This window comes from Pipistrellus kuhlii, unplaced genomic scaffold (genome assembly GCF_014108245.1).
Source record: "Pipistrellus kuhlii isolate mPipKuh1 unplaced genomic scaffold, mPipKuh1.p scaffold_m20_p_2, whole genome shotgun sequence".
Taxonomy (NCBI): Eukaryota; Metazoa; Chordata; class Mammalia; order Chiroptera; family Vespertilionidae; genus Pipistrellus; species Pipistrellus kuhlii.
The window spans coordinates 47,046,450-47,172,665 of record NW_023425515.1 but is presented as its reverse complement, the minus strand read 5'-3'; the positions used below and the strand labels follow the sequence as shown (position 1 = coordinate 47,172,665).

Sequence of the window (126,216 nt, the reverse complement as noted above, 5' to 3'; positions counted from 1 at the left end):
AATTTTTGTTATTTGGGTGTGGTCCTGTTTGGGTTTTTACTCTTTGGGGTTCTCTGTGCTTCCTGAACTTGTGTAACTTTTTCCTTACCAGGTTAAAGAAGTTTTCTGCCTCTATTTCTTTAAAAATGTTCTCTATTCCTTTCTCCCTTACTGCCTTTTCTGGCACACCTGCTATTCTAATATTGTTATGTTTCACATTGTCCCACAGCTCTCTTAAGCTGCCCTCCTGGTTTTTAATTGTTTCTTCTTTTTGATTCTCTGATTGAGTGATTTCTTCAACCCTGTCTTCTAATTCATTGATTCAATTTTCAACTTCCCCTAATCTGTTGGGTATTCCTTCTAATGTGTTCTTTATTTGTGCTATGTTGTTATTTATTTCTGTTTTTATAGTTACTATATCTTTTTTCATGCTGTTGAGCATCTTTACCATCATTACTCTGAACTCTGTTTCAGATAAATTCCTTATCTCTGCTTTATTTATCTCTTCTTCTGGAGAATTCTCTAGTTCTTTCACTTGGGGGGTTGTTTTTTGTCTCCTCATTTTGGTTTTCTGATTATATTAGATAGATCCTCTACACCTCTCAATCACTAGTGTGGGACAGTGTCAAATGCTAATTCTAATTAATTAGATCAAACAAAGACTCAGTGCCTCCAGAGACTGCCCCTGCCTACAGACTGATAGGATTCCTCTTGAATTTCCCCCAGGAAATTGTCCTCAAGTGTAGTGAGAGTTTTTTCAACAGGGTGGGGTAGTTGCTACTGCCTGGAGGCTAATTGTTATTTTTATAGTCTTAAATGGTTTTAGAGCCAAGTGTTTGCCAATAGGGTAGGTCAACTGTTTTCCCCAGAGGCAAGGAAAATGTCTGGGGGGGGGGGGGGGGAGATGTACTCCGATGCCTGAGGGCATGACTCAGCACAGGAAACCAGGGGTGTCTGCCTTCTGAGTTCTAAGATCTGAGTCTCCAATCCTGACTTTTGCTCACACAGCTCCAGTCCACTCTGCACTCCCTCTGCCAGAGCACAAAGTGGGTGGCTCCACAGGGAATTTTGTACAATGGCTCTTTAAGAGAGTGCCTGAATTTCCATTCATCTCTCCCTGGCAGGCAACAACCCCACTGCTTTTCACAGCCAGAAATTATGTGGGTATCCTTCTTAGTTCTGGTACTCTCTGCTAGGAGGTCCAGCTTGGGGATGAGAGCTCAGAGTTCTCAGTGGTGACCTCCCACAGTTGAGATATCTCTGGAACTTCAGTTGCTATTTGTGGGAGCCCATCCTACCAGTGTCGTGCCTCCACCTGTCCTACCAGTGTCTAATCAGACTCCACTTTCGGTGCTCAGGAATCAGGGTTCTCTCCAGTGAGTCTTTCGTTGGTTATTCAGGAAGTTTTTCTGTATTTTAGTTCTACAGTGGTGTGATTTTTAGATTAATCTCGTAAAAAAGTAAGAATTGTGGCATCAAACAGTGACCCCCTTGCCGAAACCGGTTTGGCTCAGTGGATAGAGCGTCGGTCTGCAGACTAGAAAGGTCCCAGGTTCGATTCCGGTCAAGGGCATGTACATTGGCTGCGGGCACATCCCCAGTAGGGGTGTGCAGGAGGCAGCTGGTCGATGTTTCTAGCTCTCTACCCCTCTCCCTTCCTCTCTGTAAAAAATCAATAAAATATATATTTTTAAAAAAATTTTTAATTATCCCTTAAAAAAAAAAAAAAAAGTGACCTCCTGGTGCATGGTTCGATGCTCAACACCTGAGCCTCACCAGCCAGGTAATGAGGTGATTTTTAAATACAGGAACAAAGAAAGGATGAACAATAGTCAAGACGCTTTTGAAGTAGAATGAGATGGAATTTTTCCCTACTAGATATCAAGAATTATTATAAAGATAGAGTAAGACTGTGTGGCATTTGTGGAGCATGGACAGAGTATAAAATAGAGAGTCCAGAAATAGACACAAACATATATGGACACTATGTCACCAGTGACTTTACAAATAATTGGAGGAAAAGATGGACCAATGGATTTATGACACCTGAATAAAATAAAATTGGACCCAGACCCCCATATGATATACAAAAATAATAAATTATAGATTTATTTATTTGTTTGTTTATTGTAATCCTCACCTGAGAACATTTTTCCCATTGCTTTCTAAAGAGAGTGAAAGGGAAGAGGAGGGGGAGAGAGAGAGAAACATTGATGTGAGAGACACACATCAATTGGTTGCCTCCCGCACACCCCCTAACTAGGTGCCATTATCACTGTACCTCCAGGTATATGCCCTTGACCAGGGAATCTGCAACCCAGGTACATGCCCTTGACCAGGAATTGAACCCACTGACCCTTTAGTCTAGGGGTGTCGAACTCAATCAGAGACGGGGCCAAAATCTAAAATCCAGCCTAAATCGCGGGCCGAATGGTTTACTGAACAGTCATAAACTGTCATTGTGATGGAAACGCAGCGGAGTGCAGTGATGACAGCGCGGTGCGGGCCACATTGCAAGGCCTGGCGGGACGGATTTGGCCCGAGGGCCTTGTGTTTGACACATGTGCTTTAGTCTGTGGGTCTAATCACTTAGCTAAACCAGCCAGGGCATAATTATAGATTTATTAAAGTTTTAAATAAGAATAGCAAAATGTTACAACTTTTAGATGAGGCTATAAAATGGGGTGATGGAAAACAAAATTAAATATTTTGTTCAAAACAAACAAAAAGAATAAAAGAGGGAGGGAAGTGGAGAGAGGGGAAGGAGAGAAAAGAAGTGAGGCAAGTGGAGAAAGGGGTAGGAGGAAAATGGCAGAGGGAAAAAGAATTGAGAAGGAGAGACAAAAAGAAAAGAAAATTAAGTCAAGAAATAACAGATCAGACATAAGAGATGAAGAAGAAAAATGAAGGGCAACCTCAGTTTTCAAGTGTAGGAAGAGAAAGAATTGTGGTTTCTCTCAAAGAAGTCTAAAATAAAAGTGAATTTTCAGAGAGTGACCTTGAGTATGGTTTAGAGCAGCAATTTTCAACCTTTTTTCATCTCATAGCACACATACTAATTACTCAAATTCTGTGGCACATCCCCCCAAAAAAAATTTTTTTTGCTGATCTGGCAAAAAAAAATAGGTATAATTTTGATTGATTTAATAATAATAATAATAATAATAATAATAATTACCTATTCTTTTTATTTCAAAGTAACTTTTTATAAAATATATTTTATTGATTTTGTACAGAGAGGAAGGGAGAGAGAGAGAGAGTTAGAAACATTGATGAGAGAGTCATCAATCAGCTGCCTCTTGCACTCCCCCTACTGGGGATATGCCCGCAAACAAGGTACATGCCCTTGACCGAAATCGAACCCGGGACCTTTCAGTCCCCAAGCCGATGCTCTATCCATTGAGCCAAACCGGACCCGGCTCAAAGTAACTTTTTAAAGGATCAGGTGTGGAGAGATTAAAAATGGTGGCAGAGTAAGTGGATGTTGCAAGGACATCCAATGCACAAAATTCCCTGTGGAGTCACCCACTTTGTGCTCTGGCAGAGGGAGGGTAAAGTGTACTAGAGCTGTGAGGGCAGAAGCCAGGGCTGGGTACTTGGAGGGTAGAGTTCAGAAGGCAGACACCCTAAGTTTCCTGGGCTGAGTCATGCTGTCACTGAGCAAAGGACATCTTTCCCACATAGACATCTGCCTTGCCTGGGGGGAAGATAGTTAACCAACCCTATTGGAAAACACATTGCCCTAAGGCCACTTAAGACAATAAAAATAACAATTAGCCTCCAGGCAGTAGTAACTGCCCCATCCGGTTGAAAAAAAAACTCTCACCATGTGATGATTGCCTGGGGGCAGTTCAAGTCAGAATCCTATTAGTCTGTAGACAGAGGTGGTCTCTGGAGGCTATGAGTCTTTGCCTGATCTAATTATTCAGAAACAGCTTTTAACATTGTCCTGCCTAGAGATTGAGAGGTATAGAGGATCTACCTAATATTTAGTCACAAACCCAAACAGAAAGCCAAAATGAAGATACAAAGAAACAATTCCAAATTAAAAGAAGTAGAGAATTCTCCAGAAGAAGAAATAAATGAAGCAGAGTTAAGAAATTTATCTGAAACAGAGTTCAGAGTAATGATGGTAAAGATGTTCAACAGTATGAAAAAAGATGTAACTATGAGATAAATAATGACATCGCACAAATAAAGAACACATTAGAAGGAATACCCAGCAGATTAGGGGAAGCTAAGGATCAAATAAGTGAATTAAAAGAGAGAGTTGAAAGTATCACTCAATCAGAAAACCAGAAATAAAAAACAGGAGGACAGCTTAAATGAACTGTGAAACAATGTGAAAGGCAATAATATTAAAATAGCAGGTGTGCCAGAAGAGGCAGAAAGGGGAAAAAGACAAAGAGAAGCTGTTTGAAGAAATAATGACAGAAAACTTCTCTAACTTGGTAAAAGAAAAAGTTACCCAGGAGGCACAGAGAACCCCAAAGAAGAAGAATCCAAATAGGTCCAGACACATCATAATTAAATATCAAAAATTAAAGACAGAGAGAATCTTAAAGGCAGCAAGAGAAAAGAAAAATCCTACAGAGGAGTTCTCATAAGGCTGACTCCTGATTTCTTCTCAGAAACTCTACAGACCATAAGGAAATAGCATGAAGTACTCAAAGTAATGGAAAGCAAGAATCTGAAACAAAGATTACTATATCCAGCAATACTATCATTCAAAACAGATGGTCAAATAAAGAGTTTCCCAGGCAAAAAAAAAAAAAAAAGGAAAAAAAAGAAAAAAGGCTAAAAGAGTATATCACCACCAAGCCAGCATTACAAGAAATGCCAGAGGCATTGCTGTAATGAGAAGAAACAGAGAAATCAATCAAATTTTGTTTAATGGATAAATAAATTTGCTGCAGAGAGGGAAAAAAAAGAATCAGGAGCCTATACTTGTATATAATGATTGTTGATACCAAGAATTAACCAATCAGACACAACCTTATTTTGTGACACCACCAATAAGATTCAACTCTTATTATATAACCTATATATTTATGGTTGAAGACAAGGCATTTATACCAGATGGCTATTGATGTGTTGGCTGTTGTCATTTTTTAAGTTTGACAATCTAAGGCAGTGGTGGGCAAACTCAAATATCAACAGCACAACAATTGAAATTTCTTTTGAGAGCCAAATTTTTTAAACTTAAACTTCTTCTAATGCCATTTCTTAAAAATAGACTCACCCATGGAGATAAGAGATCAACTGAAGGACTTGTATACATGCATATAAGTACAACCAATGGACACAAAACTCTGGGGAGGAAGGGTATGTATAGGAGGGGGGGCAATGTTAAAATATGTACACAGATAATAATTTAATTAAAAAAATATTTTAAAAAAATAGACTCGCCCAGGCCATGGTATTTTGTGGAAGAGCCACACTCAAGGGGCCAAAGAGCCGCATGTGAGTCTTGAGCCATGGTTTGCCAACCACTGATCTAAGGGAAAAGAGATAAGTGTCCCTGACTAAATAATCAGGTATTGCTTATTTTCAATATTCTTAGGGCACACTAGTTGAAAGTTGCTGATTTAGAGTGATAGTAAGATATTTAGGGTAAGAAAGGAATAACATTTTCAGTCAAATAAGAGCTACCATATAGCAAATAAAAGTCTTAGTACATAAACACATATAATAAGAAATGTAATTTTATTTATTTACAACTCAATTTAACTATTATCATTTCCAGACCAGGAAATTTTTATGTAGTCTGGGGTAGCCTGAATACTAGTCACCAAGTAGCCTCCTCAATCTATTGTCCATACCTTGAGGTTATTTTTTTTTTTAAACCACCCTGAGGCCTAGAAGTTTTTTCTTTCTTTTTCTCCCTAAATATGTTTTTTATTGATTTCAGAGAGAGGAAGGAAGAAGGAGAGAGATAGATACATCAATGGTGAGAGAGAATCATTGATCGGCTGCCTCCTCACACCCCACATTGAGGATCATACCAACAACCCAGACATGTGCCCTCACCAGGATTTGAACCATGACTTCCTGGTTCATGGGTTGATGCTCAACCACTGAGCTACAGTGGCCCAGTTCAGCAGCTAGGTTTTAAATTCAAAAGCTAAGAATTGGTTCCTTTTGTTTTTCCTCTTTCCTAATATATCATTGACATTTGTTAAGAATGCTTTGGGCTGTCAGTAGCAGGAAACTTGAATACCAGTGGTTTAAGCAATAGTTGTTTTTCATACATAACAAGGTGTCTAAGGGTAGGCAAGCTGGTACTGGTTGAGTGAAGCCAGGACTTGGCCTTTTACTCATACTTTCAAGATAGCTTTTGCAGCTCCAGCCATCACAACTACGTTTGAGATAAGAAGAAAAGAGAAGGGGGGAGGGATTTTCCAGAAACCCCCAGCAAATTTCTACATTTTTGCTCATTGGTCATGATTATGTTTTAGGGCCTTATTGCAAAGAAAATTACTTCTCACCCAAAAGTCCCTGACCTTCATGATTATGGGACCTGGGTATTTATCTTAAATTAGATTTTATAGGACGCGTAACTCTCTTACAAAGCAGTCAGGATTGTGTTCATGATATTATGTGATGATTTTTAAAAATCTACAAATTCTTTTGCCATGTTTCCCTTTCAAAAATGACACCTAATTCTTCTCCTCTTTGGTATGAACCAGACTTTATGGCTTGTTTCTAATGAAAAGACAGTAACAGAAGTGACAGCATGAGACTTCCAAAATGAGGTCATAAAAGGTATCCCAGCAACCCTGCTCCTTGGATCACTTGCTCTGAGAATACCAGCTGCTATGTCATGAGGACAGTGAAGCAGCTCTGTAGTGTAGAGAGACCCACATGACAAGAAACAGAGGCCTCCTGCCATCAGCCAGCACTGACTTGCCAGTACCGGTCAAGCCTTCAGATGACATCTTGTCTTTAATCTGATAAGAGCTCTACCCAGAACCACCCATCTAAGCCACTCCAGAATTCCTGACCCACAAAAAGTATGTGAGATGATAAATGTTTGTCATTAATTTTTGGAGTAATTCCTTATGTAGTAATAGTTAACTAGTGCCACGTTCCCTCTGGGCTCCTTGGGTTCTTGGTAAGCCTAGCTCCAGGGCAATATGCTCACTGGCATCAGTGAGGATGATATCTCTTTGGTATCCCTTGAAGAGTCTTCCTACTGGAATATTGGTTCCATTTCCTCTACTTCCCAGAGATGTGGCCTTCCTCAGACTAGTCTCATAAAGCTAGGAGGAAGGGTGGAGGCACTGATTTGGTTTAAAGGCATCAGGATTCAGCCATGTCGTCTGCCATCTTTTCTTCTCAGACAATATAGGCGTCTGGGGCCTTAGGTAGCTACCTAAGAGGGAAAATGTAAACCAACACAATTAGGTATTGTGGGGACTCTGGTCGTTTTCTGGCCCTGAGACAGTGTTTTCCCTAAGGGCTGACTTAGCTTCTGTATTACAGAAGGTTCTCTTTGTGAATGTAGTTGTCCATTTTTACCATGTAGTAGTAGTAGTAGTAGTAGTAGTAGTAGAAAAATGCTTTCACTTCCCTAAAGTCTTGGCAACAATATTAAGGTCCTAAATAATTAACTAATTTCTCCCCTGGACCCTGGGAGCTGGACAGTGCTGTGGAGAGTAAATCATCCTTCAAAACTTGGTTTCTCCCCACATACCCAGGCCCCCATTTTTACAACAGATTAAGAGGTGTTCCATTTTTGGAAGTGCTTTGAGGGCTTCTCTACTATGGCAACTGAGGCTAAGTGCCATTGAAATTATTCTGCCTTTCCTAAAAAGAGGTTCAGTTTTTTAAAAATCCACCCTAGGACAAGGGCATTATAATGACTTAGTTTCCTCCAGCTACAAGAAATTACCACAAACTGGGTGGCTTAAAACAACAGAACTGTATTCTCTCACAGTTCTGGGGACTAGAAGTCCAAAATCAAGTAGTTATCAGGATGATGGGAAGAATCTAGGGAAGAATCTATTCCATGCCTTACTCATAGCTTTTGGTGTTATCAGCAATCTTTGTAGGCATTCCTTGGCCTACAGCTATGTAACTCATCTCTTTGCCCCTGTCATCATATTGCATTCTTCTTGTGTGTCTGTATTCTCACATGGACATTTTCTTATAAGGACATCAGTCATATTGGATTAGGGGCCCATCATAATCCAATATGGCCTCATGTTAACTAATTATATCTGCAGTGATCGTATTTCCAAGTGAGGTCACATTCTGAGGTAATGAGGCTTAGTATTTCAACATATCTTTGGGGGGGGGGGGCATACAATTTATCTATAACAATGACTTTTTTCATCTCTAATTTAGAAAAACAATCGTGAATATAAAGAGTGCTCCACACACACACACCCTTTTTTAGAGAGAGAGAGGAAAGGAGAGGGAGAGAGAGATAGAAACATTGATGTTGGAAAGAAACATCAATTGGTTGCCTCCTGCATGTATCCCGACCAACCCAGGATCAAACCTACAACCAGGCATGTGTCCTGACTGAGAACTGAATCTGCGACCTTTCGGTGCACAGGACGGCGCTCAAACAACTGGGCACTCTGGCCAGGGCATTCCACCTTCTTTTATCAGTTGTCCTGTATCTGTCTAGGGCCATGGTCAGCAAACTGCAGCTCGCGAGCCACATGCGGCTCTTTGGCCCCGTGCGTGTGGCTCTTCTACAAAGTACCACAGCCTGGGCGAGTCTATTTTGAAGAAGTGGCATTAGAAGAAGTTTAAGTTTAAAAAATTTGGCTCTCAAAAGAAATTTCAATCTTCGTACTTTTTGCTTTTCTGGCTGAGTGTCCTTTGCTTCTGTTGACTAAAGAGTTTGCTGACCACTGGTCCAGGGGATTTAATCTCTCTGTAGGACTCTTTCATACTCGGTCTCATCACTATCTGCTGGCATTTCGGAAGTCAGCAGACTTTTGAGGGGTCACATCAGCAAAAAAACGGCACATTTCCAGCCAGATCATGGCCTTTGTGTCAGGACACTTGGCTCTCATCCTAGTCTAGACTGTACCCTGGAGCAGTATGGGCTCCCTCTGAATTCTAAGACATTCTGGATGAGCTCTACAAACAGGTGATACTAATCTTGAACCAGAAGAACTTGTCCAGTAGCTTTACTCTTTCTTAATTCAATTTAATTTCTACTGTGAGCCCCTGATATCTGGGGTGGAAAAATGTAGTTTCAGTTGAATTGGCTTCCTCAGGCTTTACCGGAGTTGTGCCTAAGAGTTCTAGGGGGTCTTGCATTAGGCTCCCTAGGAATGCATGTGATCCTTGGTTGTTATCTGTTCACACCAGCATGACTATCTGGTGCTTAGTGACCACCCAGCATCACCTGCAGGATTTCTTTGGGTCCAGAAGCCCTCTGGCTACATGTCTGTGTCACCATTGAACATACAGAAAATGTTCTGCCGCCCCCAGCCCACATTGGGGCATGATGGTCGTCTGCTCTGTTTCCATGCTGTCTTAGATCTTTCAGAGCCAGGCAGGGGCCTGAGGCACAGGGTCTCCCTCTCTAGGCACCTATGTGTATTACACGTGAATTTGTAATGCTTCCCCTCCTTCTCTACCAGCCTATAGATTCTTCATTTGGTTTGAGATCAGGGAAGCCTGTCCTTCTCATGTAGGGGAGAAAAAGTTTTTGGTTTTTTTTCTCTTCCCTCCTAGTTCAGTTGTTGTGGCCATGAAAATAAACTGATGAAATACAGATTAGTAGGAGAAAAAACAGTTTATGTGTGCCATGCATACATATGCAGGAGAATTCAATAAGAAGTAACTCAATAGAGGGGTTAGAATTTGAGGCTTACATACCATCTTACTAGGTGAAGGGGAGGGGAGAGAAAGGCATTTACAGGAAGATAAATGACATTTGAAAAGATAAAAGTTTTGGATGTATTCTGGAGAACAAATAGACAAGAAGGTTGTAATAATGTTTGCATAGATATGAGTGGTCTCTCTGTCTCCTTCTGACCCATAAGATTCCCTGGCGAAGGAAAATGAGGTAGGCTTTATTTGTGTTCTCCTTCCTGGAGGAGATAGACCCTGAAGAGAAATTTATTTCTTAGTTGTTGTTGTTTTTTAGTAATATAAGGGAAGCTTTAAGAAAGCTATTTTTCTGCTTTGGATAAGTACTAATGTGACCTCATTTGCACCCCCAGGTTGATAAGGCCTGGAGCATTCAGGTTGCATTTCCATGGCGATACATGCTTAAAGATAGTGTATGGTGAGATGGCAGGATTAGATTCTAAAATCAGGTAGATGTGGATTCAAATTTTGCTCCTAGCCATGAGTCCTAACCTCTCTGACTGTTTCATCAACTAAAACAGACAATAAAATCTTCCTCACAGAGTTGTTGAAACAATGAACTGATACAGCATGTGTGGCAGGACAAGTTTTTGAAATAGTGACCATGAGTTTACCATGCCCTTGCATTATTCGGTCCATCCCATATTTAGTCAGCTGGGCTATTTGACATTTATTATTTCAGAGGAGGCTCACCTCGGGAAAAGCAGAGGAGAAGAGGAAAAAGGGGAAGAAGCAGTAGCTAGTTCTAGGTTTTTGAGTTGGGAAATAAAGCTCCAGATAGAACTTACAACACAAGAATAATACAGTTGTAAGACTATCTGATGTTGAGTGAAGGGAACTAGAATATGTAACCTCCAATAGACCACTCTCTGTGTCCTCAGGCTGGCCCAGGCCCATCTCTTTTCTGCTGGATGATAGGAAATAGTACTATCCCTCAACTTAATCACCAGAAATAAATATGATTTACAAATTTCAGGTGATATACAAGTATATTTAACCCTGATATTTTAAAAATCTAACATATTTAAGAAGGCAGCACATTTTGCTTGAAAGAACATGGACCTTGGACTCCAATCTGGACACACATCCTGGTCTTTTCCATTTTCTATCAGAATCCCCTTAGGAAGTGTCAACTGGCCTTGTCTCAAGTTCTTCCTCTGTAAAATAGGGCATACCATCCCTTTATTAAGTGTTTAGAACTGTGCCATATCTCCCTTTTCCCCTTATAAATCACCCTGGATTGCTTCCCTTTTGAATAGAATAGAGTACAGTTCAATCTCTAGAGTCAATCCTGAATCAGCCTCCTGCTATCTGACCTTGGGCAAATTACTTAATCTCTTTGAGTTTCCATTTTTGTCATCTGTAAAATAAATGTAATAATAGTGTCTACTTCACAGAATTGTTGAAAGGATTAAAGGTGATGTTAAGCACATAGCACAGTCCATAGTTAGTTTTCAATATATGTTAACTCTTGGAAATGTTATCATCTCATATCTAGACAGTCATATTTTAGTTGTCATTAGCTGGAACTCTATAGTTGTCTCCAAACAAGACATAATTTAGAGGTGATCAATCAAATTGAATGCTTGAGGCTCTTGACATGCATTTTACTGAAGTGATTAGAGTAAGTTATAACCATAAATGTGATTCATAACAGTACCTTAATTCAAAACCCAGACATTTGATGTTTATAATTGGGATTTTTTTTACATATAATAACTTTTCTTTTCTTTAGAGTGAGGGTGGAGGAATTTAATAGCTTTTAAATTTAACAGCTTTATACTTCATACCAAAAAGTATGTGATATTTTATGGGCTGGTGTTGCTCAGTGTTTGACCGTCAACCTATGAACCAGGAGGTCACAGTTTGATTCCAGGTCAGGGCACATGCCCTGAGTTGCAGGCTCGATCCCCAATGCAGGGTGTGCAGGAGGCAGCCTATTCATGATTCTCTCATTATTGATGTTTCTTTGTCTCTTTTCCTTGCCCTTCCTCTCTGAAATCAATAATATATGTATATATATTAAAGTGTGTGATATTAATAGTGCAGTTTTTGACTAATGTCCAAGTTATAAAAGACCAGACTATGCACAACATCACCCAATCTCTTTTTTCCTGGACACTGCATTCCTCCTGCATCCCTCCTCACCTGAGCCCTGTTACCACAGGAAGCTCCTCTAGACAACCAGGAGAACCCAGGAATGCAAAAACAGCAGAGGTGTTTTGAAAACCTGAGACAATTCTGGAGAAAGTGATGTGAGAGGGAGAGTGAATGCTGGGATCATTTTTCAACAGCATTTTCAGAAACGTTCTGAAAATATGTTATTAAAATTTAACAAAATCCAATAATGAAAATATAATAAAAATTTTGAATACAATAGGTATTCACATAATAGAATGTGTGAATGGATGTCCTTTCCTCCTTATTTACTGGTTGAAAATTGCTAAATGAGGGATAATAGAGAGTAGAAGAAAGAGAAAATAGTCCCCAAATTTGAAGACTGCCATTTGCTAAAAACCAGAGACAAGAAGAAGAAACAGCTGAGGTTGAACTCTCCTGGTGCCTTCAGATTACAAACTTTTAAAACTATACCTTTATTCAAGACAAATATGTGGGACCAGCATAATAACGTGAGTAAGCTGTGAAGGTTTTAGGTTTTTCCCTCTGTGGTTTTTTTCTTGTGGTTCAGGGATCTCTAGAGACATTAGGAAACATGTAGGCAGGGATCTCTTGTGACATGGGAACTAAGCAAAGGATCACTGAGTGACCTACGGGAACCAATGGGCATGGGTCACAGATTTCAAGGAATGATTTTATTTTATTTATTTTTTATTTTTAAAAAATATATTTTATTGGTTTTTTACAGAGAGGAAGGGAGAGGGATAGAGAGCTAGAAATACCGATGAGAGAGAAATATCGACCAGCTGCCTCCTGCACACCCCTTTACCGGGGATGTGCCCGCAACCAAGGTGCATGCCCTTGATCGGAATTGAACCTGGGACCCTTCTGTACACAGACCAACGCTCTATTCACTGAGCCAAACTGGTTTTGGCCAAGGACTAATTTTAAAAGAATCAACTTTATTGCTCAGCCAGTATAGTTCAGTCATTGAGCATCAACCTATAAACCAGGATGTCACGGTTCAATTCCTGGTTGGGGCGCATGCCTAAGTTGTGGATCCCCAGTATGGAGCAGGCAGGAGGCAGGTGATCAATGATTCTTTCTCATCATTGATGTTTCTATCTCTTCTTCTCCCTTCCTCTCTGAAGTCAATAATATATATATTATTACATACACACACACACACACACACACACACACACACACACATATATATATATATATATATATTTTAGAAATCAACTTCATTGAGACCTGGCCAGGTGGCTCGGTAGGTGTGAGCATTATCCTTTACACTCAAAGGTTGTGGTTTTAATCCCTGGTAGGACATGTATAGGAGGCAACCAATTGATGTTTCTCTCTCCCTCCCTCTCCCTAACAAAATAAATTTAAAAAATAGCCTTGGGTGAGGATTTTAAAAATTTTAATTTTATTAAGGTATAATTAACACAATAAAAATGTACCCATTTTAAAGGTGGGGATGGCTGGAGAGGTTAATTGAGGTGGGGGGAAAGGGGACATATGTAATACTTACAATAATAAAGTTTTTTTTTTTAATGTGCCCATTTTAAGGGTATTGTTTAGTTAACTTTCAAAAAATGGGGCATTTCCATGACTTTTAATTTTGGGTATGCTTTGTCATCTAGTCAACAGTATCAGTCAGGGACCTGGTAAGAAATGGAGGGCTCAGATAAACTGGATAATTTGATATTTACAAAGGCGTGGGCAGAGTGTAGGGAAAGCACAACATGGTTCTGTGTTGCGATGCCAGAGAGCTGTTACCATGTCTAGAATAGGAGTAGAGACGAGGAAGCCGATAGCAAAATCTGGAAAGAGAGGCTGTGTGGGGAGCACTACCTACAGGAGTTAGGACTTTCAGTTGCCGGGCACAGCCAGACACAGACTGGGGTCATCCGGCAGAGGAGTCAGGGAGATAAACACGGCAATCTCGTATGCTCTGATCTCCTGCTAGGGCTCCCCTTGTCATCATTTAACCGGAAGTCAGAGGGTAAGGGAGCCCCTTCATTCAGTCCTTACAGGCTATTCTCTTAGTCCAGCTCCCATCTTTGTGGCTGCTTTTATTTATTTATTTATTTATTTATTTATTTATTTATTTATTTACTTACTTACTTATTTATTATTTTTTCTTTTAAATCAATCTTTATTGTTCATATTATTACAAAGGTTCCTCATTTCTTCCCCCCTCCACCAGGTTCCCACCCCACCCTCCGCCCCTTTCCCCTCCCCCATTGTCCTCATCCATAGGTGCACAGTTTATGTTCAGTCTCTTCCTCCCTCCGTTTCCCCGATAGTAAATCCCTTTTCAGCTAGTAAATCCGTTACTTAGCATTTTCTCATATCAATAATACCTCCACATGCCCAAAGATACACTTCACACAAAAGACATTTTCAAATAGAACAACCAGCCTCATCCAGGCCCTGCACAAGGCACTCACAGGTCAACACCCCAGTGCTATACCAACTCAACACATCCAGATCTAAGCCTTCATCACTTGATTCAGCAGACCCTCAAGTTCCCGCAAAAGTTTCTAGCCATGTCTGAGAGGCAGCCTTGGTGGGGGTAGGCGAGGAGCGAGCTGTTCTGGACCTGGCTGCTCCGGGCCTGGCCTCTGTTGCTCTGGTCTGTTCCACAACCAGCTGCTCCGGGTCTGGCCACTGCTGCTCCCGACCTGGTTGCTCTGGGCTTGGCTGCTGCTGCTCCGGGCCTGGCCACACCCAACCCGGCTGCTCTGGGCCCGGCTGCTCCGGGCCCGGCAGCTCCGGGCCTGGCCGCTCCCATCCTGGCAACTGCTGCTTCGGGCCTGGCCGTACCAGACCCGGCTGTTCCGGGCCTGGCCTCTCCCAGCCTGGCAGCCGCTGCTCCAGGCCTGGCCACACCCGACCCGGCTGCTCTGGGCCTGGGCACTCCCAGCCTGGCAGCTGCTGCTCCAGGCCTGGCCGCACCCGACCCGGCTGCTCTGGGCCTGGCCACTCCCAGCCTGGCAGTGTGGCTGCTTTTATTATGCAATATTAAAGTTGCCACTTCTTCCTCCCTAAAGACATAAATCTTAGATAATTATGCCTTTTATCTATTTTTGTTGTGTGACTTGTTCTTATTGGCTCAAAGGAAAATTTCTTCTTCTAAAAATAAACCAGTTAAATTCATGTGATTTTAGCCCTAACCAGTTTGGCTCAGTGGATAGAGCGTGGGCCTAGAGCACATGTGTCAAACACAAGGCCCTCGGGCCAAATCCGTCCCGCCAGGCCTTGCAATGTGGCCCGCACCGCGCTGTCATCACTGCACTCCGCTGCGTTTCCATCACAATGACAGTTTATGACTGTTCAGTAAACCATTTGGCCCGCAATTTAGGCTGGATTTTAGATTTTGGCCCCTTCTCTGATTGAGTTCGACACCCCTAGCCTAGAGGGTTGAAGAGTCCTGGGTTTGATTCCGGTCAAGGACACATGCACAGGTTGTGGGTTCAATCCCCAGTAGGAGGTGTGCCAGAAGCAGGTGATCAGTGATTCTCTCTCATCATTGATGTTTCTATCTCTCCTTCTCCCTTCCTCTCTGAAATCAATAAAAAAAATATTTTTAAAAATTCATCTAATTTTAGCTTTATACAAATAAAAGCTTTAAGTGTAAGTTTCCTAAGCATTTGCCAATAGAAGGAATCAAAATATATGGTTTTTGTTGTTTTCAAGGTGTTTTACCAGATAATCATTCTTGAGATCTTGAGATTTTTAAACATAGTTTTCAATTCAGTAAACTTAGAATACAGTTGTATAAATTACAACTTGGTAGTGACTGGTTTTAGAGGTTGCTTTGTGTTTCACCATTGATCAGATTTTACTATTAAGGTAGCCATTTACTTTCAGAATCTTGTGTTGGTTAACTTTATATGTTTGTGCTTTGTTTCATGTGTCTGTGGGGAAGTGTCCTTTAAAAGAAGTTTGTAGGCCTGGTTGGTGTTTCTCAACGGTTAGAGCATCAGAACAAACACTGAAGGATTGTGGGCTCGATTTCCAGCCAAGGGCACATACCTAGTTGGTTCGACCCCCCCACATCCTCCTGCCCCAGTCCAGGCATATGGGGGAGGTAACCAATAGATGTGTCTTTCTCATATGAATGTTTTTCTCTCCCCATCCCTCCTTTTCATTCTCTTTAAAAAATATATATATCTTTGGGTGAGAATTAGCAAACAAACATACACGGTGGGGGGTGTCCCTCAGCCCAGCCTGCACCCTCTCTAATCTGGGACCCCTTCAAGAGATGTCTGATTGCCCTCTCACAATCCAGGACTGCTGGCTCCCAACTGCTCCCCTGCCTGCCTTCCTGATTGTCCCTAACTGCTTTTGCCTGCCAGCCTGATCTTTCCCTAACCACTCCCCTGCCAGCCTGATTGATGCCTGATCCCTGCCAGTCCAATTGCCCCTAACTGCCCTCCCCTGCAGGACTGTTCACCCCTAACTGCCCTCCCCTGCAGGCCTGATCACCCCCAACTGCCATCCCTTGCAGGCCTGGTCCCTCCCAACTGCCCTTTCCTGCTGGCCTGATTGCCCACAACTGTCCTCCCTTGCAGGCCTGGTCCCTCTCAACTGCCCTCCCCTGTTGGCCATCTTGTGGTGGCCATCTAGTGTCCACATGGGGACAGAATCTTTGACCACATGGGGGCAGCCAGCTTGTGTGTTGGAGTGATGGTCAATCTGCTTATAACTCTTTTATTAGATAGGATAGAGGCCTGATGCATGAGTGGGGGCCAGCTGGTTTGCTCTGAAGGATGTCCCGGATCAGTGGGGGTTCCCTTGAGGCATGGGGCGGCCTGGGTGAGGGGCCTGTGGTGGTTGGCAAGCTGGCCACGCCCCCCAGCAACCCAAGCAGAGGCCCTGCTATCTGGGGTTTATGTATCTTCTATAATTGAAACTTTGTAGCCTGGAGTGGAGCCAAGCCTTCTGCTCACTTCCTGGCAGCAGCCATTTCTGTTGGGATTTATTTATTGTATCTTCTATAATTGAAACTTTATAGCCTTAAGCAGAGGCCAAGGCAGGCCAGGGCTGCAGAAGCTTGGCTTCCTCCATCAGCAGGGACGACCCTCGCCTCCTGCTCTCTCTTGCTCTGTGGCTGCCATCATTTTTATTGGGATTTATTTATCTTCTACAATTGAAACTTTGTAACCTGGAGTGGAGGCAGGAGCCGGCCAGGGTGTGCAGAAAGCTTGGCTTCCTCCATTGCCAGGGAAACCCAAGCCTCCCTCCTGCACTGTGGCCTCAGCCATCTTGGTTAATTTGCATACTCACTCCTGATTGGCTGATGAGTGTGGCTTGTGTGTATAATGGAGTGATGGTTAATTTTCATATTACTCTTTTATTAGATAGGGTATTTTATTCATGCCTGTGTGTTTCCCTAAAGTACTAATTGTAGAAAGAGCTGCTCATGGATGCATCACTAGTCATGAAACACTTTTGCTAGTTTCAATCAAATCAATGCCCTTTAATACATATTGAAAAAAAAGGTTAAAAAAACAACTCTCTGGAAGTGGATTCTTACATGTTAAAAGCAAATTGACTTATCATCTCAGTGTCTCTTGCTAATGTTACTTCCCAATTCCTCTGTCATCTATTTTTTTATTTTTTGCAATCTAGGTTCACTCTAGAGTTACTTCATTATAATCTATTTCAATTACTCAGTTGCCCTCCGTTAAATCTTGTGTTCTCTGATTATTTCTGGGACACCCTCCTAGAAGCTTTGGGAATGTAGTGATGATGCCTGATGACTTAATTTTCCATTGAAGTTTTCTAAGAAATTTCAGAGAGGGGTTCTTTTCATTCCCATAGGTGAGGAATTGGAAAGTGTGTAGGGACCAGGGCAATGATGGCTTTAGATTAGGGGTGTCGAACTCAATCAGAGAAGGGGCCAAAATCTAAAATCCAGCCTAAATCGCGGGCCAAATGGTTTACTGAACAGTCATAAACTGTCATTGTGATGGAAACGCAGCGGAGTGCAGTGATGACAGCGCGGTGCGGGCCACATTGCAAGGCCTGGCGGGACGGATTTGGCCCGCGGGCCTTGTGTTTGACACATGTGCTTTAGATGATTATTAATCTGTGTGCGGGGTGGCGCACACAAACCTTCTTCTGAAGCATCAGCTCCAGACAAGATAGGGATGCTAGGGCATAATCAGGGCAATAGAAACTAAACAACTGGAAGGGCTTTCTACAGGTACCCTGGAGGGCTCTCTACAATTTTCTCCCATAGATTCTTAAGGAGGTCTTACCTCACCTGGGCATGTTTAAGCATCATTTTCCCCACATATATTACCCCTCCATCTTGTCAGGAGGGTAGCTTTCCAGATTTATGTTTTAGAAATGGCAATCTTAGTCCTATAATCCATTAAAGGAAAACATCTGTGGTGATTTTCCCCACCTGCTTGTCACTCAGGTCCAAGCTTGACAAGCCAAACCTTGTATCAATACAAAAAACAGCCGAAACCGCTTTGGCTCAGCGGTAGAGCATTGGTCTGCGGACTGAAGGGTCCCAGGTTTGATTCCGGTCAACGGCATGTACATTGGTTGCGGGCACATCCCGCGGGGGGTGTGCAGGAGGCAGCTGGTCAATGTTTCTCTCTCGATGTTTCTAGCTCTCTCCCTTCCTCTCTGTAAAAAATCAATAAAATATATTTAAAATATATATATATATATAAAAAACACTTTCTCAGACTGCTTTGTCAGTATGCTTCCTATTAAGTTTTATTAATGAGGTACTAGGAGGAAAGGGAAAAAGGGACAGGTTTTTGTTTTGTTTTTCTGTTCCTGTCAGTGTTGCCCCAAGAGTGGCAATTGACCCCAGCTACCAAAGTCTCCCATCTAGAGCCAGGCGTCCTCAAACTTTTTAAAGTGGGGGCCAGATCACGGTCCCTCAGAGAGCTGGAGGGCCGGACTATATGAACTACTAATTCCTACTGTAACACATTGGCTGCACTCACTGCCCAAAAAACCTGGCGGGCCGGATCAGACTCCTCTGCGGGCCGCATGTGGCCCGCGGGCCGTAGTTTGAAGACGCCTGAGACTCACTAGGCCCTGCCGGAGCACCGGCATCTGGGAGGTGCTTCCGCAAAGACCTGCACACCAGGTTTGCAGGGTCCACTCCCCCCCACCTCCTGAGCTCTTCATTCTCGTAACCAAAACCCAGCCTCAGGGGTGGGTATTCCTATCCTGCAGCTGTCATCTTTGGGTTTGGTGCTCCCTTACCTGTCTAACCAAGTCTGTAGTACTGCATACCCTCTGCCGAAACACCTATTGTTTTTAACTGGACCCCAATCAATGTACCCAGTAGATTCTGCATTTGTGTAGTAGAAACTGAGCAGGGGGTGGGATTCTCATCCTGACTCTGGGGCTCAGCGTTAAATCTAATCTGCAGTGGAAAACAGACACCCCAAACTTTTTATGGGTGATCACTAGCAGAAAGCCTTGTGAACTTAACTAGCTCCAGGGAGAGAGCCTAATTGTGGCAGCCTTGGAGCACGAAAGCCACGTTGAAGAGAAATGTAAACTGTCAAGAGAAGGGTCCCCTCAGTTGAACTCAGGGCCCATGTTGCTCCAAGTCCTGCCTTCTTATCTTGATGGGAAAACTGGCCTTGTGTTTGATGACCCTCAAAACTCAAGCTTCATGAAATGGCCAAGATTCTGACATTTTCTTTGTCCACTATCAACAGCCCTGATTCTCCTCCTCCATTCAGAATAGGCGCATGGTACCAGTAAAAAAGTGATTACAAACCAGTTCACCTCTCTTAAGTCTCCACTTTATAGAATCTTAACCTCTACATTAGTTGTTTCAATAGCTGATAGTTTTGACAATTTTACATTTTTAAAAATATATTTTTTATTTCAGAGAGGAAGGGGGAGAGAGAAACATCAGTAATGAGTATCATCTATAGGCTGCCTCCTGCACACTCCCCACAGGGGATGGAGCCTAAAACCCAGGCACATATCCTTGATCAGAATCTAACCGAGATTCTTCAGTCTGCAGGCTGATACTCTATCCACTAAGCCAAACCAGCCAGGGCCAACTTTACATTTTTATGTGGCTTTCCTCAGTGTTCTTAGCCATGCTACCTAGAAACCTAAGTTTTGCTTTTCAAGTAATTTTAAAATAGTACATTAAAGCTAAATAAATTCAGCTGAAACTGGTTTGGCTCAGTGGTAGAGCGTCGGTCTGCAGACTGAAGTGTCTCAGGTTCGATTCCGGTCAAGGGCATGTACGTTGGTTGCGGGCACACCCCTGGTAGGGGGTGTGCAAGAGGCAACTGGTCGATGTTTCTCTCTCATCGACGTTTCTAGCTCTCTATCCCTCTCCCTTCCTCTCTGTAAAAACTTAATAAAATATATTTTTTTTAAAAAAGCTAAATAAATTCAAATTCACTCATTTGTGCTAATTCCAGAAATTAACAATGCTCTTTTTTTAATCATCTAAGGATATGTTTTCACTAATTTGAGAGGAAAGGGGAGAGATGAAACATCAATATGAGAGAGAAACATCAATCAGTTACCTCCCATACACACCCCAACCAGTGATTGTTAGTTTCTAACAAAAAGGCATATACATCAGACTATCATTAAGACTAATACAGAAATTTAAATTTATCTTAAAACCAACCTTAGGCCGAAACTGGTTTGGCTCAGTGGATAGAGCTTCGGCCTGCGGACTGAAAGGTCCCAGGTTCAATTCCGGTCAAGGGCATGTACCTTGGTTGCGGGCACATCCCCAGTAGGGGGTGTGCAAGAGACAGGGGATGATTCTCTCTCATCAATGTTTCTGACTCTCTATCCCTCTCTCTTCCTCTCTGTGAAAAATCAATAAAACATATAAAAAATAAATAAATAAAAGTTAGGAAGACTTCACAGACAAATAAGTGGTTAAATATATAAATCCTATGTACATCACAGTATCCCCCACCCCCTTTTTTGGTCATGGAAGATTTAATTATTTAACTTTTCATTTGTGAAGATCCCAAAAATGTAAAGTGAAACCACTCTTAGAAAAGTATCAGGGTCAGGTGGAGGGGGAAAAGCAGGGGAAATGGAAGATGTCTATAATATTGTCAACAACAAAAAGACAAAAAGACACTAGAGTGGCCCAATGGCCTAGTGTTAACCTATAAACCAGGGAGGAGGTCAAGGCTCAATTCCCGGTCAGGGAACAACATCCTTGGGTGTCAGGCTCAGTCCCCAGTAGGAGGTGTGTAGGAAGCAACTGATCAATGATTCTCATCACTGATGTTTCTATTTCTCTCATTCTCCCTTCCTCTCTGAAATCAATAAAAGTCTATCTTTAAAGAAAGGCAGAAAAATATCAGTTTGATAATAAACTTTAGTATATTTTTTTTTACCAATTTTATTAGTTTCTGACTACATTTCATTTCAGCACAATCATTACTCAGAAGGCAATCACTTTTTATTTTCTTAGAAAGAACAAAAGTAAATTTTAAATCAGCAACATAATTCTACCCCTAATTAATATTGGAATAGATGGCATCAAGATTAACAGAATTTCAGTTACACCTGGAGGAAAATTTTTTCAAAAATGTATAAAAATATTAACAAATTAAAGCTAGACTTTGCTGTAAGACATTTTATTTTTACCTTAAAAGGATGAATAACTAAGTATCATCAGAAATGCTATTAAAACTTGTCCACTGCTCAAAGTTGTTCATATTAATGAAACATAGGTTAACATTCTTTAAGTTAACTTCCACAAAATGGAATCACAGCCTCTGATTTAACTTTGAGAGGGCCAACCCAAGTACCACACTATTTCTGTCCATAAACACAAATAAAAATCACTATCAATGCAAAAAAGGAAATAAACACATGGTTATTTATGTCTCAGGTTCTACATCATAGTATATTATAATTTAATTCTCCTACAGTAAATTTCCATTTTCCCCCTAGAAAAGCAGAAATGTGAATTTCCAAAATTTCAGGTAAATGTTTTGAGTCATTTAGCAAAGAAATAAGGAAGAATGCTCTGCTACTCCATCCTGGACCCAGTTTCTGATCACCCACTCAGTTTCAGTGCATCCAAATGATCAGTTCACTCTATTCAGGCTCACCCCAACTAACTCCTTTTGCATCAAGAGATGAGTTTCGGCCCTGACCGGTGGTTAGTCAGCCTGGGCCCCAAAGGGCCTTGGATTCAGTTCATGATTGAGGGCACACTTGAAAATCCCAATTTCCCAGAAAACTCTGACTTTTCTGTTTTCACATGCTTTTAATCATTTTAAGTAAAAGAAAATGTTATAATGCTTAATTATAAAGATTAGATAACTTTAGTGTTATGGAAGATTTCAAGTGATCTATAAATACATGGCAAAACGCAATAAATTTAGATTTTAAACCCAATTCCTTAACAATTTGGTGTAGTATAATCTTGCTTTGATCACTAGTCAGAACAAAAAGGTGAGCAAAGGCCATACATAAATCATGCATTTTTGAGGAAAGAGAATGGCACCTGAAGGTTTCTTGGGAGCTGGCCCGGGCATTTTTGTGTCTATTACCTATAAGGATTGTCAAACTTAGCGTATCACAATTATTCATAAAGAATTGAGACTCTGGGTTATCACTGACTTTGGCAGAAGTACATTTGATTATCCCTCCCTTGTAATCTCACAGTCCTTCAATTAGAGGCAATGAGTGTGCCCACAAGCAGAATAAAAGTTTTATAAGCATTCTATGATAAAAAAGATAGCATCAAATCGAGCTTTACCAGTTTCTAAAATACTTCTTCCTTTTACCCACACATTATTTTGTGTATCTCTGAAACATCTGAAAAATACTTTTCTGAGACTTACTAGGCTGTAGGGAATCAACACTTTTAGATACATTACAACGATCTCTAGCAGAATTTGGCATCTCTCTTCCATTAACATTAACTGAATGTCTCAACTGGGTCTTAAAAGAAGGTTGGTAATTTTCAGTTTTGGGGCTTCTTTGAGGTTTTGAATGCTCTGTATCAGTTTGTCTTTTTACAGTCCTATTTTTAGATTTCTTCCTTTGTCCATTTAGCAGTTTGTCTGGAGGTGAGGGCGTAGAACGTAAATGATATCCATCTGGGGATCCTTTTTGTCGGTTTGGCTTCATTTGTTCTTTGTCCACCTCTTTTTGAATCTTTAGGGCTAATAACCTGTCCTGTTCCTCTTGCTTACGTCTCTCAAAAAGCAGCTGTTCCAAATCTAACAGTTTTTGAGTAAAGCTGGTTTCCGTTTCCTCTTGGTCTGAGGAAGATTCGGAGGACATTTTCCTTCTTTTTGCAGAAAAGCATGGATCCCTGACTGCTTCAAAAGAGGACTCCTGATTTTTTCTTTTGCAAATACCTTCTTCACTGATCAGTAGGCAAGACTCCTCATTTTCTGTCTCAACTGTGTTATTTCCAATTATGTGTGTCATATTTGATAGAGCACACCCACTCTCTGTTTTGCCACAAGGCTTAACTGCAGCTTCTCTAGGGCAGGGAACTCCGGCTTCAGGTCTCTCATGATTTATGGCACTTAATTCTGTATCATGATTGTTTGTTCTCATTTTGACTTCTCCTTCAAGGCACCATTCTGTATCACTGGCACATAACTGAGGCATAGGTGACTCTATTGAAGACTTTGCACCTTGTTCTTGAACTTCAAAGCATATTTGTGGAGAAAGTGTTGGCATATCTTCCTCCACGTTTGTGTCTTGCCACAGAGGGCTTTTTACATTGCTACTATCAGTTTCCTATAGAAAACAGAAAAAGACACTGTGAACCAGAGTTTTACATCAAAGCTTTCATGTCTTACACTGATACCATACTTGAATTGTCACTATTAGGTGGTTATTAGTATCGCTACTAATATGGTATATTGATTTTAATAGCATTTTTATTGTGTGCCAGTGGAGATTAAGGTATTCCCTCATTTTTACTCCCATAAAACCTACAGATTAAAACCCACAAACTGAGTGCTAGCTGGTTTGGCTCAGTGCAGAGTGTCAGCCCGTGGACTGAAGGGTCCTGGGTTCGATTCTAGACAAGAGCATATGTCTCGGTTGCAGGCTCAATCCCTGGCCCTAGTTGGGGCTCATGTGGGAGGCAACCAATTGATGGGTCTTTCTCAGATCAATGTTTTTCTGTCTCTACCCCTTCCTTCCATGCTTTCTTAAAATCAATGGAAAAATATCCTCAGGTGAGGATTAACAATCCCCCAAAAATAAAAAACTAAAAAAAACCACTAGAATCTCTATATAGCCAATAGCTGGCACCATGACCTGACCTCTTTTTTAACTTACAAACTTCCAGTAGCCCAGGGATTTTAAACTCCTTTTTGTACCACAAACCCTCCTCCCTTAAGCATTTTGTGACGCTTATAGACCTCCTCTAAGAATAGTATTTTAAAATAGAAGTATGTAGGATCACAAATAAAACAATTTATATTGCAACACATTTACTGAAATGTTAAAAGTTATGATACAATATGTATCTATAAATAAGATCCAGTGGCAATAACTTATAATACTGATACAAGATGAGTATAAATGATACTTCAAGAGATTTTCAACAAATATGATAAAAAACCATCCTTTATACTGATGACAAAGTCATAGGTACTGTCTACATTCATAATTAAAGAAAACACTAAGATGAGAGCTCAGACAAAGTAAACCTTTTCTTTCATCTAAGTTCATATGTACGCTCTGGATTCTAACCATAGACCTTAGATTGAAAACCTCTGCTTTGGCCAATATAATTCTTCTCACTTATAGATCTTAGGTAAGTCAAGATCCAGGATTAGTTTTGACCATGGGAAAGCCTTAAAAAAAGTCTTCAATGAGAATTTGTTTAAGAATAAAAATGATTCCTTGTTGGGGACAATCTGTTCTTTTAACTTCTTTATTCCTCACCCCAGGATATTTTTTCCATTGATTTTTGGAGAGAGTGGTAAGGAGAGAGGGAAAGGGATAGACAAAAAAGGAGAAAGGGAGAAGAAAAGGAGAGAGAGAGAGAATGAGAAACACTGATACGAGAGAGACACATTGGAGAGAGACACATGGATTGGTTGTCTCCTGCACACAGCCCTGATTGGGCTGGGATCGAATCTGCCACCCAGGTGTGTGCCTTTGATGGAGAATTGATCCTGAGACCTTTTGGTGCACAGGCCAACACTCTAGCTGCAGAATCTCACTGGCCAGGGCTTTTACTTTCTTTGCTTTTGCATTTATCATTCCTGATAACATTTCTTATAAACCAATGTGGATTGGATTGAACAAATTCTAGGCTGCTTACCTAGTTTTGCTGTGAATCTGAACAGCAGGGTAGAAGCCCTACAATGCCTCTTCCTTCAATCCTCAATGTACCAACCAGACTATCTGGACTTGACTCCTCCATTACCTCTACTTTAAGGGACTCTGGGCAAGTTTCTTATCTCTGTGTGCCTCAGTTTTCCCAGCTAAAAGATGGGCACAAGAATTATACCCATATTACAGAGTTGAAGGCTGTGATGAAGATTTAAAGAAAACACACACATTATCCGGCACAGTAAATGTTCATAAAAACCACCTACCTGAGTTGAAAAAAATTAAGAGGAAAAGGAACCTGTGAGTAAAGGGTTAACAAACCTTTTATGTAGCAAAGAAGAGCCCTGGGTGTCAGTTCACCTTTCCTAATTCTACTTACCTAGAAACCTGATAAAGATATAATAGAATGTCACATGTGTTATTAGGCCACATAGCTTATGGTAAAAATGACGCTTACTGCTGAACTGCATTTGAACTAAAACTGTGATCTACAACACCTACCAGGAAGTCAAAGTGTGGGGCTTCTGTAACTCCTTTGGTGTGCTTCTGAGGGGGACTCCTGGAAGTTACCCCATTAGGTTGTTACAATGACTTTCAAGGGTCATGAGGCTTCTAAGCCAGAATGGTTACCAGTCATCTGTGTGGTATCATTTCCATGGCATCACTTAAGAGCTCTGCAATGAGGACTCTTACTGAATTATATGCCTGATGGTACCCTACTAGCATGCTTTGTTTCCTATCCTGTAATCTTTAAAGTGAAGTTAGTATCAAGGATAGCCTATTCAATTTGAGTTTGATTGCCTAGCCTGAGGATCCACAGACTGTGCCCATGAACCAAATTCAGCCTGCTGTTTTTGCAAATAGTTTGATAAACTTTATATTTTACAAACTTTATATATTTAGTGGTAAACAGCCTTTTAAAGATGCTCATTTGTTTACATGACAACAGCATAACTGAATTGTTGTGACTGAGAATATAAGGGCCAAAAGCCTAAGATATTTCTGGCCCTTTACAGAAAAAGTTTGCTTATTGACTCCTAGTCTAGGTAAGCGTAAAATGACTAAGAAATGGTGTCCCATGTATTATGGTGACTTAAAAAAAAAGTTAGAGCTGAAACCGATTTGGCTCAGTGGATAGAACGTCAGTCTGTGGACTGAAAGGTCCCAGGTTTGATTCTGATCAAGGGCATGTACACTGGTTACGGGCACATCCCCAGTAGGGGGTGTGCAAGAGGCAGCTGGTCAATGTTTCTCTCTCATCGATGTTTCTAGCTCTCTATCCTTCTCCCTTCCTCTCTGTATGCAATCTTTAGCATTAGTAAACATGCCAAACTATGAACATCTTTAGCATCCACATACCTTAGTCATGGAGTTTCTTTTGCCTTCTTGTACAGCTTCAGACTGTGACACTGACCCAAACTTAGATTTAGGTGACAAATACCTTTAAAAAAAAAGTTTACCAAAGTTTGAATACTTTGAAAGAGAAGTAGTATGTACCCAACATAATAAACTAGCTATTTATACTGAAGGTTGTCTGGTTGCCTGAATGATTTAACAGAAAGAGCATAGTCTGTCCGCTTGCCTCAGATATTTTAGTCTAACTCTTTTTAGGGAAAAAGAGCAGAAAAGGAAGTAAAATCTAAAAATTTCTTAACTCTCAAAAAACTTAAGAAGGCAGATAGCATCAAACAACCAAGACTGTATAGTCTTACCAAAAGTACTGGAAATAACATTTCAATCTGAAGAAAGGATATGTTCAGTTTCTGTTTTTTGCTTTTAATATCAGAAAATCTATATATTTTTTTATCATGGAAAAGCCCATGATTAGTTTCTTTACCATGTTGGTATATATTTTTGCTACATACACATTCTACTTATGGACAAATAGATATATCAACATATCAGAAGATTATATCTCAAAATTTCTAAGCATCTTTAACAGTCTGTTTACCACTAAAATAATGGAAAATACTATAAAATAAGTGGGAATAAAAGGAGATATAATGAGCTGGTAGGTATATTTAAAAATTGTAAAAATCCAAACACATATACAATTATGCTTAAACATGGCAGAAATCTTTCAAAATGTTGGATGTCTTTAAGTATTGAAAACTTTGGGTGATTTTCAAAGAGCAGCTAGCTTTTATTTTTAATAATTAAAGAAAACAATGAAAAAGAAAGGTGTGTTTGCAAATAATATGTACAACCAGAGTTGCACTGTGTAAAAAAGCACTGACTAATATATAGAATAAAATAAAACCTAGACAAAAATCTCATATACAAATAATAAATATCCCTTATAAATAAACTAGTGTCTAACCCACATATTTAGTTACATCAACCTAAATACTCTACACACCTATGAGAACAAGAATCACCTTTTCAGTTGATAAGAGAAAAACAGGAGTCCAGATTTAGTTGCATTTTAACTGTTTCCCAAAGCTGAAGAATCCCTTCTGCCAAAGTTGGATATTAGTCATCAAGTATATTAGTTCCAAGTAAGAATTATTACAGCATAATAGTTGTTTTGAAATCCATAAGCAAAGAACAAAACAAGATGTGATCAGATACTATTCCAATTTGATCAGTTACAATTTAGGAACTGTCCTGGATCTTCTTTACTTATAATAACCATAAAACTAAACGGGGGAAATGTAGGAAATATAGATCAACATCCCTTTCCATTCCTATTTGCTTCCTCATATGTAACCAATTTTTTGTTCTTTTTTGTTATTAATCCTCACCTGAGGCTAGTTTCCCTCCCACTGATTTTCAGAGAGTGGAAGGGAAGGGGAGGGTGGAGGAGAGAGAAAAACAACCTGAGGGAAACATTGATTGGTTGCCTCCCACATGCAACCCACATGTATTCTCCCACAACTTGTACCACAACAAGGTACCTGCTCTTGACTGGGAATTGAACCTGCAACCCTTCAGTGTAAGGACCAACGCTCTGCCCACAGCCACATGGGCAAAAGGCTGTAACCACTTTTAAAAAATGTTTATTTCTATAGTACACATCTCTTTTTTTTTTTTTTAAGGAATCCTAATTATCTGAGATTTTTATTTAAAAAAAAAATTCTCATCCAAGAATATGTTTTTATTGGATTTTTAGATAAGGGAGGGGTGGGGGAGGGAGGGAGAGGGAGATGAAGAGGGGGAGAGGGAGCGAGGGAAAGAGAGGGGGAGAAAGGGTGAAGGGAGGAGAGAGAGAGAGAGAGAAAGAGAGAGAGAGAGAGAGAGAGAGAGAGAGAGAGAGAGAGAGAGACACACACACACACACACTGACGTAAGAAACATCGATTGGTTGCCTCCCATATGTGCCATGACCAGGGACAGAACCCGAAACCTAGGTTATGTGCCCTGACCCTGATCAGAAACCGAACCCACAATCTTCTGGTGTATGAGATGACACTCCAACCAACTGAATTACCTGGCCAGGGCTGAAATTTTATTTTTTCATTGGGTCATAAAGATTTAAGAGAGCCTACCTCATGAGAACAGTTTTGGAGAGAATAGTTACAAAATATATATAACATTCACAATATGGGGGTGGGCAAAAGTATGTTTTCAGCTCTTCATATGGAAAGAGACGTGGAACCTGGCAAGCATGATTTGGTGGTTGAGTGTTGACCTATAAACCAGGAGGACACTGATTCCCAGTCAAGGCATATGCCCGGGTTGCATGCAGGAGGCTGTTGAATGATTCTCTCTCATCATTGATGTTTCTTCCTCTCTCTCCCTCTCCCTTCCTCTTTGAAATCAATAAAATATACTAAAAAATTTACAAGATCACAAGAATCCTTACACTAACAATCATTGATTTTAAAACCCCTATGGGCCTCCTCTTTGCCTCCCACTTCAGAGCTGATTATCCTGAGTTGTTTCTCTCTCTTTAAAAAAATATATTTTAATTGATTTCAGAGAGGAAGGGAGAGGGAAATGGAGATAGAAACTTCAATCGGAGAGAATCACTGATGGGCTGCCTACCATACACGCCCTACTGGGGACTGAGCCTGCAAACTGGGCATGTGCCCTTGACTGGGATTGAACCCGGCCTTTCAGTCCACAGGCTGATGCTCTATCCACTGAGTCTCACACTGGCTAGGACATGAATTATCTCGTTTTAAAAAATAGTTTTACCACACATTAGTATCCTAAACACTTTATTGCTTCAGTACTGCATAATTTGAACCTTATGTATATAGAATCATACTACATGTATTCTCCCACAACTTGTTTTTTTCACCGGTTTTCCTGAATCATGCATGTTTTCCTTAGCTAAAATTCATTTTCACTGTTGGCTAATATTCTGTTCTGTTGGAATATGGGTGCTTCTGGATCTTTACTAGTTATGAATAGTACTGCTGGCACATTCCTGGACTTGTCTTCTGGGGTTTCTTTAGTGTCTATTCTCCAGTTATAGACTATCAATCTTTTAAACTCCCCCGAAGCATGTTAAGTGCTTCTTATCCTCTATAACACTTAATATTGCTAGAAAGTTTAATTTTTAGCTTCTTTCATTTAGCATGTTTCTGAAGTTCATCCAATTATAGACTGTATCAGTATGTCATTCCCCTTTTATTTTTTATTTTTTTTATTTTTTTTATTTTTTTAAATATATTTTATTGATTTTACACAGAGAGGAATTGAGAGGGACAGAGAGCTAGAAACGTCGATGAGAGAGAAACATCGACCAGCTGCCTCCTGCACACCCCCCACCGGGGATGTGCCCGCAACCAAGGTACATGCCCCCGACCGGAATCGAACCCGGGACCTTTCAGTCCGCAGGCCGACGCTCTATCCACTGAGCCAAACCGGTCCTGGCTGTCATTCCCCTTTTAAAAATATGTATTTTTTTAACTGATTTTAGGGAGGAAGGAAAAGGGATAAATCAGTGGTGAGAGAAAATCATTAATTGGCTGCCTCCTACATGCCCTACACTGGGGACTGAGCCTGAAATCCAGGCATGTACCCTGACCAGGAACTGAACCATGACCTCCTGGTTCATAGGATAACACTCAACCACTGAGCTATGTCGGCCAGGCTGTCATTCCTTTTTTACAGGTGAATATTCCATTCTATGGATAAACATTTTGTTTATGCATTCATCCCTTAATGAACATTTGGGCTGTTTACACCTTTTGGCTAGCTGAAGGGTTGACACAAACATTTGTGTACAAGTACCTGTTAAAAACCTGTTTCTAGTTCTTTTGTGTAAATTTCTAGGAGTTACATGCTGACTCTCATGGTAAGTCTATTAAACTTTCTAAGGTGCTGCCAAACTATTTTCCACAGTGGCTGCACCACTTTATATTCTTATCACCAATGCACAGAATTCCAATTTTTCTACATTTTTGCCAGTATTTGCTATTCCTCCTTTCATTAGTGGGTATGAAATGGTATCTCATTGTAGTTTTTACATTTCCCATAAAGAGTAATGATATTGAGCATCTTTTTATGTACTTACTGGCTATTTGTGCATTTTTAAAGAAATATCTATTCAAGCCCATTTATTGACTTATTGTTGAGTTATATTAAGAATTCTTCATATATTTGAGACTAGACCTTATCTGTTTTTAACTTTATTTTAACTCTTTTAAATTAAATTATTCTATTTTTAATACATTTCTTCTTACTGACTTCAGAGAGGAAGGGAAAGGGAGATAGAAACATCAATGATGACAGAGAATTATTGATCGGCTGCAGCCTGCACTGACCCACACTGGCCAAGCTATTTTTTCTTTTAATAGCAGGCACTCCATTTAACTCTGCCCCCACCCTAAATCTAATTGTCCAAACCCCAAATCCAAAATTTCTAAGAATTCCGCAAGAATTCTGCACATATTGTCTCAGCTGAACCAAAAGCCATTGTTTTTGAAGTCTAGATTGTGTTTCTTAAACTTTTAAAACTATGAATTATGATGGGAAAGCTTATCATAGTCATCAATTCTACCTTATGCTGGAGGGGTGTTGTAGGGAAGCTAAACCATTGCTCCACTGTTGTCTACATGACTCGTACCTTTTTAGAGGAGAGAAGAAATATAATGTATAAACTGGGAAAAAGTGGGTGAATGATCTAGATGCCAAATTATAAACTCCTTCAATGAGGATGACCTAAACCAAGGGGAAAACAAAATCCAACTGGTTAGTTTTTTTAATCTTTTTTTGGAGAGAGAGAGACAGAGAGACAGAGAGAGAGAAACACACCAATGTGAGAGACGCACCAATAGGCTGCCTCCTGCGCACATCCAAGGCTGGGCTTGGGCCTTCAACCCTTGACTAGGAATTGAACCCGGATCCTTCTGTCCAAGCCGATGTGCTGAACCACGAAGCTAAATCAGCCAGGGCCCAAAGGTTAGTTTTGAGAAAATGGGAACATCATGGAACCCTGAGCAATCAAGATTAAAAAAGAATTCATCTCTCTCTTCATGCTAGCCAGGAATCTAAGTTATGTGAGTAGCTCTCTTATTTTCATTTTATATCAATCTCAGACCATCTGAAGGGTTTTCATGCAGAGTGCATAGACCAAATTTTGACAGTTAGTGAACTATATGAACAAAAAACACTGGCATACAGGTGGTCAATAACTGATAAACAGCCATGTTCACTTACTTCTGAATATCTCCTGTATTTGTTTGTTTATTTTTACTTTTCTTTTGCAACTTGCTTGTGACTGGATCAGATTTTCTGGAATTCTTAGGAGAAGCAAAGACTTTTTCCTCACAGAAGTTGTTCTTTAACAATAGAAAAAGCATAAAAGACATTATTAAAATAAATTTATAATAAAATAAGCTATTAATTCAACTAACTCAGAATTCACAACAAAATTTTTCAGGAATTATCTTACATTTAAATTCTACACACCCTTTGAATAACATTATATAAAAATTAGTATAAACAAGATTAAGTCCAAAGAAAAAAAAGATTAAGTTCATCCAAGTTGATCTAAATTAACTGAATTTTTACTCTACATGAAAGAGCACAAAAAGCATAATGATACTAATCTTATTATCTGACTAGAGGGGCCTGGTGCACAAAATTCATGTGTATGTGTGGGGGGTAATGTGACCCTCAACCCAGCCCTTTCCAACTGGAATCTCTCTCACAATCTAGGACTGCTGGCGCCCAACTGCTCACCTGACTACCCCTGCCTGCCTGACTACCCCTAATTGATTCTGCCTGCCAGCCTGATCACCCCTAAAACACTCCCTGGTCAGCCTGATCACTGCCTAACTGCTCCCTTGCAGGCTGGATTGCCCCTAACTGCCTGCCCCTACTGGCATAGTAATCCCTAACTGTCCTCCCTTGCCAGCCTGGTCACCCCCAACTTCCCTCCCCTGCAGGCCTGGTCCCCCCCCCCCCCGAAACTGCCCTCTCCTGCAGGCCTGGTCCCCCCCCAACTGCCCTCCCTTGCAGGCCTGGTCCCTCCCAACTGCCCTCCCCTGCCAGCCACCTTGTGGCAACAATCTTTGACCACATGGGAACTACCATCTTGTGTTGGAGTGACAGTCAATTTGCATATTACTTTTCAATTACATAGGATAATTTGTTAATATTTCTAATGAATAATTTCATATAACTACCTTTATCTAGAGGGGTAAATTCAAAGAGGTATAGATATACCTGGAATGAAAGTTAGTTTTACCTATGTAAAAGTAATTTATCTTGGGGACTTACAGTATACCAATAAATGCCATGAATATTTACTTGTTGTAGTTTCATAAGTTTCTTACCACACTACTGAAAAAATGAATATAACTGATGGTGACAGGCATTTGGCCTTGGACCACCCAATTTTCACAATTAACAAAAATTATTCTAAAATATATAAAAAAAATTTATCATCCCATGTGAAAACAAGGATTAGAATATCAGACTCTTAAAATTTAAGACAGGTAAAGATTATCCTCTTTGCAAAAGTATGTGTACAGCTGTGAGCATGTAAAATAGCTATGGGCTGTATCTATTATTTATTTTAATTTTATTTTTTTTGTTAAATATATTTTATTGATTTCTTACAGAGAGGAAAAGAGAAGGATACAGAGTTAGAAACATCGATGAGAAAGAATCATTGATCAACTGCCTCTTGCACATACCCTTGACCGGAATCGAACCTGGGACCTTTCAGTCCGCAGACAGATGCTCTATCCACTGAGCCAAACCGGTTTTGGCAGCTGTATCTATTATTAACATTTGTATTATGTAAACCTATTTTGTTCACCCTTGTATTCTCTTTCTTATCCTATTATTCTATCGGTCAATGTCTTTACTTCTTATTTGTACCTTTAGAAAGCTATTTTACTTAAATTTTAAAAAGTATATTAAAAAGGGCATACAATCTAAAACTTGAATACATTATTATTAATGGTAGGCCTCTCAAAAATGAAAAAAAAAAAAAAAATCCCAACTCTGGATATAGTTCTTTTTAGTAAGTGTACTTTAACATATTTGTTGTTTGAAAGCAGAGGAATTGTTTTTAGAGGCTCTCAAACCCGAATATACCTCAGACTTTCCTAGATGCCTCTGGGAATGCTATGCCCTAAGTCCCATCTCCAGAGATTCTGATTCAGTAGATATAGAACAGTTTATATTTTTTAAAAATCCCAGGGTAATTTGCCAGGTTCTTACAAATCACTGGGTCCCATTATATTCTTTAGTCTTAAAGTATGCGTTTTTACCCTTCCTTTCATTAATTTCCCCTATGCAGTAATTTAGTACAGCAAAATAATAAAATTCAGCTTTAATATATTAAGAATTTAGCTGAGATCGGTTTGGCTCAATGGATAGAGCGTCGGCTTGGGGACTGAGGGGACCCGGGTTCGATTCCGATCAAGGGCATGAACCTTGGTTGCAGGCATATCCCCAGTAGGGGGTGTGCAAGAGGCAGCTGATCAATGACTCTCATCGATGTTTCTAACTCTCTATCTCTCTCACTTCCTCTCTGAACAAAATCAATAAAATATATTAAAAAAAAAAAAAAAAAAAAAAAAAAAAAAAAAAAAAAGAGCCGGGACCGGTTTGGCTCAGTGGATAGAGCGTCGGCCTGCGGACTGAAACGTCCCGGGTTCGATTCCGGTCAAGGGCATGTACCTTGGTTGCGGGCACATCCCCTGTGGGGGGTGTGCAAGAGGCGGCTGGTCGATGTTTCTCTCTCATCGACGTTTCTAACTCTCTGTCCCTCTCAATTCCTCTCTGTGTAAAATCAATAAAATATATTAAAAAAAAAAAAAAAAAAAAAAAAAAAAAAAGAATTTAATGTGCTTCACTTTCTAAAAATTATCTATATCAATACAATGGAATAATATACCACTCTTTAAAAAAATTAGAGTATATGCAATAATACACATACAAAAAAATCTCTATGATATATCAAGAGAAAAAAGGCAAGAAAAAAATAGTATAACTGATAAATCCTTTTTAGGCAAATAAGAAAAATAGTTTTAAGAAATGGTTAATAGTACCAAACTTTGGGACTGAGGTAATGGAACAGAATGGGAGTGAAGAGGTAGAGGGGGGAAAAGGAAGCTCTCATTTTTCATTGAATAGCTTTCCTGCATACTTTCAATTTACTATTAATATAAGTTTTTTCAAGTATACTTGAATTAGAACAACTATGTAACAATAAACGAAAACTGAAAGAAGTTTTCAGTAGAACAAATGTCAGCAATAACTTGTAGTTATAGTGAACATTTCTTTGAAAATTACAGTCAAAGCCATACGAATGCTTCCAAAATTATCTCCTAAAACTTACAATATTAGTGCTTAGCTTTCTTGCCAGTTCTTCATCACTTTTTAGCTGTTCTTCCATTTCTCTTTTCCTTTTTTCTGCCTGTCTCTTTTCTTCTTCCTCCTCCTCTGCCAATAATCTCTGTATGTACTCTTCACTGGCTTTGTTTTCTTCTTCCTCACTGGCCCGTCGCTCTGCCTCCACCTTAAAAATAATTAATAGAGAACAATCCTTCTCTGAACTTTTTATTTATTTTCTTTTCTTTAAAGGTATTATTTAGAATTCTTTTTTAAAAAATATATTTTATTGATTTTTGACAAAGAGGAATTGAGAGGGATAGAGAGCTAGAAACATCGATGAGAGAGAAACTTTGATCAGCTGCCTCCTGCACAACCCCCACCAGGGACGTGCCTGCAACCAAGGTATATGCCCTTGACTGGAATCGAACCCGGGACCCTCCAGTCCGCAGGCCGACGCTTTATCCACTAAGCCAAACCAGTTTCGGCCCTTCTCTGAACTTTTTAATGTAGTTGCAATATCTACCTATAATAATAAAAGTGTAATATGGCCGAAACCGGTTTGGCTCAGTGGATAGAGTGTCAGCCTGCGGACTGAAAGGTCCCGGGTTCGATTCCGGTCAAGGGCATGTACCTTGATTGCGGGCAAATCCCCGGTAGGGGGTGTGCAAGAGGCAGCTGATCGATGACTCTCTCATCGATGTTTCTAACTCTCTCCGTTCCTCTCTGTACAAAATCAATAATCAATAAAAATATATGTATATTTTTAAAAAGTGTAATATGGTAATTAGACTGGACATCTTTCCGGACGACCTTTTGGACGAAGCCAGGCTGCGAGGGAAGCCCAGGTCCTGGATGCCTACTCTTGCACGAATTTTGTGCATCAGACTTCTAGTTTCTTGATAAGAACAGTAAACAATTTTTTAAATGAACAAGTAGACAGAAATTAAGATATCTCAAATGAAGTATAAATCTGGAGAGGCAAATTCCTAAGGATAGTTCAAGAAGTCTCTTGATCAGCCCAATAAAACCTTAATCAACTCTCACCCCTCCTCACCTCAGTCCTTAATCACAGCTTCTATTACACTGGCACACATTTGTGGACTATGTTTCCAGGTAATACTTTCCCTCAGTTAACAGAATGCCATGTGCAGATGACCTTAGACCTAGGTTCCTGAACCAAAAGGAATATAATGTTAAAAATTAAGACTGATTAGCCGGGACCGGTTTGGCTCAATGGATAGAGCGTTAACTTGGGGACTGGAGGGTCCCGGGTTCGATTCCGGTCAAGGGCATGTACCTTGGTTGCGGGCATATCCCCAGTGGGGGGTGTGCAAGAGGCAGCTGATCGATGACTCTCTCTCATCGATGTTTCTCTCTATCTCTCTCCCTTCCTCTCTGTATAAAATCAATAAAATATATTAAAAAAAAAAAAAAACATCAAAAAAACTAAGACTGATTGGATCGATCCCTGAAATTTGGAACAGTCCCTAAACACAGTGGGCAGGAGTGGAATGGTTGCCAAAGAAACACCCACATTGGTTATTATATGATTTACAAAAGAAGAAACAGACATATAAAAACAAGTAACTTAAAACAGTAAATGGGAAAATAGAGATTCAAACTCTGATTTAGATTTTAAGGCCATGCTTATGGTCATTTAAACTATACTTCTCCTAAAAAGAAACAAATAATACTCAAGAATATGTCCTTGATCTAATCCCATAAAAAAAAAAAAATGAGGTTCAGAATGGTGTGGCCATCTTGCTATTAGCCTGAGACAATGCCAGCTGACAGAAGTTAGCAAAGATCTGGATCTAGTGCTCTGGATAAAACCACCCCTTAAGTCCCTACCTCTGGACTTCCAAATCATTACAATTTATTTAAATAATTACAATTAAATTACAAATTACAATTTAATGATTGTTTAAGGTAGCTAAGTTGGATTTTCTCTTTTTTTTTTTAAATATATTCTTTATTGATTTTTTACAGAGAGGAAGGGAGAGAGATAGAGAGCTAGAAACGTCGATGAGAGAGAAACATCGACCAGCTGCCTCTTGCACACCCCCTACCGGGGATTTGCCCGCAACCAATGTACATGCCCTTGACCGGAATCGAACCCGGGACCTTTCAGTCCGCAGACCGACGCTCTACCATTGAGCCAAACCGGTTTCGGCATGGATTTTCTTTTTTTAATATACTTTGATTTTTTACAGAGAGGAAAGGAGAGAGAGCTAGAAACGTAGATGAGAGAGAAACATCGACCAGCTGCCTCTTGCACACCCCCTACCGGGGACGTGCCCGCAACCAATGTACATGCCCTTGACCAGAATTGAACCTCAGACCTTTCAGTCCGCAGACTGACGCTCTACCACTGAGCCAAACCAGCTAGCTAGCTAGCTTGCTTTCTCTTTCTCTCTCTCCCCCTCTCCCTCTCCCTCTCTCTCTCCCTCCCCCCCTCCCCCCCTCCTTCCTTCCTTCCTTCCCTTTTCTTTTCTTTTCTTTTCTTTTCTTTTCTTTTCTTTTCTTTTCTTTTCTTTTCTTTTCTCTTCTCTTCTCTTCTCTTCTCTTCTCTTCTCTTCTCTTCTCTTCTCTTTCTTTCTTTCTTTCTTTCTTTCTTTCTTTCTTTTCTTAATATATTTTATTGATTTGTACAGAGAGGAAGAGAGAGAGATAGAGTTAGAAACATCGATGAGAGAGTCATCGATCAGCTGCCTCTTGCACCCCCACTACTGGGGATATGCCCGCAACCAAGGTACATGCCCCTGACCAGAATCGAACCCGGGACCCTTCAGTCCCCAAGCTGACGCTCTATCCACTGAGCCAAACCAGCTTTGGCTGGATTTTCTTTTATTTGCTGTCAAAATAGAGCCTGTTCTCACTACCTTATCATAAGGACTAACATTCCTTTAAAACCTTTACTTAAGCCCTGGCAAGATGGCTAGGTTGGCTGGAGCATTGTCCTGTACACCAAGAGATCCGATTCCTGGTCAGGCCACATACCTAGGTTGTGGGTTCAATCCCTGGTCAGGAAGCATATAGGAAGAGAAAACCAATTGATGTTTCTCTCTCACATCAATGTGGGTTTTCTCTCTCTTCTCTTCTCTTCTCTTCTCTCTCTCTCTCTCTCTCTCTCTCTCTCTCTCTCTCTCTCAAAATCAATAAAAACATATCCTCACATGAGAATGATACAAACAAAAAACCCTTACTTAAGAATACCGCTTAGACAATATGCTGACAATTAACTATCATAATTATAGTAGCCATTAGCTACATTATTGAGCACTTGAAAAATGACTAGACCAAAGCAATATGTACTGTAAGTACAAAATTTAAAAATGCAAATTCGAATGATTAATTTTTGTATAACTATATAATTAATGCCCAATCACATTTAATATACACATAGTTGATGTATAATTATAATTTTTTTAAATAAATCTTTATTGTTCAGATTATTATAAATGTGATCCTCTTCCCCCCCTCAATTGCTCCCCTTCACCAGGTTACCACCCCACCCTGTCCTTTCCCCATCCCCCATTGTCCTCATCCATAGGTGCACAGTTTTTGTTCAGTCTCTTCCCGCACCCCCACTCCCCTTTTCCCTGAGAATCGTCAGTCCACTCCCCTTCCATACCTCTGATTCTATTATATTCACCAGTTAATATTGTTCATCAGATTTTTAAATTCCCTTGGTTTTTAGATTCACTTGTTGATAGCTACGTATTTGTTAATCATAATTTTTATCTTTATCTTCTTCCTCTTCCTAAATAACCTCCTTCAGCAATTCATATAATTCTGGTTTGGTGGTGGTGAACTCTTTTAGCTTTTTTTTATTTGTGAAGCTCTTTATCTGTCCTTTGATTCTGAGTGATAGCTTTGCTGGGTAGATTATTTTTGGCTGTAGGTTCTTGTTATTCATCACCTTGAATATTTCTTGCCATTCCCATCTGGCCTGCATGGTTTCTGTTGAGAAATCAGCTGACAATCTTATGGGTGCTCCTTTATAGGTCACTACCTGCTTTTCTCTTGCTGCTTTTAATATTCTTTGTCTTTTGCTCTTGGAATTTTAATTATGTCTTGGTGTGGTCCTCCTTGGATTCCTTTTGTTTGGGGTTCTGCGGGCTTCCTGGACTTGTAAGTCTATTTCTTTCCCCAGGTGGGGGAAGTTTTCTGTCACTATTTCTTCTAGTACTCTTTCGGTATCTTGCTCTCTCTCTTCTGGAATCCCCATAATTCTGATGTTGGTTCGCTTGAAATTGTCCCAGAGGTTTCTTACACTATCTTCAACTTTCTGGATTCTCCTATCTTCTCCCTTCTGCAGAGGAGTGTCCTCTGGCTCTTTGTGTTCTAATCTTTGTCTTGATTCTTGCGATCTTCCAATCTGTTTTTAGGACTTTGTATAATATTTTTTATTTCAGACAATGTTTTCTTCATTTCTTGTTGATCCCTTATTATTTCTAGTTGCTCCCTTTTCATATCCTCATAGCTCTCATTTATTTTATTGGCCTTTTTTAGGATATTGTTGAATAACCTTATAACTGTAGTTTTGAACTCAATGTCCAATCTTTTCTTTTCCTCCATCTCCTTCCTTTGTGTCCTTCTTCTTGTCTGCATTTTAGTTGTTTCCCTGATTTGATGGAATAGCTTTGTGTGCTAGGTGTTCTGGTAGAGCTCAGTAGCACAGCCTTCCCAGTTACCTGCAGTGGACAGTCTTGGTGTAGCCCTTTGTGGGCTGTGTGTGTAGTCTTGTTGTTAAGCCTTGCTTATTGTTGGTATCACTGGGAAGCTTTGATCTCCAAACCAATTGGCTGTGAGGATCAGCAGTGTCTCAGCTAGGAGGGTTTCCGTACTCTGCTTGAATAGGGCGGGGTCTCGGGGTGGCGCAGACAATCTTTGGTTCCCTGTCAGTCTCGCCTTAGAAAAGTCCTGTTTGTGGAGAGTTTTGGAAGATTGGTTGCAGGCGCGCGCGCACCTCTTTGGTAAAGGCGCAGACAAGCTTTGGATTCCTGCAAGTCCCTCCTTAGAGAAAGCCAGCCTCTGGGAGAGCTTCTGTGCTCAGCCACAGGTAGGGCGCAGTCTCGGGTTGGTGCAGACAAACTTTGTTTTCCCTTCGGCTCCTCCCCAAGTCCCGCAGTAATGGCCTCTGGCTTCACACACCTCCAAGAGATCTCTGCCCACTGCCTGACAGTCTGGCCTCTCCCTGTCTGGGGCCGTTTATCAGAGCAATAGGGTGATTCTGTTTTCCTCTCGGACAAGAAAGCCAGCCGAGTTAGCTATTCGCCCTCTCCGCCCCAGGACTCAGCCCGGCCCGCCCTCTCTGCGTGCAGGGAGTAAGCCAGCAGCAATCTCGGTCGGGCCCTTCCTCTCCGCACCGGGATTAAGCCAGCACCTTTTCGCGCACACAGTTCTCCGTACCTTCACAGTTCCTGAGGTTCAGCGTGCCTTCTCTCTCCTTCCCAGATGGCAGAGCCTCCTCTCAGCCAGCCATCTGGCGCTTCAGGGCAATGCCTCCCCTGTTTTTCAGTTCTAAATTCAAATTTGTTGTGGTAGGCTGCATTCGGGTGTCTACCCTATGCCGCCATCTTGGTTTCTCTGATGTATAATTATAATTTGATATAATTACTTTTATATTGGTAACAATGCATTAAATAAAATATAAAATTAATTTCATCTGTTGTTCGGAAAAATTCTTTAAATGTGGCAACCAGAAAAATTTTAATTGTATGTAGATTCAACTTGTCTTTCTATTGGACAGCAGTGCTCTACACCAGTGTTTCCCAAAGTGTGGTACGGGAAGAGTTTGGTGGGGATATGCACTGCACCGGGCTTAGCTGCACCTAATTCTACGTTCTCATGAGTACGAGGGGTACTCAGCGATACAAAAATTATAGAAGGGGTGCACATATGTCAAAAGTTTGGGAAACAGCCGAAACCGGTTTGGCTCAATGGATAGAGCGTCAGCCTGCGAATTGAAAGGTCCCAGGTTCGATTCCTGTCAAGGGTATGTACCGTGGTTGCAGGCACATCCCCAGTAGGAGTATGCAAGAGACAGCTAATCGATGATTCTCTCTCATCGATGTTTCTAACTCTCTATCCCTCTCTCCTCCTCTCTGTAAAAAAATCAAAAAAATATATTAAAAAAAAAAGTTTGGGAAACACACTGCTCTACACTAAGCAGGAGGATAAGGAGATAAGAGGGCTCTCCTGTAGTACTAGTGGATTTCAAAGACTTCATTGAAAGCACTACTCCCTCTTTTCCTATTTAGATAGTTCACAGTGAGCACTATTTTATATGCTCCTCATCTAAACTCACTGTTTTGTCTACCCAAAATTCACATATTGAGGTTCCAATCCCCCGATGTGATAGTATTTGGAGTTGGGGTCTTTTAAAAAAATATGTATTTTTTATTGATATCAGAGAGGAAAACAGAAACTTCAACGATAAGGCAGAATTACTGATTGGCTACCCCTTGCACACCTTCAACTTAAGAACAAGCATGCAACCTTGGGCATGTGCCCCAATTGGCAACAGAACTCGATGTTCAATCACTGAGCCACACCAGCCAGGCTGGAAGTGGGGTCTTCGGGAAGTAAAGGGTCATGTCCTCATGAATGGGATAATGGGATTAGAATCCTGATATCATGAGATTAAGAGAGATGCTCTATCTCCTCCGGTTTCTCTCCTGACCTCTCTTCTCCTCTCTCTCTTCTCTCCTCTTCTCTCTCCCTTTCCCCTGACTGGAACTTCCCAGCCTCCAGAACTATAAGAATGTTTGTTGTTCAAGCCCGCTAAATCTATAGTATTTTTTCCTTAGCATCCTTAATGGACTAAAACACCCATCATCTACCACAATATTTCTATCCTTTAAGCTCAAAGCTTCAGGAAAATGAAAATGCTTAGGAATAACTATCACATAAATTTGTAACTACTATGAACACATTAAAAATGGAACCTTTATAAAGTACATTAAAATTATTTACATTTCAATATATACTATTTATATAAGCACATAAAACTACATATAAAATGTGAAAATGAAAACACTACAGAGAATTTTCCAAGAACAGAATAGCTATTTAATTCCTACCTTGCTTATCTCCTCTTCATATTCTCTTCTCAATTCTCCAGGTTTACTTAACAGGTGAACTGGCTGATAGTCATCAACTGTTCCAGATTAAGAAAGAAAATAATTTAAGAGGCAACACAAAATTTTATAGCTAGCTTTGTCTTCCATTAAAACTATTAATATAAAAGTGAAGAATTAGAATAAAATGTATAATTATTAACAGCTATAGCAATATCTACTTTATGGAGTTCCATTTTAAAAGGAAAACTAATAAAAGAACAACCAGAGATTCAAAATACCACATGAAATGTACACTTAAATCTTTCTCTAGACTTACATTAAAGAAATACACAGAAAGTAATCATACACAGCAAAGAGATAGACGGTCTCACTAAACAACAAAAAATTAAAAATTTGTGGAAAATTATTCTCCCATCCTTTTGTTCCAGGATACCTCATGGATACAAAAAACAAAGGATGTTTACATCTCTATATAAAATAGTATAGAGCTATGCATACTATTGGCCCCCCGGATCAGATGACTCCCAAACTCAAACTAAAACAGCACAAGTATTATTGTTTTTTAAAAAGCTGCAAAAAAGTGGGCCCATACAGTTCAAACCCGTTGTTCAAGGGTCAACTGTACATTGTTGCTGGGGTTAGAAAATACAACCACTTTGGAAAATGATCTGGCAGCTTTTTATACAACCAAACATACATCTACTCTATCACTTAGAGCAGTGTTTCCCAAGCTTCTCTCATGATGAGAATCACCTGGTGGAGTTGTTAAAACACAGATTCCTGAATCCCAATTCAGAAGTGCTAAACTCGCCAGGACCGGTTTGGCTCAATGGATAGAGCCTCGGCTTGAGGACTGAAGGACCCGGGTTCGATTCTGGTACAGGGCATGTACCCAAAAGGGGGTGTGCAAGAGGCAGCTGATTGATGACTCTTTCTCATCGATGTTTCTAACTCTCTGTCTCTCTCTCTTCCTCTCTGTATAAAATCAATAAAATATATTAAAAAAAAAAAAAAAAGAAGTGCTAAACTAGAATTTTTGGGAATAAAAATTCCTTTTAAAATGGAACTCCATAAAGTAGATATTGCTGTAGCTGTTAATAATTGTATGTTTGTTGTATCCGTGAGGTATCCTGGAACAAAGGGATGGAAGAATAATTTTCCACAAATTTTTTGGGAATAAAAATTCTAGTTTAGCACTTCTTAGTAGGAATTCAGGAATCTGTATTTTAACAACTCCACCAGGTGATTCTCATCATGAGAGAAGTTTGTGAAACACTAACTTAGAGCATTCCACTAAGTACTTACACAAGGGAAAAAATGAAAACAATGACAAAAAACTTGTACAAGAATCTTCATAGCAACTTTATGAAAATGGCTGAGGTGCCATCAACTGGAGAACAGCCAACCAAGTATGATACAGTCAAACAGAATATTTAAAAATAAAAAATTAATAAACTAGCAATACCCATAATGTAAGGATGAATCCTGGACTTTGCACTGAGTAAAAGTACCTTGTACAAAAGAATACACACAGCATGATTGCTGTTATGAGTTGGATATAGAAGTCTTAACACCCTGCACCTAAGAATGTGACCTCATTTGGAAACATAGTTGTTGTAGATGTAATTAAGTTGACTTCATACTGGAGTAGAGTGAGCCCTTAATCCAATACCACAGGTGTCCTCATAAGAAAGCAGAGGCAGAAAGAAGATGAATATGTAAAGACAGAGACACACTGGGATAGGCCATGAGACTTGGAGGCAGAGATTGGAATTATGCAACTGCAAGCCAAGGAACACCATGGAATAAGATAAACGTGTGGAACAGACATAAAAAGATGCTCAATGTCAGTAATCGTCAGAGAAATGCAAATTAAAATCACAATGAGAGATCACCTCATACTCCTCAGAATGGCTATCATCAGTAAATCCACAAATACGAGGGTTGGTGATGATTTGAAGAAACCCTCATGCAATGGTAGTAGGGATGCAGATTGTTGCAGCCACTATGGAAAACAATACGGAGCTGCGAAAAAAATGGAAGGGCCTTGCCAAAACCGGTCTGGCTCAGTGGATAGAGCGTCAGCCTGTGGACTGAAGGGTCCCAGGTTCGATTCCGGTCAAGGGCATGTACCTTGGTTGTGGGCACATCCCTAGTAGGGAGTGGTGTAAGAGGCAGCTGATCAATGTTTCTCTCTCATCGATGTTTCTAGCTCTCTATCCCTTTCTCTTCCTCTCTGTGTAGGAAACTGCTGATGGATGTTTTGCTCTTGAATTCATGTTTCTCTCTAAAATTAAAAATAAAAGGAGCTGCCTTATGCTCCAGTGATTCCACTTCTAATTTATCTCTGAAGGTAAAATACTAATTCAAAAGAATATATGCATCCCTATGTTCACTGTAATGTTATTTCCAGTAGTTAAGCTATGAAAGCAACCCCAAGTGTCCATCAGTAGATAAGTGGATAAAAAAGCTTGTTACAGCCTGGCCCGTGTGGCTCAGTAGCTGAGCATTGACCTATGTACCAGGAGGTCACAGTTCCATTTCCTATGAGGGAAGACACCTACCTGGATTGTGGGCCCCAGCACCAGTGGAGGGGTATGCAAGAGGCAGACGGTCAATATTTCTTTTTCATTGATGTTTCTACCTCTCTAATACTCTCTCTTCCTCTCTCTAAAATCAGTAAAATATATTTATAAAAAATAAAAAAAAATTTCAAAAAAGTGAAGGAATTGAGAAGTAGATTGATAATATTGGTAAATTACAAAATAGTAATGAGGATGTAAAATACAGCATAAGAAATACAGTCAATAATACAATAGTATAATAATAACTATATATGGTGCCAGGTGGATACTGGAAATATTGAGGAAACGCTTTGTAAAATATATGATTGTCTAAACACCATGCTGTACACCTGAAACTAATACAAAATATATTGAATATAAACTGCAATTAGAAAAAAATTTAAAGAGAACATGTTGCCCTAACTGATTTGGTTCAGTGGATAGAGTGTCAACCTACGGACTGAAGGGTCAAAGGGTCCAGGGTTCAATTCCTGTCAAGGGCATGTACCTTGTTTGCAAGTTCAATCCCCAGTAGGAGGTGTGCCGGAGGCAGCCTATGAATGACTCTCTGAATAACTGATGCTTCTATCTATCCCTCTCCCTTCCTCTCTGAAATCAATTTAAAAGTATTTTAAAATATGATTAAAGTAGCACATTTTGTTATATATATTTACAATAAAAAACAATTCCAGCACAAAAAAAGGCAAGCACACTAGAGCACAGACAGCACATTTAAGACAAAAGACATTTTCATAGCTTATTGACCCACATAAGTTATCAAAATGCTACAGTAAAAAATGTTACGTTTGGTTCATTCTCAATAGCTGCTGAGTCTACACTGTGGAGGACTTTGCATAAAAACGGCTTAACCAGAGGGAACTGGTTAAAAAAAAAAAAAAAAAGGCTAGTTTAGGATCATTGCACGCTTAAAATGAAAATGTATAAGCAAGTAAGTTAGAGAAAGTAATTGAAAGTAAAAGAAATATTCTATGGCTCATTTGAGTTTTTATACAACTTTCCATAAGAATAAAGACTCAAATTCTGTTTTTCTTTTCACTTTTAACCCAACAACACTACACTTTTAACCCAACAAACACTAACTGAACAGCAGCCTGAGTATTATACAATGAACGACACCTTGTCTCTGACTTTCTGCTAAATAATTTAGACAAATACTAATTGAGCTTTTTCTTTTTTTTTAATCCTTTAAAAAATGGATTAGCAATGATTCTTTTATTATTATTCACTTTTAAGAGGATTTTTTTTTAGCCAACACGCTGGGTTTTACTCACCGGTTTCTTCTAATTCTTGCCCAGAGACTCTAAGTTTGCATTCCTTTGGGTAGTGCTTCTGAATTATCTCCCACAGTTCCTTATTGATGAGAGAATTTCTACGAGTATGATACCGGGTCCACGAAGACACCCGACGACGACAGAAGGGGCAGCACAGGTTGGCCTTCTCCACAGTGGATTGGAAGCATGCATTACAGAGCGTGTGGTTACAGGGCAGCGTGACCGGCTCCATGAAGATTTCCATGCAGATCCCGCACTGGCATTCCGACAAGGGAGGGATGGCATCTTTAGGTACAGCCATTTTAATATGCTAAAAAAGACATAGTCAACATCAACGCCCGAAAGACGAAGAATCGTATTTCCGGCCCAACCAAGGGGAAACCAAATGAACAGTTTCGTGTTTAAATATTATGCCCAGCAGCGTATCGGAACTCAGAGGTGGTTAGCATCAAACGACGAGAAGCACAAGGCGCTCAGCGGGCCAGGTAAACAAGACCACCCTGGAGGCTGTGTGTTCGTCCCTGTTTAGACAAACGTCCGGTAAGAAAATAAAGAGACGCTCCAGGGGCATTACTATAACCGCCTCCGCAGCGCAGCCGGCGGGCCCCGCACTCCGGCCTGGGGGCGGGCGTGGGGCAGGCTCCCCTCCTCCCTCTCACCGGGCGAGGATGCTCCCGCCGCCGCCACGGCAGCGGCCTCGGCGCCACCGTCCTGGAAAGGGCCCGGCTTCCGCGGGGGCTTCTGGCTCCGCTGGAGCAGGGCTTCCGCTTTACCATCGCAGTGGGGTCAGCGCACGAGCCCCCGCGCCCCAGCTTTCCAGCATCTGGAGCGCTCGGAGGCCGCCTCTCCCTTCTCCAGAGGCGGCCAAATTGCTACATCCCCACAGCGCTGCCGGCGCTAGTGACGTCACAACTGCCCGCCGAAAAGGGCCCCGCCCCCAGGAGACGCCCAATAGCAGAGGCCAGGAACGCTACGCAAGGCGGGACTTCCGGGGCTTGAGCGCGCCCATCTCGCTCCACAGGGGAGAGCGAGGAGGGGAGGGAAAAGTCCCTGCTCTTGGCCCCTCCTACTTCAGTTTGGGACTGAGAGCCCGAGTTTCCCCCACGTTTTTCAGCTCCCGGAGGCTGCGGAAACAGGGTGGGATTATCGTCTGTGTTCAGAAAAGGGGGACCTCCAAACAAATTTTAAAAATTCTTGCCAAAACCGGTTTGGTTCAGTGGTTAGAGCGTCGGTCTGTGCACTGAAAGGTCCCAGGTTCGATTCCGGTCAAGGGCTTGTACATTGGTTGCAGGCACTTCCCCGGTAGGGGGTGTGCAAGAGGCAACTGGTCATGTTTCTCTCATGGATGTTTCTAGCTCTGTATCCCTTTCCCTTTCTCTCTGTGGAAAATCGATAAAATATATTAAAAATAAAAATAAATAAAATTTCTGTACTCTTCAAACTACCTTTCTATTTCTATCAATTTAATAAGCCTCTTAGGTTGCTATCCAGAGTTTTTAGAAAAGCAGCTCTGAGGTTGATATCGGGGAAAGGCTGTGATCAGAGAATCTGCAAACTTGTATAATTTATGGAAGCATTTACTGTTCCCTCCGTAGCCCAGCCCTTTCTCAAATTTGCCTTTCATTTTAGGGTTGCCCGGCTCAAGGCTGCTTCTAACCTGAGGCTCGGCAGTCGTGTGCATTGTATATAATGTAGTATTTTATTATTAAATCATCTAGAACAATCAAAATTATTAGGGGGCCAAAGGCAAAATAGTTTAACATCTTGGCATTAAGTTCTTGTACTGACAACTGATCCTGTGGTAGGCAGTTAGACGAGAGCAGAGAAAGGAGGGCGGGGCAGGTACAGAAAGTCACACCAGAGTGGAAAGCCCTGTGTGCCCTGGAAGGGACAATTGTAGGGTGGGACCTCATTCCCTAGCATGCAGTGTAGACCTCCTTGACCTTTCATATTATTGGTCATTCAATTTAGGCCAATGGTTCTCAACCTTTCTAATGCTGCGACCCTTTAATACAGTTCCTCATGTTGTGGTGACCCCCAACCATAAAGTTATTTTTGTTGCTACTTCATAACTAATTTTGCTACTGTTAATCGTAATGTAAATATCTGTGTTTTCCGGTGGTCTTAGGCTCTACAGCAGCGCCTAAAATCTACAGTAGTGGTCGCAACCCACAGGTTGAGAACCGCTAGCAGGGTTGCCTAAGACCATCAGTTTGTATTAAAGGGTCACGGCATTAGAAAGGTTGAGAACCACGGGTAGACACTCTGACACTTCGTACCTAGAAATAACATTTAGGCCTTAGCTGGATTTTAGTTCCAGGACCAAGATAAGCAGCAAAACCAGGGAAGCAACACCATGGCTGGCCTTAGAACCAGCTGCATTGAATAATGACCCACTGTCCTGGTGCGGACCAATCAATCAGTGGAGACCTAGCCCCTGAAAGGACACACCTGCAAAGCTGATGAATATTCAATTGAAATCCTCCTCTGGAACCTCCCTAAGATAAAGCCCACAGAAGGAGGACCCAGGCAGCAATTCCTTCCTGGATCCAGCCGGCCCGTTTCCCTATCACCTCCCCGCCCCCTGCCCTCAGGCAAGTCACCTTTACCTTCCTCACTTCAAAGGCCCCTCCTTTGCTTCTATAATTGGTTCCTAAACCCATTTCTATGAATTACTTCTCCCTCCGGGATTTTCCAAGAAATGTTCTCTTAATGTTTGAGTCTTGGCTCTGAATTCTTTCCTAGCCAGAACTCAAGCACTGAGGTTGATGAAACCAGGTCTGGGCTAACACCTGGTGCCATTCCTGCTGCCACCAACAAGCCTAGTGAATTGATTGCTATAAATTAGGAGGTCATTGTTCAATATCCAGTTAGGTCAAGATATGCCCCAGTTTCTGGCTTAATCCTGAGAGGGGAGCATGGCAGCTGATCAATGATTCTCTCTCATTATTGATGTTTCTCTCCCTCTCCTTTCATCTCTGAAAAAAAGAAAAAAAGACAAAGGCCTTAGTTGGTTTGAGCATTGGCCTGAGGACTGAATGGTCCTGGATTCAATTCCACTTAAGGGCACATGCCTGGATTTCGGGCCCAATCCCCAGTAGGGGGTGTGCAGGAGGCAGCTGATAATGATTTTCTGTCATCATTGATGTTTCTCTCTCTCTCCATCTCCCTTCCTCTCTGAAGTAAATAAAAATACATCTTTAAAAAAAAGACAAAGGACCCAGAGCAGCCCCCATCATTCCATTTCCCATTTTCTTCCCTACTTTCCCCCCATAGGCATGCATCTCCTAAGCTCTAAGGAACTCCAGGAGACTTGCAACCTGAGGAGCAATGGGTAGCAACAGCTCATCCCAGGCTAATCCCCTGAACCTGTTCCCAAGGCCCCTTTTCTCTGACTTCCCAGAAAGCTAGTTGCTTCTTCTATACTAAGCCCTTTCTTGTCTTACTGTCTCCAGCTCTAATAAACATAGTCATCTGAACTTGTGTTGTAAAATTTTTCCTACATGAAGTCAAAAACCCACACACACTACCGGCCAGCCCCAGGCAGACCCGCTCAGGGCCAGGTTCCCTTTCCTGTAACCATATATCTCCTAGTTATAGTAGTTTTTATCATACTTTTATTTAATTCTTTCATTTTGAGCCCTGGCTGAGTAGCTCAGTTGGTTAGAACACTGACTTGATAGGCCAAGGTTATATGTTCAACCCTGTTCAGGCATAAACAAGAATCAACCAATGAATGCATAAATAAGTATAACAGATCAATGTTTTTCTTTTCCTTCCTATCTATAAAAATCAATACATTTTTAAATTACTGCATTTTGATTTCTATTTTTAGAAACCTTCTGTAATGGATACATTTTATATGCTTCTTCAGATTTTCTTGGCCTTGTCCTAGGTCTGCTTGAGGGACATTCTTGAAATCTCTTTCTTGTCCTGCCACTTGTGGACTCCTGTGAAACACTGAACTGAACAATGCAGGCTCTGACTTGCCTGTGGCTGCTGGGAGGGCTTAGATGATGCATCCTGGAAGTATGGGGTGTCACTCCCATGGAGCAAACTTTGGCTAATTGAAATCATAGAAATTTTCTTTTTTCCAAGGCATGGCTCCTTCAAATGGTGTGTCTGGAGAAGGACCAGACTGAGCAGATATATCTGCCAAGCAACCTGCTCTATCTCTTGTGGCTCATTTTCAAGGAGCCACAAGGTAACATATCACCTTGTATTTCTTCTTATCTTTCTCTACCTAGCATCCTTCCAGAGTGTCACTGTCCTGAATTTGTATCTCCCAAAAAAGCATCAGCATTTAACATTTACCTGGAGGACAGGACCCACATTTTTTGTTGTTGTTAATCCTCACCCAAGGATATTTTTCCACTGATTTTTATAGAGAATGGAAGAGAGAGGAAAAGACAGAAATATTGATATGTGAGAAACACATCAATAGGTTGCAAACCCTGACCAGGGCTCAGGCGGGGTAGGAGTTTGCAACCAAGGTATGTGCTCCGCAGGCAGACACTCTATCCACTGAGCAAACCAGCTAGAGCAGGACCCACATTTTTAAATGTTTTTGTTGTAGAACCTCACACATGGCATTTGGTGATCAATAAATATCATGGATATATGATCTATGTGTGTGAGTTCCCTTTCTGGTATAAATAACTGTGATACTGTACTAGAGAGAAAATGTACATCAACATATAATTTAAGTAAGGTATTTTTACTGTTTTGTCTTTTAATAGGTAATAAATTTACATGTTTCAAAATTCAAAATGTATATATGAATTAACAAGATTTCTTCCTATCTTTGATCCACTAGCTTCTTAGTTTCCTTCCTTAAGACAACCAATGTTCTCAGGATCTTGTATCTCTCCAGAAGAAGTTTATGGATTTATTAGCTTATGTATGTGCATATATGCATATGTGTTTGTCCCTTTTTCCATTTAAAATACATATTGGAAATAAATATTTTATTTTTATTTTTAAATATATTTTTATTAATTTCAGAGAGGAAGGTAGAGGGAAAGAGAGGGAGAAACATCAAGGATGAGAATCACTGATTGACTGTCTCCTACATGCTCCCTACTGGGGATTGAGCCTGCAACCTAGGCATGTGCACTTGGCTGGAATCGAACCTGGGACCCTTATGTCCACAGGCAGACACTCTATCTAAAACCAAAAGAGCTTCTTCATTCTTTCATATATAAATATCCATGATAAGTTAAAACCAAAGAGCTTCTTCATTCTTTTATATATAAATATCCATGATAGCAAATTATCATAATTTCTCTAATACTCTCCCAATTTTTGCTATAAAAATAAGTCCATAGCAAAATTGTATGTACATATATATTTTTTCCCATTTGCAAGATAAATTACTAGAAGTGGGATTGCTAGGTCATAAGATAACAGGTTAGTTTTTAACAATTGGCATCAACTCTTTTAGGGACGACTTTTGCTCTTCAGGGGCTGTCACTGCTTTCCCCTTCTCAATGAGCTGGACAGCCATCAGCAAGGCATGCTGCAGAGCCTGGTTCTTTACCATGTTGGTGATCATGAACGTGACGTCCCTGATGTACATCTGTCTCACTTTGGCACTGTAGTGTTCTGCCTTGTTACCATGGGCAATAAAGAAGGTACAAAGTGCTGTGGTATCGCCTTCTTGCAGCCCACACTCCTCCAGGACAGACTCCCATACGACTCCAATGCGCTTGTTCTTGACTTTTCTTCTAAGGACGGAGGCCAAGGTAGGAAGACCCCTCGCCAGGTCTGGCAGCTTCTCAAGCACACGCGTGTGCAAGCAGATGAGTACTTCCACGACATAGCTGTATATAATATTTAATTCCATTGAAGTGAACCTACAATAAAGGGAGAGCTTCTAAAGCAGTAGAATACTTTATCTTCAAATATAAATAAATTCTATTAGGTTAGCTCAAAGAAGTACAAATCCACTAGGAAAACCAGCTGTCGTGTTTTAGAAAATACTTTAGTAATAAGACCTATGCTAAACTGGATACCTGATTCTCTAGCCACCCATACTATAAGCTTCTCAATGGCAGAGGAGTTATATTATCCATCTCTGTGTTAATAAGATCTTGGCAAACAAGGAACTGTTGATGAGTACTGCAGTGCCTGGCATCTAAACAGGTACTCAAATTGATATTTTTGGAATAAATGAACCTAAGCATATGTGATTTCTTAACAATCCATTGCTGGAACCACATTAAGAAATTCAGTTTTAGAATGACCATGCCATTCTCACAATGCTACAAAATTCCACTGATTTCTCATTGGATACTCACTTGAGTGCCAGAACTGCTGTCCACAGCTCATCTTGGGCTGCCTGGCTGGCCAACATTTTGCTATGATGTTCAAATTTCTGTGTCAGATTATCCTTGGTGAAGTCCAGTTCTTTAAACTGTGCTTCTAAAGCTTGGAGTTTGTGGTCTATTCTATAAGATAAAAGAATCAAGGGTTGGTTTGTGGTGTACTCTATAAAATAAAAGAGTCAAGGGTTGGTTTAAGTCAGGGGACAAAATTAAATTGTTGCCTAAGATGAGAATGTATTATTTACAACCACAACCAAAGTTGGGTAGCTATTTGCCATTCTCTCTATCCATCATCTTAGTTCTTGCATTCCTTATATTGCCAAACTTTTGAATTGTCTACTTTAATTCATTTGTCATGTTTTATCTTTTTATTGTACTTTATACTTTAAAAAGTATTTTATACAACCCTTGGCTGAAGTAGCTCAGTTGGTTGAACCTTCTCCCATGCACGAAGGGGTCACTGGTTCAATTCCCGATCAGGGCACATGCTTTGGTTGGGGGCTCATACACCTGGTGGTGGGCAGTAGGGGACAGCAATCAATGTTTCTCTCTCTCTCTCTCTCTCTCTCTCTCTCTCTCTCTCTCTCTCTCTCTCTCTCTCTCTCTCCTCTCTCTCCTTTTCTAAAATCAATAAAATATATTTTTTAAAAAGAAAAAAATATTATTTTATACAAGCATTACTTTGAGTCTCCCAACCACCATAGGAAGTGAAATAGTCATTTCTACTATTTTACAAATAAAGGTATTAAAAACAAAAAGTTTGAGTTCTGCCTGGCCAGTGTGGCTCAGTAGTTGAATGCCAACCTATGAACCAGGTAATCACAGTTCGATTCCCAGTCAGGGCACTTGCAGGGCACAGTGTGGGGGCGTGCAGGAGGCAGCTGATCGATGATTCTCTCTCATCATTGGTATTTCTATCTCTCTCTCCCTCTTCTGCCTCTCTGAAATCAATGAAAAAACACATTTAAAAAAAAAATTGAGACCTAATGTCTAGCTATTGCTGGAACCAGTATTTAACAAAACTGCTTTCTCTGTCCTATTCTGACTGTTCAAATCCTATCCTTCATTTAAAGATAAGCTCAAAGTCCACTGCTGGCTAGAATATCCTGTCTACCTGAAGATCTCCCTGTATATTTTGTTCTCACAAGGACTACCTCTATCACCTGTCACTCCCCACCTACTGCTTTATTTTGATTTAGTTTTTCATGATCAAAATTGTACATTCTTGCCAAAGCCGGTTTGGCTCAGTGGTAGAGCATGGGTCTGCGGACTGAAAGGTCCCAGGTTCGATTCCGGTCAAGGGCATGTACCTTGGTTGTGGGCACATCCCCGGTAGGGGGTGTGCAAGAGGCAGCTGGTCGATGTTTCTCTCTCATCGACGTTTCTAACTCTCTCTCTCCTTTCCTCTCTGTAAAAAATCAATAAAATATATTTTAAAAAATTGTACATTCTTGGAGGGAGGGGTCCAGAGTTTTTTTTCTTGTACATTTTTTTTTTAAGAGAGAAGGGAAGTGAGGGAGAGGAAGAGACCTAGGATTATAGCAGCCTAGCTGGATCCATGCTATCAATTTCTGCAACCCCCAATCCATCCTCCAGAAATATGCTCCTGAAACATACTTCTGATCATCAACTTCTTATGCCACCCTGACTTGCTCAGTGATACTGTTAGAGCCAAGCTGTATCTCCTCAGCAGGAAACAAAGTCCTTTACCCTGTGCTCCCATCTTCTGCACTCCTCTCACAACCTAATCACCAATCCTTGAGACATCTAGCTGCTGACTGAATACGGTATGTAATTCCAAGCTTATATGGCTTACATATACTGCTTCTCCAGTCTAGAGTTCCCTTCCATATTTTTCTTATAAACTCCTACTCACACTTTAAGATCTAGCTTAAATGTTCTCTATGAAGAGTTCCTCTTCCTAGTATCAAAGGCAAAATTAATTGATCCTCTCTTCCTAGCCGTTTAGGAACATGACCATTATATGGCCAATCACAATAAATTTTAAGTATTTTTGAATACTTTCGTTATCCCTACAGGCTGTGAGTATCTTCAGAGCAGAAACCACATTTCATTTATGTTTATATACCTACCATATAGCACATGCACTAATTTAATGGAATTCTTGCACCCAGGAGTAAATTTTTTCTTTTTTATTAACGTAAGTATTTTTATTTTTATTTTTAACTTGGAAGACTTAAGCCACTTTAACAGACACAGAAGTCTAATTGGCATGTCTGTAGTTCTTTGCATATTTTTAATCCTTATACTTATTTAACCCATCTTCCCAGTAAAGGTCTATACTTGGTCCCTCCCTGTAGCCCTTAGCAACCTTTTCATTGTCTCATTCAAGGATATCAGGGTTGCGGTTTCATTGTTCATCTTCTTAAGACAAAGTGAAAAGAAACAAAAACCAAACAAAAGCCCAATATAGGTTTGAATCCAGGATTTCCTGCTGTCTTCCACTCAGCAACAGGCAGCACCAGCGCGAGCATTCGACCTAAATTCTCCTGAAAGGTCACTCAGTACTAGAAGCTTTTAATAGCTTGTACATCCAAATATAGTTTCAAAGTAATGATCGTGTGGACACAGGTGTCCTGGAATGCACTATAATGTTTGCCTTTGAAAAATGAGCTGTAGTACATCAACAGAGCACAAAAACCAGATGTAATTGTAGTTCTAAATATTTTTGTAAATGTATATATGGATACACAAAGATAGACATATACTAGAATTAGGTTTGATGGAAATATAACTCAAATTTTAACATTATTCAGTTATCACCTAAGTTAGGTTTAAAGAAAGCCCCAGATCATTTATTGAAAGCTGCTACCGTGTTTCCCTGAAAATAAGACCTAGTGCACGGAAAGATAAGACATCCCCTAAAAATAAGACCTAGCGCAACTTTGGGAGAAAAAAATTAATATAAGACAGTGTCTTATTTTCGGGGAAAAAGGGTAGTATTAGGTTAGGTATTGTAAATAAAAATAAGCATAAAACAGGATTCTGGAATTTAAGGGATTCCAACTCTAATTGGGGAGATAGGACCTTTCTTAAAAAGAAAATGTAGCCCTGGCTGGTGTGGCTCAGATGGTTGAGTGTTCTCCTATGCACACAGGTCACTGATTCCCAGTTAGGACACATTCCCAGGTTGCAGGTTCGATCCCCAGTGTGGGGCATTCAGGAGGCAGCCGATCAATGATTCTTTCTTATCATTGATGTTTCTCTCTCTCTCTCCCTCTCCCTTCCTTTCTGAAATCAATAAAAAACATTTTTAAAAAGAAAATGTGTATAAAATGTGTGCTAAATAGGTACAGACCATAAAAATTATAGATGAGAGCAGGTCACTGAAGCCTTGTGTAATTCAGAAACGCTCACATTGAAAGTAGGATTTGGGCTCTGCCTTAAAGGAAATGTAAGTCTTTAATTATCAGAAAGTAAAGAGAAAGATATTACAAACTGGAATAATCATGTGACGAAAATTATAGAGGTGGCAAGGTAAATAACGGTTAGGGAAAATTGTGTGGGTATGTCTTAAACATAAGATTCATGTAAGAAAAAGAAAAACAGAATTTAAACTGATAAATCCGGGTCATGAATTTATTTATTTGTTGAATGATTTATTCACTTGCTCAATATTTATTCAATATTTACTGAACACCATAAATACCAATGGAATGGCTAAAACCTAGACATGATCAGCACTATTCCAGGTATTGAGAATACAATGATGAACAAGGCAAAACCTTTTCCGTGAGGAACATACTAACTAGTAAGGAGACAAAAAACAAGGAGTACAAAAGAATGAATGGGTTCTAGATAGCCTGGTAGGAAGTTTCCCAGTCAGGACATATAGGGGAGATGTAGATTCTACAAAGTTAATCAGTGGTGTTTAGGATAGATCTAAGTGGGAATAAAACCAGAGGCAGATATGCCCCTCAGAACACGGCTACACAGTCAGGTATGAGGTGATGAGGGAGATTACAAAGAGTGGGAAGGCAAAGGGACAGATACGAGAAACATTCTAACTCCCCCCATGGACTCCTGGGGGTTAGTCAGTAAGCTTCACATAAATCCTTAGAAAACTTTGGGAATCAAGTCCCTCCTTGCCTCAGTGGGAAAAACCTTGCTAGGGTCTCATGTCTTACCAATAGCCCTCCTCCTCTCCACCCACCCCATCTACTTTTATCTCATTAACAGAATCCAAGTTTTGTTCAAGTACTGGGAAGCCATGTGCTTCAGGAAAGGCTGGGCCTCTCCCCAGTCACAGGTGAATCTTAATTAGATTATGCCAATCATATTAATTTTATTATTGTTGCTATTTCTATTGGTTTGGGAATGGGCAGGTGGCATTATTCTGGCCTATGAAATGTGAGAAGAGGTCTCCTGTGGGGCTTCTGAAGTGTTTTGTTGTTTTTTTAAATTGTGATAAAATATACATAACATAAAATTTACCATTTTGGCGAAGGTGGGTGAAATGTACCAAAAAGTACAAACTTCCAGATATAAAAAAGTCTTGGGGATGGATGTAATGAACAGCATGAAATCTATAATTAATAGTACTGTACTATATATTTGAAAGTTTTCTTGAAAGTTTTCATCACAAGAAAAAAAATTGGTAGTTCTGTGTGGTGATAGATGTTAACTAGATTTATTGTGTTGATAATTTCTCAATATATACTTTTTTTTTTTTTAATCAGGTCATCATGTTGTAACCCTGAAAATAATATATAGTAGTCCACCCCCCTTATCTGTGGGGGATACTTTCCAAGACTCCCAGTGGATGTCTTGAAACCTCTAAAAGTACTAAACCCTCTGTAACTTTTCCCCCAGAGTCCATACAGCTGAAAGGGAGGGAGGGAAGGACAGGGAGAGAAAAAAAAGAAACATCCAGTTGTTGTTCCACTTATTTATGCATACATTAGTTGATTCTTGTATGTGCTCTGACCAGGTATTGAACTACCGTATTTTTCGGACCATAAGACGCACTTTTTTCCCCCCAGAAGTGGGGGGAAAAAGTCCCTGCGTCTTATGGTCCAAATATAGCCTACACATATACTTTAAAAAAAAGTTTTTTTACTTGCCCGGCTCTGTGTGGTCTCTGTGTGCTTGCCCGGCTCTAAAATGGTTCTAAATGCTGCTGTTTACTTTACAGGGTTGATTACATGTGTTTATGACTGTGATGTTGGGTTTTAATGCACATAAAATATTTTAGGACACTATTTGTTTCAGAATCTTTTTTTCTTCATTTCCCTTCTCTAAAAACTGGTGCATCTTATGGTCCGGAGCGTCTTATGGTCCGAAAAATACGGTAGCAACCTTGCTGTATAAGGATAATGCTCTAACCAACTAAGTTAGTTGGCCAGGGCTACCTTTGTCTTTCTAAATAAACTTTGGTTGTATTTGAGTTCCTTGGCTCTGAGTTCTTTTCTGAGCTGAACTCAAGGACTGAGGTCTAACATCTGGTGCTGTTCCCCGTCAATAGAATCACCTCACAAAATATGTGTAATTCTCTCCTTAGGCCCTGTTTCTGGTGCACATCAAATTAAGACTTACACATACTTACAGCAAGATTAGCATTGACCCCCAAATGGATTACTTTCACGTTTATTATATATGTATAAGCATATTCAAAGACAGTGGGGTTCCTATGGGAACTTCAGATGGCCCTGATTGCAGGCTAGGCCTAGGGACCATTCCAGCACACGATTTTGTGTGCCGGGCCTCTAGTTAGTATATGTCTTTGGTTTATCTTTTCTTGCCCCCCAACCCTACATCAGGGTATATCAGTCTGTTCCATGCCTCCATGCTTCAGGTCTTTTGTTGGTCAATTCATTTTGTTCATCAGATTCCACAAGTAAGTAAGATCATGTGATATCTGTCTTTCTCAGATTGGCTTATTTCACTTAGCAAAATATTTTATAGGAATATTTATTTATTTATTTAACAGAGAGGAAAAGGGATAGTTAGGAACATTGATGAGAAACATCAATCAGCTGCCTCCTGTACACACCCTATGGGGATGTGCCCTCAACCAAGGTACATGCCTTTGACCGGAATCGAATCTGGGACCTTTCAGTCCGCAGACCGACGCTCTATCCACTGAGCCAAACTGGTTTCAGCTTACAAGAACATTTAAAAAATGATTTCCAAAAAAATTGAAGTATTTACAAACTTAATGTCGGTGATGTGATATAAGAAATTTATATTTGGTCTTTGTGGTACAGGGCTTCTAAAACACTTATAACTTTCCAAGTGATAAGAACAAAAGGAATGTCTTTTGTTATATCTGTTACTTTTGTCCCCAGCTCCAAAAACAGGTGAAAGGAGCATCTTTTATTTGGTTTTAATCCTCCAGTTAAAAATAGCTCTGAAATGATCAAAGTGAGTGTCCTTTGTTATTCATAACCTGCCATTTCAAACACACCCAAGTTTATTAATGAGGCAAGTTTTAGAAAGCCCCTAAGGATGTGGGGCTGGTTGCCACAACCACCTCATGATTAAGTTGGAATTTTCAGCCCCATCCCTGAACCTCTGGGAAAGGGGTCAGGGCAGGAGACTAGTTTAATCACCAATGGCCAATGACTTTATCAACCGTGCCTACTGTAATGAAGTAGCCATAAAAACCCAAACCAAAGGAGTTTGGAGAAGCTGAGTTTGATGAACAAGAACACAGAGAGGGTGGGTACCCCCAAATCCACAGGGACAGAAGCTCCTATGCTTTGAACACTTCTAGACCTCACCCTATGCTTCTCTTCATCTGGTTATTCATTTCTGTTCTTCAATATATCTTTTGTAATGAATCAGTAAGTAAACGGTTTCCTTAGGTTCTGTGAACCATTCTAACAAATTACCAAATTTGAGGAGGGTCATGGGAACCCTTGATTTATAGCCAGTCAGAGTACAGGTGACACCTTGGGACTTTTGATTGGCATCTGAAGTGGGAGCAGATTTGAGGGACTGATCCCGTGGGGTCCAAGCTACCTCTGGGCAGTTAGTTTGAAAATTGGGTTAAATTGTAGGATACCCAATTGTAGTGAGAACTGGAGAATTTGAGAATTGCTCAATGTGAAAAATCCACATATCTTGAGTGTGGAGAGGAAATGATGTGTTTTCTTTTCTTCTTTAAATATATTTTATTGATTTTTTTACAGAGAGGGAGAGTTAGAAACATCGATGGGAGAGAATCATCGATCAGCTGCCTCTTGCACACCCGCTACTGGGGATGTGCCTGCAACCAAGGTACATGGCCCTGACCGGAATCAAACCTGGGACCTTTCAGTCCGAAGGCCGACGCTCTATCCACTGAGCCAAACCGGTTTCAGCTGATGTTTTCTTTTAATAACTTATTACAAAGTGAATACACTCATGTAACCCTAACCAAAATCAAGAAACAGAATATTACCAACTTGCCAGAATTGGCATAGCACCTGGGACTCTTCCTAATCATTGTTCTCCTTATCTTCCCAAAAGATAACCATTATGACTCATTATACATTAATTAGTTTTGTCTGTTTTTGAACTTCTTGTAAATGGGATCAGGCAGTATGTATTTTTAACAGCTTTATTGAAATATATTTCATATATCATACAAATGACTCATTTTAAATATAAATTTCAAGAGGTTTTAGCATATTTACCATCATCACAATCACTCCCATTCCTTCCTAATTGCTTTTCCCTGTCACCAGCGCTAGCAACCATTTACCTATGTTCTGATTCTCTAGATCTGTCTATAATGTACACTTAATATAAATGCATATATGCAAAAAAGGCTGAAAAATGAGTTAAGTGTTATCTTAAGATGTTAGAAAAAGAATTAAACCTAAAGATGATAGACTGAAGGAGAAACAGAAAATAGCTAAATAATAGAATTATCAAAGGCAAACATTGGTTCTTAGAAAAGCTCCTGAAAAAAAATGTTCCTGAAAAAAAAAAGGGGGGGGGGGGAGAGACATGCTCCTGATAAGACTATTAAAAATGAGAAACCAGATAAGCAATAACAGGATTGACATGTAAACAGGTATTACAATACATATAAACAGGTATTAAAAAACTAAAAGGATATATTTTAAAATAAAGTCACATTTTATTGATTTTTTTTTTTTTTTTTTAGAAAGGAAGGGAGAAACATCAACCGGTTGCTTTCCTGCACACACTCTGACCAGGGATCTACCTCATAACCTGAGTATGTGCCGGACTGGTAATAAAACTTGTGACCTTTGGGTGCATAGAATGATGCTCAACCAACTGAGCCACAATGGCCAGGGCTAAAGCTAAGAAGATATTATAAACAAATTCATGCAATAAATTTGGAAATCTATATGAATATCCAAGTGGCTGCATATACCAACTGTTCCGTTTTATTCTAAGCAGTATTCCATTGTGTAGATATTATCACAATTTCACCATAAACCTGTTTAAGGAATCTGGGCTGATTCTAGTTTGGGGCTATCAGAAATAAAGCTGCTATAAAATCCATGTACAGGTTTTTATGCGGACATTTGTTTTTAAAAAAATATATATTTTATTGATTTTTTACAGTGAGGAAGAGAGAGGGATAGAGTTAGAAACATCGATGAGAGAGAACCATCGATCAGCTGCCTCCAGGAATACACTTGTTTTAGGGATGACTGGTTCCAGGCTCAAAATTACTGTGAGGATTCTACCTCTTCACTTCTAAGACTTTCCACAGGCGAGGCACTATAGACTAACATCCTATAAACTTAGCTACCCCCCAGTAGTACATGACAGCTATCATTGGACTTCTCAGATATGTGAATCAATAAATTCCTTTTTATTCCCTTGAACCAATTCAATTTTGAATTCTGTCACTTGTAACAAGTGTTCTGACAGTTATCAAGGGGTTCTCCTCAAACAAGGATAATGGTAACTAATCAGATTCTCTCTTCAAAACTTCGAATATAAGAGTAGGATGTATAAGCAGAAGTCGAAAGAACATGCAAGGAAGACAGCAATCCAGGCCATGAAAAGAAGTTTAATATTGATACTCGATCTTGGCCTCTATTTTCTATCTCTTCTTTTTTCTATCTTATATCTTGAGCTTATTTGTGACTGCAGTTTATTTTTGGTCTTACCTGCATCATGGCCAGGATTGCTGCATAATATACTAAACTGATTTGATTCTAAAACCCTCTTCTTAGAAACAGCAAAGGGCAAATTGTCACTAAAGCCTTCTGGGCTTTACACAGAACAAGCAGTAACAGGTTTCCTCTTCCAGCCTGGTAAGGCTCCGCACAGCATCCTAGAATCTGAAATAACTATATTCTAACTAGCGTAGTGACCACATTTGAGTCAGGATGTGGGCTTCCCTAAGTTAAGAGGCTTAACAAGAAAAACTGAGATCCTTTGTAGGCAAGTAACTGTACCTGCAAATTTCCTGGGTTTTCAAGTTACTTAACACCCTGAGTCTCAATTCTTGTGCCAATAAAATGGGGGAAATCATTGATTTGGAATAAAAAAATGAAATATACATAAAATCACTGGATATGTTCAGTAATGAGCTAATATTAGTTCACTTCCCCTAAATTTTAATGTCACTCACTATATGAAGTATTATCCAATTATCTTCTTTTGCTCAAATGTCTTAAAATTTATACAATGGAATGGTATTTTTCTACATATAACAAACAGTTTAAACAAAGAAACAAGTTTGTTTTTTTAATCTAAAACGTTGGCTAGTTATTCAAATGTTTTTATTGGATTTAAAATTCATTTAATGGATACACAGATATACAACTAGTTTGATCAGCTACTAATATATTTTGGCAACCCTTTATTTTTGTACTCAAGAGCCAGTTCACTTTTTCTCCATGTTCAATACTTAGCTTTGGTAAAATTTTGCCCTGTTCCTCATGTGTCACTGAAGTATTAGTGTTTCCATCCTGGTTGGTATAAGTTGCTCTTTTAGTGCTTTTTCTGTGGGTATGTTTTGTAGGACTCTTCTGTTTTTTCTCAACTTCACTGCTTACATCCCACATCATTACCTTCCCATCATTCCCTCCAGTAAGCAGCAAATAAGATTCTGGCAGAAAGCAGACCTGGGATACTCCCAAAGTGTGGCCCTTAAATCCCAATTCTTGTTCACATTTGACTCCCATTACCCTGAAGATTCGAATCTTTCCGTCTTCTGCACCACAACTAAAAATATTGCCGCATGCTGCCACGGACACAGAATGGGCTAGAGCAGGGTTTAAGAGCTGCCCCGGTGACTGCGGGCTCTCCATTGCTTCTGTTTCATCCTCCTGTAAATTTGTAACCCAGAGTGGCCGGGCTTTCTGAAGGTTCCACAGCATCACCTTTAAACAAAAGAGTGTTACACTGTCAAATAAAGTTCTAGCCATCCCGCTAAACTACTGTGCATATTCGGCTTCTAATAAAACCATCAAAATAGTCTGAGATTAATTAGTAGGATATACTTCCAGCAATATTAAGAAAAAAATTAGAGGGCACTACAATATGGCACTGGAATGCTACCGTGGTGCCAAAACTAGAATGCCAATGGGCAGTAAGATAGGATCTAGAAAACAAGATCCTGAATAACTTTCCATTAATAAGACTATTAAAATGTAATCCAAATTATTAAGCAGTTGCCAGTTTTCTTTAGGTCATTCTACTCTCATCTGTGCAAATAAAATTAAAGACTATGAAATTTCCTAACTATTCCAGCCGCTTTTCTCTTTCCCATTTCTAATTCCTATGCTATTAACTAACATTACTAGCTTGTCAGTTTTTGGAGATTTAATACATCTTTGCTAATGCTTAGTATAATGCCTGGAAAAGAGCAGAAATTCCAAACCTATCTGTTGATTAATTTGACATTTTGGTATATTTGGCTTTTTGTTGTTCCCTACCACGATCTCAGACCTACTAAATTTATTTAAATGAAGTGCTAATTAAAATGAAACAATAAGCTTTGTGAATTGATTTCACTCTATAGTGATTCGTTTTCTTCCTACAGCAACCAATTTGAAAAGGAAAATATTTTTAATACTTTTAGAGAATATACAGCTTTATTTTACCATTTAGTATTATCCCTGAATTATGACTCACAATTTAAAATGGATACTAGGATGCCAAGACTGGTTTGGTTCAATGGATAGAGCATCGGCTTGGGGACTGAAGGGTCCCGGGTTCGATTCCGGTCAAGGGCATGTACCTTGGTTGCGGGCATATCCCCAGTAGGGGGTGTTCAAGAGACAGCTGATTGATGACTCTCATTGATGTTTCTAACTCTCTATCTCTCTCCCTTCCTCTCTGCACAAAATCAATAAAATATAAAATAAAATAAAATGGATACTAGGATAAGCAAAATTTTGTTTAGATAGTCAAAACCATAGATCTGAATTGGTAAGATTACTCCTGCTCAAGTTAACTCAAGGTTAACTTCCATCAAGTCTGCTTTCCAAATAAGTGAAATACAGTAACATTTATTTTCTGCTTCTAGTAGAAAAAGAACTGAAAATCCTTTTGGATTGGATTTATAACATTATACTAAGTGGAGAGTAATTGCTATTGGAGTGAAGCCAGCATAATAATAAGTTAAAGTAACTTTTAGTAAAATAAAAAATATCAGAAAATATAAAAATGAATGAGTACTAGAACTTGATGTGGAAATAATCTAAAAAAAAAAGAAGTCTGGCCACCATGGCTCAGTGGTTGAGCGTGGACCTTGAACCAGCTGGTCACCATTCGATTCCTGGTCAGGGCACATGTCTGGGTTGCAGGCTCCATCCCCAGGGTGGGGAATTCAGGAGTCAGCAGATTGGTGATTCTCTCTCATAATTGATGTTTCTATCTCTCCCTCTCCCTTCCTCTCTGATGTCAATAAAAATAAATAAATAAAAACACACATATACACAAAACAAAAACAAAAAAACTCACCCCATCCTGAACAAAGGAAAATACACACTCCAGAATCTGCTAGCTTAACTGTACTGGCAGTTAACCCCAAGTTCTTTCTCACACAGGCCCCCTAAGGCCCCCTAAAAATATCTGGAATATACTTATTGTCCCTAAGACATCCAAACATGAACTAGTATACCCTGTTTTCAGAAGCGTAAACATTTTGTATTAATTAAATCATCTACATGTGTTAATAACCATCCCAGTTTCTACCAATTCAAGAATCATTTCCAAGTACTGAAGATTCCCAAATTGTTCTTGTGTATTTTTTTTTAATAAATTGTTCTCTTTATATTTCTTTGTTCTTCCTAACTGCTAAAGATTCCAAAGTATTTTACAATTTCTCAACCACTTGTTCAAGCTGTATCATCTAAGTAGGAGAGCTAGAGATAATGACGAAAAAAAATACAAGAGTTTGGGTTAAAAAAGAGCCTGAGGTTATCTATACTGATAGAGGAATATGCAAACTGACCAGGAGAAAATAAATGTCACTGTATTTCACCTGTCACAGTAATGACTGAACAGCAGGCTTTGTGGGGTGACCAGGCTGGCAGGGGGGGTTAGTGAGGAATGACCAAACGACTGAACAGCAGGCTGTGTGGGACAACCAGGCAAGTGGTGATAGTAGTGGGGATGGGGGGCTGCTAGGGGCAACCAGTCCAGCAAGGGGGGCAGCTACCAGGCTGGTGGCGGAGGGGGCAGTTAGGGACAACCAGGCCAGCAGGCAGAGGCGGTTAGGAGTGATTAGGCTGGCGGAGAGGGGGGGGGGCAATTAGATGCGATCAGGTAGTTGCCTACTGGGAATTGACACCTTTCGGTGTACAGGACAGCACTCTAATCAACTGAGCTACAGGTGCTATAGTGAGAAAGTTTTCTTTAATTAAACCAAATTCTGCTTCCTTATGACTTCTATTTAGACCAGCATATTCCACTTTTCCCCTCATGAAACCCAAAATTTATTTATTTATTATTTCTTTTTTTAGCACGCTCGTACTATGGTTTTAATAGACGTACATGGACAAGTCGATATAGACAGATTTATAATTCTATACAGTCAATCCGACATACACAGGGGTGCGGGCCGGAGAGCGGGTGTGCAAAGTGGGCGCGGCGAGAGGCTGCGGCCAGGCCCGGAGCTCCCGGCTCGGCTCGCTTCTTCTTGCACCGACCGCAGCTCTGCACAGGGGCCAGGGGGTCGCCTCCCAGCCCGGCGCTGCGGAGCGGAGGACCTGGGGCTGCCTGCGGGGAGGCCGGGGCGCTCAGAGCCGAATCCCCCCCTCATCCCCGAGCCGCATCCCCCCCTCCAATCCCCGCGCCGCATCCGCGGCTCCGTAGCCTAATAGTTTCCCGGGCGCCAGGCAGCCGAGGGCTCCGGGGCGCACCGGGGCCCTGTGTGTGCGGCTCCTCGGCGAGTCCCCGGGAAAACCAAAATTTAAATACCTGCAGTTTCAGACATAATGGGGTTTCTAGATATACTCTCCTCTGAATATGAGCTGATTTGTGATGTTCCTTTCAAAACTCAGCATGAATATAATGCTCCAATCCTGGTCACCAATATACAATATAATATTTCAATTAACATACTCCAGAATTTAAAAAAATATGTATTAATTGATTGATTTCAGAGAGGAAGAGAGGGAGAGAGAAACATCAATGATGAGAGAATCATTGATTGGGGGCCTCTTGTACACCCCCTACAGGGGATAGAGCCTGGAACCCAGGCATGTTCCCTGACCAGGAATTGGAACTGTGTCCTCCTGGTTCACAGGTCAATGCTCAACCACTGAGCCACACCAGCTGGGCAATGCACCCCAGAATTTTAAAGTAAACAACAGATCCACCCTGGCCAAAAACAAAACAAAACAACAGATCCAGTCCCTCCAACTTTTCTTTTTTTTTTATAAAGTAGGAGATGAATTCTGCCTTCAGCATGTTCCTTTTTTTAAACAAATGTTTAGAATCAAATATTTGAATTCTCAGATATTAGGAATGTATTAAAGCACAGAGAAAAGACTAAATAATTAGTGATTACTTTGTGAATAAAATCTAACAGGCTTTGTCAAGTTAGCATAAAACATGCATTAGAAGTAAAGCTTATGGTTCATGTTAGTAGAAAATAAAAAATTTAAAGATATATTTAGTCTATTCAATTTCATTCTGCTAACACATCCCATTTAGAAATTACCCAAGTATTCTTTGCAAAGCATCACCTGCATATCCAGTCCACATGACACCAGGCTCTGAGGCCTTTGAGGCCGAAAAGCCACAGAAGAACAGATGTTGGAATGTCTCTTTAGCGATCTGCTAACTTTCTTATTTTCCAAATCTAGGATTTTGATTGCTCCGGAATCATCAGCAGAAGCCAGCAGGTTTTCAGTTTCATTCAATGAAAGGCAATTTATTTCTTCTTCATTCACATGAAAATGGTCCAGGGAACCCTTGAGGGATCTGACATCCAGTATGCTAATAGTTTCCCCATGCGAGGCATAGAGCTTGGTGGGGCAGGAGGGAGAGAATAAGACACAGGTAACGTCGTTGGCCCCTTCTAAGCGTGTATGTCCCAATGGAGTCCCATCTTCACCCCAAGTCACGAGATCTCCACCCTCTGCTCCAGAAGCCACTAGTCCTTCTGAACTTGCATTCAGGCAGAGAATAGGAGAAGAATGTCCACCAATCCACTTGACAGCCATAATGGCTGAAACTGTGAAGGAGAAAAAACTATAATGTCATATTTTACTTAAGAACTTAATAGTAGGAGACAAATGCAATAAATAGTATTTCATTGAAATATTTTTTTAAGACATCTAAACAACTCAACAACAAAAAGACAGTTGAAGATCAAGCCTAGCTGAACACAGAATTGTGGGCAGATCAAGCTGGAACACGCTGAAAGGGGCTTCCTGGGCAATTGGGAACCCAGGTGAGCCTGGTTCTCCGACCTTTGGTGAGGCTCACATAAGAATAAACACTAGACGAAACCGGTGTGGCTCAGTGGACAGAGCGTCTGCCTGCGAACTGAAAGGTCCCAGGTTCGATTCCGGTCAAAGGCATGTAACCTTGATTGTGGGCACATCCCCAGTAGAGGGTGTGCAGGAGGCAGCTGATTGATGATTCTCTCTCATCAATGTTTCTAACTCTCTATCCCTCTCTCTTTCTCTCTGTAAAAAAAAAAAATCAATAAAATATATTTTTAAGAAAACTAAATATATTTATTTTAAATTAGGAAAAATTAAAAAAGATCAGGAAAAATTATTTTTAAGAGAGGGCTGCACAACCATCAGGTAATATTTTTTATCAGAATAATGTTTTAGAGAGTGAGCTCTGGAACTAGAGTCTCTGGGTACGACTAGTACCACTACCTACTAGCTGGCTGACTTTGGGCAAGTTACAGAACCTCTTCTCTGTGATCACTTTCCTTCTCTATAAAATGGGGACAATGATAATGGTAACACCCATTTCATAGAATCAGTAATATATGTAAAGCACATAAAATAGTGCCTGGTAAATAATGAGTGCTCATCAAATATTACCATTCTCCCTTTTTTCATTTTATTAAGCTGGTCAAAGTGGCATCATATATGTTACACCAATGGTTCTCAAAGTATGGCTTCAGACTAGCAGCATCGATATCATCTAGGAACTTGTTAGAAATAAAAATTGTCAGACCTCGCCTTAGGCCCACTGAATCACAAACTGGAGTTGGGGTCCAGCTATATGTTCTAACACCCCCCACCACTGATTATTCTGATGCAGGTTAGAATTTGAGAACCTGTACTACACCAATCATTTGGGAAACTGGTTAGAAATGCAGACCCTTAGGTCTTAGCACCTGAGACTAAATTAAAAGGTTATTTGCTTTTATTCTTAAAACCTTTCTGCTTAGAATTATTCTATTTTATAGATAATAAAACTGAGTTTCAGAAATGTTTAATAATTTGTCCAACGACTCCTGGCCCTTAAAATTTGTACAGGGACCCAGTATAAAGGGATACTAAACTTTTAAATGAATAATGAAGACCAGGTCTTGGCTGGGTAGTTCATATGGTTAGAGCAGTGGTCGGCAAACTCATTAGTCAATAGAGCTAAATATCAACAGTACAACGATCAAAATTTCTTTTGAGACCCACATTTTTTAAACTTAAACTTACTCTAACGTCACTTCTTCAAAACAGACTCGCCCAGGCCATAGTATTTTGTGGAAGAGCCACACTCAAGAGGCCAAAGAGCTGCAGGTGGCTCATGAGCTGCAGTTTGCCGACCATGAGGTTAGAGCATTGTCCCAGAATGCCAAGGTTCAGAGTTCCATAACTGGTCAGGGCACATATAAGAATCAACCAATAGCCTGGCCTATGAGGCTCAATAGTTGAGTGTCAACCAGAAGGTCATGGTTCGATTCCTGGTCAGGACACAAGGCCAGGTTGCTGTCTTGGTCCCCAGTGGGGGGTGTGCAGGAGGCAGCCAGCCAATCAGTGATTCTCTTTTATCATAAATGTTTCTAGCAGCTCTCTCTTCCTGCCTCTCTAAAATAAAGAAAAATATATTTTTTTAAAAAATCAACCAACCAATGAATGGATAACTAAGTGGAACAACAATTTGATGTTTCCTCTCTCTAAAAATAAAAATAATTTTTAAAAAGAAAAATTTTACAAAATTTATTTTAAAAACTTAATTAAAAACAGTTTGTTAGTATCTCCCCCTCCCCATTTTTTTTTTTTTAACTCATTTTAGAGGGGGAGAGAGACAGAAACATCAATGAGAGAAAATGCCTCCTGCATTCCCCACACCTGGGATTGAGCCCGAAACCTAGGCATATGACCTCACTGGGAATTGAACCATGACCTCTTGGTTCATAGGTCAATGCTCAACCAGTGAACCAATGCTCAACAAGCTGGGCTTGTTAGTATTCTTTACCAGGTAAAGTACAGAAAATGACTAAAATATACTAGTAATTCATTACTGCTTTTAAATGTACTTGTTGGGGGCAAAAATAGAATATTGAGAACTAGCTATATTTATAAGAAATATTAAATATGTTCTGATTGCCTTGTTCTAATTAAAGAAAGGACATTCTAATCTGGCTGAGAGTTGTGCACACCCAGGAATCTGGGAGTCAACCTAGGAATGCGGACCAGTCTCCTTCACTCACTGCCTATTATCCTGGAAGGATTAACAATCAGGTGGCCCAAACAATGGGAGTCCTGCCCGGCACACAAAGCCTACTTCCTCATGCCTGTAATACTCCATTGCATACCTATTCTTATTCCTTTTGCCCAATTCCCCGAGTCATCTCGGTCCCACCCAATATAAGCAGCTTGGTTATGGGGGGTTTCAGAGCAGATTTTTGTGGATGGCCTGCTGCTCTCCCATACTGCCGGCATTATTGGAATAAATGCTCATATATGATTCAACCTTGTCTCTGCTTAATTGCCTCTAGTGACAGGCAGCCCGGACCCAATATTGTCAGTTTATTAATGTAAAAATATTAAAACCTGTAAAGAATTTTTGTGAGTTTATTTGAGCCAAACTGAATTGACAATTGCCAGTAAGCTGAATCTCAATGGATTGGGATAATGCTCTGAAAAATGGCATTTTTTTTTCAAGAAAAACAATTTTAAATATATATAACGTTACATGCAATAAACATTAATATTTCAAGAAGAATGGCAGTTTTTCATCTATTTTTATAGGTTGCAATCAAAAGAGGAGACGAAATGAAATCCATTGGTGATAGATTAGAGAGGCGGGAGAAAGCAAAGGGTAGGGGGAAGTCTGGGATTGAATAACAAGTAAGATGATAGACACATACTTCTTTTACTTAGGTGGGTACAAGATATTTAACAGTCAACAATATATACTAAGAAAAGGGTAATGTGCTAATTAGACTGGGAGATCTGGGAGACCTTCTGGATAAAGCCATGGTGGGGGGGGCCAAGGCAGAGGCAGTTAGGGGTGATCAGGCCAGCAGTCGGACATCCCTCTCACAATCCGGAACCCATACAGCTGCCGTCACAGCTCTCTGGAAATGTGCTTCAGATGCATGAAGTTGCAGAAGTCACCTTGTGTACACTCTCCCATTTCATATTGGCGGCAAAAGGCTTCCCAGAAGTCGGTCACAAGGGGAAAGGTCAGCTTGGATGGGCTGCCCTATTGAACCAGCAGCGGCTATTCAAGTCAATCACAGCTTTCTCTGAATCTTCTTCATCATTCAACTTCACGTTTCCTACAAGATGATCTCCAAGATTAACACAGATATTTATCTCCTCCATTTCTGTGAAAACCTCAAAAAACCCGTCATAGGGTTCCCTGCATCTCGACATTGCTCACAGAACAGCGCGGCGGAGTTTTGAGGATTATGGTACATGTTCAAGAGGGCAATGGTGTGGCTAAAGGTCGGTTTATTGCACTACCAAGAGCATCTGTCTCCATGACGGCATCCTCCAATTTTGAAATAAAATGAACAGTTGACTTTGTGCTTCTCAGTGCCAAAGATGGAGGCCAAATACTCTGTCATTTCCCGCCCACAGCCTCCGACAGTGCTGCTGAGGCCGCCCAAACTCAATTTTTAATTTCTTTATGGTGTATTAATATTAAAGTCTAGAAATCTGCCCTCTACAGCTTCAGGACTCTTTATTACTTAATGTCTTTATTGACTTCAGAGAGAGGAAGGGAGAGGGAGAGAGGGATAGAAACATCAATGACAAGAATCACTGACTAGCTGCCTCCTGCACACCCCTTATTGGGATCAAGCTCCAAGCCCTGCATTTGGCCTGAGAACTGAACCATAACATGGTGCTGACTACCTAACAGGAAACTGAGAAGTGGCAGACAGAAGAGTGGGGTCTTAAACCAGCCCCCACTGAGGCATTAAAACTCAGCTGAAACAAATGACACTTCACTTTTTAAAAAACCTTTTATTAAAAATATTTATTTTTTCATATTTTTCCTTCATTCTAATTTTATTATTTTACCTTTCCCCCACCCCACCCTTTTCTTCTTCACTTCTCCATCTTTCATCCTGTTTCCTCTTCCTCTGTCCCTCTTTAGTTTCTCTTTCCTTTCTTTTTACCCCTTGTTAATCTTCTTTGTCTGTTTTATTGACGTGATATTACTGTGGTCTCTGTTGGCTTACTCATATATCTCATTTCCTCTCCTTTGCTCCAAGTCCAAGCACCCTACTATTTTCTCTTTCTTCACCAATTTTTTTGTTGCTTGTTTTTCCTCTCCTCTCTTCTCTTCTCCTCCTAATTAATTAGTATCATTCACTAAACTTAAGCTTACCTGCTCTTTTCTCTATTCTTTTCCCAAAATGGAGGAATAAGTGAAGGTAAATTTTTTAAAATTAGTTTTTTTGTTTAATCTTTTAATTTTTAAAGTTTATTTTCTTCTTATTCACTCATTCTTTCTTCCTCCTCTATACTGAACTGAGGTCCTTCTGCTATTCATTCAACTCCTTAACCTTACTTTCTGTATATACTAGGTGTACCGGTTAATAATAACAGATTTTGAAATAAAAGAAAACACAATTAATTTCAAGAGAAACTTCAAAAGTGTTTTATTCAAAGTAATGTCCATTGCTAGCTACACATTTCCCCATCTTTTAGGTAATTTGTAGATATTGTCCCAATAAAACTTTTTTTTTTAGGCAAACCACTCAGAGACCCAATTTTCTACTTCTTTGTAGGTTTTGAATTGCTGCTCAGAAAGTGTGTGTGCCATTGATCAGAACAAGTGGTAATATGAAGTAGCAAGGTCTGGTGAATATAGCAGTGGGTTAATACTTCTCAGGCAAGATCTTTTAACGTGTCTTTAACTGGTTTTGAAGTGTGTGATGGTGTGTCATCATGAAGCAAAATTACTTTCCGTGTCTTCTGGAACATTCTAGTCATTTCATGATCAAAATGTGGTTCAAATTGATTGTTGTCAGTAGCGATAAGTATTAATGTGTCACCTGGTTTTAGAATCTCATAGCACACCACATCTTCCTGATCCCACCAAACATGAGCACTGTTTTCTTTCTGAAGCAATTTGGCCTTGCAGTCAATGTTGATGGTGGACCTGGATCAATCCATGGTTTTGTGCATTTGAGATTCTCAAAATAAATGCACTTTTCATCGCCAGTCACAATTCAATGCCAAAAAGACTTTTTTTGTGCCATTGAAGCAACATTTTACTGATGGCTTTTCGGTTTTTCATTTGTCTTTCATTCAGTTGATGTGGCACCAATTTTCCTTCCTTTAAAATCTTTCCCATTGCTTGTAAACGATTGGAAATTGTTTGCTGAGCAATGTTTAATCTTTCTGCAAGTTGTTTTTGAGTTTGACACTCATCTCCATCCAATAATGCTTGTAATTGTTGGTCTTCAAACCTTTTTGGTTGACTAGATGTTCTTTGTCTTTCACATCAAAATCATGACTTTTAAAGCTTTTGAACCAGTGTTCACAAGTATCTTGAGATGAAGCATGTTCACCATAAGGTTCTCAAAGTATTCAGCAGCACTTTTCTTCAAAACAATGAATTAAAGTTCCCGCAAATGCTCTTTTTTTGTCATGAAAGTCGACATTTTTAAGCATAAAAATACCTATGATGTTAACACCTTCAGCAAATTTGACATATGAAATTTTGAAGCTTGCTGTCAATACAACTAAATATGATAGCATACCTATCAAATCGCATATGTATCAACATATGTGTAACTCCATCTTTAAAAAAAAAAAATCCGCTTTATTAACCGGCATACCTAGTAAGCTCTGCTTCTACAGATTAATGCCCTCCCACCCCCTTTTTTTCTGGGTGTATGTTGTTTGCATTTTTTGGTTTATCTATTTACTTTGAGGTGTTTCCCCCCCCCCCCCCATATATTTTTTTCTTCTTTTTCTTCTCTTTCTTTTCTCTCTCACCTTTTTCTTCTTTTCTCTATATCAATTTTGCTCTCTTTTCTCTCTCCTAATTCTCTTTTCTTTGGTGATCACTTATATTGGGGTTATCCTTGTTGTGAGTCCATATGTGTTTTGTTCCTTTGTGTCATGACTTGTTGAGTTGTATTTTGTGATATTTGGTAAATGTGGTATACAGTGAGCCTCATAACCAGACATCCTGCAAGGAAACTTCATCCAAAAACAGGACAATAACACTCAAGACCCAACTACCAAGAGGACCCAAATATCCCAAGTAGGGGGCATCCCTAGATTACCCAGACCAGGAGACTGGCATGCCACCCAGATTTTTTGAGTTTGTCTTATATAGTAGATGATTTGTGGGACCCAGTGGTGAAATCTCGCCAGTCTTCCTCAGTGGATAGAGCTTCAGCCTGCAGACTGAAAGGTCCCAGGTTCGATTCCGGTCAAAGGCATATACCTTGATTGTGGGCACATCCCCAGTAGAGGGTGTGCAGGAGGCAGATGATCGATGATTCTTTCTCATTGATGTTTCTAACTCTCTATCCCTCTCTGTAGAAAATCAATAAAATATATTTTAAAAAGCAAACAAACAAACAAACAAACAAACTTCCAGCAAACAAAAGCCCTGGTCTGGATGGCTTCATAGGGGAGTTTACCAAACTTTCGAAGAACTAAAACCTATCCTTCTCAGACTATTTCAAAAAATTCAAGAGGAAGACACACATCCAAGCTCTTTCTATGAAGCCAGCATTACCCTAATCCCAAAATGAGATAAAGATACTACTACCGTGTTTCCCCCAAAATAAGACATCCTCCGAAAATAAGACCTACTTACAGGTTTCCTTCTGAGTGAAATATAAGCACCCCCCCCCGAAAATAAGGCCCCCCTAAGCTAAACACGAGAGATTTGGTCCACTGATTCTGAAAGAAATGGAGTCACAAGAAATTCACCAGGAAATTCAGGAATTGGATTGTTATGATGATGTTCCAGAAGATGATGACATGATTGTCATTGAATAAATGAGTAAATTCTTGATACTGTAGGATTCACAGTTTGTCTGGTTTGTGTTGCAACTACTGTACTACCATACCATATACAGGTAATAAATTTCCTTTATTTTCATTTAACAATAAATGTGTACCGTATTCTTCTTCATGGAAAAATAAGACATCCCCTGCAAATAAGACCTAGCGCATCTTTGGGAGCAAAAATTAATATAAGACACTGTCTTATTTTCGGGGAAACAGGATAGTACAAAGAAAGAATTACAGGCCAATATCCCTGACGAACATAGATGCTAAATTCCTCAACAAAACTGTAGCAAATCAGATCCAGCATTACATTAGAAAGATCATACACCATGACCAAGTGGGAATTATTTCAGGAATGCAAGGCTGGTACGATATCTGCAAATCAATAAACATTATATATCACATAAACAAATTGAGAGAGAAAAATCACATAATCATATCAATTGATGCAGAGGTAGCATTTGACAAAATCCAACACCCTTTCGTCTTTAAAAATATATTTTTATGATTATTTACAGAGAGGAAGAGAGAGGGATAGAGAGTTAGAAACATCGATGAGAGAGAATCATCGATCAGCTGCCTCTTGCACACCCTCCACTGGGGATGTGCCCGCAACCAAAGTACGTGTCCTTGACCGGAATCAAACCTGGCACCTTTCAGTGTGCAGGCCGACGCTCCATCCACAGAGCCAAACCAGTTTTGGTTCCAACACACTTTCTTGATAAAAACTCAGCAAAGTGGGAATAGAGTGATCATACCTCAACATAATAAAATCCCTATATGACAAACCTACAGCCAATATCATACTCAATGGGCAGAAAATAAAACAATTTCCCCAAGAACAGGAACAAGACAGAGATGCCCACTTTCATCACTCCTGTTCAACAAAGCACTGGAAGTGCTAGTCATAGCAATCAGTCAAGAAGAAATAAGAGGCACCCAAATTGGAAAAGAACAAGTAAAACTATCATTATTCACAGATGACATGATATGGTACATAGAAAACCTCAAAGACGCCATTAAAAAATTATTAGACTTAATAAATGAATTTGGCAATGTCACAGGATACAAAATGAACACTCAGAAACCTATGGCTTTTTTTTTATACAGCAATAATGAACTCACAAAAAGAGAAACTAAAAAATAATCCCATTTACCATTGCAACAAAAGAACTGAGATACTTAGGAATAAACTCAACTAAGGAGGTAAAAGACTTGTACTCAGAAAACTACAGGATGTTGAAAATGACAGAATCAACATCATTAAAACGTCCATACTACCAAAGCAATCTACAGATTTAATGCAATCCCCATTAAAATACCAATAGCATATTTCACAAATCTGGAACAAACTGTCCAAAAATTCATGTGGAATAAAAAAAGACCCTAGTCAGCCACAGCAATCCTGAGAAAGAAGAACAAAGTTGGAGGGATCACAATACCAAATATCAAGCTATATTACAAAGCCTCTGTTCTCAAAACTGCCTGGTACTGGCACAAAAACTGACATATAGACCAATGGAACCAAACAGAGAACCCAGAAATCAACCCAAGCCATTATGTTCAATTAATATTTGACAAAGGAGGCAAGAGTATACAGTGGAGTCAAAACAGTCTCTTCAATAAATGGTATTGGGAAAATGGGACAGATACATGCAAAAACAATGAAACTAGACCACCAACTTACACCATACACAAAAATAAACTCAAAAGGGATAAAGAACTTAAAATGTAAGATGGGAAACCATAAAAATCTTAGACGAATCCAGAGGCAGCAAAATAGCAGTCATATGTTGTAGCAAATACCTTTACCAATACAGCTCCTAGGACAATGGAAACCAAGGAGAAAATAAATAAATGGGAATACATAAAAATAAAAAGCTTCTGCACAGCAAAAGAAACCATCAACAAACAACAAGAAAGCCCAGTGCACGGGAGAACATATTTTCCAATGTTATCTCCTATAGGGGTTTAATCTCCAAAATTTACAGGGAACTCAAACAACTTCACAAAAGGAAGATAAATAACCCAATCAAAAAATGGGCAAAGGACCTGAATAGACACTTTTCAAAATAGTACATACAGAAAGCCAAGACATATGAAAACATGCTCAAAGTCACTAATTTTCCGAGATGCAAATCAAAACGAGGTACCACCTCACACCTGTCAGAATGGCTATCAACAAATTAACAAACGACAAGTGCTGGCAAGGCTGTGGAGAAAAAGGAACCCTTATGCACAGCTGGTGGGAATGCAGATTGGTGCAACCACTTGGAAAACAGTACGGCATTTCCTCAAAAAATTAAAAATGTAACTTCCATTTGACCCAGTAATCCCACTTCTAGGAATATATTTCAAGAAAACAGAAATACCAATCAGAAAGGATATATGCACCCCTATGTTCATAGCAGCACAATTTACCACAGCTATGATTTGGATACAGCCTAAGTGCCCATCAGCAGATGAGTGGATAAAAAAGCTGTGGTACATCTATACAATGGAATACTACACTAGTATAAAAAAAAGGAGGAGCTCTTACCATTTGCAACAGCATGGATGGAACTGGAGAGCATTATGCTAATCAAAATAAGCCAGCAGGAGAAAGATAAATATCATATGATCTCACTCACTTGTGGAATATAATGAACAACATAAACTGATGAAAAAATAGAAGCATCGAACAGACTGTCTAACCTAAGAGGGAAGGCTGGGAAGGTTAGGGGGTAAGAGATCAAGCAAAGGACTTGCACGTATGCACCTGAGCATTACCAATGGACACAGATAGCAGGGGAACGAGGGCATGTGCTGGGGGTGAAAGTGGCCAGGCAGCGGTCAATGGGGGAAAAAGGAGACTTATGTAATACTTTAAACTAGGGGTGTCGAACTCAATCAGAGAAGGGGCCAAAATCTAAAATCCAGCCTAAATCGCGGGCCGAATGGTTTACTGAACAGTCTTAAACTGTCATTGTGATGGAAACACAGCGGAGTGCAGTGATGACAGCGTGGTGCGGGCCACATTGCAAGGCCTGGCGGGACGGATTTGGCCCGCGGGCCTTGTGTTTGACACACGTGCTTTAAACAATAAAAAATTTAAATTAAAAAAAGTTTAATTTGTTTTTTATAATCTCTATATCACATGGATAGTATTTACTGATTACCTAGCTAGTTAGAATGACAGAGACCTAATACATGGAATGTTAAAAAAAAGTTGGGAAAGGCCCAGAATTCATACACTGGAGGCTTTTTAAAAATATATATATATATATCAATATATATGTTTTATTGATTTTTTACAGAGAGGAATGGAGAGGGATAGAGAGTTAGAAACATCAATGAGAGAGAGTCATCGATCAGCTGCCTCTTGCACACCCCCTACTGGGGATGTGCCAGCAACCAATGTACATGCCTTGACCGAAACCAAACCTGGGACTTTCAGACCGCAGGCCAATGCTATACCACTGAGCCAAACCACTGAGCCAAACCGGTTTCGGCCACTGGAGGCTTTTGATTTTTGTCAATCAACATTTATCACGTAGAGTATTAATCCATAACTCAACCAGAGTCCCCAAAATTACTTTATTTGAAACATACCCAAAGACCACCATCAAAAAGTTTTAAACAATCAAACTGCTATAGTAAAAGGTAGTGGGAAAAATTTTAATTAAATCTGCATTGAATCAAAACAATCTTTTAGAAATAAGTTGTCAAGCCACCGTTTCTTGTTATTCTCTTATGAGGACTGGAAAGCCCACCAGAAATAGGTTAAATGCCTCTATCCCCCCATTTAGGTTTCAAGTCAACAAACCTCTTATACCAGATGCCTAAAGGGTCACGCACAACTATTAATCATATCCTATTGTGAATTACTTTAATTAGACAATAGATTCCTTCCAACACGTAATGAGTGGGTTGGGAAAGGTGGGGTACGTTGAGAGCATTTTTAGAAAGGGTGGAGTGCAAAAGTTGGCTGTTCTGAACAACCAGAGAACGAGGTTGAACGTGAAGAATGGGACATGGTCAGGAGGGTGATGAGCAGGTGAACGATTTGTATAAAGGAGGCATGATAAAGAAAATATTTTCCTATTTTGAAATTCTACTTGGGCCACCTGGGGGGTTCACACACACACACACACACACACACACACACACACACACACACACGTCACCTCATTACTGGAGTAGATTAGCATCAGAATTGCCTGATCAGAGCCTCGAAAGGCTCAACTTCACTTACACTGTAAAAAAACAAAACAAAACAAAACAAAAAACAACAGAATAAAGGGCATCATCTTTAATAACTGAGTGATCTCTAAACACTCTGCTCCAGTCATACTGCCACACACCCAGTTATTCAAGTATCTGTGCCTTTATTTTTTAATATATATTTTATTGATTTTACACAGAGAGGAATTGAGACGGATAGAGTTAGAAACGTCGATGCGAGAGAAACATCGACCTGCTGCCTCTTGCACACCCCTACTGGGGATGTGCCCGCAACCAAGGTACATGCCCTTCACTGGAATCGAACCCGGAACCTTTCAGTCCACAGGCCGACGCTCTATCCACTGAGCTAAACCGGTCTCGGGTATCTGTGCCTTTAAAACTGTTATTCGGCATGGTTCTTTGCCCCCTTCTCAAGTGTATCAATTCTACATATTTCTTGAAGATTTAAAAAAAAAAAAAGTTAAGCATCTTCCCAAATGCTGGTCTTCCTCCTCGGATGTCCTATGGTTGAGAGCTGAAAAATGAGTAAAACTCGGAAGACTGACGTTAAGCTACCACATAGTCATTATCACTGTAGTAAGTATAGGTCAGCTTTTCTTCATATGCTTGAGTTTTCCAAAGTTGCTTTTAAAAAAATATATATATTTTATTGATTTTTTACAGAGAGGAAGGGAGAAGGATAGAGAGCTAGAAACGTCGATGAGAGAGAAACACCAACCAGCTGCCTCTTGCACACCCCCTACCGGGGATGTGCCCGCAACCAACATACATGCCCCTGACCTGAATCGAACCCAGGACCTTTCAGTCTGCAGGCCGACGCTCTACCACTGAGCCAATCCGGTTTCGGCCCAAAGTTGCTCTTGATGTGGAGAAGCTGGTTAGCAGCCAAAACGACTAAGGAAGGAGCTGTGCCACTGGCACTAGCAAGAATGAAAAGAATCTGGGTTACTAAGTGTTGGAGAAGAAAAGAAAAAAAAAAAACCTGGAAAAAAGGGAACGCTTCTAGTCCTTTTATTTTTACTGGTAGACAAGAAGTGGATTATGAGTTTGAGGAAAGAATTCTTACTACCTAAAGACAAAACAGTGGCACTCACTACTAAAGAAATCTATGAACCCTGTCACCATAATTATCACCTCGTAGAGTTATTTGAGAATTACATAAAAAAACAAACAAACCATAAAAGGACTCTAGTAGTGCCTGACTCACACGATAGCTATTATTTTCTCTTACTGAATAACATTTGCCAGAAAGTTGCCAGAAAACCTTTTGTAAAGTTTTCAACTAAGAAAAACAGTAAGACCAAATAATGCTGAAGTTCTTTCCCTTCCAAGAAGCCCTCCATAATGACGTCTCCAACTCATTCTCCCGTTGGAATGTCTAATTAAATAAGAACACTCTGCCTTAATTCTCCTGCTGATCAATCGTTTAGTCTGTAGGGAAGCCTGGGACCACAAAGAATGGAGCACTTAGTTGTTATCCAAACGTTGGGGAGAGGGAAGTTCAAGAGCAGCGACCTTACTTTCCGAACGCACGCTGGGTCCACGTACTGAAGAGAGCCGAACCAGGAAGAGACCACCGTGGCTGCCGAAGGTAAAGAACGAAGATCAATTCGGCCAAGGCGACGGAGCCAGGGAGGGGCTGGCCCGGCGAGGGAAGCTTCCTGCGTTAAGGTGGCGCCAGCCCCGGGGACCTCGCTGACACAGAGAAGGCTAGCAGGAAGAGAAGCCCGGGGAAGCCCACGTGGACCACGAGACCCAAAAGAGGGAAAAGGCGCGGCAGGCCAATCTCGAGCCCACCGGCGCCGAACTCCTACCTACCTGCGCCTCCAGCGTCCCTCCGCGGCGCCCCGTGATGACCTCACCCAGCGGCGCCCAATCCCGTGCCGCGTAGGGCGCGGGGCGCCTGGGCCAAACGGTCACTTCCGGGGCGAGCGGAAGCGCAAGCGTGCTGGGCGTGCGCCCTTGCTTCGTGCCCTCAACCCGCATGGCGGGGCCACGGGCGCGCCTCCCGGAGGCCTCGCGAGCCGGGCGGTTCCGACGCCCGCGCTGAACGGCGGGGGAGGGGCGGGGACGCCTGTGTGCGGGCGGGCGGGCGGGCGGGCGGGCGCTCCTGCCCTCAGTGAGGCGGGGCGGCGGCGGACGCCCCCGGGCAGGGGCGGGAGTGGCGGAGGGGCCGGCGGTGAGCTGTGAAAGGGGCGGTGAGCGCTGCTCCGGGTTCTAGGCGAGGCTTGGCCTCCCCAGCAGAGACGGGGGGAAGCGGCGGCGGCGGCGGCGGCCCTCGGGCCGGCTGGTGAGGTGATGGCGGCGCCGGCCCCGGGGGCTGGGGCAGCCTCCGGCGGCGCTGGCTGTAGTGGCGGCGGCGGCGCGGCCGGCGGCTCGGGCTCGGGCTCGGGGTCCGCGGGCACTGGGGGCCGGCTCCCCAGCCGGGTGCTGGAGTTGGTGTTCTCCTACCTGGAGCTGTCCGAGCTGCGGAGCTGCGCCCTGGTGTGCAAGCACTGGTACCGCTGCCTGCACGGCGACGAGAACAGCGAGGTGTGGCGGAGCCTGTGCGCCCGCAGCCTGGCCGAAGAGGCGCTGCGCACGGACATCCTCTGCAACCTGCCCAGCTACAAGGCCAAGGTGAGGGGGGAGCGCGGGGCCACGCCGCCGCCCCTGGGCCCGCTGTCCGTGCTGCCCGTCTCGGCTGGAGGCAGGCGCCTCGCTTCACCATCCCGCCTTCCCAGTGCGCCCGTCACTGCCTTCCCTCTCCTCTTCCCCTCCATCAACATCTCTTTGGATGGAAGTTCTGCTCCTTAACCCACTCTACTTCCGTGATACTTTTTAAAGGACCAGGTGGTATCGTTTCCATCACTCGTTCTACTTTTCATAGTCGTTCCCTTTAAAGACAGACCACCCTATTGTTGTTCCTTCAATACTCGCATCTTTTCTTCTTCTTTTTTTTTCTTCCTTTTTTCTTTCTCGGTGCCCTCTAAATAGGCTTTATTAGATCTTCCTGCTTTCGTATTTTGGTTTTCACGCTCACATTTCACCTAACCTTTCCCAAAATCTGATTTATAATCATTTTTTTCTTCTTTATTTTCACCCGGGTTCTCTAATTCTTTCTATGTTTCAGGCTTATAAGAGAGTGTGGTCCTGGGCATTCTGCTACCTGTCAGGATATCAGTCGGCATCGCTTAACCATCAAAACACTGCCTTGCCCCACTATTATTGGCTACTTCCTTGCCAACTTCTTCCTAGTTCCATCTTGATGGTGTGTCTCTTTAGTTCTGTTTGTCATAGAATTCCGGTTTTGTTGCATTTCCCCCCCCTCTTCCCTTAGCTTATTGTGCATATTCCTGCCTTCTTCATATGCAAATAAAAAAATGTCAAGTAACAGGTATAGTTGGGCTGAGAGGACACTGGCGCTCTGAGTTTGAGTAATGGAGAATTTGACCTAGGTAGGGAGATCAGGGAAGGCCTTCTTTCAAGAAACAATGATAAGCTGAGACTTGAAGGATAAGGATAGGTAAGCCAAGGAGTGAGAAGAACCTGCTAGGGGAGAACCTGCTGAGTATGAGGTATAAAAATACATCAGTGTGGCTGGAGTATGGAGAGCAAAAGTGAGGCAGGTTTGAGATAAGATGGGAGAGGTAGACTGGAGCTAAACTATAGGGAAGTCATTTTGAACTGTAAGCAAGAGGGGGTTAGGCGTGTGGGGATGGATGATATCAGCTTGCATTTTTTAAGAGGTTATTTCTAACTTCACTGTGGAGCACAGGTTGGAGGGAACCTTAGAAATATGGGTAGATCAATTAGGAAATAGGTAGTGGAGCAGGTGAAGAGAAATTAGGGAGAGATTTAGGAAGTAAAATCTACAGGACTTAGATGTGAATTAGGGGTGAGGAAGAGGGAGGTGCTAAGGATGACTCCTAGTTATCTGGCTTACATAACATAGGGATCACCTGGGCTAGATTTACAGGACTAAAAATGAGTTCAGTTTGGGTAGAATAGAATTGACTGTATTTGAGATATCCAAGAGATTTCAGATAGGCACCAGTTACAGTTTGGAGCTTAGAGGAGAGACTAAATTAAACAAAAAAAAAGTTTAATTTGATTGGATTAAAATAGTGGGCAATATGATTGTAAAGGTAAGCTGAAAAGAGCTATATCTTGGAGGTCCTTGAAATATAGCTTTGAGTCTATAGTTTGGGTTTTGTTATATATTTGGAAACCACATATGTTTCAATGGAGGAGTAATAAAATAAGAGCTGTGCTTTAGGAAAACTTGGCTATAAGATGAGTTGGAGAGGACAGGGGTTAGTGCCTAGATCGGAGATACTTACGTATATAGAACAGATGTATTAACAAGTGTATAGAGGAAGAAGGGGATGGTTGGGAGAGCTATTGCAGAGAACAGATCCACATAAGTGGACAGCTACTGACTGGCTGAGTGAGATGAGGAAGAAGGTAGAATCAGATAGGATTTCCAAGGAGCCTGGTAACTGAAAGAAGGATGGGAACAGGCTTGAAATATGTAAAACTGGAAAGTATTGGGAGCTGTCAGTCTATTTGGGATTTGTCTTTTTTTCAAAGTTCACATTTTCCATGTCACCTAATAGCATTAATTATTCCAGTCATACTTAGCATCTAACTATAATTTAAGTTTCAGACTTAGATCCTGAAGTAGGTCTTAAAGCTGTTAGCCATAATGTACAGTCCATGTTGTGCATGAGACTGGGGTAGGAATTACATATTATTTTATTTGTGTATTTTTCCATTTCTGAATTTTTGGTATCCATCTCTAAAAGATAAGGACAGTTAACATAGCACAATATCATTACATCTCTAAAGTATAAAGAAACTAACAGTAATTCCTTAATATAAAAGATGCAGTGTTCATATTTCCTATTGTCTCATAAATATAAATATTTATTTTTAATTTTCAGTTTATTTAATCAAGATTTATATAATGTTCCAATGGCAAACAGTTGACATGTCTCTTAAGGCTATAAATTCACCCTCCATCTCCCCACCTCTCATCCCTGCAACCTATTTGTTGAAGAAATCAGGTCCTGCCCTGGCTGGTATGCTAAGTGGTCAGAGTGTCGGCCGTTGGACCTAAGGGTCTCGTGTTCGATTCCTGGTTTAGGTCATGTACCTGGGTTGCGGGTTCAGACCTCGCGGCCTCATGCAGGAGGCAACCAATTGATGTGTCTCTCTCCATGTTTTCTCTCTCTCTCTCTCTCTCTCTCTCTCTCTCTCTCTCCTCTCCTCTCCTCTCTCTCTCCCTCTCCCTCTCCCTCTCCCTCTCCCTCTCCCTCTCCCTCTCCCTCCCTCCCTCCCTCCCTCCCTCCCTCCTCTCTCCTCTCTCTCTCTCTCTCTCTCTCTCTCTCTCCCCATCCTTCCCTCCTTTCACTCTCTCTCTCTCTCAAAAAAAAAAAAAAAAAAAAAAATCAATGGAAAAATATCCTTGGGTGAGAATGAACAAAAAAATACAAACAAACAATGTTGTCAAGCCCTGGCCAGTTTGGCTCACTTGGTTGAGTGTTGTCCCTTGAACCAAGAGGTCGCCGGTTGGATTCCTGGTCAGGGCACATGCAAGGGTTTCAGGCTGGATCCCCAGTGGGGTGTATGCATGAGGCAGCCGATTGATGTTTCTTTCTCTGCATCTCCCTTCCTCTATATCTAATATCAGTGAAAACATCTTTAAGAAATCGGGTAATTTACCATGTAGTTTCCCTTGGACTGAATTTTGCGTATTTTATTCCCATGGTGCTGCTTAACATGCTCTTCTTGTGTCTGTATTTCCTAGAGGTTTGATCAGTTTAGGTTAGATTAAACTTTTTGCAAAATAGTTTTTATTAGAATCAAGTGGTTAGGGTGTGTTCAGAATTGTGTTGTATGATGCAGACTATTGTGGGTAGGAGAGAGAGCAAGAGAAAAGTTAGGGAGATTGGATGATCTCAGTTAAGAATAGCTTCATGAAAATGGTAAGATTGGGGCTGATCTTAGAGGATATGTGGGAGGAGGAAAGCAGGTATGATATTATAGACAAGGAAAATTAACACAAAATTAGAAAGGAAAATAGGAGGAGCCAGATCTAGAAGGCTTTGAAAGCCAGACAGATGAATTTATAGTTGATATGGTCATCAATATGGAACTATCAAAGATTACTGAACTGGGATGAGATGTAATAAAGATGCTATTTTAGAAAGACAGGTCTGGCCCTGGCCAGTTTTTCTCAGTGGTTAGAGCATTGGCCCATGTACTGAAGAGTTGAAGGATCTATCCCAGTGAAGGACATGGACCTTGGTTCCTTGTCTGTGGGCTCAATCCTGGGCTCCAACCACTGTGGGGATGGCAAGCAATTACATCTGTTTCTCTCTCTGTCTCTCCCCCTCCCTTCCAGTCTCTAAAAATCAATGGAAAAGAAAGTATCCTCAGGTGAGGATTACCAAAATAAGTAAACTATTGACTTTTATGTGAGTTGGATTAGGTGACTTTTAAGGCCCTTTCTAATGCTGAAATTCTGTGATTCTGGAGTTGATTTCTCAGGTTAACTAAAACAATAAGTCCCAGCCTTAGGCTGCTTTTGGGTAGTTTGAACAAAGTAGAAAAAAAAATTTTTTTTAAGCCAGAAGCGAACACATATGTAATAGCTTAATCAATAAAGAAAATAAAAATAAATAAATAAAATAAAAGGAGGTGGGGGAAGCCAAATGCTTTAAATTATTAAAACATGAGAAATTGTTATTATTTATACAGAATAGCAGTTTTTATGCTATCTTTATTTTGGAAGTTTAAAAAAACTGGTAATTTCTGAAGGTTAACTAACCTTTCCTACCAGTAGAAGCTGTTCTTGAATAGCTATCTCTTTATAAGTTCTAGTGGTTGAATTTAGATGCTATCTAGGGGGATTATTTGATTTGGTAAAATGAGACTGGTGCTGTCTCAGTGTATGAGTAATATCTAGCCAGGAGACTGGGGATCTAATACCGTTTGTGGTTACTAAAATTTTTCATAAACTTTAGAGCTACTGTGACTAAGTTCTCTCTTTTACTTAAAATATTCTTTTTAGTTGTCAGGATTGCCAACATAAAAAACTATGCATCTCTTATTTTTTTTACATAAAAATAATTGAATATAAACTAGAGTAAATAGTTTAATGAACCTTCCTATACCTATTGCCAAGCCTTACCAATAATTAATTAATAGATAATCTAGTTTCGTGTTTACCCTACCCACTCCTACTCCAACCCTGGATATTTCAAAGCAGTTCCCAGATATCATTATGTTATGCATAAACATTTCAGTATCATCTTGGATTCTTATATATAATATATGGATTCTTATATATAATATATTTTGATATTTTAAGAAGTCTATTTGGAGAAATACCACGAGTTAGAATTTTGGTCAGAAATGAAACAGTTGGCGGTTGTTTTAAATGTTATATTAGTAGCCCATCCTAAAACTAGCAATTTTTTAAAATGTTTATTTATATTACTTAAAAATATGTAACTTTATTATTTAAAAACACATAGCCTGAGGTTTGGGTACTTTTAATTTTTATTTATTCCTCACCCAAGGATCTGCATTACTTTTAGAGAGAGAAGGGAGGGAAGCAGGGAAGAGGGGGTAGAGATAAAAAGAAAAACATAGATGTGAGACAGAACATCAATCAGTTGCCTCCCATACATGCCTTGACCAGGGATTGAATCTGTAACCTAGGTCTGTGCTCAAAGTGGGACTCGAACCCACAACCTTTCTGTGTACAGAATGACACTCCAACCGAGCCACATCGGCTAGGGCTAGGTACCTTTTAATAGTTAAGAAAAATCAAACTTCTCTTTTTTGGTCTGTTTTTTCATCTTTTCAGGTACGTGCTTTCCAACATGCCTTCAGCACTAATGACTGCTCCCGGAATGTCTACATCAAGAAGAATGGCTTTACTTTACATCGAAACCCCATTGCTCAGAGCACTGATGGTGCAAGGACCAAGATTGGTTTCAGTGAGGGCCGCCATGCATGGGAAGTGTGGTGGGAGGGCCCTCTGGGCACTGTGGCAGTGATTGGAATTGCCACAAAACGGGCCCCTATGCAGTGCCAAGGTTATGTGGCACTGCTGGGCAGTGATGACCAGAGCTGGGGCTGGAATCTGGTGGACAATAATCTACTACATAATGGAGAAGTCAATGGCAGTTTTCCACAATGCAATAATGCACCAAAATATCAGGTGAGAAACTAGGTATTTTCTTTAATGTGGGCCTTAATTTGTTTTAAATTTGCAAAATTTTATATAGTGGCTTTGTATGTCTTTTTTGGTAATTTTTTATTAAATAGTGTAACTGGCCTTTTTTTCTATTCTGATAAGTTTTTAGTATCTCAATATTTGTTTCTTTTTTTTTTTTTAAATATATTTTATTGATTTTGTACAGAGAGGAAGGGAGAGAGAGAGTTAGAAACATCGATGAGAGAGAGTCATCGATCAGCTGCCTCTTGCACACCCCCTACTGGGGATATGCCCGCAACCAAGGTACATGCCCTTGACCGGAATCGAACCCGGGACCCTTCAGTCCCCAAGCCGACGCTCTATCCATTGAGCCAAACCGGTCTCGGCTCAATATTTGTTTCTTAATACATATTTAACCTTGAGCAGTTCATCTTTGCTCTAAATCAGGCATTGGCAAACTTTTTCTGTACAGGGCCAGATAGTAAATATTTTAAGCTATTACAACTATTCAATTCTGTTTTTATAGCACAAGAGCAGCCATAAATAATATGTAAATGAATGAGCATAGCTGTGTTTCAATAAAATCTTATTTATAGGCTGTAGGCTAGATTTGGCTCAGGGGCCATAGTTTGCCAACCTTGTACTCTAAATTGTCATTTTTCCTTTAAGGCACCTCCAAATCTGCTTTTTCTAGACATCTCACCCCCATGAAATCACCTGTGTGCATGCATACACATATCCTCTGCTACTTAGTAATCTGTGGATTCAAAGCTCTGGATGTGTCAGTAATTTCTGTAAAGACTGGCAAGCTCAGGCAAACTTCTACATTTTAAAATTCTTTTCATCTTAGCCTTATATTTATGTTAGTTTAGGGTCAAAATTATAGTTCCTATTTGTAAAAGCTATATGATTCACATAGGTCTAAAACATAGTAATCTGATAAGAAATTATAAATTTTAAGGAGTTATAGATTGCTTATTTCAGGAAAACATGTGGCTTGAAAATTCTAGCCTCAGTAATAATGTCAAGGGAGGGATACTAAAGTAGAACTAAAAAATATATTGTTTCCTGAGGTTTTCTTTCATAGAATTCTTCACTGTGCTTTAAGGCTCTAAGAAGAGCATTTGGACTTTGGCTATAAAATCCTGTGACCAGCCTTGTGGTGATTTTGTAATGAAAAACTTTTGGTCTTTGTTTTTCAGAGAACATGCTCGTTATGATTTCAATTTTTTAAAATTTATTGAGACTTGGTTTAGTCCCAGAATATAATCTGTCTTGAAAGTTTTGCATGTGTGCTTGAAGGAAACATATATTCTGTTGTTGTATGGACTATTCCACAAATGACATTTTGGTCAAGCTGATTGTGTTCAATCTTCTATATCCTTACTGATTTTTCCTTCTACCTGTTCTATCATTTATTGAAGAGTAGTATTGAAATTTCCATTATACTTGCTAAATTTTTTTTTTTTTCATTTCTGTCAGTTTTTGCTTCTTGTATTTTGGAACTCCCTTAGGTGCACATACATACATACTTATCATTGTTATATCTCCCAGTTTGATTAGCTGTTATCATTATGAAATGACCTTCTCTGACTCTAGTGATAGCCCTTGTCTTTTTTTTATTTTTATTTTTTATTTTACTTTTAGAGAAAGAAAGGGAGAAGCTTAGAGAGATAGAAATAGCTATGAGAGAGAGACATGGATTGGCTGCCTCCTGCATGGCTCCTACTGGGGATTGAGCCCAAAACCCAGGCACATGCCCTAACTGGAAATCGAACCAGAGACCTCTTGGTTCATAGGTCGACACTCAACCACTGAGCCACACCAGGCAGGCAATATTGCTTTTCTTTAAGTCTATTTTTCTATTTTCTCTGATGTTAATGTAGCCACTCCAACTTTCTTTTCTTTTCTTTTTTTTTTTTTTAATATATTTTATTATTTTGTACAGAGAGGAAGGGAGAGAGATAGAGAGCTAGAAACATCGATGAGAGAGAGAGTCATCGACCAGCTGCCTCTTGCACACCCCCTACTGGGGATATGCCCGCAACCAAGGTACATGCCCTTGACAGGAACCGAACCCGGGACCCTTCAGTCCCCAAGCCGACGCTCTATCCATTGAGCCAAACCGGTCTCGGCAGCCAAACCGGTCTCAGCCCAACTTTCTTATACTTATTAATGCTTACTTTCTTGTGCAAGGTGCTCTTTTCCCCCATCCCTTTACTTTCTTTTCTTTCTTTTTTTTTTTTTTTTTTTAATTTATCTCTATTGTTGAAAGTATTATATATGTCCTCTCCCCTTGTTGACCTCCCTTCCTCCACTTCACTTCCTTCCACTCCCCAGGCCTTCCCTGCACTATTGTCTATCCATGGATAATGCATATATGCAGGTAAGTTCGTTGCTTAATCTCTTCCCACTCCCCCTCCCCACCACCACCACCACCTTTTCCAAAATAGGTCAGTCTGTTGCATGCTTCAATGTCACTGGATCTTTTTTGTTCCTCAGTTTATTTTATTAGATTCCACATATAAGTGAGATCATGTGATACTTGTCTTTCTTTAACTAGCTTATTTTGCTTAGCATAGTACTCTCCTGGTCCCTCCATACTGTCTCAAAGGGTAAGAGATACTTTTTATTTTTATTTTTTAATTTAATTTTATTTTTTATTTTATTTTTTTACTTTTACTTTAATTTATTTTGTGCTGAATTTTCTCCCGGGCCACAAGTTTTTGTTTCTTCAGTTTCTTCTGAGATATCTTCTTCTGTGCCACCTCCTCTTCCGGCTTGGGAACTATCTGCTCCTTCTCAGTGAGGATCATCTCAATGTGGCAGGGAGAGCTCATGTAGGGCTTAATACACCCGTGAGCCCTGTAGGTTCTACACCGCATCTTGGGCGCTTTGTTCACCTGAATGTGCTCGATGACCAGAGAGTCTACATCTAAACCCTTAAGTTCAGCATTGCTCTCGGCATTTTTCAGCATGTGCAGCAAAAATTCAGCACTCTTTTTGGGCCACCGACCTTGTGTCCAGCCCCACTGTTTTGCCTGGGCGCACCTATCAACGCCACCATTGTAACGACGTCCTTCAGATACTTGGTGGCTTTCCGAATATGCATGCCCTTGATGGCCTGGCCAGTTTCACGTGTGTTCTTAAAGTGAACGCGGAGATTGGACCCTCTCGATTTGCATGATTTTGTGGGGTTCTCTGGGTCTAGCGAATAGCGAACCATCTTCGGAGGTCACCTAGGGCCGCTTTGGGGGAAGAAGAGGACGATACTTTTTTTTTTATAGCTGCATAGTATTGCATGGTGTAAATGTACCACAGCTTTTTAATCCCTTTATCTACTGATGGGCACTTGGGCTGTTTCCAGATATTAGCAATTTTAAATAATGCTGCTATGAACATAGATGTGCATATATTCTTTCTGATTGGTGTTTCAGGCTTTTTTAGGATATATTCCTAGAAATGGCATCACTGGGTCAGATGGCAGTTCCATTATTAATTTTTTTTAGGAAACTCCACACTGTTTGCCATAGTGATTGGCTCATTCTGCATTTTCACCAGTGGTGTACCAGGACTCCTTTTTCTCCACATCCTTGCCAGCACTTGTTTGTTGAGGTAGTACCTCATTGTCATTTTAATTTGCTTCCCTGATAATTAGTGATGTTGAGCATTTTTTCATATGTCTCTTGGCCATTTGTATGTCTTCTCTGGAGAAGTGTCTATTCAGGTCTTCTGCCCATTTAAAATACATGTATATATATTATTGATTTCAGAGAGAAAGAAAGAGGGACGGGGAAGGGGGGGGGAGAGAGAGACAGAGAGAGAGAGAGAGAGAGAGAGAGAGAGAGAGAGAGAGATATCAATTATGAAAGAGAATCACTGATTGGCTGCCTCCTGCATGCCCCAAGCATGCAACTCAGGCATGTGCCCTGATTGGGAATCAGACTGTGACCTCCTGGTTCATGAGTTGACACTCAACCATTGAGCCACCCTGGCCACGCCCATTTTTTAATTGGGTTGTTTATCTTTTGTTCAGTTGTATGAATACTTCATATACTTTGGAAATTAACCCCTTATCAGATGTATCATTGCCAAATATGTTCTCCCATACAGTGGGTTCCCTTTTCAATTTGATGATGGTTTCTTTTGCTATACAGAAGCTTTTTATCTTGATGTAGTCCCATTTGTTTATTTTTTCCTTTGTTTCTCTTGCCCTGGGTGATATATCAGTAAAAATTCTGCTACATGAGATGTCTAATATTTTGCTGCCTATTCTTCTGAGATTTTTATGATTTCATGAGTTATATTTAAATCTTTAATCCATTTTAAGTTTATTCTTTTTAAAAATACATATTTTATTAATTCTTTACAGAGAGAAAGGGAGAGGGATAGAGAGTTAGAAACATCGATGAGAGAGAAACATTGATCAGCTGCCTCCTGCACACCCCCCACTGGGTATGTGCCCGCAACCAAGGTACATGCCTTTGACCAGAATTGAACCTGGGACCCTTGAGTCCACAGGCCAACAACACTCTATCCACTGAGCCTAACCGGTTAGGGCTAAGTTTATTCTTGTGTATGGTATAAGTTGGTGATCTAGTTTCATTCTTTTGTATGTATCTGTCCAATTACTCCCAACACCATTATTGAAGAGACTGCCTTGACTTCATTGTATATTCTTGTTACCTGACAAATTGTTTGCCTTCATTTCACTTAGTTCCTTTTCTGGCAATTCCTTCTTTTCTTTCATGTCAGGGTTGTTTCTTTGTCCTTATTTTTGCTGACCCTTTGTATTTTTTTCCATGTATTAGATCAAACTGTTATGGGTCCCAATGGGTTGGCCTTATGTACAATAGTAATTGTTTTGTGGGACCCAGTGATTCAGTAGCTTAGATTTCCTGAGCTGGATGCTCTAGGAATGTCCCTTGTGTGAGTTATTTGAATTCTGTTGTCATTGGGTCTTGAATGCTGTTGTTCTGTTCGTGAATGGAATCTCCTCTCAGGCTGGCTGACTGTGAGGTTCACCCCCAACAGCATTGTGCGAGCTCTAGTGGAGGTGCTGAAAGAACAGAACAAAACACAACAAAATAGCCCAAGCCAGTTTCTCAGTCATTAGAGCATTGGCCTGCAGAATAAAGGATCTCAGGTTCAATTCTGGTCAAGGGCATGTACCTCTGTTATAGGTTTGATTCCTGGCCCCAGTAGGGCACGTGCGGGAGAAACCAGTTGTGTCTCTCTCACATCGGTATTTCTGTCTCTGTCTCTCACCTTCCCGTCTATTCTCTCAAAATTCAATGGAAAAAAATATCCTTGAGTGAGGATTAACAACAGCAAAAAACACAACAAACAAAATAAAAACAAGGCCCCTACAAAAACAACAAAAGGAACCACAAAAGAAGAAAGAATTAGGTAAGAGAAAAGAGAGCAAGAATGATAGAAGAAAACAAAGAAAAAACATAAGGAGAAAAAAGGGAAAGAAAAATGAATATGAAAAGGCAGAGATAAAATAAAGAAAATCAGGATAGAGAATAGGGGAAGGATAATGGTATAAAAGAGAAAAGGAAGAAAAATATTTGAAAAGAAAAATAGAGGAGAGAGCAGATAGACTAAAAAATAAGAAAAGGAAAAAAGATGAGAAAGCAGGAGGAAAGGGAAAAAAATAAAAGGGAAGAGAAAAATTAAATATATGAAAGAGAAAATAGAGACTAAAATAATAACAAATAAATAAAGCAGAAAGAAAGATTTTTTGAAAACGGAAAAAAGAAAGTGAGTGGCATTCATCAGCAGAGATTAGTGCCTCCTGGGAGCTGCCTCTGGATTCTGCTTTTGTGATAATTGCAGCTCACTGTGTTGTCTGCCAACTCTGAGCTTCCTGGGAGGTACTTAGGTGCTAACCACTGTCAGAAACTCCGATATGGCTGTCAGCCAGCTCTGTGCTGGGGGGATGGGGGGGTCTCAGTATAGAAACAGTTACCCCTGCAGGCACCCCTGTCTGGGAGAAAGGTCCCCTCCACACACACTTCTTGCTCTGATGCCAGACAATCCAGTTGGACCCTATATGCTTCTAGATCTCCCTGAGATGTTGCCCTAGCGCTGGAACTCAGAGAGCCGACTGTAAGTTTGTGCACCTGCCCTTTAAGAGGAACTGCGGGGACTTGGGCAGCCTCTGTATCACTCCGGCACAATTCCTGCTGGTTTGTACAGCCCAAAGTTACAGGGACTTCTCTTCCCAGCTCTGGAACCCTGGGCTGGAGCTGGGATCCTTGCTCCTCACAGAAGGCCTCTGCAGCTGAGATATCCCTCCCATTTGGAAAAGCCACATGGGGGTGTGGGACCAGCCCATTTTGTCCCACCGTCCCTCTGTCAATCTCTGTGTTCTTTCTTCTTTACTTCTCTAGTTGTAAGACTTCCATTCAGTCAGCTTCCAAGTGGTTTTGAATGATTGTGGTTGTTTATTTTAGTTGTAATTTTGATGTGGTTGTGTAAGTGGTGAGTACTGCCCTTTACTTATGCCACCATCTTGGTTCTTTCTCTATTGACTGCTCCCCCCTTCCCCCCCAAATAGGAATTACACTTTCCTGTTTTCATATCCACCAAGGCTTTCTTGTTCTAGCAGGCAGTTAGCTTGTCTTAACTCAAACTGTAAACTGTCTCCCCCATAGTGTGCAGCAGCTAATGGCTTTGTTCAATTTTATTTTTTTACTTCTCATTGCTACTTTTTCAGCCTAGTTCCTTAGAGGTTTCCTCTGTATCTGTGTAATAAGAGCGGTCACACAAGAATTGGGCAGGGTTTATTCTCAGATTGTGGGGCTCATCCTCTTAGTGGCTCTGTTGCTTCTCGAGCGCCCACTCTAAAGTTCCAGTTACTCTATCATCTCCAAGTTTTGCCCTCTGACACCTGAAGCTAGTTAGACTTCTGCTTTCTGCTCCCTTTGCTGTGTGCATGCTATATGCTCAATCAAAGGTGAAGCAAAGGTGTAAATTTCACCAGGAGGGATACTGCCTTTTTTTCATCTTCTGTAAAATAGGGATAACATCTAGGATTGATATGCAAATAAAGCACACAACAAATACCCAACAAAATATTAACTTTTCATTTCTATATTTTTATTACTATTGTTCATGTTTTGTTGGTGGTAATGGTAATGATAATTAGGATGTGTTTAGGCCCATTAAATGGGTTGATGGGCAAAGGGAGGAAAAAAGCAGATGTAAGTAGTTATTTGTGATAAGAAATACAACAAAGGGAAGTATTAACAGCAGGTATTATCATAATTGGGAAGTATTAAATTGATATGTGTGTGTATATATATATGTATGTATGTATGTATATGTATGTGTGTGTGTGTGTATGTATATATATATGTATGACAGACCTGAGTTTGCTTCCCAGTAGTCACTTATTTAAAAACAAAAGAAAACACCTACATGGATGCATATTGAACATTATGCTAAATGAAATAAACCAGACACAGAAAGACAAATATTGTATGATTCCACTTATAACAGGCACCTAGAATGTTCATATTCATAGTCAGAAAGTAAAACATATGAGAAGAACAAAATGGGGAGTTATTTTTATTGAATACAGAGTTTATATTGGAGATGATAAAGTTTTGGGTATAGATAATGGATGGTTATACAACACTGTGAATATATTTGATCTCACTGAATTATATACACTTACAAATGGTTAAAAGTATAATATCGTTGTATATATTTTACTACAATAAAAAGTACATATCTATATATTGGGTCGGCAGCTAAGTAATTGCGGATTTTTTAAAGAAAATCAAAGACAATTTTTTCATGGAACTAAATAACTTTATTCTGTAATGTATTGCCCATTTTGATCAATGACCTTTTGCCATCTTTCAGGCAGCATCATAATCCCATGTTCAAAAAACTTCTGGTTTTTATTAGCAAAAAACTTAATCAGGTACGATTTGACATCATCATCATTATTGAAATTTTTACCATTCAAGGAGTTTTGTAAAGATCGAAACAAAAAGTAATCAGATGGTGCAAGGTCAGGACTATATGGTGGATGTGGCAAAACATCCCAACCAAGCTCCATTAATTTTTGCCGAGTGACCAAAGATGTGTGTGGCCTTGCATTGTCATGATGGAATACAACACCTTTTCGATTTGTCAATTCGGACCGCTTTTCTTCAACTGCATTGTTTAATTTCGTTAGTTGTTCAATGTAGACATCAGAATTGATCGTTCGGTTGGGTGGTAAGAGTTCAAAGTAGACAATTCCTTTGTAATCCCACCAAACTGATAACAAAACCTTCTTTTGATGAATATCAGCTTTTGATGTTGTTTGAGTTGGTTCACCTGGCCTGCTCCACAATCTTTTCCGCTTGATATTGTTGTAAACAACCCATTTTTCATCGCCAGTTATCAGTCGTTTTAAAAATGGATCATTTTCATTACGTTTCTTTAGCAAATCGCAGCTGCTAATGCATTGCGTTAACTGTGATTCTTTCAGTTCGTGAGGAACCCATGTATCGAGTTTTTGAACATAGCCAAGTTGCTTTAAGTGATTTTCAATGCATGTATGTGATACATGAAGCTTCTCTGCAATCTCACGTGTTGTACTGTGACAGTCCGAATTGATTATTGCTTTGATTAGGGCGTCATCAACTTCAACTGGACGACCAGAGCGTTTTTCAACTTTGAGTGAAAAATCACCAGAACGAAATTTGGCAAACCAATTTTGACACTGCCGTTCTTTTAAGGCTTCGTCACCATAAACAGCACATAACTTTTTATGAGCTTGCGATGCGTTTTTCCCTTTGCGGAAATAAAAAAGCAAAATATGACGAAAATGTTCCTTTTGATTTTCCATTTTTCAACGAACGCCAAACGAAAACTACAAAACAGATCAAAAAACTTTTTTTACTGATTAACAGCTGAATAGCCAACTATCAAATAACAAAATGTGTTTTACATTTGTACTACGTCTGCAAACCTAAAAATTCAACTGAAGCTATATATGTGTGAAACACGCAATTACTTAGTTGCCGACCCTATATATATATAAGCCCAAGCGACCGTTTGACTGGTAGCTATGACGTGCACTGAGGGTGGGGCAGTGTATATATATATATTGTGTGTGTGTGTGTGTGTGTGTGTGTGTGTGTGTGTGTGTATATATATATATACACACACACACACACACACACACACACATACATACATATACATATACATATACATATATATATATATTTTTTTTTTTTTTCTTTTTTTTTTTCAGAGAGGGAGAGGTAGAAACATCAGTGATGAGAGAGTATCATTGATTGGCTGCCTCCTGCATGCCCCACACTGGGGATCAAGCCCGCATCCCAGGCATGTGCCCTTGACCAGAATCAAACCTGGGACCCTTCAGTTCATAGGCCAACACTCTGTCCACTGAGTCAAACCAGCTAGGGCAAGGTGCATATTTTTTATGGATGAATAATACCCGTGTATCTGTGTGTGAATACTTTAGTAATTTGAAAAGATTACTTAGATAGCCTTTTTTGAGTAAAATATGATACCAAGTTATAGATTTTAGTGATATCCTTCTTAAGAAAAGCCTGGAAACAAAGAGTAAATAAGATTAGAGGACAGTTCTAGGGGATATTTGAATTTTCAGTATTAAATGTATATTCCATGTAAGTCTTAACTAAAAACAAGTCAAGCAGTTATGATAAAATTGATATATATTCTTCTATATGTTTCTCCCTATCTAGAAATCTTCTCTTTTGGTTTTTCTAGATAATATATCCTATCTAATAAAGGGAATATGCTAATTGACTCTCATGCCATTGCAAAGATGATGGCACCCACAGCCACTAAGGAAGGAATATGCTAATTGGCTGTCCGTTCTCAAATATGGCGGCACCCACAGCCAACAATAAGGGAATATGCCAATTGACTGTCACACCCTCAAAGATGGTGATGCCTACAGCCAATAAAGAGGGACTATGCTAATTGACTGCCCACCCTCAGAGATGGCGGCGCTCACAGACACAGATGGTGGCACCCAGTCCCCTCAGCCTTGCCAAGGTGGCTCCTGCCTATCTCCAGAGCCCCCCAGTCCTCTCAATCCCCCAGCTGCCCAGGACCAGCCCAAGGTGCAGGCAAGCCTCGGATGGCAACTGCCCAGCCACCCAGGGTCACCCAAGGCTCAGGTAACCAGGGCCGGCCGAAGCTTGTGCTGCCGGCAGTGGCAGCAGCAGAGGTGTGATGGGGCGTCACCTTCCCCTGATCGCTGGGTCAGCCCCCAACCCTGAGGGCTCCCAGACTGAGAGGGGGCAGGCCGGGCTGAGGGATACCCCCCCCCCCCGTAAGAATTTTCATGCACTGGGCCTCTAGTTCTTAATATTTTCAGCCTGTTCATTTGTATTATGTTTCTATTAGCTATGCACTTTGTGGGGTTTTTTCTCTCTAATCTTTTGATATCTGTTTGCAGATAGGAGAAAGAATTCGAGTCATCTTGGACATGGAAGATAAGACTTTAGCTTTTGAACGTGGATACGAGTTCCTGGGGGTTGCCTTTAGAGGACTTCCAAAGGCCTGCTTGTATCCAGCAGTTTCTGCCGTGTATGGCAACACAGAAGTGACTTTGGTTTACCTTGGAAAACCTTTGGATGGATGACAGTGGCTTTCTTGGGATGAAAGACAGAGTAGAGGAGATATCTGCTTGTGGAAAGTAAAATCATGAAGTGACAGTGTCATGCATGCATGTCCAAGAAACATCCTGAAAAACACATGAAAATGTTAACTGTAGAAGCAACTCTACAGCAAAGATAATCTTAATGTTTCCTCTTTCTACTGGGCCAGAAAAATCCTCAGGGTTGCAGTTGGTTGAGTGGGCAGTTGACATATGCATGTTGCAACAGAATTTGTCTCTAAGCAAGCAATGTGTTATTTCCAACTTTTAAGGTGAGATCTTAGAGATGCTGTAAAAGGGATAAGAAGGAAATAGCAAGATTTTAAAGTAGTGTGTTTATGAAGAAAGACTGGTACTGTTTTACATCTGCCTGTTTTGTTTTGTTTTCAGACCCTTTTCCCCCCAGCCAGCTTGACTATTAGAAAAGTATGAAACTGGTTGGGTTTTATTTAATATTTTTAATATATTGAGAAGCATGGTCTGCTTGGACTGCACTTCTCTAACAGTGAGATGTAAAATTGTGCAGCTATTTTAAAAGTTGTATGTACAGTATGTGTGTAAAAACAACAGGACAGAAGGGTTGCTTTGTTCTAGTTCAATTTCTTGAAAACCACTACATGGTACAAAATTAAAATAACATTAAGGGACAATTAGGTAACTACAAGGAAGAGGATTTTAAGAGGAGTTGTGTTGTATTGGCTCATTTTGTGTTAGATTTTTGGTTTACAGCTTTCATAACTATTATAGTCCTTTTTTAATTATCAAAATTATAAAAATATTTTAATATACTGGATAAAGATTGAGGGGGGCGGCAAATTTCTTTCAAATTATACATATAATAATGTCCACCTTATAGTATCTGGGGTTTTTTTGTTTTTTGTTTTTCTTTTTTTGGCCTTCTGAGAAAGTGTCTCATAAAACACAGAATATTGGCATTTGCTCTTGTAGGCCTCAAATATGAAAGCTGTTAGTCACAGATCTTAGGGAAAGAATTGATTAATGGTCCTTTTATTTTGTAACTTTATACTGCTGTAGATATTATAATTTTTTTAAAATTTTCATATTGTTTACAACGTGCAACAATCTAAGCCTCAAACTCTTCATTGGGTTATCAAGAAAATGTTTACTCACCCACCTGGAACAGTGCCAACCTGAACCTAGGTTAAGAATGTTCTTAATCTTATTGTAGATAATTGCCCCCATGGGACTTGAAATAAAACACCTTATGCTGAAAACTTCAGGTTGGCAATATTTTGAAGGTTTCATTGTAGAAGAACATAAAATTAATTTCTATTCAGAATTTTTGACTAATAATCAATTTCACTAATACTCTTTCAAATCTAACATATATGATTTGATATTTTCTTTTGTTAGAAGAGAAACGAGCATCTTTCTGTATGAAAGTATATATTGTATGGTTTCAGATAAATCTTTGTGACTAAGGCAAGTGGAATCTTTGTACTTTTTTAGGTTATGGTTGTATGTATATTTTGTCTTAAGTCTAATAAAATTAGGGACAGTAAGCAGCAGGCTGGGGGTCTTGGGTTGCTGCTTGAGAGTTAAAGGTTATCAATATCCTATGAAGCAGGGGATTTCAGTCATGAACAAAGATTTATTTTTATCACGTGACAGGCTTACAAATATTTGTTGTGTGTTTGATATGTTGCTTAAAGATAAAATCTGTTACAGATTCTTTTCCATTCCCATGTCAAGAAGAAACCTGGAAACCATTTTCAATAGTACAAAGCAAAATTATTTTACATATATTAAAGAGTATAGATGCTACATAAATTGATTTTTCTTGCTATGGAATGAATCAATTTGGTAAAGTGTTTAAAATTTAATTAAAGAAGACAACTGGTCAGGATGAAAATTGAATTAGTTAGAAAATTTAAAAATCCTTTAAATACTTGTTTCTTTTTCAGATTGTGATACAGCCAATTCTAAGAGCTTTGTTTTGTTTATAACTTCTGTTTTGACTTAGTAAACATTTATTTTGTAACAAACTTTTGAAGGTGCTGAATGGAAAACAGAAACACATGGTTATTGCATATCAAACCTAGAATTAAATAATTGCCTAAATATTTAATAACAAGCTATTCTTATCTCAAAGATTTAAATTCACTAATATCCCATTTGCAAATTTTATAAAATGGAGATTCATAGCACAAGAATTGGGGGAATGAAGAGCCTTCATTTATAACCTGGTAAATGAATTTGTTACTGGAGACCAATAGTAGCTGTACAGAATAGTAAAACTATTACAATGTTCAAGGAAATGGAATCTTTTTTCATTGGTGCTGAGCAGTTAAGTAGAATAAGGTATCTAAACCAGTAGTCTCAACCTCAGCTGTATTTTAGAATCATGTTTATTGAAAATGTTGATATTTGGTCTCATACCCTAAGATTTTGATCTTGGTCTGGGATATGACATTGCCATAAGGATTAAAATAATTCTAGATGATTTTCAAATATGTTGTCAATTTGGGTTCAAAATTAATGTTTAAGTTTTCTCATCTGCCAAAAACAAACAAAATCCTTGCTCCCTCTCTTCATTACCTTACACGAATATTGAGGGTAGAGAAAATAATGTCAAAAGGCTTGTATGATGGATAAGGGGTGCTATTGAAAGACAAAGTAGTAGTTGTATTTCAACTGAAACTTTGGCAGGAAAAATGTGTAACTGAATTTGCTTTGTTGACTTGAGAAACCAGGAGCATTCTCTAGCTCTTTAGTGAAGCATGCAGATGTGTAAGCAGACATTACTGTTACTCTCATTCATACTATGGAATTCTGTCATACTTGAGATAGGCAGTTTTCATTATCTGCTTTTACATAGGAAAGAAGAAATATTAAGACTTAAAGTCTGTAATGGTGAATGGCTTATAATTAAAACATTTCATACAAAGAAATCTGTGGTTAGTATATATCATTTCACTGTTGCCATTTTTTTTTCATCATCTCACTTTAGAATGTTAAGCCATTTATTTCATCTCCATTTTATTCATGTAAGTTTAGGTTTAGACTTGAGAAAGCACCTAAAGCAAGAAGGTTTTGCCCAGTTGAATACTTAAAAGTCATGGCTCAATAATTAGGCATCTTCTGCAATTCAAATATGGTTTTACCTGGGAAAGAGTTTAGGAAATAACAGAGTACTAAACCATATTGTAGGTATAATTAACTTTTAATTTAAGTACCCCAATGCTGTTTTTGATCATTTTAAAAAACGAGCAGTTTGAAGAGATAGACACGTAAGGAGTTTTAAATTAGCATTGAGAAGATTACACCCCAGAAATCAAGGCCACCACATTCAGAACCACTTTGAAGCCTTCTTTGAAGGACCAGTCCATCCCCAATTAAAATACTATCCTCACAAAGCATTCCTCAGTTGCAATAGCAGAATGTAATCTCTTCTTCCTTGAAATTCCCCTATTTTTATATTTTATCTATACTTAAGCTGTATTATTTTATACCTCGTATAAATTTATTTATATTTATTGATTATTTGTTGGTGTCTTATCTCCCCTGAACATCTTAGGACAGGATCACTGATGGACTCTTCATGTCCACATCATCTCAGTCCAATAGGCAGGTGCTTGCATATTTGCTGAAGTAACATATAAAGAACTTTGTAGGAAGACAAAAATTACTCTGAAGTTATAGTCTACAGTAACAAAGATAGACGAGAAATTCTGTATCCTGTCCAAGTGAAGCACAAAGGAAAATGATGCAACTCTGAGGCTAATAAGGAAGAAATAATGACTGTGAACATTTTAGCCATTTCCCTTTATTCTTAAATATTGGTAAACTCTGATTTTTAGTTCTTGGTGTAGATTTAATATTTGTTTAGAATTAAAATTCTGTATTTTAATTTTTGAAATCCTGTTATTTTGCTTTGGTTTCATAATAAAAAGTTAAAAAAAATTTACCACCTGTGATTGCTTACGTTTAAAACAAAGAACTTCTTTGTACATTAGTCAGAAAGAAAAACGGGAACCTTAAACCTAATGGGATTTACCTACAAATTCCATGGCGCTTAATACTGGGATCTACTTTTCCCATGTTTAGAGTGGAACGTAGATAGGGAATAGTAATTCACTAGGATCCTGTTCACCTACTGTCTCTATCCCCAGCTAACAGTTGTTTGACAATGTGGTAGTTTGCCAAGAGTAAAAAGAGACTGGCATGGCTGAACAAATGGCTCCTGCGATCCAAAATCTTATGAGAGAATCAGTTGATCATGTTGCTCAAAGTTGCTTGATGTATTAATATGCTAAAATTTATGCAAAGGGTTTTAATTTTCTTCAAGAAAAGTGTAAGACTTCTGTGTCTTTTTGTTCAGGGATAGCTTTACCAGTCTGTTGTCCTATTTTCTTTTTTGGATCCTCCCCCGAACCGTTTGCTTTATATTTAATGTATTCATTAAAATATTGTTGAGAGCAATGTGTTCTCTTTATAGTTTGTTAATAGAAGCAGTCCCTCAAGACTTAAGATTTTTATTATTCAGCTTGTATGTTTTGGAGCGACACAAGAAATAAGAATCTTTTAGGGAGTTTTCCTTAGATCATCCTATTGATAGTCCTTACTTTCTGTTTCTTTTTAAACAAGAAAAAAGAGAAATCCTGCCTATCCTATGGTATGATACTTAATAAGTTATATTTCTGGTCCCTCTCTTCCCCTACAAATAAAGTGGTCGATGACAGTAATGATGATTTGAGATTCCATCTCCCTTGAGGAAAATCTTTCTGAAATAATATGATGATGATTATAAATATGAATTTATTGCTGATTTCCATACACCTGGTGTGATTCAGTGTTTTTTTAAATTTATTTTTAATTTTTATTTATTTTTTAAAATATATTTTATTGATTTTTCACAAAGAGGAAGGGAGAGGGATAGATAGCTAGAAACATCGATGAGAGAATCATTGACCAGCTGCCTCCTGCACACCCCCCACTGGAGATGTGCCTGCAACCAATGTACATGCCCTTGACCGGAATCGAACCTGGGACCTTTCAGTCTGCAGACCGACGCTCTGTCAACTGAGCCAAACCGGTTTCGGCTTAATTTTTTTTTATACATTTTTTTTTTTTTAAATTTCAGAGAGGAAGAGAGAGATAGTAACATCAATGATGGGGGAGAGAATCATTGATTGGCTGCATCCTGCATCCTGCCTACTGGGAATTGAGCCCACAGTCCAAGTACATGCCCTTGACCAGAATTGAACTCTGCACTTCAGTCCACAGGTCGATGTTCTATCCACTGAGCAAAACCGGTAGGGCTGTGGCTCAGTGGTTGGACGTCAACCTATGGATCAGAGGTCATGGTTTGATTCCTGGTCAGGGTACCTGCCTGGGTTGAGGATGCAATCCCCAGTGTGATGGGAGTGCAAGAGGCAGCTGTTCAATAATTGTCATTAATGTTTCTATCGCTCTAAAATCAATTAAAAAATACATATTTTAAAAATGCTGATTTCCAAAGTTAGATTAGAGGCCTATTGAAATGGGAATAGGCCCAATATTTTTGCTTATTTTAATGTAACTAACTTGTCACATTCCCCAAGCAATGTTTTAAAGGTCTTTTATTGATCTGGGCCCCTTTATAGATCACTTTATCTTTGAAGGAAAGAATACTTGGAATGAGAGAAAGACAATTCATGACCAAATTCCCCAGGGCAGTGAAGAGCATGGATGGATGGCTACTTGCTGAAAGGCACATTGTTTTTTGTTTTTGTTTTTAATATATTTTATTGATTTTTAATATATTTTATTGATTTTTTACAGAGAGGGATAGAGAGTTAGAAACATCGATGAGAGAGAATCATCGATCAGCTGCCTCTTGCACAACCCCCACTGGGGATGTGCCCACAACCAAGGTACATGTCCTTGACCGGAATCGAACCCGGGACCTTTCAGTCCGCAGGCCGACGCTCTATCCACTGAGCCAAACAGGTTTCTGCTGAAAGGCACATTGTTAAGGGACACTGGCAGCATTTAGGTTTGGGGAGCAGCCAAAGGCGTCCATTTTTCCAAGCACAATCTGGGAATAGTGATTTTAAGCACCTATGGGTGGAGCCACATGGGATGAATAGTGACTCCCTATACCACTCTGGACTTTAGGTGGCCGTAGCTGAGCCAAAGCTTCTGAAATTGTGAGGATCTCCCTACCCACTCAGCTGCTAGTCACCCACTTAGTAGGTTGTAGGTTAGAAGAATGAAAGAGCAGAGAAGGTAATTCATAATTCACTAAATATTTTAAAGCACTTATATGTACCAGGATTTTGCCAAGTCTTAGGTATGACAAAAACCCAAAATGGTCTAGTATTCTAAAGTTGTTCACAAGCTAGTGAGAGCAAATATGGAAATAAACTACCATGAAACAGTGGAATGGTTGCATTAATGGAGCATAGAGAGAGGGAGTATTTAACTTAACCTGGAGTGATACTTAAACTAGAGCCTTAGAAGACGAGGAGTTAGGTCAGATCTACCATTCTAGGCAAACGGGAGAGCAGCAGGATCAGTGACAGGGAGGCATAAGTATATCCAGTATGTTTGGAAATGGTGCATCCTGGAAGAGTGATGGGGAAAGAAGGAGCAGGAGGACTGGGGCCAGATTAAAATTGTCATGTGAAGGAGTTTGAGTTTTATTCTATTTTTCATGGGAAGCCAAAGGTTTATTTTATTTTATTTTATTTTATTTTATTTTATTATTTTATTTCAGAGAGGAAAGGAGAGAGAGAGAGAGAGAGAGAGAGAGAGAGAGAGAGAGAGAGAGAGAGAGAGAGAGAGAGAGAGAGAGAGAGAGAGAGAGAAACCTCAATGATGAGAGAGAATATGATTGGCTGCCTCTGGCATGTCCCTACTGCGGATTGAGCCCAAAACCCTGGCTGTGCCCTTGACTGCCCTTGACCAGAATAGAACCCAGGACCCTTCAGTCCGAAGGCTGCTCTATCCACTGAGCCAAACCAGCTAGGGCAAGGCCAAAGGATTTTAGTGATGACATGGCATGATCACTGGTATTTTTCAATGATTACTCCAGCTGTACATGACAGTAATAGAAAGATGGAGGATGAGTCGAGAGGTCTAGGCAGAAAATGATGAGGACCAAAACTACAATAGGATCACCATAAGAATGTAGAGAAAGGACGTATTTAAGAGATATTCAAGAAGATAAATGGACACAATTTGTATATAGATGAGGCATTTTGTGTGTGTGTGTGTGTGTGTGTGTGTGTGTGTGTGTGTGTGTGTATACATTTGGGAGAATATCAGTATGCTTTATTAATATAGGGAACTGAGAAACAGGAATGGATTGGAGTAGGAGGTCATGTGTTCAGTTTTGTCCATGTTGAACCTGAGGTAGAAATACTCAAAAGTGTTGGAATTAAGTCAGGGGTTAAGGAAGGATTTAGCCAATAGGCCACTAAACAGCAAGTGCCAGCTGCTGCTGATGTGTTCTCTCCTCACTTGTTCTACCTTCTCCACCAGACTCTACTGCTCAGGGGCAGACAGAGAGGATGTGCCTGGAGAACATGGAAAGGACAATGACTGCCCCTCTACCTGGTGACTTGGGTTTTGCTTTTTGTCTTAGTTCTCATACCCTACACCTCTGAGTAACAATCCTAACACTTAAATATTTCAAATGCCTCTTGAACTTTTTTGGGAGAGCTCAGTAATTTTCTAGCATTTTGGTTCTAAGGTAAGATCAGAAGAGTTACTACTGATCAGGAGTCACAGGCTCTACATCCTAGCAGTGTTGCTAGATGACATGATTCCTGAGCAGATATCTTCCCTTCTAGGGCTGTTTCCCTATCTACTTAAAAGAGGCTGACCCAGCTCAGTGGTTCTCATTTTGGGATGCCCATTAGACTAATCTGAGTTTTAATTTTTAAAAACAGCTTAATTGAGATATAATTGGCATACAATTATATCTCATTTTTTCAATGATTACTCCAGCTGCACAAGACAGTAATAGAAAGATGGAGGATGAGTCGAGAGGTCTAGGCAGAAAATGATGAGGACCGAAACTAAGATCATAAGGTGTAGAGAAAAGATGTAGAGTGTACAATTTTATAAGGTTTTTTAAAAGTAGATTTTTATTGATTTCAGAGAAGAAGGGAGAGGGAGGGATAGAAACATCAACGATGAGAGAAAATCATTGATTGGCTGCCTCCTGCACGTCTGGCACTGGGGACAGGCCCAAAACCCAGGCATGTAACACCCCTCCCCCCCTCCGACCTGAATTGAACCTGGGACCCTTCAGTCTGCATCAAGATGGATTTTAAAAGATAAGATGCCCAGACAAATTTGATGGGATATGGTCATGGTTGGCAAACTCATTAGTCAACAGAGCCAAATATTAACAGTACAATGATTGAAATTTCTTTTGAGAGCCAAATTTTTTAAACTTAAACTATATAGGTAGGTACATTGTTATTAACTTAATTAGGGAACTCCTAAGCTGGCCTTTGCTAAAAACTCAAGGGGCCAAAGAGCCACATGTGGCTCGTGAGCTGCAGTTTGCCGACCACTGGGATAGGGGAATGGATTCAGGCATCACTATGTCTCGGTACATCTACTTTAAGTTCCCAGATAATTCTCCCCTGAACTAGAAGATCACCATTCAAAACTGACTTTTGAGGAGCCTGAGAGAGGAAGCAAATTCTCTGTTTTATGACCAGGAGAATTAAACCTCTAGTCCTAGACCAAGAGCAAGTCAAAGTCAGAGGTCAGACCTATAACACTTCACATCTCCTGTTAGTGAGCTACATTTCTGCACGCCTTTAAAAGAGGGAAGTGTCCTTCTCAGGATTTGGTGTCCTTAGTAGTGTCCTTAGCAGTGGGTTTGATATCCTTCCTGAGTCAGAAAGGCAATGAAATCTGAGTGCAAAGCCAAAGCTGAGAAGCTGCATTTGTGGTTTGCCACACTTTAAAATCAAACCTTTTATATCTTTGGAAAAAGAAAAAAAGACAAAGAAAAAAAGACAACATAATCATTGAAAATTGCTGCAGGAAAGAAAACCTGATGTGATGGGTTGAATTGTATCCCCACCCCCAAATTCACATGTTGAAGTCCAAACCCCCAGTCCCTCAGAATGTATCCTTTTTTTATTTTTTGGTCCATCCTTACCCAACTATATTTTTCCATTGATTTTTACAGAGAGTGGAAGGGAGGGGAAGAGAGAAAGATAGAAACATCTATGTGAGAGAGACACATCGATTGGTTGCTTCCCACAGGCGCCTGGACCAGGCCCAGGGATCAAACCTGCTGCAATCCAGGTACGTGCCCTTGACTGAGAATGGAGCTCAAGACCCTTTGGTGTGCAGGTTGATGCTCTAACCACTGAGAAACACCAGTCATCATGTCTGTTTTTTAGAAATAGGGTCATCGCAGATTAATTAGTGTAGTCATTCTGGAGTAGGTTGGGCCTCTAATCCAATTGATTAGTGTCCCTATAGAAAGTGCATATTTGAACACAGGAGAATGAATGCCACATGAAGATGAAGGCAGAGATCTGATGAGGCAGCAGAAGCCAAGGGATGCTAGGGAGTGCCAGCAGACCACCAGATGCTAGGAAAGGGGCATGGGACAGATTGCTCCTTTACGGCTACCAGAAGGATCCAACTCTTTGGTCTCAGACTTATGGCCTCCAGCACAGTGAGACGATCGAGTGTTGCTGCTTAAGCCGTCCAGTGAATGGTATTTGGCTATGGCAGCAGCCCCAGGAAACCAATACACCTGGTAAGTTTTCTCTCTACAAATTCTTCCCTTTCTCTCTGAAGGCAACTTCAATACTGTGTGTTGTTAACTGGAACAAGAGGCGAGGCCAGGAACTATTTCAAGGTGCTATAGATTCGTTGGAATTTCAATATAGAGCTCACACTCCTTCCACTTCTCTCTCCATCTAAGAATGGCGGAGCACGGACAGTGTGGTGTCAGGACTCGGTCCTTGCACTCGGTCTTCACAGATGTTATGTTTAGTATTTCTAAGCACCTGCTGCATGCATTACCTTCACTGTCTCATTTGTTTATTACAACTCTGGATGGCACATGTTCTGCAGGAGGGTAAGCTGAGACAGAGGATAAGTTACTTGCAATAGCCACACAGCTTTAAGTTTCCGAGTCTGGATTTGAGCTCAGATCTCTGACTCAAAAGCTTGCCCACTTTCCACTCGAGGGAGGCAGACATGTCAATGATAGATATCCTATAACAAGGTATGAGCTCTTGAAGAGGCAGACAAGAGTGGTGGTGAGGTGTCTGACTTGCCTGGAGAGCCAGCGGGGACACTGACAGCTGTTTTATACATCAGCACGAGGGAGACAATGGGAACAACACCTGTCCCTGCCCTCAAGCCACCTCGGGCCTGGGCCAGCTCCTCTCTGCTTCCCTCTAACCTCTGTGAACTGTTCGTCTTAGCCTGCCTATTACTACTTCTGATCAGCAATAACTATACAACCTGGACCTACGTCTAGATTGCCGGACAAAATACAGGATACCCAATGAAATGCGAATTGCAGATAAATGACATATTTTTTTTAAGTATTAGGTCTAGTAATAATTAATGTCGTTTTCTAATACTTTTTAAAATCGAATTTATTTAAACAATACAACAAAATTTAATCAACAATATAGTTGCCGTTGTTTTCTACTACTTGTGCCCAACGCTCAGGAAGCATTTTAATCCCTCTGTTGTAAAATTCTTGTGATTTTGATGCAAAAAATTCGGTCAATGCATTTTTGAGGCATTCTTCATTATTAAATTTTTTTCCAAGAAGAAAGTTTTGCAAAGAACAAAACAAATGGTAACCGGAAGGGGCAATATCAGGAGAATATGCAGGTTGAGGGAGAACTTCCCATTCCAACTGGCGCAGTTTTTCAGCAGTGATTCTTGCAGTATGCGGTCGTGCGTTATCGTGGTGAAGAATTACGCCCTTCCAATTAATCAGCGCGGGTTCTTTTTCTCTTAAAGTTTGGGCTAACCTTTCCAATTGGGCACTATACACTGCACTTGTAATGGTTTGGTTAGATGGTAAAAGTTCGTAATGAAGAATTCCTTTAAAATTCCTTTAAAAACACACAACATCACTTTTTTCGCATGCAAGTCAGGTTTTGGCGTGGGCTGCGGAGCCTCATTTTTGTCCAACCACTGAGGCCGCCTTTTCAAATTAACATACAGCACCCATTCTTCATCTCCGGTAACAATTTGCTCTAAAAACGGCAAATGGTTTTGACGAGAGAGGAGCGAACTGCAAATTGTGACTCTTTGATTACGGTTGTTGTCGGTCAACTCATGAGGAACCCATTTTCCAAACTTTTGGACTTTGCCAAGTGCACGCAATTGATTGGAAATTGTTTTTTGTGAACAATTTAAAGTTGTCGCAAGCTCTTGTTGGGTAATTTGAGGATTTTGCACCAAAAGAGCTTGAAGAGCTTCTTGATCAAAATTGGACACACGGCCTCGACCACTCTTGTCATCTAACGAAAAATTTCCCTCGCGAAATTTCTCAAACCAACGCTGGCATTTTCTGGGGCTAACTGCATCTTGACCAAGAACACTACAGATGTTTTTTGCAGCCTCAGTTGCTTTTCTTCCTAATTGGAACTCGTAAAGCATGCAGTGCCGAATATGCTCTTCATCCGCCATCTTCTTAGCCCTAGTTTTGCAACAAAAACCAAACCAAACACAAACTTTTTCAAGCAAAACTTGTTAATTGCACTTCGCACGTTCTGTAGATACCACGTGTTTGAAGGTTATGTCAATACAAGTCAACGCCAAGCAAGATTTTAAACGAATGTTTAAAAACGACATTAATTATTACTAGACCCGCTATAAATATGCCCCAATGTTGCATGAGATATATTTTTACTAAAGAATTATAGTTTGCTCTAGATGATTTGACTCACTAGATAGAGCATCAGCCTTGGACTGATTGCTTCTCTCTCATCATGGATGTTTCTCTCTCTCTCTCTCCCTCTCCCTGCCTCTCTGAAATCAATAAAAAATATATATTTTAAAAAGACATATCCATGCCTTCCCTTAAAATAAATAACAATTATAGTTTATCTGAAATTAAAATTTCATTGAGTGTCCTGTATTTTTATTTGTTAAATCTGGCAACTCTAAAACCCAGGTAAAAGCCTCGTGTCTGGTCCTTACCTTTTTCAACCCTTGGCTTTTTTCTACCCTTTTCCACGTGGCATCCTGACAGCAGCCTGGCTGTAGGCTCCTGGTCCCTCCCAAGATCTCCTCGTCTGCTGCTGTACAGCCCCAGCGTGAGAGCTGGGTTTGCTGCTGCTGCAGAGAAAAGCTTTCATCGTATTTTCTTGCTTTGCTTCCTCTGAGAGCACCGCCCTAGCACCACACTGGTAGGCTGGCACTACAGGCAGAGCCTGAAGGTAGAAATTGGCAGAACATCATCTCAAAAGAATGGCCTACGAGGGGAAATGTTGAAATGGCAAAAGTCTGTGGCCTAAATTCAAAGCACAGACTGTTATAAATGTCCTTCACTTGGCAGCTGGAATAAACAGAGATCCATAGTTTGATCCTTTCTTCAGGATTCCTGGTCCCCTTTCTCCTCTCCTGTGCTCAGATTCTTCCTAAGGATCTACCTTGAGCATCATAGCACCAGGCAGGTGGAGATGACTAAAACTTTGTCCTCAAGGATCTCATGGCCCAGCAAGGAACTCAAGACCTGTCCCAGTACCATATGGTAGAAGATGATAAGGGAAGTGGAGAGACTTCAGAGGAAGAAGAGGGCATTTTGAGTGAGGGAGGAGTTCAATCCAAGCAACTCCATGGAGGAGGTGTCTTTTGAGCAGACCCTCAAAGGATAAATCGTGTTTAAACATATCTCAATTTTCTAGGTAACCAATTGTTGAACACTAATTCATTAATAGCAATTGTACCAATTTGTCAAATGACCAGCTCATTAAAACTTTATTTATTTATTTATTTATTTACTTACTTACTTATTTTAAAATAGATTTTTATTGATTTCACAGAGGAAGGGAGAGGGAAAGAGAGATGGAAGCATCAATGATGAGAGAGAATCATTGACTGGCTGCCTCCTGCACATCCCCTATGGGGGATCAAGCCCAGAACCCAGGCATGTGACCTTGGCTAGAATTGAACCTGGGACCCTTCAGTCTGCAGTCTGATGTTCTATCCACTGAGCCAAACCAGCTAGGGCTAACTTTGTTTATTTTTAACTATTTATATAATTTATGAAATTATTTTTAACCAAGGCTTTCAAAGATTTTGTTTATTATTATTTTTAAAAAGTCTCAGGTGAAGTTCATGTCCCAAATGTCAAAAGTATGATAAGGTTGCCTTCTCTCTTCCATCCAATTTATAACCCATCGTGCTGCCTCCAGGGGCTTCTGTGACTCCACTGACTTGATTCCCACGGGTAGCCCCTTCTGCAGACACAAGCTTGAAGCTTTCTCTGTCCTGTGTCTATTCCTTTGCAATTTTGACATTTTTGAAATAAGCAGAAAAGTGAGAGAATAATAACAAACACCCATGTGTCCACTGTTCAGCTTTAACAAATTTTAAACATTTTGCCATATTTGCTTTATATCATTTTCTCCCAGAAACAAAACACTATAGCTATAGTTGAAACCTCTATATTTCCTCACCTCTAATTTGATTCCTTTCCTTTCTCTTTCTCTCCAGAATCTGATGCTTCTCACTCCCGTGCTTGGTTTTTAACTTATTTACATATGCATGCTTCATAAAACAGCATTGTTTGCAGGAGAGGGACCTCAAATTTCCTGTTGCCTCACACAATTACAGAGGAGTCTTGAGGAATCAGGATCAACTAAAAAAAAACAAAAAACCCCCCACAAAACTGGCTTTGAAATTAAGGCCTCAGTCTTTCTACCATGAAAAATGTGTTAGAGAAAGCCCACTAATTGAGATAATTTATAGACCAGAGACTTTGCAGCCCTCCCTGAAGAGCCGGCTCATTGCTAGGCTACCTGAAAAAGTTCACAATGGCCATCCATTTGACAAATTGTTTATCTCTCTACATGACACCTCTCACCCTGGGGGCTTGTTAAACAGGAGGCCTGCCAACTCAGGGCTATGTTAGTTGACAGCATTGTGATGAGTTTGCATCAGAGGCCATAAAAGACAGGAAAGTTATTTGGGAACTTCTTGTCTATATCTGTAATGCAAAGGAAGAAAGAGTGTTTAAAAAAAATTTTTTTTAAACATAGGTCTTTCATCTACCTAGAATATATTTCTTGTTATAAAATATAAATTTTATTATTAAAAAATATGATTGCCGGGACAGTATGGCTCAGTTTTGAGCATGAACCAGGAGGTCACAGTTTTATTCCAGTCAGGGCACATGCCCGGGTTGCAGGCTCAATCACCAGTGTGGGGTGTGAAGAAGGCAGCCAATCAATGAATCTTTCATCATTGATGTTTCTATCTCTCTCTCCTTCTCCCTTCCTCTCTGAACTCAATAAAAACACAAGATTAGATCCAGAGACAAATGGCAGGAGGGGGAGGCGTGTAGAGAGCAACCAAAGGACTTATATTTGCTCATATTAGCGTAACCAATGGACACAGACATTGGGGCGGTGGGGGCTTGCCCTTGGTGGGAATGGCTGGGAGGGGAGAGGGTCAATCAAGAAAAAAGGAGACATATGTAAAACTTTAGACAATAAATAAATAAATAAATAAATAAATATTTAAAAAATATATTTATTGATTTTACATAGAGAGGAACTGAGAGGGATAGAGAGCTAGAAACGTCGATGAGAAACATCAACCAGCTGCCTCTTGCACACTCCCCACTAGGGATGTGTCCGTAACGAAGGTACGTGCCCTTGATCGGAATCGAACCCGGGGCCTTTCAGTCCGCAGTCCGACGCTCTATCCACTGAGCCAAACCGGTTTTGGCTAAAAATATTTTGAAAAATATGATCAACATGTTATCCTAGTACTTCTTATTGAAAAGTTTATGCTTTCCTCCATTGATTTGCCCTCTTTGTCACTAATCAAGTTTGCATATGTACATGGGTCAGTTTCTGGACTCTCTGTCCTATTCCTTTGGTCTATTTCTCTATTCATAGACTTAAACCATAAACTCTTAGTTGTCCTTGCTTTTAATCAGTCTTCATTTTTTATTTTTATTTTTATTTTTATTTATTTATTTATTTATTTATTTATTTAAAATCAATCTTTATTGTTCATATTATTACAAAGGTTCCTCATTTCTTCCCCCCTCCACCAGATTCCCACCCCACCCACAACCCCCTCCCCATCCCCCATTGTCCTCATCTATAGGTGCACAGTTTATGTTCAGTCTCTTCCTCCCTCCCTTTCCCCGATAGTAAATCCCTTTTCAGATAGTAAATCAGGTACTTAGCATTTTCTCATATCAATAATACCACCACATGCCCAATGATACACTTCACACAAAAGACATTTCCAAATAGGTCAACCAGCCTCATCCAGGCCCCACCCAAGGCACTCCCAGATCAACACCCCAGCCCTATACTAACTCAACACATCCAGATCTAAGCTTCCATCACCTGATTCAGCAGACCCTCAAGTTCCCGCAAAAGTTTCCAGCCATGTCTGAGAGGCAGCCGTGGGGCAGGAGCAGGCGAGGAGCAAGCTGTTCCGGGCCTGGCTGCTCCGGGCCTGGCCTCTGTTGCTCTGGTTTGTTCCACAACCAGCTGTTCCGGGTCTGTTCACTGCTGCTCCCGACCTAGTTGCTCTGGACTTGGCTGCTGCTGCTCAGGGCCTGGCCATACCAGACCCGGCTGCCCCGGGCCCAGCCGCTCCGAGTCTGGCTGCTCCCAGCCTGGATGCTCCAGGCTTGGCTACTGCTGTTCTGGACCTGGCTGCTCCCAACCCAGCTGCTCTGGGCCCGGCTTCTCCGGGCCCGGCCACTCCGGGTCTGGGTGTTCCTGGACTGTTCACCCTGGGCTTGGCTGCCTCCGCCTCAGGCCTGGCTGCCACTGCCCCAGGTCTGGCTGCTCCAGTGCTGGCTGTTGATGCTCTGGTTCTGGCTGCTGCTGCTCTGGGGCCTGGCAGTTGCTGCTCCGGGCCCTGCTGCCACTGCCTTGTGCCTGGCCACTCTAGGCCTGGCCGCCGCTGTTCCAACATTCTGTCCTTTTTTTTTTTTTTTTTTTTTTAAACGCATTTACGTTGCAATGTTGGCTGGTGAGTTGAGTTCTGACTTAGTCTTTAAATTTTCAAGATCTTCTTTGTATTCTTTCTTAAGTAATTTTACTATCTTTTGCTCTCACTTGATTTCTTCACATTGAGAACTTCTTTGGTTTTTTCCTCCTTGTCGTGGGAGCTCAGCAGGTTGGCCTGTGGCACCCTTTTTTTCTCCGCGGGCTCCCGCGCTGCTTCAGCCTGTTGCCGGGGTCGGCGCCGCCCAGGAAGCAGCCCCTGGCCTTGGCTTTGTTGTCTGCGCTCAGCGGTCGAAGGCTCAGGGGCACCCCCCTCTGGGGGCCCCGTCGCCCAGCTCCTTGCTGGTGCCTGGCTGGCCGGTGTCTGGCAGGGGCTCCTGCTTCTCATAGCGTTCCTCCAGTCTGGAGCTTTCTTTCTCCTTCCCGCTAGGGAAGTCTAGGATCAGAATCAACAGACTGTCCTCTGCGCACAGTGTGCACGACTCCGGGGACTCCACTTTTCGCAGCTCCCCCAGGACTCCACCTCACAGCCCCGTCTCCCTCTGCTTGAGCCTGGGTCCCCAGGGATTGGCCTAGAACTGAAGTTCAGGGCAGTCGGGAGTGGGGCTCAGCACCGCCGGAGATTTTGTTTCTTCCTGCCAGGGCAATACAGCATCAGAGTCAACATTCTGACCTCTGCATGAATTGTGCGTGTCTGAGCGCGACTCTGGGGGCTCCGCTTTTTGCCGCTCCCCTGGGATTCCGCCTCACAGCCCCGTCTCCCCCTGCCTGAGCCTGGGACCCCAGGGTCTGGCCTAGGTCAGTCTTCATTTTTTAAAGAGCAAGTCCCTTAAACGTTGTGATTTAAAAAAAAATTGATTGGCTGCCTCCTGCACATCCCCTATTTTGGTTATTCATGGCCCTTTGCTCTTTCATATGAAATTTAGACCTAACTTGTCACGACCTGAAAATTCTGTTGTTATTTGTATTAAAAATAGAAAATATAAATCAATACACATATTGAATGAACAGATTTGGAAAGAATTGGTATCTTTGTGATAAAGTGTATTCTTATCTGCGATGATGGTGTATCTCACTACCCTTTATATCTTTCAATATCACCTTTTAGGGGACAATAATTAGATAGAGTTCCTCACTTGGGATTGGAATAAATTGAGAAATACAGGAGTTGTTTTTGGGAGGCCAAAATATTACCTTTACCGCTGATAGAGATCAGGATACAGGACGTGGCTTTAAGTCAAGTATCCTAGTGCTTGGTAGATCAAGCCAATGAATATTAGTAAGCTTTCAAAAGATTTATACAAACAATGTAATAGACATTGCTATATATAGGGCTCTGTAGGCAGTTTGCTCCCCAAGAAGAAGATAAACAGAATTGAGTCTAGCATGCCCAAATTATTATTCCTAAATTTAGTAACTAACATCACTCTGTCCTCCGTGGAGCAGAATGAGTAAAGGAGAGGAGAGACTGGGAGTGTCACATCAGCTGAGCTCCTTTCAAATGCAAGGGCATCTGACAAGTAAGAAAGAAGTGCTTTTTCCTTACTGGCACCTAAGGTGTTCGTTTTTAAAATGGAGAATGGAATTTGTTTCCCACTACATTCTTTTGTTGGTTATTATGGGTATATAGGAATTCTACTGATTTATCTATGATGACCTCATTTCCAGCAGCCTTAGAACAATCTTATGAGATACGTACTATTATAATTCCTCTCTTTCTTTTTAAAAAATCCTCATTTAAGGATATGCTTTTATTGATTTTAGAGAGAAAGAAAGAAAAAAAACAACACGTTGATGTGAGAGAGAAATATTGATTGGTTGCCTCTTGTACACATTCCCACCAGAGAGAACCCACAGCCTAGGTGTGTGCCCTGCCTGTAAGTGGAACTCACCCCTTTTTGGTGTGTGGGATGATGCCCAACCATTATTGCTCTTTTAATATGTTCTTATTGAGTTTAGAGAGGAAGGGAGAGGGAGAAATAGAAACATCAATGATGAGAATCATTGATCAGCTACCTTCTGCACACCCCCTACTGGGGATCAAGCCTGCAACCTGGGCATGTGCCCTGCCTGGGAGCCAAACTGACCTCCTGGTTCACAGGTCCACTCAACCACCGAGCTACACCGGCTGGGCTATTCCTCTTACTTTATTTCTAGAGGCCTGATGCACAAAATGTGTGCACTTGGGGAGTGGGGGAGTCCCTCAGCCTGTTCTGTGCCCTCTCGCAGCCTGGGATCCCCACGACCGAGCCCTGCAGAGGGAGGCCCCATCCACCAGCTGCAGAGCAGCTGGCTAGGTAACCTGGGCCTTCCTCTTTAGGGCTATCACAGAGCCCCCTGATGGATCGCCCTGCAGAAGATGGCCAGGGCCTCCCTCTTTGGGGTGATTGCAGAATCTCCTCTAATTGGTTGCCCTGCCAGCTGGTGGCCTGGGCGTCCTCTGTGGGGTGATGGCAGGGTCCCCCGACCAATCACATCGCACCCACCTTGGCTGGCCTATTGCCAGTGCGTGTCCTAGTGTGGCCGTCTGGATGGTTGTTCTGCTATTCATCCATTCGGTCGATTTGCATATTATGCTTTTAGTATTATATATATATATAATATAATATTAAATATATATATAATACTATATATATAATACTATATATATAATACTAAAAGCATAATTTATTTATTTTTATAGCAAAAGGTGGAAATTTATTGAGAAACAAGCACGGGCTCCCACATGTGGAGGGGGAAGAGTCCCCTATTCCTCTTTTAGATGAGGAAACTAAGGCAATGAAGCACGTAACTTCATTCCTTTTCACGGCTGTATAACATTCCATTATATATAGATGCCACATTTGTTTATCCATTCATCAGTTGATGGACATTTGGGTTTCTGGTTTTTAGCTATTACAATACTGTTGTGAACATTCATGTCCATGTTTTTACCTGAACATATGCATGAATATATGCTTTAACTTGCCTTGAGTGAAATTTCCAAGTAGAATTCCTGGGTCAGATAGTAACTCTATGTTTACATTTTTGAGAAATGGCCAAACTGTTTTCCAAGCATCTGCACCATTTTACATTATTCCAGCAGTGTAATAGGGTTCCATTTTCTCCATATCTTTTCCAACACTTGTTTGTTTTTAAATTTAATCATCCTAGTGTGTGTAAAGTGGTATCTCATGATTTTTAAATGATGTTGAACATATTTTTATGTACTTATTGGCCTTTCTATAAGCTTTTTGAAAAATGTCTGTTCAAATCCTTTGTCCATTTTTTAAATGGAATATTTGTCTTTTTATCCTTTTTTTTTTGTCAGAATTTTTTATATACCCTAGAATGAGGTGCCAATTTTTTTCTTAATTTGATAAAATCTAATTTATTTCTTCTTTTGTCATTTAGTGTCATATTTAAGAAGTCATTGCCTAGTCCAAGGTCACAGATTTACTCTTGCTTTCTTCTAAGGATTTATAGTTTTAGATCTTAGATTTAGGTCTATAGTTATTTGGAGTAACTTTTTATTTGTTGTGTGAGGTAGGGGTCCAACTTAATTCTTTTTCATGCAAATATACATGTAAACTATTAATTTAAAAAAATTTATTCTCCACTATTCTATTTTTTCTCCTGAGACTTTAAAAGAGATTGGATTAGAAACTAAATCTATTTTTCATGTCACTTGGCTGCTACTTTTGGTTTTTCTTACTTAAAAACTTTTTTATAGCCGAAACCGGTTTGGCTCAGTGGATAGAGCGTCAGCCTGAGGACTGAAGGGTCCCGGGTTTGATTCTGGGCAAGGGCATGTACCTTGGTTGTGGGCACATCCCCGGTGGGGGGTGTGCAAGAGGCAGCTGATCGATGACTCTCATCGATGTTTCTCGCCCTCTATAAAATATATTAAAAAAACTTTTTTATAGTGTTTACTCTATAAAAACTTTTTTATAGTGTCATATATATATATATGACAGAGGAGTAAACACTATAAATATATTATTTATAGTGTTTATATAAACACTATATATATATATTAAATATATATAAACACTATATATATATTATTGATTTTGTATAGAGAGAAAGGGAGAGAGATAGAGAGTTAGAAACATCGATGAGAGAGAGTCATCGATCAGCTGCTTCCTGCACACCCCCCACTGGGGATGTGCCCGCAACCAAGGTATTATACATGCCCTTGACTGGAGTCGAATCCGGGATCCTTCAGTCCCCAACCTGACACTCTATCCATTGAGCCAAACCGGTTTTGGCTTTTTTTTTTTTTTTTTTTTAATCCTCACCCGAGGATATGCTTATTGATTTGAGAAAGAGAGGAAGGGAGAGAGAGAGAACAAAAGAGAGAGAGAAACATCAATGTGAAGAGAGACCCTTGAATTGGTTGCCTCCCACATGCACCCCATCCAGGTAACACAGGACATAACTGAGGGGGAGTTGGCTCCTAGTCTATGTGTGAGGGAAGGGGTTTCTTTCTTTCCCTTGGAGGGGAGAGAGGAGAGAGAGAGAGAGAGAAAGATCGATCTACCTCCAAAACCCAGCGTGCTTTTGGAAGGCTAATGCATTTCAGGCTGGTCTCAGGGAGGAGATAGGTAGTCGGGGTCTCATTAAAACCTTCTATCTCAGCTGGGTCCTCTCTGCCTTGGTCTCTGTTAACAGGCCTATAGGCTGATGACAAGCCAGATGTTTCAAATATCTCCTGCCAACATTAATTTTTGTGTCAAACCCTATTGAGAAGACTTTGTTGTACTGCCTGCCTTTTAGAGTCCATCGTCTTCTGCCGGATGTGGAAACGGCCGGCCTCCAAGGCTGTCCACCCCTCTGTGTTCCTGCAGCAGAGGGCAGCAGCGGCCCGCTGCAGGTGGCCGGGGCGGTGCTGGGGGGCCCGGGGCGGAGCCTGCGGGAGGAAACCCGCCGAGTGGAAAAGTTAACGAGCCCACAGTTCCCTTCAGAGCCAAACCCACACCCTCTGGTGAGCTGGCCACACACACCGCGTTTCCTGTAACGCTGACAGTCTTTTCTTTGGGAGGGAGGAGGATGGCTTCTGAGGACCTGGTCTTATGTTTTTTGTTGTTGTTGTTGTTGTTGTTGTTGTTTTGCTTTTCCCTAATTCTTTTTAAAAAAAATATATTTTATTGATTTAAAAATATATATTTTATTGATTTTTCCACAGAGAGGAGGGGAGAGGGATAGAGAGCATAGAAACGTCGATGAGAGAGAAACACCGACCAGCTGCCTTCTGCACACCCCCTACAGGGATGTGCCCGCAACCAAGGTACATCCCCTTGACCAGAATCGAACCAGAGACCTTCCAGTCCGCAGACCGATGCTCTGTCCACTGAGCCAAACCGGTTTCAGCTATTTTATTCATTTTTTACAGAGAGGAAGGGAAAGGGATAGAGAGAAACATTGATGAGAGAGAAACACTGATCAGCTGCCTCCTGCACACCCCTACTGGGGATGTGCCCGCAACCAAGGCACATGCCTTTGACCGGAATAGAACCTGGGACCCTTCAGTCTGCAGACCGACGCTCTATCCACTCAGCCAAACCGGTTTTGGCTCCCTAATTCTTTATCCTCTGCTTTTACCAGTGAAAGTTCTACTTTCTCCCATTTTCTTCTTCCCATTCTTCCATTTCTTCCATTTTTTCACCACTGTGATGTGATCATGGGTCAATCTAAATAGTCACTGCATTGACACCCAGTCATGGGGTGGGGATGAGGAGGGGGGAGCTAGGGGATGAAGCATGAGGGAGGAGCAAAGCTGGCTGGACCCCGGCCACACCAGGGGATCACATGTGTCTCAGAGACTCTCATCACCCCGGTCAAAGCCTCTGGAGACCTCGTACACGGCTTCATGTTCTCACTCACTCACCGGACCCTCTGCCCAGACAGGACAGGCACATGGGCACCTACTGCCATCTGGCCACTAACGTGACCCACACCTGCATGCCCCGGGTGAAGTGACCCTGGGACAGAGCATGTGGGGTGGGGGCTAAAGCACAGGATGGGAATCTTTTGCAAGGGTCCCAGGAGAAGGTGGCCCTGGTACCTCCTCACGGCTTTCCCTCCAAATGCACGGTTACAATGCCCGTATGTACTCTCTCCACTCTGCCAGATCCCATTAGCGGCAGCGTGGTATAGGAGAAAGCATGTGGGAGTCTGTTACCCCCAGCCTGGCGGGACTAGGCCACAGGCCATACGCTTGACCTTTACTGCTGTGTGGTTTTAAGCAAGTCACTTGCTTTTGAGCCTGGGTTATTTATTTTTTTTCATCTTCAAATGGATATTAATAATGCCCTCGGTAACTACCTCACAAAATTAAGATATTCAAATAAGGTAATGATATGAAAAAGTTTTATAAGCAATAGGATGCCTTCAAAACACAGTTTATTGTGAGGATTTCTTTTTCCAGAGTATTTTGGCTCCTGTTTCATGGGCACAGAATTGGGAATTGAGAGGAACTGGATTCTTAAGGGTTTGGGGGCTGTTGAGAGGTAACACAGGACATAACTGAGGGGGACTATTTGGGGGGACTTGGCTCCTAGTCTATGTGTGAGGGAAAAGTTTCTTTCTTTCCCTGGGGGGGGGGGGGAGAGAGAGAGAGAGAGAGAGAGAGAGAGAGAGAGAGAGAGAGAGAGAGAGAAGCGAGCTACCTCCAGAACTCTGGGCCTGGAGAAGAACACTGAAGACCTATTGACCTTAGACCATTTCCTTACATCTCACCTAAGGCTGCATATAAAGCACCCAATGGATAAGAAAGAATATGGCATCTTATCTGTTTAGTGTTTCTGAGGAAATTTCATATCCTCTTCCAATAATTTAAAACTGTCTTTTACAGTGACTTCTTTATATTTAATTTTCACCTTTGTGCTGCCTTCAAAGGTTTGGAATGCTCTGAGGGCAGGGAAAGCATCTATTCATCTTCACATCTCATCTAAACACTGCACAAAGCAGCCCTGGGGTCTGGTTCCTGGTCACTATACTAACCCAGCTGTTTTCTTTTCTTTCTTTCTTTTTTTTAATTCTCACCTGAGGATATGTTCATTGATGGGAGAGAGAGAGAGTGAGTGTCACACTGGCCAGCACCTTGGCCAGCTTCTTCTTCTTCTTTTTTTTTTTTTAATGTATTTTATTGATCCCCCCCCCCCACCCCCCCCCCCCCCCCCGAGAGAAAGGGAGAGGGATAGAGAGTTAGAAACATCGATGAGAGAGAAACATCCATCGGCTGCCTCCTGCACACCCTCTACTGGGGATGTGCCTGCAACCAAGGTACATGCTTTTGACTGGAATTGAACCTGGGACCCTTCAGTCTGCAGGTCGACGCTCTATCCACTGAGCTAAACCGGTTAGGGCCTTTGCCAGCTTTGAATACAGTATTTGCCAAGTTCAAAACAAGCTTTGCAGTAACAAGCTTCTCTCCGAACTCCCGGTCTCTTGGGGACTGACCAGGATGGGGTAGGGCCTGCCTGCTAAGGCTGAGCTCACTGTTTCTGGCCAAGGCCAGGCCCCGCAGGACGGCTTGGCGGGGCTCCCTCGCTTTCTTTATCGGATGAAATCTGCCCTCGAAGGAAGCTGGCTTCTCCGGAGTGAGAGAAACAGGAAGCAGCGCTGAGGAGCAGGGCCAGGAGGGGAAACCAGAGAGTTAGCTCAAGGCCCAGCCCAGTCCGGGCCTGGCACCTGGGATGCTTTCCTCCAGCGCAGTCTTGTTCTCCACCTCCAGCCCCACCTGCCCTCCCCCTGGGTCCTGGCGTGAGAGGCTGAGAGGGACTGTAGAAGCCATCGAGGCCAGCACTCCCACATCTCCCAGCCTCCACCTGACACTTCCCGAGGTGGGAATTTCCCTGCTTCCTCAAGAAATTCGCTCCAGCCAAAACCGGTTTGGCTCAGTGGATAGAGCATAAGCCTGCGGACTGAAAGGTCCCGGGTTCGATTCCGGTCAAGGGCATGTATCTTGGTTGCGGGCACATCCCCAGTAGGGGGTGTGCAGGAGGCGGCTGATCGATGTTTCTCTCTCATTGATGTTTCTAACTCTCTATCCCTTTCTCTTCCTCTCTGTAAAAAATACATAAAATATATGAAAAGAAAAAAGAAATTCGCTCCATTTTACCTTTTATCCAGCCATATCTACTGCCCACCATGGACTCCCTCCTCCATAGCCCTTGAGATGCTATAGTTCCCAAGCTGACACCCCCCCCCCCCCCCCAGGAGGTCCAAATAAAGGCATGCATTTACCAGAGACTTCCAAACCCAGAGGAAGTCAGGCCTGGAGCCTCAGTGGGAAGGAAGTGCTGAGAACAAAGGGCAGTTAGTGGGCCCTTTCCTTGCCAAGGAGAAGCATGTGGTTCACCCCGATGTTTACTACGACCTTGACACACTGCCTCTTCCCCTCCTGTGTGCCCAGGGTATTTTAGGGAGAGTCCTTCTCCCCAGTCCGTTCACTTTATTAATTTTTGCTAAAATATTTCAAGGCATAATGACATTCCACTCCCAGGTACTTCAGATTATGAAAGATGAGACAGAGGGCCGAGAACCAGGACTACAGGCTTTACTAGAGGAGAAGGACCTGCAGGGCTGTCTCGCAAGGGGATAACATGCCTTTTGAGGGTGATAGGTCCTTCCTTCCTCCAACTGATGGACAGAGAATGACGTAAACTCCACCTGCAGCCGGACATTCCTAAGCCCTGAACCTCCCCTTAAAAGGTGCCTGAGCCCCTGCCCTCGCTCTTTTTCTCTTTCCTCTCTTTCTCCAGAAGTCAGTGGTACTCTTCTCTTCAATGAAGCCTGTGTCCTGGCATCCCAGACTCCGGCCCCCTCTCTGTTTCATCTTTCAGAGGGGAGGAATGGGAAGGGATGGGGCTTAGGGTACTTGGCACACGCTGACTGGTGGTTTCATAGAAGGCACATGATCAGGCACTTAGGTACTTAGGAATCAAGAGCTTAGGGTATTTGGCAGGTGCTGATTGGTTCACTGTGCAATCCATGTAAGGTGCCTGGTTAGGTGCTCAGGACTGTCCAGGCCACAGGTGCAGGTTACGTCATCCTCCGCCTACCAGTTGGGGGAAGGGAGGATCTATCAGTATATATGTTTAAAACGTAAGAATATTTTCCTACAGGGCTCAAATAAAAATATAATATGGAACAAAGTTAATTATAATTTTCCAATATTATCTAACACTTAACCCATATTCAGCATCTCCCCAATTGTCCCCAAAGTGTCTCTCTGTTGTTTTGTCCAAACAAAGCAACATTGATCTGATCCAGAACAATGCACTGCATCTGGTGTTTAAAGCTCTTTTAGTACAAAGCTGACAGGTTGGAAGGGAGTGTCCCATCTTCTGGATTTATCTGACTGCTTTCTTGTAATGTTCTTCCAGAGGGTTCTTTAACCCTTTATTTTCTATAAATGGTTAGATTTTAGGGTTTGATTCCATTCAAGTTAACCATTTTTAGCAAGGATATATTCTCGATGATGTTGGACTCCATGTTGCCTCGCATGGGGAGACATGTCTGGTGTCCTGCCATTGCCGATGCTAAGACTAACTCCTGGGCCCGGTGTTGGTAGTTTGACCCCTTCGTTGTGGTTTTTCCTCTTGGGATCAGAAAGAAATTTGTTGTGTTATAGCACCAGACAAATGTATAAGTGTCAAGTGATGTGTATTTTAAAGTCACAATGGATCAGAAAGAAAAAAAAAGACAAGGGCTGGGATGAATGGAGTTTCCTCTCCGCTACTGTGTTCTGTTCATATGTAAATCACTTAACACCCAGGGTCTTAGTTTTGCTGGCTGTAAGATAAAGGATTTGAATTAAAAGATCTCTAACATTCCTTCCCACTTTATTTAAAAAAAATATATTTTATTGATTTTTTACAGAGAGGAAGGGAGAGGGATAGAGTTAGAAACATCGATGATGAGAGAGAAACATCGATCAGCTGCCTCTTGCACACCCCGTACTGGGGATGTGCCCGCAACCAAGGTACATGCCCTTGACTGGAATCGAACTTGGGACCCTTAAGTCCACAGGCCAACGCTCTATCCACTGAGCCAAACCAGTTTGGGCAACGTTCCTTCCCACTTTAAGTTTATTTTACAAAATTCTTCAATCGTGGCCTCAGCCAGTGGCTCAGTTGCTTGGAGCCTTGTTCCTGTGCACCAACAAGGGCTTGGGTTCCATTCATGCTGCCTAGTATCACAGCCAGCGTTTTCTAACTGTGCATGCAGAAACTCATTTAAAAGGAACAAAGGATACTCCCCTTGGCAGTCTCAGTGGTAATGGGAGGCTGACTGTCCTGGGCCTTGTCGGCCTGGAAGGTGTGATTGCCTGTGTTCATTCTGGGATCTGTAGGGTCTGAACAAACGTTTGGGGAAAGCCAGCCTTTACATTACACGTACTTCTCCCCATAGGCTGCTTGTGCCCTGGAGAAAATCCCCCTCAGGCAACCCCACAAAGATGCTCAGCCGCCTCAGAGTTCCCGGAGAGGGCCAGGCAGAGGTGCCAGATGCTGAGAGGCTTCTTGAGGCATGGGCCCCTCTCTCCGGGCGAATCTGTGGCAGGATAGGAAGAAGCGAGAGATACTCCAGCTTTTTGGAGTATCTTTACTCCAAAATATAATAGAGGGGGAAAAAACCACACAAACAAACAAAAAACTGAGGTGGAATAAGGGAAACTGAGACAAAATAATCAAATAAGGCCAAACAATTTGAGCAATTTACAGCCAGCTAATGAATGACAAGGCTTTCTCTTCTCTAACGGAGGACACTTAGCAAATAAGTGTCCATCCCTCTTCTGATAAAACCCCTCTCATTTTCTTTAGGGTACCGCTCCTCCCTCTTTCACATTTAATGTATGTAGTTTGGGTGGAATTTTAAGTATAAGCATGTAACCCAGTTGAAAAACATCCGCGCATTCCATCTTCCAGCCACAGTCACCAGTGAGGGGAGAGGCATTTGACTGCAGGTTATACCAAGTAGGTGCGTATTCACAACATACACAGACAGACATACACAGACAGACATACACAGACAGACATACACAGACACATACACAGGCAGACTTACACAGACACATACACAGGCAGACTTACACAGACACATACACAGGCAGACTTTTGCTAGCTTATTTTGAAAGAGGCCCTCTCTCCCCTGGGATTGCTAACCTAGTAGGACATTGGCCTGGAGCTGCCAGAAGCCTTCCTAGGTGCAATCTGGAAAGAATCTGCCGGATGGTGGAGCCAGACAGAGGTGAGCAGGGCTGAGAGCTGGAGAAGCAGATTTTTGAAAGCCCCTGTTTGAACACCTGGATCCAGGTTTGCCTAAAATCAGACCTTTTAGGTATGTGAGCCAATAAATGCTCCTTTTTGCTTAAGCCAACTTGAGTTGGGTTTCTATCCCTAATAATTAAAAGATCCTGATTATTCCAGATTGTGCTTTAAAATATTTATGTGAATGATCTGGAGGAGGGTATAAAAATAATAAACAATCAGGGAGACTGAAAAGACAAACAGAATAATTCTGAAGGGAACGTGTGTGAGGGACTATGTTAGAGGTAAGAAAAGTGACTTAATTTTGGGTGCTGGTGTAAGCAAATGACTGTTAATGGTGCCATAGACAGTCCGTGGGAGCACGGGGGAATCTCTCCCATTGGCCGAGGTGGAGCAGGGGGAGGTTTTTACACTGAGCTCGCCAATAGCTAGAAAGATGATTGGATAGAGTGCAGCCCAAAGCTAGCAGGATAATTGGATAGAAAAAAGCCCTCCTCTCGCTATCCCTGTGAGAACCACAGGCTGAGCAGGAAGGGGAGATGATCATTGAGATGGAAGCCCACCATTCTTCCCGGCTGCTCGGCTCCTTCCTTTTGCACCAGCGCTTGCCTCATGAGCTTGGCTTTTGTTGTAGCAGGCAGCCGAACCCGCACTTTTCGGTTATGATAACACAAATAAGAAACTATAATTTAAATTCTGTGTATAGTATGACAAGTTGCAAGACAAAAAAATGAGAGGCATTAAATGCTCTTTAAGAACTATTGTGCCCTATGGATTGTTGCCTGCTTAGCAGCTTGTCCTAAAGACCGTCCCTGTACTTAATTTACTTAAGTATTCATTTTAAGTAACGTGCCCCCTGTGTATAGGAATTTGTATTTTGGAGGTGCTTGATCTATCTACAAAGAAAAATTAGGAATTATTTTACTATAAAATGCTCCTAGAAGTGTTAATTGTGGTTAATTTTAAAAAACAACAACTGTAATGTTAGACTTATGTGCATGGAAATAATTAAGGTACATCGTAATTGTAGTTTAAAAGTTGTACATGATAAAACATATTTTGTTTTTACTGTATGTTTTTACTGAATGATCTATTCCTCATCCCAAGGCAAGCATGAATAAAATTAGGTTAAATGTAAAAAACAAACAAACAAAAGAGGGGTGGGGAGATATAAGAGAGGGTTTAGGGGGAAGAAGTGGTGGTAGAAGGAGACGGCTTGGGGTGGTGAACACACAATACAATAAACAGATGATGCATCATAGCATTGTACACCTGAAACCTATGTAATTTCATTAACCAATGTCACCCCAATAAATGCAATAAAAAATAAAACTATTGTACCCAATGATGCTGTGGCCACAACATATTGGGGAAAAATATAATAGAAAAAAAACACACACCCAGTTAATAGTCAACATGATTCCTTCCATCCTGTGTAGAATGCCGGATTTATTCCGTTTGACTTTCTGGATCCACTCTCCACCCTCGTCCACTCTGCTCTCTGCTCAGGGCAGCGGACATGTCTGTATTGACTCCATCAACAGCTCCTCTGTCCGTTAGCTTCCAGGTGGGAT

At 40.8% G+C, this 126,216-nt stretch overlaps 4 protein-coding genes and 2 pseudogenes across 13 annotated transcripts; 1 reads left to right on the top strand and 5 right to left on the bottom strand.

Moving 5' to 3' along the window:
• Nucleotides 1-21,399: 21,399 nt before the first annotated feature.
• RNF168 (ring finger protein 168) lies at nt 21,400-46,852 on the bottom strand. Of its 2 annotated transcripts, XM_036447910.2 has the most exons (7): nt 46,605-46,852; nt 45,946-46,255; nt 42,090-42,166; nt 35,006-35,185; nt 31,867-31,988; nt 26,614-26,695; nt 21,400-23,700 (listed from the first exon to the last, which is right to left on the bottom strand). In XM_036447910.2, the coding sequence occupies exons 1-7, from the start codon at nt 46,719-46,721 to the stop codon at nt 22,738-22,740; spliced, it is 1,851 nt and encodes a 616-aa protein (XP_036303803.1). In that variant the 5' UTR covers nt 46,722-46,852; the 3' UTR covers nt 21,400-22,737. The 2 variants fall into 2 exon arrangements, with proteins under 2 accessions (XP_036303803.1, XP_036303804.1); XM_036447911.2 differs by lacking the exons at nt 26,614-26,695; nt 31,867-31,988.
• A 4,181-nt stretch (nt 46,853-51,033) lies between these two features.
• On the bottom strand, nt 51,034-55,101 carry SMCO1 (single-pass membrane protein with coiled-coil domains 1). Its single transcript, XM_036447847.2, has 3 exons — nt 54,604-55,101; nt 52,245-52,394; nt 51,034-51,800 (listed from the first exon to the last, which is right to left on the bottom strand). Exons 1-3 carry the CDS (start codon nt 54,651-54,653, stop codon nt 51,356-51,358), a joined length of 645 nt encoding a protein of 214 aa, XP_036303740.1. The 5' UTR covers nt 54,654-55,101; the 3' UTR covers nt 51,034-51,355.
• A 6,872-nt stretch (nt 55,102-61,973) lies between these two features.
• Nucleotides 61,974-80,483, bottom strand: WDR53 (WD repeat domain 53). Of its 8 annotated transcripts, none has more exons than XM_036444622.2 (4): nt 80,168-80,304; nt 76,808-76,810; nt 66,407-66,897; nt 61,974-62,590 (listed from the first exon to the last, which is right to left on the bottom strand). In XM_036444622.2, the coding sequence occupies exons 3-4, from the start codon at nt 66,884-66,886 to the stop codon at nt 61,997-61,999; spliced, it is 1,074 nt and encodes a 357-aa protein (XP_036300515.1). In that variant the 5' UTR covers nt 66,887-66,897; nt 76,808-76,810; nt 80,168-80,304; the 3' UTR covers nt 61,974-61,996. The 8 variants fall into 8 exon arrangements, with proteins under 8 accessions (XP_036300515.1, XP_036300514.1, XP_036300516.1 ...); XM_036444621.2 differs by lacking the exon at nt 80,168-80,304 and adding an exon at nt 79,870-80,161; XM_036444623.2 differs by lacking the exons at nt 76,808-76,810; nt 80,168-80,304 and adding exons at nt 68,367-68,369; nt 71,475-71,479.
• Nucleotides 67,524-71,478, bottom strand: LOC118722467 (annotated as a pseudogene).
• Nucleotides 80,484-80,501: 18 nt separating the features above from the next.
• FBXO45 (F-box protein 45) lies at nt 80,502-101,155 on the top strand. Its single transcript, XM_036444626.2, has 3 exons — nt 80,502-80,968; nt 86,208-86,564; nt 97,027-101,155. Exons 1-3 carry the CDS (start codon nt 80,648-80,650, stop codon nt 97,210-97,212), a joined length of 864 nt encoding a protein of 287 aa, XP_036300519.1. The 5' UTR covers nt 80,502-80,647; the 3' UTR covers nt 97,213-101,155.
• LOC118722745 lies at nt 89,225-104,972 on the bottom strand (annotated as a pseudogene). The gene is made up of 2 exons (XR_004989110.2): nt 104,930-104,972; nt 89,225-89,800 (listed from the first exon to the last, which is right to left on the bottom strand). The product of XR_004989110.2 is annotated as a 60S ribosomal protein L17-like (transcript).
• Between the last annotated feature and the right edge of the window lie 21,244 nt (nt 104,973-126,216).

What these genes read in the sequence shown, in the direction of transcription:
- RNF168 (XM_036447910.2), bottom strand. Translation starts at nt 46,721, where the DNA reads ATGGTAAAGCGGAAGCCCTGCTCCAGCGGAGCCAGAAGCCCCCGCGGA. An exon ending in ATGAAGAGGAGATAAGCAAG is followed by an intron (nt 35,186 to 42,089) that starts GTAGGAATTAAA and finishes ATTATTTTTAAG; the next exon opens with GTGGAGGCAGAGCGACGGGC. An exon ending in AAAGAAACTCCATGACTAAG is followed by an intron (nt 23,701 to 26,613) that starts GTATGTGGATGC and finishes TGTTTTCTATAG; the next exon opens with GAAACTGATAGTAGCAATGT.
- WDR53 (XM_036444622.2), bottom strand. Translation starts at nt 66,886, where the DNA reads ATGGCTGTCAAGTGGATTGGTGGACATTCTTCTCCTATTCTCTGCCTG. An exon ending in CATGTGGACTGGATATGCAG is followed by an intron (nt 62,591 to 66,406) that starts GTGATGCTTTGC and finishes TTTTGTTTAAAG; the next exon opens with GTGATGCTGTGGAACCTTCA.
- FBXO45 (XM_036444626.2), top strand. Translation starts at nt 80,648, where the DNA reads ATGGCGGCGCCGGCCCCGGGGGCTGGGGCAGCCTCCGGCGGCGCTGGC. An exon ending in TGCCCAGCTACAAGGCCAAG is followed by an intron (nt 80,969 to 86,207) that starts GTGAGGGGGGAG and finishes TCATCTTTTCAG; the next exon opens with GTACGTGCTTTCCAACATGC. An exon ending in ATAATGCACCAAAATATCAG is followed by an intron (nt 86,565 to 97,026) that starts GTGAGAAACTAG and finishes ATCTGTTTGCAG; the next exon opens with ATAGGAGAAAGAATTCGAGT.
- SMCO1 (XM_036447847.2), bottom strand. Translation starts at nt 54,653, where the DNA reads ATGAACAATGAAACCGCAACCCTGATATCCTTGAATGAGACAATGAAA. An exon ending in TTGAATGAGACAATGAAAAG is followed by an intron (nt 52,395 to 54,603) that starts GTTGCTAAGGGC and finishes TTTATCTTATAG; the next exon opens with AATAGACCACAAACTCCAAG. An exon ending in ACAGCAGTTCTGGCACTCAA is followed by an intron (nt 51,801 to 52,244) that starts GTGAGTATCCAA and finishes CCTTTATTGTAG; the next exon opens with GTTCACTTCAATGGAATTAA.